The sequence below is a fragment of the Cuculus canorus genome, chromosome 5, assembly GCF_017976375.1.
Source record: "Cuculus canorus isolate bCucCan1 chromosome 5, bCucCan1.pri, whole genome shotgun sequence".
NCBI classification, from domain to species: domain Eukaryota; kingdom Metazoa; phylum Chordata; class Aves; order Cuculiformes; family Cuculidae; genus Cuculus; species Cuculus canorus.
In genome coordinates, this window is record NC_071405.1 from 45231450 (window position 1) to 45361947 (window position 130498).

General features: G+C 38.6%; 2 protein-coding genes across 8 annotated transcripts; both read left to right on the forward strand.

Annotated features, from left to right (window-relative positions):
* Window positions 1–7536: 7536 nt before the first annotated feature.
* PPP6R3 (protein phosphatase 6 regulatory subunit 3) lies at window positions 7537–76088 on the forward strand. Of its 7 annotated transcripts, none has more exons than XM_054068290.1 (25): window positions 7537–7679; window positions 18087–18257; window positions 23134–23366; window positions 24694–24880; window positions 25755–25892; window positions 26389–26454; window positions 26709–26821; window positions 27504–27617; window positions 28285–28414; window positions 29114–29266; window positions 31097–31270; window positions 31786–31850; window positions 33230–33345; window positions 33733–33818; window positions 39119–39205; window positions 42871–42968; window positions 45018–45072; window positions 45759–45889; window positions 46822–46940; window positions 48357–48510; window positions 49863–49969; window positions 50931–51081; window positions 58522–58539; window positions 58850–58972; window positions 62364–76088. In XM_054068290.1, the coding sequence occupies exons 3-25, from the start codon at window positions 23140–23142 to the stop codon at window positions 62413–62415; spliced, it is 2664 nt and encodes an 887-aa protein (XP_053924265.1). In that variant the 5' UTR covers window positions 7537–7679; window positions 18087–18257; window positions 23134–23139; the 3' UTR covers window positions 62416–76088. The 7 variants fall into 7 exon arrangements, with proteins under 7 accessions (XP_053924265.1, XP_053924268.1, XP_053924267.1 ...); XM_054068293.1 differs by having other exon boundaries at window positions 42922–42968; XM_054068292.1 differs by lacking the exon at window positions 58522–58539 and having other exon boundaries at window positions 62364–76087.
* A 32428-nt stretch (window positions 76089–108516) lies between these two features.
* On the forward strand, window positions 108517–120114 carry GAL (galanin and GMAP prepropeptide). Its single transcript, XM_009571883.2, has 6 exons — window positions 108517–108818; window positions 109001–109081; window positions 109756–109810; window positions 111260–111346; window positions 114244–114321; window positions 116617–120114. Exons 2-6 carry the CDS (start codon window positions 109001–109003, stop codon window positions 116667–116669), a joined length of 354 nt encoding a protein of 117 aa, XP_009570178.1. The 5' UTR covers window positions 108517–108818; the 3' UTR covers window positions 116670–120114.
* Window positions 120115–130498: the final 10384 nt, after the last annotated feature.

The window sequence follows — 130498 nt, forward strand, 5'->3', positions numbered from 1 at the left end:
CCACATCACTCCTCTAGCCACCCAGCAGACTCACAGCCCATCAGTCTGCGTGCTCTGCCTGCACAGTGTGCCTCACTGGCAGATCACCAAAGCTAACAAGTTCTGTTTGCTTTTGCTGCCAGGTGACATGCTATGATTGCTAGTGCTGGGCAAGTGGGAGAAAACATGAGGAGAGAGGACAACCAGTATTAAAACAAGCCCTCTCCTGGTGATGGAAAAGGGATGGCTAAAGCACTCAAGGCTTAGGTGAAAAATCAAATGTGTTGTTGCTAAAGGTCCCTCTAGGCCTATGCTTTCCAGCAAGGCCACGGGGATGGTATGGGGTCCCATCGTACTTCCCAGCAGCTTTGCCTTAGAAATGCTAATAGGATCAGTGCTGAAAATAAGATTAGAAAACTGAATTTGAACATTTTGTTTCAACTAAATGGATTAACTCTTGGGTTTGGTACAGCTAGACATCCATGTTTACCCTCAGGAGCAAATTCATGAAGTCATTGTTGAGAAATACTCCGCTTTTCTTAAAGCTACTTAGCTTGAGCAGTTTTAATAAGATGTTGGGCTAAATATTAAGTCATTAAAATTCTTTAGAGGGCTTTATTTTTTCCTAAACTATAAGGGGGAGAAAGGATTTTGCAGGGGCTATGGTTAAAGCAGAGGTGACTGTGTCTTGACTGACCTTCCTCTACAAATACTCATCTAGTGTTAATACAGCTGGGGACTCTTTGGTGCCAGCATCTGATTGTTCCACACTTCCTAAGTTTGTTTCCTAAGTGTCATTTGTCACTGCTCAGAAAGGTTAACTACAATCAGATTATAACATGCTTAGGTTATGGCTTCATTTTATGTCTGAGGTGATCAAATGGCCAGATGTCACCTGTGGGGAGGTTCAGCTCCAGACCTGTACTCCAGTCTTCCGACTGCCTTGCAGGCACTGGTGCTTCCCCGCTACTGCAGGGAAACCCAAGTCTGAAAGCTAGGCAAACTGGAAACAAATAACTCTTCACAGGGTCCTTCAGCTGTCCTCTCCTGCCCTGAAGAGGCAAAGGGAAGATAACACACTGGTAGGGTTGTCCATGGTTATCCTGGCAGAGCTGAAGCAGAAGCACAACCCACATACACATGGTCTGACATTATGGCTATGCAGTAGCAGCAACAGCTACTGGTGAAATGCTGCTAAAATGCTACAGTTCTGCCTCCCCTCCTCTGAAGTCACACCTAGCAATCGCAGAGCTGCAGGATGAGCTGGCTTGGCAGGCTATGCTACTATTTGGGAAGACAAGCTTGTTCTTCAACGTGTGGCAGTCCTGCTGAGTTACAGCAGCCCCTAGCAAGTGGTCCCTCTTGTACCTGTGCAGTGGTGTCCAACCAACTCCCACCAGCTTCAGGAGGGGGTAGCAGCTATGGCTGAGGGGGTAACAGTGCACACTGAGGAAACATGTTCAGCAGTGGTTGATGATGATTGAGTAGGCTGATTATTTCTTTTTATTTGCTTACCACTTTATGCTAAGGAAGTGACTGACTAAAATGATCAGAGGAATCTCTCAGAAGTGTCTGCCTCTAGAAGCGTCCCAGGCAGGAACCATCACAAAGTTAAGATACTGACATTTGCAATACTAGCAACAGCCCATTCAGTTAAACACTAAGCTTCAGGTAACAGACCATGCCTATAAGTCCTCAGAATCTCCCTGCCAGCAATTAAATAACTGCAGCTAGGCAAACCAGGCTAGGGTTTGGGGTTTTTCTGTCTTGTCTGTAGTCATAGGTATAGAGGTGTGGAGGTCTTCAGATTTGCACACAAATCCCAAGGATAGGGGACCAGGATTTCAGTAATTTTCCTCTGGTTCAGCTTACTGTATCACATTGAGCAAGCCAGATAAATTTCCCATAACTGTGCAGTAGCACTTTGAGATCCTCCTTGTAGACCTGAAGGTAGTAGCACTCTAGCATTACCAATTTATATGGTAATGGTAGTATCACCTGGATAGTTGTAGTTTTAAAACATAATTACACAAAATCAAGATTCAGAAACACATTGACAGAAACTCTACAAAAACAGTGCCTGTGATGTCCCAAACCTTTTCAGAACTGAGATGGTAGTAATAAAGTCTCTGCCAGTGTAAACATTATCCTACCACTTCTGAGTTGAGATCTACCTCTTATATCCAGGGCACATTTGCTCAAGTATAGGATGTGCCAACAACAGCACAGTTTAATACTACTTTATTGTGAAAACAAGCTTTATGCTTTCAGACACTATACTAGTTGGTTAACTATTTTACTGTAGAAGCTGTTCTACACTCAAACTATTAATTTCCTGTTGCTTGCTAAAAGTTGTAATCTCATTAGCCTTTTAACAACCTAGTTGCTTGTCCTGAAAATCATATTTAACAATGTACTCTCATTTATCCATTACTTAAACCCACAGACCAGTCTTTCCTATTATGACCCTACTCACAGTACACAGCAACGTCCTTCTACAGACTGTCATTGACGATACAACCAGAACCGCCTCTATACACTTTATATTGTGAAATCTGCATTTGCTGTAGTCAGTGCAGGTACTCACTGGCTTATGAACACATAAGTGGCATAACATAAAACAAAAAACCAGACACAGTGAAAGAAAAGAGAAAGTGAGAGTTGAAACCAATGAAAAAAGGAGACAGTTGAAAGAAATCAACAAATACAGTACAGAGAGCTTTCTGGACCAAGCACCAGGTGGAATAGTGAAAAAAGAAACAGTGTCCCATTTCATGTTGATTGATCTGAGGATAAACATATTTTTGTACATTTTACTAAATAAATCTAATTGTATTTAAAAAAAAAAACCAAAACAACAAAACAGGCTTTACATGCAGAGATCTAACCATGCAACTCTGTGGGTCAGCAAATAGATTTCATACTGCTGCTTTTTGACCATGTGTTTGCAACATTAAGATCACATCCATCCATAAGTGCTGCAGCTCTACTAACTTATTCAGGCAGAATAAGATGATCATGTGTGTCAGCTGGCAGGCAACAACCTCCTGGAAGGAACTCACTGGGTCCACAGCCTGGGGAGAGCAACCACAGAAGTTTTATGAAATCAGGATATGCCATCACATGCTGAAATGTAAGCAAGGATGGCTCTTAGCAGGGTAAAGCATACTGTGAGTCAATCTTTGGGAGAACCAGTAATGCCTACAGAAAGCTCAGGAGCCAAAGCTTGGTCAAGTGGTGGGAAAGATGTAGGTACAAAAAGAAAGCTGACACTATGTCCAGCCTTTTATGCAGTAAACATTATGAAACCAACTACCTGAACAGCTGGCAAGAGTTTGTTGTGTGAGTGCCTGCACAAAGCACAAAGGCCAGGATGTGTAAACCTGCTTGCAGCTGTTATAAATCTGATGGCTACCTTTTCTTTAGGAAGCAGTACTGTAACCTCTTTCTGTATTTAAAGTGATAAAAACCAAAGGAACCCCAAGCAGCCAATATCCTACTTTAAACTTCCTGAACACATTACCAGTGTGAAGTGGAAGACGTGGAGTCGCTCTAAACTGCAGGCAAATTTCAGTCTTTACCCTGAAAAGGAGGTTACACACAGAAAGACAAGCACACAGCTTTACCTATTACATTTTCCTTTTGTCCACAAAACAACTTGAAGTTGTTTTATGCAGAGAGAGGCTTCCATTAAGACTCTACTCTTGTAGAACAAAATTTGAGTCCATTTCTAGCTTGACTTGCTGTTTCTCTGCCAAAAGAATCTTTGCTTTCTGTACCAGCACCCTTAATATTTATGCCTCTTTGTAATATCAAGAATTTGTTTTAATGGAAGCAGGTCTGCTGACTTGGTCATTGATTTGCATTAAGTGGTAAGTACATTTGTACTGATCTTAACTTTGTATGTCAGATGAGCATGTGAAACGTGAAGATACATTATTCATAGTGAAGTTGCTTTATCTTAGACTGTTGATTCATAATGAAATCAAAGAGATGTATTGTTTTCTTTCCGTTGGTATATGAAATAAACACAGTGGTCTGTGCTACCATTCAGTTTTCATGTGCTTTATGTGAGGTGCCCACAAGAACTACCCTATCAGTAAACTTCTTTTCAGCTTTGTTGTGAAGAAACATTGTGAATAAATAAGTCCTTGCCTTAAGCATAACATACCTGTTTCTCTTCTTAAGCATATTATGACCAGTAATTATCAGAACGAAAATATGTAAATACGTAAATAAAAAAATAAAAAAGTCACCTCAGGGCATGGTTAACAGTCATTATATAACAGAGCTCTCAGCCAGAGAAAACACATCCTCATAATGGGCAAGCTAAATGCTAGCATGATGGAAAATAAGCTTTGGTGAGCCTGGACTGTACCAGCTACTTGCTTACACACAATGAAGAAGAGCCACTAAAGCCATACTGTCATGGTGCCTCAGTGCCCCAATGGAACAGAGAACAACAGGCTTTCCTGGCTTTGTTACTATATAAGGAAGAGATGTCAAGAAGATGGGAGATGCAAGAACTGGGACTTGCAGACAGGCTATCTCCCTTTGCTCTAAGTGATTCCCCCTTCTGCATGGTGGCCTCTCTATGCCCCTTCATTTACAAATAGGCAGTCATATACATAAACATCACTGGCAACCCTAAAGTTTAAAACAAACAAACAAACACCCAAAATGTAAATGGCAGACCTGCCATTCTGGGTTAGGCATGGTGGCTTAGGCTCAGTAGACCCCTTCACCTGCACTTCCCCTCCCAGGAAAACCAAGATGGGTCCAGGGAGAGGATACCAAAAATAGTTGCAGGCGGCAAGCAGGCCAGTACTGCTGTTCCAGGGTGCATACAGACACTTTGGGCAACTCCCACCTTGCTGGTGCCACACCCAATCAGACCCTCCCCCACTCAGCTCCTCAAGAGCCACCTGCAGCAGAAAACAGTTGAAACCAGGTAAAAGCCCACCAAAACCAGACAAAACCTGTTGAAACCATCCAAGACACTTACCTCATGGTAGCTCTGCTGCCCACAAGCAAAGTGCTGTTGACCATGGCTGGATGGTGTCCTCTGGGGACAGCATCCTGCCACTGACATTTTGAAACCCAGAGAGCTGCCCTGAGGGCTAAAGGAGCAGCAGATGGAGGTGTCACTGCCATTTTGGGCAAAGGCAATTCAGGAGGCTTTGTGAAAGAAGGCCACGTATGATTCCAGGCTGGCCAGAATATGTTTGTGCCTCCAAGACAAAGGGTGTAAAACTGTTACACTCTCGAGCAAACCAATATAAGCTATGTAGAATACAGTGTTCATACTAATCTAATCTTAGGAGCTAGTGAGCAGTTAAGTTCTCTTCTTCAGTGATATTTGAAGAATAGAACAAGGGAAAAAAAGGCATCGAAGACTGCAGAAAATCGGCATCTGGCCATCAGTTCAGGAGCCAAAAAAGATGGAGGTCAAGATAACCCTGATTTTGAACCTTATATGGGAACTAAAAAGGAGGCCAGATGCTGGTGAAATAGGGTAGGGGGCTGCTTTGCAGACCTCAGACTCAATAAAGGACTGTGGGGAGCACGCACACGGGAGAGGTCACCTATAATAATTAGTATTGGGAAATGTGATTAATATGTATTATATTTCTCATAAAAATCATGCATATGTATAAGTTCAGTGTATAAATAACTGCTACTGATAACCATCAGCATACTCACTGGGCAGATCAAATCCTCCATGTATCTAGCACTGTATTAAAGAATGCCCGCTTCTTAAGACTACAGCACTAAGGAGTTCCTTTCCTGATTTTGGTGACAAAACCATCGCATCTTTGATGTTTTTTTGCCAGCTGTGTGGCACAAGGCCACCTGTTCCACTTGAGCTTTCAAGCTATGGTCCTTACCAGTTGGGTTTAGCCAGGTGGGGTTGTAGCACTGCAGGTGACATGTAGGAGGATTGCCAGGGCCAGGGTGCACCAGCCACCATTGCTTTCACACACCTGGTGCACTTGCCTTAAAATATATTCCCACAAGAAACTGGCTGGATGGTCATATTCAGAGAGTAGTGGTCAACAGCTCAAAGTCCAGATGGAGATCTTTGACAAATCCCTCAGGGGTCCGTACGGGGACCAGTGCTGTTTACTAGCTTCGTTGATGATATAGACAGCGAGTTTGAGTGCACCCTCAGCAAGTTTGCATATCATACCCAGCTGAGTGGTGCAGTTGCCACACCAGAAGGACGGAATGTCATCCAGAGGGACCTGAACAGGCTGGAGAATTGGGCCTGTGAGAATCTCATGAGCTTCAACAAGGCCAAGTGCAAGGTCTGACACTTGGGTCGGGGCAAGCCCTGATTTCCGTACAGGGTGGGGGATGATTTGATTGAGTACAGCCCTGCAGAGAAGGACTTGGGGGTGCTGGTTGATGAGAAGGTCAACATGAGCCGGCAATGTGTGCTCACAGCCCAGAAGGCCAACTGTGTCCTGGGTTGCATCCAAAGAAGCGTGGCCAGCAGGTCGTGGGAGGTGATTCTGCCCCTCTATTCCTCTCTTGTGAGACCTCATCTGAAGTATTGTGTCCAGTTCTGGAACCCTCAATATAAGAAGGATATGGAGCTGTTGGAACGGGTCCAGAGGAGGGCTACAGAGATGATCAGAGGGCTGGAGCACCGCCCTTATGAGGACAGGCTGAGAGAGGTGGGGTTGTTCAGCCCGAAGAAGAGAAGGCTCTGAGGAGATCTTACAGTGACCTTCCAGGACCTGAAAGAGGCCTGGGGAGGAACTGTTGGTTGTAGTTATAGGACTAGGGGCAAAAGGTATAAATTGGAGAAGAGCAGACTTCAACTAGGCATAAGGAGAAATTTCTTCACCATGAGGGTAGTGAGGCACTGGAACAGGTCGCCCAAGGAAGCTGCCCCATCCCTCCTAGAGGTGTTCAAGGCCAGGTTGGATGGGTCCTTGGGCAGCCTGATCTAGTCGGACATGTCCCTGCCCATCACAGAGGGGTTGGAACTAGATGATCATTAAGGTCCCTTCCAACCCAAACCACTCCATGATTCCATGATTGTTACATGGAGGCGCAGAAATACCCTGCTTGTCGACAGTAGAGGCTTCCATCCCCCTATGCCACATGTGCTCAGCGAGCGCTCCACCTCTTGAGCCGACTCCTTGTCTGACGAGGGGCTCTCCCCCCAGACACTCGTACCCCGCGTTCCTTCACGCTGCTCCTTCTTTTCATTCCGCGCGGGGCGTGACGGCGACAGTCCAGCCGTGGGCGGAGCGGACAAGGCTCCTAGAAGCGCCAGGCCCGAGCGCCTCCGCTCCGGACTGGGTGGAAAGGGTTTATTTTGAAAAGGAACTTGCCCTTTCTATCGGACGAACGAAATGCCTGTCAGGATGACGTTTCCTTGTTGCTAAGCCGGGACGGTGGGAAACGCCCACCCCGTGGTTTGACTGGCCAACAGCAGCAGAGAGCCCGCCCCTGTTGAAGGCGCGCAGCCCGGTTCCTGTCACGCACCGGGCCGCCAGTGTGAGGCCGGGCTCCTCGCACCGCCCAATAGCGGGGCGCGAGCGGAGGGGGCGGGCGACGGGCGGGCGAGGCGGGGCGGGAGGAGGGCTCGCGGGAGCTGATATGTCCGCCATCTTGGAGCGGCGGTGATGGTGGCGAGCGGCACCTTTCCCGCCTGAGCAGAGGCAGCCCGGGGCGCGCTTGGCGAGGTACAGCCTGGGCAGCGCTGAGCTCTCCCCATCGCCGCTTCGAGCGCTTCGGTGGCGGCTCTTCGGCGGCCGCGCGGGCCTGGCGCCTGCTCCCATCCGCGCCGGGGGCTCCGGGCGCCCCGCGGGCCGCGGCGGGGCCGAGCCGAGCCTGGGTAACCGGGCCGGGCGCGGCGGGGAGGGGCCGGGCCGCGTGGGAGGGAGTCCTGCCCGCCCGCCGCCTGTTTCTTTCTGTGCCCGTGACGTTGGGATTTTTCGCGGCTGCCCCCAAGCTGTTTTCCTGGCGTCCGCGGCGCTTCGTGCCGGGCAGGGAAGTGTCGGCCGTTCCGCACCCCGGTGGCTGCGAGCGCCGGCGGCCGGAGCGGGTTGTGGCGGGGGTGGAGATGGTGGGCAACGCATTGTTCCTGGTAGGCCAGAGGAGCTCTAAACTGGGTGAAGTGTTTTGTCGGAGTGGGGTGGAAGCACTCTGCAGCGCTCTGTCCCCTGGCAGTCACTGGTGCTGTTGCTGTAACTTACAGAACTTTGTTTTGGCTTCGCTATTGTCTCTTGGATAATAAAACAGATAAGCCTTGATGGTCGCTAATCTAGCTTTACTTCTTTAATATTAGCGTTTCGGTATTCCTGTGAGAAAGCTGCCTTTTTTTTTTTGTTGAGTCGTGAGTGCGGGTTTTGTTTGTTTTGTTTTGACAAGGCAGCTGCCTTCTAGAACTTTTTTAGAGCATAGCAGTGTTTGGGTAAGCTTTGGCTGCTGTTTAAATATTTCTAACAAAATCTGTCTTTGAATCTGCCAGTTCTTTTGGTTTTGTTTTGCTTTTAGTTGCTAAAAAACTCGAAGCGTGAGAAGGAGTTAGTGTTACGGTCCTGTGTCTTGTATGACAACAGACTAAAGATCACCTCTGTCGTGATAGATACTAAGCTACAACAGTAGGATACTTTGAATGTGTGTGTTGCTCTTTTTTAAAAAAAGTGTTCTTAGTGTAAGAGTACAGAAAACTTAGAAGTGAGTGGGTAGCTTTAGGAAGTGTTCCTTCCAAGATATTGACAACTTAAAGGCTATGTTACTGTTAACGATAACTTAGATTTAAAATCTTCAGTGGAAGGAGTCTAAATGTACTGTAACAGTGTGGTGTGTGTTTGGTTGGGGGTTTTGTTTATTTTTGATTGGTTGGTTTGTTTAACTGATGAATAGTAAGCTGGTTTAGAAGTCCCAGGTGTATATACATGTACATAAAGTATCTTGTTAACTGCAGAAATACATGCGTGCTTTTTTTCTTCTGGAGTGCTGAAAGATGGAAGGTCTCTCTGTTTCAGTGTTCCAAACAGATTATTTGAAGTTGTTATAGTTATTTAAACTGCAGTATATATTTTCAGTACAACATATGTCTTGGTGAGAGTCTGTGATTGTTATTTTTTTATACTTTCAGTAGTGAGGCATGGTCTAACTGTAGCTTGCAACAGTCTTTAGTATACAAATATAAAAGAACACTATAGAGTTACCTTTCAATATTTAACTTGTTAATGAGACTTCATGCAAATGTGGTATCCAGTCTGCATGCTTATTTCTTTACAGTTTCCAGTTCTAAATTTAAGTTCACTTAAGTGATTTGTTTCCTCTGTCTATGATGTTACTTGAACATAGGTGATATTTGCTTTCTGTGTGGAAAAAAGAATGTGTATGCAGTATTGAATCCTGCATTTCTCGAGTTACTGAAGGAATTTACCTTCTAATACTAGTAGATGATTTTATTTTGGCCAGAAGAGGAGCTGCTTACAATGAACTTAATGAAAATGGTTAAAGTAAAAGCTGTAGTTCAGGAATTGAGAAAAAACGTCTTGTTTAGCAGGGATATCCTTAGAGTAGTACGTTATAGATGCTTAGCAACCAAGTTAGATTTATGTGTAAACTCCTGTGACTCCTTTGGATTCTTTTAAATGTAAATCAACTAGCCCTTATTATTCTCTTGTGAAATTAAAGGTATTGAATACTTTGCGTCTCTTTTCGATACTGCCTGCAAAGTGTTCAGTCTACTTCTGTTGACTTCCTAAAGTGAGAAAATAGGACTTTCCTTCAGAACCCTTCTCTCTTGCACTTAACAGAGGGATGCTGTAGCATGTAACCAGTAAGAGAATTGGATTATGTTTCAAGAGTGAGTTTAAAGTGAATTAATAGAATGGAATCTGAAGTCAGCAGTATTAAAGCAGAAAATTATGTAGCTTTAGTATTAAGAGATGGTTAGAAAGTGAGCTCCATTGTTACAGCTCAACAGCTTGGCTTCCCTATTCAGCTTAAGTTTGAAATGCATGTACTAAGAAACACTAAAGAATTGGCTCAGAAACAGCCAGCATGGAATTGAAACAGTCAGAAGGGAGAAACTGTTGGAAGAACTGTCTCTTCTACTCTCCTTTTTCTCCATTGATGTCCCCTTTTGTCCAGGTGCTTAAACAGCCTTGAAATATTTACTTAGATCTGCAGTTAAGATCATTCACTAAGACATTTTCTACCTTTGTTGTTCCAGCGTGCTATGCAACATGTTCTTAGGCAGGAGGCTTGCATCTTCAAATCTCGCATAAAACTGGGTTAATTTACGGCCTTTAAAAGTTCTGTTGGAAACCATTTCTTTTCTGCTTAGGCAGAAGAGGCACTAGTATGAGCATAGTGATCTGTTTCTGTGATAGGGTCTTAAGCATGTTGTCTGCCATCTAGATTGGGCACTCATAGTAGCAGTTTCATCTGTGATCCTTAGGATTGCTGTGTTATCTGTTATTTCACATGCCAGGTTTAGGAATACTGTATTATCTTGAAGCAGACACCACATCCAGATTCTAGAAGTCCTGATAAGAATATGAACATAGCGTTGAAGTCTTTGCACAGCATATTTAATTGTTTTTGTGGTCTGTCAGGGTGCCAGCATCTGTTTTAGAAACCATATGCTACTAAGCAACTAAAGTAAAATGTTTTTCTGCCTTGGATATAATATGCAGCTCTATAGCTAGGTTGGGACATATCTCAGGAAATGGGGATAGACTAAATTGATGGGATTGGGAAGACATTTGGTATAAGCTGTTAACAGCTTGCTTGTTTCTGTGATAGTTCTTCACACAATATTGGCAAAAAAATCTGTTACTGTAAAAAAACAAGACTCTTCATGACCTTTGTTTATTTAATAACCCATAAAGTGCCAAGAAGCGTATTTGAAGTGGTATATGTGATTTGGAGAGGGTGAAAAATGTTTCTGGCTAACCCTTTGACTGTTCCTTCTTGCTGTTACTCTGTGTAATTAATTCCTTAATGCTGTTAAACGGATGTATCTTTTCCTCTTCCACCGACTTGAACTTGGAATGCTCATGCTGTGCAACATGTTGCATGCCAGCAGTGGAAAAGAATAACAGAAGGACTTCAGTGTGCAGCTGTATGGAGCTGTGAAGCGGTAACACGCTCTTAAATGTGTGGTGGTATGTGTTCTTAGGCACGTTGGTAAAATGACTGAGAAGAATACCTGTGCAGTTGGTAGTGTGTATTTGGTTAGACACGAATGAAGGCATAACTGAGTTAAAAAATGTGTATGTATGCACAAGCAGAAACTGCTGAATAACGAGATTTGAGGGTTAGTTTCCTTGGAGGAAGTTTTGAGAACATTCCTATCTCATGTTTACATGAGGTGATTTATGCACAGTTTTAAGTTATGCATCTGCACGGAGACTGAGTATGTGGCCTGGTGATCTCCATCCTGCGCCCACTGGATCCTTTGGAAAATGAGCACCGAAAGACCATAGGCCAGCTCTTGTCGATTCTAACATTGATCCGTTTAAACACAAAGATCTCTCTAACTTGATGATGACTAAGGGGTTCTCGGCCAGGCTTGTGAAAGGCCGTGTGATTTCCAAATTGGTAACAAAATGTGGTTGGGATCAAGGATGGAGACGTTCAGTTTTTACTAAAAACTACTGACTTTTTTTTCTGAGTTTATTAAATGTAGTATGTTCTAGTATATAGCAGTTCCAGTACTGAAGCCATTCTCGCTGTTATGTATCAAGGGAATCCTAGACCTCTTTTATCCCTGCTTAGAGTGGCACAATCTGTACCTTCAGTGACCATAGACAGAATTTCTAACTGGACCAAAGTGTATAAAGTGAGATTGTATTGTGCAAATTCTGCTAGAGGTTTTTGGAGTGAATCTCATTATTTCCCAAACTAGTAGTAGAGAGAAGGATGCTTTCTGTGAATATACCTTGCTTGCCCTGAAGAGCAAAATGTAAGAACCTTGTCCGCAGTTAGGTGATGGACATTTCTCACTTTTAGTAGTGCTGTAATTGCTAGATTAATCAAAAGCAAGTTAATAAAATTTAAGTAGTGCTATATCTACTGGCTATAGAAAATGCTAGTACAGATGCGATTACAATTTTTATTCACTGTACTGTAGCTAGTTTGAGTGGTTGAGCTAGAGCAGAAAACAAGGGAGTAATAGACATTTCTAAAGGCTGGGCTTGCTAAACATTGGTATTGCTTCAGTGCTGCTTGAATTGTGGAAGGAGTATCAGCTGCTGCCTGATGGATATTTGTGTCTTTGTACCAGAGTGGTTATACAGTTAATATTTTTCATATAGAAAAAGTAAAAACTATGATGCTATTTGCTTTTATTTTGTTTAAGTGTAGTGGGAAGCAGATCTTGGTTTTGTATTGTTTTTATTTATTGTTTTTTTATTTTACTGGGAGTTACAGTAGAACAAAAATCATAGGTGATGAAAAAATTATTCCTGTGAAATGCATGATAACTGTACTATTAAAGCAGACATGCACTCTTCATGTTCTGTTTTTGCTTACCACGTATACTTTGACCAGTCTTCAGTCTAAAGAGCTTTGCTGGAAATTTTAGAACTGGTTTCAATGACAGTAATTCACATTTTCTTCTATTACTGCCTTGATAGACATGCCAGATGTGCAAGAATCTTTGGAAGCTGGCTTCTCTAGGAAATAATAAGTTTGATTACATTTGTTCTAGAAGACTTGCTGTTGTCAACGAACATTGAAAAAGAATGAAAATTGTAGAGACTGCTAAAACAAAGCTGTAGCGGTGGTAGGAACAGAGCCACTTCTGGGTATGTGGCTTTCCTGCTGATGCTGTAATGGCGTTATCTACAGGAAACCAGCTTCTATTTCATGCTGATATTGGTGAGCATGCATTCCAGATGGAAGTCCCTTTGAAAATTGCAACAGCATATGGGTCATATTCCCATCTTCCATGTTTTTCTTCCTGTGTTCTTTCTGGCTGTTATGAAGGAGGAGTTTGTCGCTACTTATGGCAGTTCTGGGGGCTAGTAGCAATTTGGCAAGTGTTTTTTCCTGCCTGTGAGTGACAACTGTAGAAATTGGGTTGAACTTGCTATGAGGTAGTCAGTTATTCCTTTTGGCTGTGACAAACAAACGTTCATGAAAGGATCCTTCTCTGTGTGTCCTTGATGCTGATGGGCTCTTTGTAACAGCTTCAGGCCACATTTAATGCCAAAAAGATCTTGTATGCTGAACACTTTACGTAGATGACTTTATCTGATAAAGGGGATGGTAAAGGATGTTGTTATGGAAAAGAACTGCTCCTCTTTGATTGACCAGTGTTGGACATAAACATTACAGTTCTTGGTACATTTTGTCTATTTCTTGGCAATACTTCTCTGCCGTGATGGTTTCACCAGGAAGGATGTTGTAGTGGATGATACTACAAAAGAAGGTGCAGCTTTGGTTTGGGGAAGTGTTCTGGATCCAGCCACTGTGCAGCTGTCATAGAATCCATTTTTCATCATGTATCACAATGAAATCAAGAAATCAGTCTTTGTTGTTGTGCAGAAGTGGTGCAGAGTTACGCAAAAGAAACGCAGGGCAGACTTTGTAATGGCAATCTTTTAAAATTTTTGTTCAGTTCATGTGGCACCCATTTGTTAAGCTTTTTTCCAGTTTGGTGCAGATGTCAAACAACTGTTGAATGGTCAATATTTAGTTCTTCTGCAACCTCTTGAACTGTTTTGCATGGATCTCCTTTACTATTGGCCCTCAATTGGTTGTCATGTATTTCAGAAGGATGTTCATGACACTCTTCAACTTCGACGCTCTTGTTTCCATTGCAGGATTTTTTTGAATCAATATTGAGGAGTATGTTCATTAGTGGTCCACTGGCCAAAGGCTTGTTTGATATTGGTGGCAGTTTCCACTTCTTTACATCCTCAAGATGTCTGCAGAGGTGGAGAAACAGTTGTATAGACTATTTTCCTGAATGTACGCAGTGTGCTTTGTGAAGGAGAGGAGAGTGTTGGTTTGTGGTTAAAGGCTCAACTAAAGCCATAACATGAGTGCTGAACTAGGGAAGATTCTAGATGGTACTAAAGCATTTGTTTAAAGGCAGGTGACAGCATTTAAGTAAGGAAATATGGTGAAGTAGCATCACTTTGTATCCAGGTGCTGCTGCTGAATTTTATTTATGTTGCTAAGCATTGGAATAGCCTTTCTACTTTTGTCCTAGGAGTTGTAGTGATAAGCATGAAAACTTAGGGATTGTAGAAATACATATTGATTGTAGAAATAAGCTTTTTGGTAAGTGAAATCAAAATAGTAATCTTTCCCAAAGAGTAAATCAGAGTAAAATATTTATTTTACCTGCATGAAGATCAAAAGAGGAATTCCAGTGTTCACTTTGAAAAGCAAAACATGTAACACTTGTTTTATGGAGGTCTTAACTTGTGTAACTTTTTGCAGGATATAGTAGCACAAAAATCATGAGTAATATCTTAAGTGGCTCGGTTCTTGATATCCTAATTAAAAGGACAATCTTGTCTGATACCTTGAAAATGTGTGGCTGTCAAATCGTATTTGCATAGTTCTGTAAACCTTGGTACTGCAAAGAAAAAGATCTTGCCCACAACCATATCTTCCTACTAATTAGTACAGCTCAGATAGCCTGCAATGAAAATACGGATTATCTGAACAGCAAACCCGAGGAACCTTTAATGAAAGTGTAGAGTAGCAAGAAGTGACCAACAGCTTTGGTTTTAATTTTGAAGTTACTGTCTTAATGTGAGAATCCGCTCTAATTCTGGTAGCAGCTATAGCTGACTGGAGCTTCAGGAAGCAAAGCATTGGCAGTCTTGTAGAGCCTGCTGACTTCCCGTTCTGAACTGTGAATTCTCTTACGTGCTGTTTTTAACAAGACTAAAATTTTGCGTATAAAAAGCTCATAGCAGATTTGAATGCACTGTCTATACAGAAACAACACCCTCATGTCATGGTTAGAAGTTGCTGAAGTAAGCAGCTTTCTTCTGCCACCATTTATTTTGGTGTGCTTTAAAACTAGATTTACATCCACCTTTCAAGGTCTAACCAGTGAGGTAGAAGAGGATGAGCTTATGTGAACAGTTAAAGGTTATTCAGAGGAAATGGGAATGTTTGCGTGATGAACTGTAGTACCTTGCTAGAACTGCCCAAGCAAGTTGGGTTCCAGAGTTGTGTGGCCAATTAACATGCTTCTGTACTCAGGTTAACTAAGGGAAATGAGAGACGGGACTGAGTAGCTTTGGCTCAGCAAAGCGTCTGATGCAGCTGCATCGCCTCCTAGTACTGGTACTACCTTGAAGGAGCTACTTACCATGCTGTTGCCAAATACTGGTAAGCGTGCTGAAACAGGCTCCTCTGTTTTCGCTCGTATTCCGTGCAGTTGGGGCAGAGTGGGGCACACTGAGTGAAATACTGAAAATTAAAGCTGAAGATGAATGGTGCTCTGAATAGTTGTGCTTTGCTTTATTTTTCAGGTATATTAGATAAACATGTGAGCATGGATATGTTGTAGTTGTGAGGAGTTTTCATAGTTTCATATTTGAATATGTGTACATGACAATAAGTCCACCCTACCCTTGCATGTTATCTTCAGATTTAAATTTTTTATAACTTCTATGATAACCCCACTTCTCCCTGACAGAAGTACCATGCTAATATGGCTGAACTATTTATGGATATGAGGCATCCCTGCATGTAGGAAAGATAGAGTTAAATAGCCTTGAATATTATCTAATCAGTTCATTTTTTTTTTTTGTTATTATTTTAAAGCAATAACTCCCGTGGTCCCCCCTTTATCCATGCTGCAGTCCTTTTTAATACCTAGTCCATGCTGCGAAGGGGAACAGTCTGAGCCAATAAATTGTCTGTACCACTGAGTGGAAGGCATTATTTAAACCAAACTCTCTACTCTTGTAGATTCTGCAGTGGACTGAAAATGTCCTAATTGACCATAGCAGATGGAAAACCCTCCACAGGATATGCTATAATACTTCCACTGCTGATATCTTGCTAATTTTGTTTACACTAGTGTTTTTAGTTTCCTACATAATCCTACTGTATTGAATTCAGAAGCTGACTGTTCAAGTTTTAAGCAATGGTATTTAGACACTGAAGTTTTCAAGTGGCAAGAGGAATACAGAAGTATCAGAAAAAAATCTTTGTAAGGGGAACGATAATAGTGGTTTTCATTTGGGTAGTTTTACTGGCAGCTGGAATGTGTGGATGATATCTTAAGAACTTGCAAACTCTTCTGGAAGTGCACTAAGCTAAGCAAGCTTCTTATTTTGGTCCCACAAGGCATAATTGAGTAAGTGGTGTTCTCTCCCTTCTTGGAGCTTTATTTCTGAATGTAGGTGATCATTTGAAATGGAGAAATGATAACCAAAAACAGCTGGTAAAGCAAAGTAAGTCCAGTAAACATATATGCCTTTTCTACTCTGGTTAGTCACTTGACTCATGAGGGATTAGCAAATCTACTTGACATGTAGATCTGAAGGTCTAAGGGTGGAAAACACGTGACCTTTGAAAGTATAAAGGTCAGTGTAATACATTTAGTTCTGTATGTTGGTTACTAGATACCCTTAGAAAAAGTTGTTTAGTGCTTGTGTACAGTAAGGCTAGGAATCTTTGTGCTGTTGTGAATAAAATGCAGATGGAGTAGCTTTTGGTTCCAGAACTGTTGAAGATTGTACTAACAACATGGTATTTCAAGCCACAAAACTTACTAGCTGTAAAAAAAGCTAAGAAAAAACTGTTGCTGGGTGATTACTTAACCAGAATGCAAGAATTTCTTTTAGTTCAAGAGGAATTTGTTTGCAGTATGTATCTTTAGGTTGACAGAGGCTATGTATTAAATAATCTGTAAAGGTCAAGAAACAGCTTTGAAGATACAGCTTCTTATCTTTAGCTTGGAAGTTGTAAAGTAAAATCATTCTTTTACTTTAAATGCTTTTGCGGTGTGTGGTTTGGTTTTTTGGGTTTTTTTTTTGTTGTTTTTTTAGCTCAAGATATTTTCGATAAACTCTGATAGTGGAGCTTTTCAGCCAAATACTAGGTAGTCACTGACGTGGCTTAATGAATGTGCTACTGTATTTGCTACCCTTCTTAGTTGCTAGTACTTCTACTATTTTTTTTCCTTGAACAGTGTTATCCATGTTCCCAAAAGAAACAGTAGTCTTGTCTTGCTTGAAACTTGTGTTCGAAAGCAAAAACTAAAAGCCCTCTGTAAGTATTCGAAAGGGAATGTGTAATTTTGTATTAGAAATTCATCTTACAACTGCCAGAAACAGCTACACTGGAAAGCAGCATCAATTAATAGGATGCTTTTTCTTGCCTGTTTGGTGTTAACCAAAGCACAGGCAGGTAAGCATCTCTCTGAAGCCAGTTATGGATATCTAATTAAGCTCTGTAATACCACTTTGCTTTACATTGAAAGAATTAAGCTATCAAAAGCAGAGATTTTCTTAATGATGACTTTTGGGTGACCCAATACTGTCTTAACAGCTGGTTACTTAAATCTGTATGTGGACTGTATTAGTTTTTTTGTAAGGTAGACTGATTCAAAATTGAAACTGCCTGAGTTGTACATACAGACTTATGCCAAAATAACTGGCATTGGTAATGCTTGTATGTTTTTTTTTCTGTGGAGGTTCCTGGATAAATCAGATGTTAATATAAGTAGTGTAGTTACAAGGCTGCTTCAAAAAAACTTCTAATAATGGCTGTTTCAGATCTTCTAGATATGAAGACACTAATTCATATTAAATTGCTCATGGTTTATAAAACAAAGAAAAAGTCTGGATTTGTGTAAGATTCCACAGTCAAGTGCAGTTTAAAGGGAAGTTTCTTCCTCTGTCTCCCAAAGTTAGAGGGATGTTTTGTTAAAGCTGATTTAAAAACCAGGCTGCTTTTGAATTTATTCTCAGAGAATGCTGTGCTGAACTGGTGCTTTTCTTCCTAGGAAGTTGTTTCCTTCTTCAGTTCATTTGTCTTATTCTCTGCCAAGTAATGCTTAGTGTTCGTGTAGTTGTTTAGCTATTGAATAGAACCTGTTTACAGTATTAAATTACAAAATGTATTTTTTGTCGTTGTAGGGAGAAATCTGCTTCATCTAATTCAATCCTAATTCAGTCCTGCTAATCTGCTAATACTGTAGATTGAAAGATTTTTTGCTGTTGCCAGGATACCCTGTGATGGGCAAGGAGCCTGAGAGAATACAAATCATTCTGTTTCTCTAACTTTTAACAAACTTTTGTGTTTAACAGGTAAGAAACTATTAAACTTCATCTACAGCAGTAGATTTAGCTTCTGAATCTATAAGGCCTTATTAAAATTTTGAACGATATAAGTTTTTTCATATTCCTGATGTCCACTAAAGGCTTATTTACCCAGTTTCTTTAGGTTCACATTTACCAACTTCCAAGCTGTTCTTCCTCCTGCAGTTCAGACTTCGTGTTCGTTCCTCCCCTTTCCTTGCAGCTTTTTTCTGACTGCTTTCTTGCTGGCTGTTTCTAGCTTTGTCATTTAACCCACTCTGCTGCAGCACTCTTTTCTTTCTGTGCCCTACAGTGAGAATCAGAGGCCGTCTAAATACACTGTTGTGGTTATTCTGTTTATTTTACAGGATGCAAGTGTTTTAGTTCTGTACTAGGGGGTGTATCTTCTTCCCAGCCTCCAGTTCTTTGAAAGAGTTTCAAAGCAAATTTGTTCATGAACTGACATATATTAGGGATGAATGATGTTTAGCGCTACAGGTTATTATATTGAAGTGTGGTAATACTGTCTTCTGTAATTGAATTTTTAGTACTAAACTGTGGGCTTCAGTGTAAAAGATTGCATAGGTACCTAGAAGACAGTTTAGCTTGCTTTTTATAAAATATGGATCCACCTGCTTTTCTATGTAAATTGATAATCTTCATTTCCCTTTAGAAGATAATTGGGAGAATTCAAACTCTGAAGAACCTAAGTGAATTCTGTGACCAATGAAGATTTTAAATGCGTAAATGTTTGGGTGTTGAATTAGAGTTACTAGAAAATGATTAATCTTTTCTACTTAGGCAGCGAAGATCAGTGCCTAATTTGTAGTTATTGTAGGTAATTGAGATCTATATTTATTAGCACTTACTAACCCATGGTTTGAGATAGTATGTAGTTATTGACAAGGATACACTTGTTGCTTGTTGTAAAATTGCTCCTAACTTCATTGGAAACTGTGCATTTTAGCTGATCTTTGTGCTTCTGCTGGATGGTTATGACCTTTTGAATTTTGAGGGAGTAGTGTCTTTGAATAAACATTAACTAGTTTGGACTTGTTTATGTACTTTGGCATGTCAGAGTGATTGATTATTGGGGCATTAAGTCATAATGGGGAGTGTGTGCATGTATGTGCATGATGGATGTATATTATCGTGTAAAAGAATATTTGTAGTTCTGATCTAGTTAGAAGTGCAGCTAGTATGATAAAGAAGGATGAAAGTGATTTAACTTCTGTCTCAGTTCTTAACTGTTCTGCAGCCATAGCAGGCTCCCTCTTCCCTTGTTTAATATGGGAGTGAGAGTCCCTACTTATTAGGCAATTTGCCACCTCATTAGGAGGATGAGGTGGCAGGTGTTAAAGAGGATGCTATGAAAATTACTGTATTCATGCAGTTCTGTTTCTCTCCTGGTCAAGAAGGAACTACCACATGTCTTTTGCTTGCAGTCCCCTCCTCTGGGATGTTTAGTTTAATACCCCTCAGACTGCTCCTGGCTGTATCACTGGTGCCCATGTGCAACTATAGCAGCAGATAGGAGTCAGTGGGTTGTAAAAGGCTTTGTAATCTCTTGGTGACATCCCTGGTGTGAGCCCCTGGTAGGCAACACACCTCTCTGGAGAGCAGGTCAGGCTGGCAATTGGGTGCCTCTGTACCTCTCAGAAGAGTCTCCTACTACTATCACCTGTTGCCTTTTCTTTGTTAAGCTGGTTCTTGTCTGGGGAGCAGATCAGGCTGCCTTACTGGGCTCCAGCATCACCTGATTGATGGATGTTTCCTCTTCTGTCTGATGCAGAGAAGTGAAGTGGTTCTGCAAGGGCACCTCTGGCTTCAGGGAAGCCTCTTGCTCTTGCTGCTCCTTGCCCTTGTAAGCTTCCATTCTGATGCATTCTTGTCTTCTCCTCTCTTTTGTGTGTGCTGTGGCGGGAGTTTTTGGCTGTTTGGCTGGGCTGGGTACATGAAGTGTTATTTCGGCATTCATTTGGAGAAGAATTTGTTAATATTAACTAGGTAAACAAAGCAATATTTTTTCGGAATGCAAGGTGTTCTTAAGATCTTGAATTGTACATTGGCAAGTTGATGTAAGCTTTTCGAAGTACTGTTTATGTGAATTGGAAGTTGGTTAGTCTTGCTTGCTGGGAACTTGGAGATTATGGAAAGCACTCTCGGAGATTATGGAAAGCTAACTCATGGTACAAAAGACAGTCAAATATCTGCAGCAGCTGTATCACTTTTTAACAGAATTTTTCTTCCTGTATCTGAGAGTTTTTAGTATTATTGTGGATTATTTGGCTTTTTGTAGTATCTAATCTTCAGCACGTCTTGTATTTGTTAGTCTTTTACATCTTGCATTGAATCTGAATGTTGTGATTTTTCTGCTCATGTTGGCAGTGGAGTTTAACATTGAGAGTAACTTAGCCCAATTGAACTGTGGAGTTTATTGTAAGTTTGCAGGTAGTGAAATTTTGGGAAGAACCCTCCTGATTTGTGGATAGAAGGCCTAATTCTTTCTCTGTTAATGGTAATGAAATTTGAAAAAGCATGAAGGTAGTTCAGAACTTCAGAATTGGTAGGATCTGAGAGGAAGAGTTAGAACAGTAGGCTGTGGGAAGAATAACAATAACTTTTTGGTTTTAAAACTTCTGTTCAGAACTATGGTTGGCTGATTCTAGATTATCACCAGTGATAATACCTAAGAAAATTCTCTTCAGGGTTCCTGGACTTATGCTTTGGCACATTTTATGTTGTTTATTTTTCCTTATTTGAAAGGACCTGGGCTCCTGTTGAAAAGTGATGGAATAATCTCTGGCTTGAACCTGACATGTTGAGGGAGCAGGCCCTAAAAGAGCTTGCCTGGGAGACAGTTTGTGAAATAATAACAGTAACATGTTTGCAGTAGTATGCCTCTTTTGTTGTTATTGCTATTTTCTGTTGTTGAATTTCTCTTGAAATACGTAAGAAATAATTTGAAGCTACTCGAATGAGCTTTAATCACTGCAAAGAGTCTTGTATTTGGAATTAACATTGATAGTGATTATTGCAAAGATGCTACTTTCACTAATTGAGGCAAGGTGAGGGATTTGATCTACTTTTTAGAGGCTTAAAAACCCAAAATATCCTGTGACTTTAATAATGCATTAATTTCCCTTGCATACAGTAAATGTGTGTGACCTCAATACTCACAAGCTAGTGTCTTCAATAATAACTTGACATAATTTGATTTAAGCTAATTTGTGACATCAGGTGGTTTTTAACTCTTGATTGTAAGTTCACCAATACTTTCAGTAGAAAAGAGGTTTTTTTCCTGTTTTTTTTAATCCACTTAGTGATCTGAGATCCCATGCAAGTATTATAAGTACCGATACTACAGTTGAAATGATCTGTACCTTTTCTTGGCTGATTTTGTTTGATTCTTGTATCTTTAAACAGAAAGCTATGTAATTTAGGGGCAGTTATGTATGCTTACTGCTTCTGATAAAAGACTAAGTGAAGTAAGGTAGTATTAAGTGGTCAGCGTGTAATGGTTAAATTTGACACTTGGCTGTTCTAAGTAGCTGTAGTGTGCATGCTGAATCTATTTTAACTCAGAAATATGTTCTTAAAGCTGTCTACCTCTTAGTTTCTGTAGGAATTGGGTATTGCTATTTAATTTTGTGTTTTTTAAGAGTGCATGACAAAGCACAGTTACTTTCTTGAAGCTTACTCCTGCATACAACCTGCAGCTTATGGAAGTGTTCTTGCTAAAAATACGACTGTTCCCTTACATTCTCTGCGATAGTTAAGTGTCCTTGCAGCTGGTGATGTAACTAATGCACAGCAGTAATTACCATATTGAATTAATTCTTCACATTTGGAAGGCAGTTACTAAAGAAGCAAAAGGACTGCTGCTTTCCTAATTTGAGTACTGCTCAAAACCTTGCTGTTTCCAATTGCAATGAAAGAAAAGTTTCTCCTACTGTTCTTCGTTATCTGTAGTATCTCTTTCAGTGCACTTAAATTCTGTGTTCATGTAAGTCTAGCTGATACTGTGTCAGAGGTTAAATGTCATGTAAAAGCCCTGTTTTGGAGAGTGGAGAATGGAGTGAATACTTGTGTTGAGCTTAATGAGAGGTGAAAGCAGGAGTTTATTTGGTCCATCATAGATGGAAATACTCATTCCTAATAGTGTGTTGTCTTGGTAGCAACTGCTTGCAAGGTGTCTTAGAGCAACAGGATTAATGTGGAGTTGCCAAAGCATTTTATAAGGAAAAGTTAAGTTCCTCATTGTTATGTTTCTGTTCTGGCGTTTTCAGTGGCTGGGGCTGCAGCCCTTTTGTGTGTTTGCATAAGATATTTATTGTCCCTTATTCTTTCTCCTGTGTCAAGTTTGTGGAGGGAGGTAAAGTGAGAGAGTAGGTCCTGTGCTGAAATTAGCTCCAGCACTTTGTGTGCTGCCTGCAAGTTAAAATTACTATAATTCCTCCACCTCTAGACCTGTTTTTACACGTAATTGCTGAGCAAGTTGGTCTAAATCTGAGACTTGATACATAGATTGAAAATAAAGGTTGGAAAGAACAAGTTCAGTAAATAGAAAACCAAAGTTATCCTTTTTTCTTTAATTCAGATTAGCATGTTCCTTTCATGTAAGTAAAACCCTGGAGCTGTCCAACTGTCTTGGGTGTTAGAATATTGGCTATTTATAAAGGTACAAAAATTACAATGGAGTATTCAGTCATCTTTAATCAAGCCTGGTTTTGTAGCTTTTGATCATCGCACCTACTGTTGTCTCATTTGAGTTCTAGACAGTTTCTATGCATACAAGTACCTTTGGGGTTAGAAGCTATGAAATACTACAGATACTGCTTAAATAGATTTGTAAACTTAATGCTTTGTCTATGTTCTTATCCAGACCAGCATGTTTTGGAAATTTGATCTCCATTCGTCATCCCACATAGATACACTTCTAGAGAGAGATGATGTAACGCTGAAAGAACTGATGGATGAAGAGGATGTTCTGCAAGAGTGCAAGGCTCAGAATCGCAAACTTATAGAGTTTCTGCTGAAATCAGAGTGTTTGGAAGATCTAGTTTCATTTATTATTGAAGAGCCACCTCAAGACATGGATGAAAAAATTCGATATAAGTAGGAAAACTTTTAGGGGTTGGGGGAACTTGGGAAGGTGGAAAGAAGGAGGGGAACTGACTACAGTTAATTTGATAGTGTGTTTTGAATCCCTCTGTGCTTGTTTTTACAATACTGGTATCCTCAGAGTTTGTTTGTTTTCAAGGGACTTTATAGAGCTTTTAAAATAATTCTAATATTTGTGTATTGTTCCAGTGGAGGCTTCTTATCCACAAACGTTTTCCAAAACAATTGCTGTCTACAGGAAGCTTACAAAAAAATAATAAAAAAAGTAAAATTCAAAACTTCCATGAAGAATCTTGTGGGTGTGATTATTAATTAAATACTTGGAAGAAACCCCATTTTGGTAGTATAGTTAAGTGTTTAGCTTTTTTTATGGCCAATTGGTAAGATGTTTTGAAGGTGCTTGTTAGAAGTCCTGTAGTGCTCCTTGGAAGAAGGTACTTAATTGCTGGTGTTCTCCTTTGCAGAGCTGAAACTGTAAGAATGGGGTTATCAGCTAGTTTGATAAGGCTCAAACTTGAAAGTCAACCTAGCACTTTGTATAAAAGCACTCCTACCATTTTTGGCCTGTTTTTAGAGTTGTTTATGCAGAAAGCTGTTTGGCTTTTTTTCCTTAAAACAGTATGTAAAAAAATAATGTGAAATAAGCTAAACTCTTAGTTGCAATGCTTCACCATTTCTGGTTGAACCAAGCTTCCTGTGTTTCTACTCGAGTTTGAAATTTGAAGCATCTTTCACTTAAAAACCTTAAGCTGCTGATGCTGTCAAAATTACCTTCAGTGCGAGTGGGTAACAGTGTTGTCAAGTGCAGGAAATTACTGGTCTCAATGACCTCTTAGTTTAATTATTCCATGTTCTGAACTGTAATTTTGACTTTGTGGAGCAGTACTAGCTAATTTTGCAGGCTTTGTCGGACTTCGACTAGTTTACTGAGATTCTACATAATTTAGATTTTATATATGCATGTGTTTTTAACAATGTGGATGGAACAAATAGAACAAAGTTTTATTTAACAGTGGAACAGATGGACTTAACAATAGATCTTAAAATAAAATCTTGCCCTTTCCTTTCCTGATTTTCCTAGTGTTGTCGAATTGCTACTGAAGAACAGAGTAGTCTGCTCTTTAAAGGAGGAAACAGAACGGAGCTTATAGGCTGAATGTGTAGTTATGTTACCTTTCACTGGTTTGCTGTTTTAATTAATGCAGACCAGGTGTTCCTGAGAACTTGGTCAGAAGCCTTGACAGGCTCTGAATTCAGAGCTGGAAGTATGACAGCTTTTGAAGTATGAATGGTGGGTAATTTTTTTATACCTTTTCCCCAGATATCCAAACATATCATGTGAGCTGCTTACATCAGATGTCTCACAAATCAATGATAGGCTGGGAGAAGAAGAATCCTTACTTATGAAACTGTATGGCTTCCTCTTAAATGAATCTCCTCTGAACCCTTTACTGGCAAGTTTCTTCAGCAAGGTGCTAAGTATTCTTATAAGCAGAAAACCGGAGCAGGTAATTATATGCAAGCTCTCATATTTAACAAGAGTTCTAATAAAGTTGTACTGGGCAATGCTGCTTTAAGACTACACATTTGAGGGTTATCAGCGCAATCAAAGACAGCATTCAAGTTCCATATTAGCTGAAGACAAACTTCTTTTGTATGCACTAGATTAAAAAATATTTCTGGGTGGGTAAGGTGTATTTGATTTAGATTTGCCTGAGTTATTTGTGCAATCAATATGAGTGTGCTTACGTTTTTCTTAGTGTTTTTATTCGGTAATATTTGCATTAATTGCTGTTAGAGTTGAAGGTTAGTGAATTGAATTGGTGGAAGTGGGTCCAATTTGGTGTGAAGAATTGTCGTAGAACAAGGTGAGATACGTTTGGAATCCTTGTTCAGAAATGTTTTTATACTGTGTTCATTTGTCCCAATACTGCAAACAGCTGCAATGACTGACTCTCATACCTGAGCAAATTAAGTTTGTGACACTGTTCTGTATCTTTAATTTAGCAAGAGCTGTATTTGTTTGTAGTATGTTAAGGTTTTGTCATGTCAAGCTTTGCTCACTAAACAGGAATGAGAGTAATTCGTACCAAAAAGGAAAGCTGTGCATTGGATTATAAGTAGTTTATTGTCAGAAAGTTGGGCTTGAAAGGAGGCCCAAAACACACTGCACCTAGTATGGATCTGTCCTGTGCCACTTATGCTCCTCTGTGTGTACCATTTTAACTTGCTCTGTACTGCAAACTTTAAGTGGCAGAAATGTTTAAATAGTTTCATTTATTTTCTCAGTTTGGTAGAAGAGAGAAACTAAAACTGGTTGGTGTAATTTTCCATGAAAAATACAGATAAGCAAATGTAAGCTTATTTCTTTTCAACTTCTAGATTGTGAATTTTTTAAAGAGGAAGCATGATTTTGTGGACCTCATTATTAAGCACATAGGGACCTCTGCTATCATGGACTTGTTGCTCAGGCTGTTGACTTGCATAGAACCTCCACAGCCCCGGCAAGAAGTGTTAAATGTAAGTTAAATGTTTTAAAGGATTTTTGGCTGACGTGTGTGAACCGTAAGATTACTTAATGTTCTGCTGGTTTTACCAAGCTTATTTCTTAAATGTGCTGAAATCAGATGCGTGGGGCTTTTTGCTTGGAGTTGTTAGTACATTCACAGTGAAGTCATAACACTGGTGAGGACAACTGAGTGGTTGTTCTCTTCCCCTGGTGTCTAGTATCTAAATTATAACTGCCAGATGCAGTTATAAAAATGATTTAGACCTTACTGAACACTTCTTTTTGCATCAGAAAGTTTCTTTAGACATTATACTGAATACTTTTTTATTTAGAGTTGCTCAGAAACACTAATTTTACGTTATTCCTTTCTTCTCGTGTATTCTTAGTCCTCTTGTTAAGAATTATCGACATAATTCATGGCAGTTGTCAAACAACTTCTTTTAATTAATTCATTTTATTCATTCACTTGGATAACATTCTTAATAATGTTCAAAAACACTTTTACAGTGGCTAAATGAGGAGAGAATTATCCAGCGGCTTGTGGAAATTGTACATCCGTCTCAAGACGAAGATGTAAGTATTGGTCTGACACTCTTCTGGATATGTTCAGCAAGTTCCTGTACAGCATAATGTTAAAGTGCTGGTCTTACCGTTTTCTCCGTGCTTTTTTTTCAGTAAGCTGATTCCAGTATTTAAGTGTGGTCATGTGAAGGAGCCCCTTGCCCTGCTCTCTCCGCTGCCCAAGTTGAAAGTTTCATTTCTTTTAACTGAAGAATTAGTTCAGAGCATTATTACTCTTATAGTGAAGTTGTGTTTTTCTGTTCCAGAGGCATTCAAATGCATCACAGTCACTCTGTGAAATTATTCGTCTAAGCAGAGACCAGATGTTACAAGTACAGAACAGTTCAGAACCAGATCCACTGCTTGCAAGCCTAGAGAAGTAAGTTGGCTTGATGAATTTTTGACTTTATTTTCCATTCATAAATACATTTTAACTTTCAACCCTGAAAACCTTTAGCAATGGCAAGCTATGCTTTTCAAGTGAATTTTCTTTGCTACTCATCATCTGTCTGTGTAATTCAAAATAACTCTGCAAGTAAGCAGAACCCACCTGGAGGGCTTTCGGAGGGGGGGTGGGTTGTCTCATTAAAATTTCCTGTGCTGACAAAGTTAGCAGGACCAGAGATGTGGATGTCAGCTTCATACTGTGCAGAGTATATATCTGAGGCTTTGGTTTTGATCTGTTGCTGAAGTTAATCTTAAGTCTGTATTTCTGCCAGAGAAGATTCTCCTGTATCCCCTTCTTCCTTTTGCTGGTTATAGGTTTAGGTTTATGTGGCTATTATGGAAAGATGAATGAGTTTTTGGATCTGATTGGCAACTCCCTTTTTGTACGGTTGGTTGTCGGATCAAAAAACTAGGTCAATGGAGGGACTATGAAAATACCATTGGGGCAGTGTGTATGGGAGTGATTGTCCTAGTGGTACCTGTGAGCTTTAAATAGCTACTAGTTTTCTATGTATTATCGCTTTATTAATTTTATATTTGTCAGGGTAGCTACTTCTGCTAACAGCTGTACCCTGAAGTAGTGTTATATCTGATGCCAGTGCTTCTCTTTTCAGGCAAGAAATCATAGAGCAGCTGCTGTCTAATATATTTCATAAAGAAAAAAATGAATCTGCAATAGTCAGTGCAATCCAAATACTATTGACCTTACTTGAGACCAGACGACAGACGTGAGTGTTATCATTTTGCTTGGTTCACTTAAATTTGCCTGTCTAATTTAACTAAGCTACTGTCCAGCAGTATCAAGTGTCTTCTGTGTACTTATGACTGAATCATTTCTGTGGCCTCTTGTACCTGTAGAAGTAAAAGACTGAACTAAGTGATTGACATCGTGGCACTCCCACCAAGTGGCTGGTCCTTCTGCAGTTTTTTCTACATGATGTTTGAAATGCCATTTCACAGATCAGATTAATTGCATTTCATCTGTTTGTTTCTGGATACAAGGAATAGAATAAGCATGTACAGCGTAGTGAGAGAGTATTGAGCTTTAAAAAGTTATTTTGAATTTTATTACAGCTTCACTTGGAGAAACCACTGAACAAATCTGTGTAGTACATTCAGTTTGCTTATATTGTTCAGGATAGATGAGTGAAGCTCTTATTCTCATCTTTTGAGGCAGATACCAAGCTCTATAAACTTACAAATACTGGGACTTGTGTTTGTAAGAATCTTGTTCAACTACTGTTCACGCCTTACTTATTTGCAACCTTGTATTTTTACTTGCCTCTTCATTCTTTTCACATCCCTTCAGAACCATGACACTCTCAATCGTGCCTCAAAGATATTTCACAACTAGTTCTACTAATAATGATAAAATTTTGCTTGTGTATGTTTTAGATTTGAAGGCCATATAGAGATCTGTCCTCCAGGAATGAGCAATTCAACATATTCGGTCAACAAAAGCGTTTTAGAAGCCATAAAAGCACGACTTTCTGCCTTCCATGAACTCCTGCTTGAGCCTCCAAAAGTAAGTGAATGGATACTTCAGTTGTTTGCAACTTTGGTATGATCCACTTGAGGCCTGTACAATTCCTCTAGACTTGCCCATGGTCCGAGTAGGCCATATTCATGGCATGTTAAATTCTTTGGGTTTTTTAATGGATTTAAGCAATTTAAGGAGCTTTTGCTATGATCTGTTTATATTTTTCCACTCAAATTTAGCTGAAATTTTGCCAGTGAAGAGCACTGAACTGGGTGCCACAGTCCATAAGACAGACCTGGGGGACAAAGTGAGTGAATAAAGCCCAGGTGGTTGAGAGATAAAATTTTTAGACTGTCTGCCCAGCTGTTTTGTATATATTGTAGCAGTGTAGACCAGAGCTGTATGTGGATTAATCAGTAAGAAGTGTTTCCTAGGAAGTATATCTGAATTCCTTTCAAGGTTGGCTAGAATGCATCTACTTTGAGATCCTGTCTGTAGTTAACAATAAATTTTTACAGTGTAGTCTGTTTTGTATTGTAATTTTTAGTGCTTCCTGTCTGTGGAGTTAAAATGAGCTATGGTGTTTAGAACTAAAATGCTGTTTTGCAAAAAAAGTTAAGACTTGCTCAACGAATGATTAGATATATCTTTAAGCAGGACTGTTATTGTGCGTATTAATGATTATCTGGTTTTTTTTAAAGGTATTTCAATGGGGTTTACATGTGTATCTTCTTGCTTTTTCAGAAAAGCGTCATGAAGACAACTTGGGGTGTATTGGATCCACCTGTGGGAAACACACGTTTAAATGTTATTAGATTAATATCTAGCCTTTTACAGACAAATACAAGCAGTGTAAATCAGGAACTTATAGAACTTAACAGCATAGGAGTAATACTGGTAAGGACTTCATGCCGTCCTCTTTATTTTTATGGATTGCACTGCAGATTAATTATAGCATATTTTTCAGCCTAGCTGTTCAAACTGTTTGTGTTGTGGGTTCGATTATACCATTTAAGGACTTTTAATATTGGATTTTACTGTGAATTCATCTGTCTGAAGTCATCATTTTCCTGTGATCACTTGAATGGTTCATATTCCCTCTACTTTCATAAATAAATGAAGTGATTTCCTTAACAAGCCTTTTTTTTATCTGCATCTTCTTGCGTTTTCAGCCGTGTTCAGGGCTTCCCTGCTGTTAGTTCTTTTCCTAATTTGTTTCTGCAAAACCTTTTTTCCTTTCTTACCATTTGGGGTGCCGAATATTATCTCAGCATTGCCCTACTAAGGGACAGTTATTCTTGGAAGCCCGTACACTTTCAAATCTCTGAAAGCAAGATGTTGCACAACAAACTTTGTCGGTGAACTCACTGCTTTTTGCCAATGGGGGGAGCATGTGCTTTGAGTGCTTCCTACCTCTTACATGTACTATAGTGGAACATATTCTTTGTGTTTAGGCTGCCCAAAAAATGCCGATACGGGTATCACTTAAAAAAATAACTAGTGAAACATGCTAGAACTTATGCTACAGTCTCTGAATACAATATGTAAACTTCTGCTTCTAAGTAGGCAGTTGCAAACGTAGTGTAAATATTTCCTCTGCCCTAAATTGGTTTAGTCTAAAATCTTTTGCCTTTGACTAATTAATACAGTTGTGATAGTAATGTCTTCATCTCAATTTATCTGCAGATAGCTGCTAACTTGTATGCAAATAGCTAACTTCACTGTAAGTGAAGTTCTTCCTAGATATGTTGTCTAAGGGAATGTATATGCTATGAACACTTGCATGTTCTTTTAAGTACAATATTTTGTAAACTAAATTAAGTGAGGTTTGAACATGTTCTTCTGTTTGCAGGTCTTGCATAAGGAAAAAGAAAATAATTATAGCCATAGAAACTTCATGGTGCTTCACGCTGTTTGCTGAAACAGCACATGCTTTACTGTGCAGACATGACTGTTGGAAAAAGTAATTTTCTAGATCCAGTAGCATATCTTTATGGGAGGATGTCATTAGTGTAGGGGGACTGAACGAAATCTGGGAGTCTTTAACTGGATTTTTAATGAAACTTTAATTGTTTAATCAGTGCACATATTTTCATAACTAATTTCATTTACCAGTGACTGCAATCATTTCATCATTACAGTTTTGCTATAAGTAGTAGTCTAAAATAACTGGGCATGAAACTTGAAAAAATCTTTCATATGTTTAAATGTGGAGAACTAGGAACATGACTAAATGAATCTCAATATTTGTCCGCCTTGTATAAGGTGTTTAACAGTCTTCCACTGCCTGTAGATTATCTGAAGTAGCTTTATGTAATAGAATAATAAAATTAGTAGATGACAGGTTCGAAACAGGTAGACATGATTTTGTAAGGAATCTCATTGAAGTGAGAAGAACATGATAAATGGTATTGTAGATGCCACAAGGTTAAGAGAACTGAAAAAGGAGAGATTTGTCAAGGGCGACTAAGATTGTAAATAGGGCTTCTGACTCTGGAACCTTCTGTGCTGCAGCTAGCAGAAAGAATGTAAGTGGGGAGTGTCATTCCTCCCTGCTTTTGTTCTCCTAAAGTGTTATTGGTTATCCATGTGATAAATCCAGTTACAGTTGAGCTTTTGTTCTGATCCAGTGTGATAATCTGTCGTTCAAATGGCTTGCTGGGGTGAGACTGTTGGTTATGTTTAATGAAAAGATGGTGTGTAAACGTTGTTGAATTTGTTTTTCAGGACATGTTCTTTAAGTATACGTGGAATAACTTCTTGCATACTCAAGTAGAAATCTGTGTTGCACTGATTCTTGCCAGTCCTCTTGAAAATACAAAAAATGACACAATTACAGATCAGGATTCCACTGACAATCTCTTACTGAAGGGACAAGGAGACAATCTCTTACTGAAACATGTAAGTTGTGGGTTACTGGGAATCTCTTGAGTTTTCCTGTCTCCAGGCTATTGTTACAGTTCCTTCTAAATGAAATATAAACAAATTTTACTTTGTGTAGAATCAACAGGAATATTTTTGTTTTTTCTTAGAATGTCTGTTCAGAGTGTTAAAGCTGAAAGTGCCATAAAGTAAACATTTTGCTGCCCCAAAGTGAGCATGTGTGCAGAGCTGCAAGTATTTATTTTCTTCGGAATCGTGTTCCTCTAATTGTTTAAGAATTAAAATTGCTGTTTCTGTAGCTTTAAGCCAACTACAACTCAGCAGCTATAAAGAGAAGTAGCAGTAATGCAGATTAAGGTTTTAGATTTCTGGTTGGAATCCATCTGCTGCTTCTGGACTTAAAACTCTGTAATGAGAGTATCCTAAACTTGAAATTAGTTGTCGTGTAAAACTTTAATTTGTTAAAATCAACTGTAAAATGCATAATTGTGTTCCACTTCACTGCTACTAAGCATATTTTGCTTTTTTGATAGCTCTTCCTTAAGTGCCAATTAATAGAACGAATACTTGATGCATGGGAGATGAATGAGAAGAAGCAGTAAGTAACTAGTTTTCTTATTCCCTGCATTTGTCTGAGTAAGACTTGTTTTGTGAAAGGAATGTATGACTAGTTCATAAATGATCTGCCCAGCATTAAAAACATTTATATGTTAATATCCAGATTAAAGCTTTCTCTTTTTGGTAGCATGCTAATGCCTTTTTTTTCCTCATGATCATTTGAGAATATAATAGTTTGTCATTCTTGCTGTGTATAGCTATTAGTATAATTTTTGAAGTCTGCCCATTCTTAAGTACAGAAACATACCGTAAGTTTTGAGAGGACAGGAAATACTTTTCTCTAGTAAGCAGTAATAAATAGCTTACAAACAGATCAAAGCATATTAATATTTGGGAAACAGATTCTTAAGTAATAAAAGCAAAGTCCTCAGCAATGGAAAACCTTCTAAAAGTATGTGGCTGTGAAAGGATGGAGGTTTCAAATAGGTAATGTTGTCTGAATCTGTTCATAGCAGAAGAAAAAACCCTCAGTCTTCACTTGAGGTGGTAAAATAGCTATCTTAAGGCTCATAAGTTTGGTTCAGGACGTACTAAACAGTAAATGTTGGTGCTAACATTGGTCAAAATACTGAATTGGCTGACTGGGATAGTGTTACTGGTTTGCTGGTGTATTTGAGACAATTACACAACCCAAAGTTTGATGCGAATCGGATATTAGGTTTATGGCTAATGTAACACTCCTAAAAATAAGGATGTTGAAGTAGATGAAGAGGATGGTTTGAAGAGACGAAGTGACTTTATTTAACTTTATCTAAAACTATTCTTTGATTGCATAAGAATGTTCCAATGCTTACTGTATGGATGAATTAAATATTTTGTCTCATATTTGCAAATGTTAATGTGGAAAATATTGTTGTAAACCTCGGAATTGTGCTCTTATCTGGAACGAATAGATTTTTTTTTAGTGAGAAACAAGCAGACTAAGTAATTCATAAGTAATTTACCCCTTTATCAAATTTTGTACAGGGATGACTCCAAATATAAAATATAAGTCTTTAGGGTAATTTAGAGGTATTTTTAGCTTAGCTGTTTCAGGAAATGGATTTTTTTTCCCCATGCTTTTGTATTCTGTCACTTAATGTTACTTTGAGCTGTTCTAGAAGTTTAAGGGTAACTGCTTTCTGCTGGTGAAAATCTGATGTTTGATACAGTAAAAAGTTGGCTCAGTGTAGTCAAACCAGCTGGTATCTTAAATTCTGGAGTATTTTTGTGAACCTTTGGTTTTAGGACACAGTTCTTCTGCTTAAGAACTCCTATGCTCTTTGTCTTGTGTAACTTCTTCACTCAGTGATTTACAGCAAAATTTAGTAGCACAGTTGGTCTCAGTGTGGGCAGTTGAATTCCCTTTGTCTCTTGCAGAGCTGAAGGAGGAAGACGGAATGGCTATATGGGTCATCTGACAAGGATAGCGAACTGTATTGTACATAGTACAGATAAGGGTCCGAACAGTACACTAGTCCAGCAGCTCATTAAAGGTAAAGTTAATGGTCTTAGGTTTGTTTTTATGGCTTTTGTTATCAATTTTTTAGAAAATTAATCAGTCTTAAAGGCAGCTGTTGGATAAAAGAAGAAAAATATTACTTATTTCTGATGCATTCAATTTAAAACCAGCCATCCTTAAACATGCTTACATCCTTTTTCTCTTTTTTTTTCCAAACAGTATTCAAAGCTCTCTGAAATAGCTGTGAAGATACGCTGACCTGCTTGGTTTGGGCTTGTTTGCTAGATTGAGCAATCCTTATAAATTTAGGAGGATGTTTATGTTCTTTACAGTAAGAGAACAGTTGAAAACCAAGTGATGCTGCATTGTTAATAGTGTCAAATTGTTTCTTTTTTTTTTTTTTTTCTGTTTCCTATGCTAGAACTTCCAGAGGAGGTCAGAGAGCGATGGGAGACGTTCTGCACAAGCTCCTTAGGAGAAACTAACAAGAGGAATACAGTGGACCTGGTAAGTAGTAGTGGGTAATGTATTGAAATTGCAGCTGTTAACTTTGGCCCCAGGTTTTTTGTCAGCAGCACAACAGGCCTTCGCAACTACCATGCAGTTGTGTCAATAAGTACATCTAGTTGCTGAGCTGTGGAACTGGTAATTCTTTTAGCTTCTTTTTCAGCTAAATCCATATCATGAATATTTTGTACAGAAATCTTGCAGTAGCTCAGTTTGTATAGCTCATCCCATAGAGTCGCCAAGAAGGAAAACTTCTTCACAGCTTCAAGTTTGTGTCCTTGGAAGCTGCTGTCCGCTTGAAGAGCACAAATTGAAACTGCAGGAGCCTGGTGTTTTGTCTATAGAATGTAAATGAGCCTATGTAAATTTAATGGGAAAATGCTACCTGCATCCCATTGCATGTGTTACTGACCTTGCTTAATTCAGGTAACTTTGAATACTTCTGTTGAGCACCTGTCATATTTCTTCAGCACACAGCAGGACTAATTACACTTCTAGATAAAAGCTGAACTTAAGTATTAAGAGGTGTTGTGTAATTATATGAAATGTACAGTTGACTTGTAGTTGCGTGGGGCCTTTAATAAACAGAGGCTGTTTCTGATGTCAGCAGACCAACTAATGAATTTTAATATACTTGACTTCTCCAGGAATGCAGTGCTTTTCTTATTTTCATTAAGTTGTGCTGGTGCTATATGAATTGGGCAATAACAGTAAGAGACTGATAAATTTGCTATGTCAACACAATATAGCAACTGGAATATAATGCTGGTGTGATGTGTGGCAATAGGAGCAATAGAAATTCAGCTGAAACTGTATAGCTTGTGGACAGACTCAAATGATGTACAGGTGGTTTTTTTTTTCCATGAACCTGTGAATGGAAAGAAATGCATATTGCTTGTAGGATAATATTTTCCTCTTGTTAGCAAATACTACTTGATCAAGAGTCATCTAGAGGCAGAATTTTAAGCTGATTTATCATTAATGTTTCAATTAGCTGTTCAGTTATGTAATAACTTATTTGGATGCACTTGATGTAGTAACAGTAAAACATCATTTAAAACATTGCTCCAAACTCAACAATAATAAGTTGAGTAGATATACGAAGCGTTAAATCACATTCTTGTATCTCTAAAATGCCACCCGGAAGGTACTTTGTCTTGGAATTTCTAAAGTTGTAGGCTTTGGTTTTGCTTGCATGGTCAATTCTTGTGAGCCTTGGATTAGCATTTAATTAAAAGATAAGCACTGTGGAAGCAGGTGGGGATGGTAGTAGTAATTTGGTCTCCACAGACCTATCTTCTCCATCTGTAAACTTGAGTGATTTGGTATGTCTGAGTGTTTGAGCTGTTCTGCAAGTTCATGAAAGAATTCCGCATTAAAACAGTAGCTTATCAGGACTAATGTTTATGCCTGAAAAACTATATACCTCATTTAATGTGCAGACTTTCAGTGTCCCCAAAGCAAGACCTTAAGCACATCTTTCTTAATTTTCTATTAATTAGCCTTATAGTTTTTAATGAGTAGATGACTAGACTTGTTTCAAAGTTTTCCTGTGTAAAACAAGCTGCTGAGCAGAATCTAGTCATGAGTGATATAGTAGTTAAGCACACAGTTCTGACCTGAACAGGGATCTGAACAGGCTGGACTGCTGGGCCGAGACCAATGGCATGAGGTTTAACAAGGCCAAATGCCAGGTCCTGCACATGGGGCACAACAACGCTATGCAGCACTACAGACTGGGGGAAGAATGGCTGGAGAGCTGCACGGAAGAGAAGGACCTGGGGGTGCTGGTTGACAGCCGACTGAACATGAGCCAGCAGTGTGCTCAGGTGGCCAAGAAGGCCAATGGCATCTTGGCTTGTATCAGAAATGGGGTCACCAGCAGGTCCAAGGAGGTTATTCTCCCTCTGTACTCGGCACTGGTGAGACCGCACCTCAAATACTGTGTTCAGTTCTGGACCCCTCACCACAGGAAGGATGTTGAGGCTCTGGAGCATGTCCAGAGAAGAGCAACGAAGCTGGTGAAGGGGCTGGAGAACAAGTCGTATGAGGAGCGGCTGAGAGAGCTGGAGTTGTTTAGCCTGGAGAAGAGGAGGCTGAGGAGAGGCCTTATTACTCTCTACAACTACCTGAAAGGAGGTTGTGGAGAGGAGGGAGCTGGCCTCTTCTCCCCAGTGACAGAGGACAGGACAAGAGGGAATGGCCTGAAGCTCCGTCAGGGGAGGTTCAGGTTGGATATCAGAAAAAAATTCTTCACAGTAAGAGTCATTGGGTACTGGAACAGGCTGCCCAGGGAGGTGGTCGAGTCGCCTTCCCTGGAGGTGTTTAAGGAACAGGTGGATGAAGTGCTGAGGGGCATGGTTTAAGGGAGTGTTAGGAATGGTTGGACTCGATGATCCAATGGGTCCTTTCCAACCTTGTGATTCTGTGTGTTTCTGTGATTCTGTGACCTGAGTGACAGAACTGTGGTTTACTGTTTATACTTGATCATCTTCAGTCAGCTTACTGGACTTGATAAGCTTAGACCATTATGTGTATGTGTACTCAAATGATGCAAAGTTCATTTAAAAAAGTATGTCAAATGTTAGCTGTGTGATGGCTGTGGAAATAACTGATTTTTGTAAGTACTTCCAATCCTTCAGCCATTTGGTGCTCAACAGGGAGATCTTTTACTATCATCGAACAAGCTATGTGGTTTTGGGCACCCACACAAAGTGAACTGCCTCTACAGCCATGAGACTATTCTTTTTCAGTTGTTTTTTAAACAGGGGTGTTGACTGTAAATCTGTCAATACTATCCCTTTCTTTCTCCTTCTTTAGGCTTTTCTGTCTTTTAAGCAAGTTCTTGTTGTTTTCTAAAACAACAATAACTGCAGACTTCGAAGTGAGCATGTAGCAGAACTATCTCAGTTTCCCCAAAATGCTGTACAGAAAGTTTATTTTTATTTTCCACTGCTAATTATCCTTCTGGTGGAAGGCAGTAGTTCACTAGGCAGTAGTTCACTAAGCCTAATCTTCAGCTAGGTACATGTATGTAGGTAAGGAAATGCGAAGTAATAATTCATTTTCCCTTTACACAAGGTGCGTGAATAATGCTAGTACAGTGATGAATGCTATAAGATTAGTAATAATAGGTTTGTACAAGAATCAGATGTTTCTTTATGGCATCCTTCCAAATATTAGTAAAGATATTGAATGGTCATGAGCGATACTTATAGGGGAGGAAAATATGCCTTCCTTAAGCCTATAAATAACACTCTGCAGGATAATTTTTTCATCATTGCCTTGAAAATCACTATACAGTTCCTTTTTGTTTAGGGAAAATACTTCTCAATGTTACTATGAAATTAGGCAAAAAATGCAACACGTTAGAATGGATTACTTGCAAAAGTGCCTGGGCTGTGTATTAGTGTTAGAAAGTGAGCGGTCTAAACAATGAGGAGCCTATTTGTTGGAATTCGCAGTGGTCATTCCCACTTCCTTCTCTGGCCTAATTCTGCCACTTATTTATTAAGATGGAGTAATGTTAGTTTCTTCTTTCAGGTTTATACTTCAACTACAGCAACTGTCAGAAAACAAGAGAAGGAACTTGTGTATTTTGGGCCTTATGTCCTGTTGGTTACCAAAGGGGGAGTTTGGGGAAGAAGACACTGTCTAGATAGAAATCCTGAGCTTCTTTCTGTTAGAGCAGTAAGGGCAGAATTTCTACTGGGGACTAACTTGTTTGTTAGTAATAACTAAAACTGAATAAACAGCATCTTTTGGTTTTGACTGTCTTTCCCTCCCTGCCCTCCTCCCTCCCCCTCCCCCAGCAAACTGCAGTTGTTGAAGTGGTATGTATATTAACTTTTGTCCTCTCAAAATGTGGCTGCATGAGCAGGGGTGGTATCAAGGGAAGCTTGGGTTGTGGTATAGAATGCCATACAATTACCTTGAAGTGTGTAGACTTGCAAGCAATATTTTCATAAATATACACCTTCAATGGACTTGGTCTGTCATTTGATATAACTGTTCTTCTCCAGATACAAGCCCAGAGATCATTTGGTGCATTACAGTTCTTCTCTCTTATTGATAGTTGTAATATATATAGGGCAGGTTTTCTCAGAAACTGAGGAACTTGGAGTCAGGGTACTTAAAATATGCATCTTGCAGTGTGGGGCTGAATGGTAGATGTGCAAGAACAAAGCACTCAATTATTGTTTTAACTGTTACACTAACAGAGGAAAAAGCATAAAAGTACAATATACTTCAGGTAACAGCTTCCTTCATTTACCTTTTGCATGTATCTCCTGACTGTAGCATTGTCCTGTAACGTTTGTGGTGCCTGTCTTTTTTGAAGCCTTGTATGCTTTTCAGTACTCCTTTTGTATAGACTTCTATTTATAAAAAAATAAATAAAAAGAATCCGCGAACCACCGGACTTCACTTGAGAATCTTTAACATGGGTGTTGGGTAGAATACGTGAGGTGTGTAAAATAATGGAGTATTAGTGCAGTATAAATTTTGTCATCTGTGTATTTACTTTATACTAGTGATCCTTCATTGAGCATGTATCAAGGGTCATCTGTCGCTACTGTTACTTCAGCTGATTGCTGTCCCAACTAAAATTACTCCCAAAGTGCTGTTCTGATTGAAGAGGACTGCTACCAAAAACAATAGCAGTGTCACTGAACAAGCTATTCCCACTACTTCTGTGTCAGATCATAAAAAGAAGCCTTCTTTTAAGGGTATTGCCTCTTTTCAAGGGTAATGCAAAGTTAAATCGCCCTCTTTAAACTGTAAAGCAAACAGCAGTTGCTGTGGCACCAATTCCTTGTTAGTTTCTGCAAGGGCACATTGGTTGGGAATTTCTGAACTTTAATTCTTTTGTCTTTTTGCAAATGCTGAGACTGTTTCCCTTCAATTTTTAAATATTTTATATATAGGAAAGGAGGAGGATCTCTGTGTATAATCTAGTATTTTGCTTACTACCAATTCACTTGCTATTCAATATATTTTTTGCAGTACAAGTAAAAGATGCGAGTTTTGTCTCATTTTGTTTTAGATAGCTGTAGGACTGGCTTTTTTACGTTAAATATGTATTCTGGAGTAGTAAAAAGCTTGGGGTTTTTTTGAGTATCTAATATATGTGTCAAAGCTATTGAAATATTTCAAGGATTGTTTTATGCCGTATAGCAGTTGGGAAAACTAACTAATTGACTCTTTTTGTTTTGATATGAAACTGAAAGTTCAGCCAGATAGTATGAGTATACTTGAGTGGCTGTCATATACTACACAAATGGCTAAATTCCTTTGTATAGGTTACTACCTGCCACATTCATTCTTCCAGTGATGATGAAATTGACTTTAAAGAAACTGGCTTCTCACAGGATTCTTCTTTGCAGCAGGTGAGTTAAATTTTTAACAGCATAAATTGCTCTTTCTGTAAAAATATTTTTTTAAAAATAGTGGAACTTGCTTGTGGTAGAAATTAAAATAGAAAGTACAAAAAAAAACTTAGACATATGTGTGTGCACACAACTGTTTTATCAGACCCAGAGATAGGATTTTTAACACAAGTTACGACATCTTGATGTGCCTTCCAATTTTTAGTCTTTGATCATGCCATATATTAAGATCTCTACTTATGCTTAAGAGCACACTTCATACATCAACTGTCTGGTTAAGTTGAATACGACTTCTGTGTTACCTTTAGTTCTTACTAGATGTAGAAATTTGAAATGTTGGCTTCTAGTTATGTTTTCTGGCAAGCATGAGTTGCTATAAAGAACACATTTATTTGTTTTTAATGTTGACCCTCATTTTGATGAGGAAGCAAGGAGGACTGGCTGTTTGTTGTTACACGCTTTTAGTTTTTGGTAAAATGTCAAACTCTGTAGCTTTCATCAAAATTATAAATGAAGAGCTTGGCTCAAGTATGCTCCTCTGACAGATTCTGTCTACTAGCTTGAATGTTTTTCACTTCATAGACTCATCTTACCTTGCAAGTGTAAGATAGCTTTGACTTCAGCTTTAAGTCTAGTTGATCTGAAAACTCCCTAGACATCCTTTTTTAATCCAACCAAATAATAAATAATTGTCTTTGAAACACTCACAAATAAGTTGTCAAAAGCATATATTATATTTAAAAATAAGTGATCAAGTTCATTGGAAATTTATTTCGGGAATATTTGGCTATGTCCACCTTGAAGTTTTAATGCTTTCATAGAATCATAGAATGGTTTGGGTTGGAAGGGATGTTAAAGACCACGTAGTTCCAGACCCCCTTCCATGGGCAGGTACACACCTCCCACTAGACCAGGCTGCTCAAGGCCCCATCGAACCTGGTCTTGAACCTTCCAGGAGGGGAGATAATGATACAGTTTTTAATATGGTTACAGTGTTAGAGTATTTTTGGAATTATTATAGAGAACACTGATGCCATTTTGCTGAAGAATGACAGCATTTCCATAATGGTATTGTCTTACCTGTTGAAGGAGTGGGAGCCACGTGGCACAAGACTGCCAATCGGTCTCTTATACAGAATGCATTGTTTCATCTGAGTTATTAACCAAAATCTTTGAGCTTGCACAAGCAGCTATATAGTAACTACTTAGTCTAAGACTGGCTTTGGTGTTTTATGCATCTTCTGTAGTTTTTCTAATAAGTAATTGCTTATCTAAGTTGGAATTGTGGGTGATGACTGAAGTTTTAAGCATCTGACGCATTTTTATCCGATTCGTTCATTTTGTGCATGTAAGGTGCACCCGAATACAAACTCGGTAAGTTAGATGCTACCTGTAGCAGCTCTAGTGAGAAAGTAAGGTCTTCAAATACCTCTTCACTTTTAATGCATCCTTTAGTGATCTGCTGTGCCTAGGCAGTTCGGCAGTTAATCTGGAGAAATGCAGGTGGTCCAGTGCTGTTTCTTTCAAGTTTGTCACCATTTTCTCAATTTTTTTTTTCTAAGCAGAGCTAGTGAAATATACTCTCTAAAGTGGTTTTGTGAGGAGAACATGAGACTGAACAAGATAAATTACTGATGGGAAATTGAAATCATAGAATTAAAATAATTCTTCAGCTGTATAAAATCATCCATAAAAATGTCTCTGGCTTCAGCTGGTAGACCTTATTCTAGACCAGTAGTTAAAGGAGGTGAATTTCTGAAATTCAAGTGGACTCAATTAGAAATTAATTAAGAGAGCAAAATACTAAAGAACCTTTTCATCTTTGATTTATTTTTGTCAAATTTGACTTCTGCCTGTGCAGAATTTCATTTGCTAAGACTTCTTTATTTTGGCATCCAGATCTAGATTTAGTTTGATACTGTTTTCTTCTAATGAAGATGTTTGGTTCCTTTTCCCTCTTTGGTTTTCTCAAACACTTTTTATGTAAGTTTCTGAATGACACTTCAAAACTGACATTTGTGAAAAAGTGTTCCATCATCTAGTTTGGGGTTGTACCCTTTCTTGTGCTAGCAGTATTTAATGTTCGGTCTTGCTGTAGTTCTGGAAACTTCCTCCAGGAGAGCATTGTTAGTCTGTTCTCCACCAGCTTGGTACAACTTTTGGTTTCTTTTAAGCATGCCTAAGATATATTAAAGAACAGGATAGAATTGCCTAGAGTCTACGATATGCTAGCAGTTTATAACTGCATTTTATATACTGGTAGACAGTTTTGATGTAGTTCTAAGAAAGATTTCACGCTAGTTTCATTAACTAGCTGATGTCATAAACTTCATGTCTTTATTTTGTTTAACCTGGTGAATGATATTCTTAATGGTAGCATCTTTTGTAAAACAAAACAACTCTGGTTTAACTTTGAGGTTTTTTTTTCTTCCCATGGAAGGTAATTCACTAATGTCTTTTAGTTACGTGCACTTATATATCCAGAACAGTGAAAATACTTTAGAGGAAAGGAGAACTGCATAACCAGTGCAAGGCAAAGTAATTATTTTATAGGGAGGACAGTCAATTGGTTGTTTACCTGTGTAATCTTCATATACTAATTATGTTTATATAAAATCTTGATTTTTTTTTTTCAGAACTATATCAGATTTTTACATTTTGATCCTAAATTTTAGGGTTCTTGCTTTAGCCTGGCTTAGCATAGTGACTTTACCAGTCATAAAGGTTATACAGACCTACTCCCAAGCCTTTCCTTTCCCTTTCCTCCAGTTTTCATAAGGCCTTAATGCAAACTTGCTTTTTTTAGCTGTTTTCTTCGTTTTCTTTCCATATTCACTTTGTTCAGCTTTACCAGCTTCTTCAAAGGTTTTATCTGTATGTTCTATTCCTTTAGCTACCTGGTCAAGAAACCAAGAGAGTTGACAACAGCTGTGTTTCCTAGAATATCTTCACATTGGCTGACTTTACACATGGAAATAACACTGTTAAAAGTCCATAGGGAATGTGTGATAGTTTTATTACAGTCCTGAGAAATATGGGACAAAACCTATTATTATGGATAGGAGAAAATGTCTGCATGTACCTCTGCATGTACATACCAATCTGCTAGCAGTTGATGCTGGCACAGTTGAGTTGGTGACACTGCACCAAGATGTAAAATGCTCAGTAGTTACCTTCTACATGTTGAATTAGACGCTGCTCATGTGTGTGCCTGAGACTGGTATTCCTAGTGAAACTGCATGATAAATACACAGCTGTGCTTTAGTATCTATGTATAATGTACTTTTCGTGGTTCTTGCCATTTATAACTTCATGTTATTTTGAACAAAGATTTTTTTTTTCTTTTATCTAGTATACTGTATTGTTTCACTGTTCCTTTGGGGTGCATTTGGAAAGGTGCTGATTAATGTGGTTAAACTAGAGATTTAACTTTCTTATTGAGACCTGCTACTAGTCTGGGTTTCAAGTCAATAAATGTAAGTAGGTGTGTAGTCAGTGTTACTGTTTAATAACTATGTAAAATTCAAAGATTAAGACAAGTCCTTTTCCTGTTCTTTTATGTTTAGATTAGGGAGACATTTATTTGTTTGGAGCAAAACAGGCAAGTAGGATTTAGAGTATTATTAGAATCATTATATCACTGTCATTGGTCCTGGGGTTGCCAGGCCTTTTCTGATTATCAGATGCAACAAATGACGTCCAATTTTATTGACCAGTTTGGCTTCAACGATGAGAAGTTTGCTGATCAAGATGACATTGGCAAGTGAGTATAATGCTTTGACTATAGTCTCGGAGTTTCCTTTGTTATTGTGTATTTGACTGGTTTTGCTGATGGTAGATACAAGCCTTTAGTGATGTGAGGAAGTTGCCAATCAGTCCTGTCTTTTTGTACCATCTGTATGCATTGGTACAAGCCTTTGTGAACAGTTTACAGAGGAAAGCAACAGCTTGTCTTTCATTTCTTATGTCCTAGTGTGCCAGCATGAGAAAACTGTGCTCATGAATAAATATCTAAATTATAAATCTGCTTTTGAAAGCTATGTCTGTCCATTGACATGGCGTTGGTGGGGTTACTTTCACTTTCTACAGCCTCACAGTGATTTTGTTTCCCTGCTGAATCTATGTACCAGACCAGATGAATAGCTTCACTTTTAAGTTTTCCTGGAAGAGATGATGGGAACAACACATCTGTGGGTGTACCTTTCTGTAGGGGACAGTAAGGAAGGATGTAATAAATCTACCTTTGTTTTCAAAGCCAAGGCAATTAAGACTTATTGCTACAAATAGAGTTAGTGATGAGGGAATGAGAACAAACTTGGTCAGATGTTATGGGGTGGTAGTGGTGAAAACACAAAACACCAACAAATACACAACAAAACCAGTCCACACTAACTGATCTCTTTCTTCAGTTGTAAGAAAAATGATGCTATAATGGAAAAGAAAAAGAATGGATGTTCTTGCTGGAAATAGATTTGATCTTGGGTTTTGTAAGAATTCATGGCTTGGGATGCAAGAAAACACAGATAAGCGTAAAAAGCATTACTTGATTTCTAGAAGGGTATATATGATAAATTGTCTTGGTGCTCTTCTGTAAGAGAACTTCCACATGCCATCTAAGAAACATTGCTGCCTTTTTACACCACAATCTGCTGAGGCTATAGACTAAAAGAGAATGGGAGAGGAAGCAATTCAGGATACTAACTTTGTTATAAGCAAGTGGATTTTGGCAAAGGTAGGAGTTGGAATTGCTTTAAGATCATGCTTTTGATAGTGTGTGGTATTGGTGGAAAGAAGGTGACTACTTGTGTAAGCAGACTGAGATTTTCTGATAGGAATACTCATGTGTTGAATTACTCTGTAGATAAAGTTGCTTTTAAAATTTTGCCTTTTGGGCAAGAATCATTTGCAGCTTAAATTGCCTCCTTACTGTTGTACAGTAACTCGCATGGCAACTTGCACAGTATTTCAGCCGTGCTTAAGACTTCTATGTTCCTTTAGACCACTTACCTTGTTCCCAACTTTGTAATGCAATGACTCTTAGAGGAAGAATAGTACATGCTCTGCTGAATGCACTGCTGTATGTGGCTAGAGAAAGAATACACTAACTCCTCTGGAAGTCTGGTAGTATTTCTCATCTTCTCCTCCTCTGTTTTTTTGCTTGCCTTAGGGATTTAGTTTGCCTAATGCCACTTTCAGTCGAAGACATGTTTGTAAAGTGAAATTGCTTGACAGCTTAATTTGTGAAGATGTGCAAAGCCTGATGTTTAGTTTAGGAGGGAAAAATATCAGTGATAGCTTTAAAAAAAAATCAATTTTCTTTTTTTTAGAAAAAATAAACATCAACTTCAGAAGTTGATATTATATTTTCTACTTTCTACCTTCCTGTGGTGAAATCAGTTAGAATGTACAAGAACTGCTAACACAGATCTTTGCAGGGATTTTGAGCTGTATCGTGGTAAACGACAGTCAGATTAGACATCCTTTAGGCCTATTTTTTTCCACTGCTTTAACAGTACAATATTTGAGACTTGCGTGTATCACTTCAGTTATGCTTGCTTAGGCTTGTTACATCTTCACAGCTAGCTATACAGTAGAAATATAATTGTTTTGCATTTTATTTAAAATTACACTGTTAAAAAAAATAGCATGAATGCCAAGCCTCCTCAATGTGGAATTTTGACTGATTTTTGTTGGAAACTGTCTGTAATCTTTGGTTTTAGATTACTGAAAATGAGAAACCTAAGAGAAATGTAATGTCTTCACATCATTATGCAACATCTTGTTTTATTGCATACTTTTGCTTTTTTCATAGTGTTTCTTTTGATCGGGTCTCAGATATCAACTTTACACTCAATACAAATGAAAGTGTAAGTATGAATACTGTACTGTCTTTTGAAATTCAGTGTGACCTCAAAGTTTTGGTGGTGGCTGTTTATATTTACCCTTGAATGTGTGATCTTTGGAAAATAACTACCCTACCTCATTACTGTATGGTGAGATCTTCTAATTGGAAGGCACAATTGTTCTTTGAGCGGTATTAAATAGAACTGCTTTTAATTTGTATGGCCGGTTCGAGAACAGTCTTGAATCAGATTTGTGCATATGGCACACTTGGGTTTTATGGCTAGAAGGTATTTCAGTCTTCCAGTGAGATTGTGGTGACAGGAAAGTAAGGGCAGGGACTTTTACCTCAGATATTAGTTGTCAGTTGAGCTGAAACAAACTCTGCTACAGAAAATAAAGCTCAAGTACTTGGTGGTCTGGTTATCTGAAAAGCTCCTCAGTGCTGTTTCTTAAGCATGATGAAAACTCCTAGCTGTTCTTTGACAGTCTGCACAGCTTGTTAGTAGCTGAATAAAAAATACCTGAATATTTTCTTGACAAGCTTTAAGTTGTTAAGGCATTCTGGTTTACTACTGCTTTTAGGGAAATAGTTTCCCCACACACACTGATTTAAGATTCTCTTCAGAATAGTCATATATTTCCAAAATGTTTGCTAGTGTAAATACAGTGATTAGTCATAAATGTAGATTTTATACTTTTGCTTATTTAGGGCAATATAGCCTTGTTTGAGGCTTGCTGTAAGGAGCGGATACAGCAGTTTGATGATGGTGGCTCTGATGAAGAAGATATTTGGGAAGAAAAACATATTGCATTTACACCAGAGTCCCAGAGGCGTTCCAGGTAAGGAATGTGTTTTTCATTCAAAGCAGTATAGTTGAGCCTTCACTACAGAGCGTGTCTTCGTTCAGGATGACCTTTAGGCTATATTAGAATATTTTTCATTCTGTGGGAGAAATGAGTAGAGAGGTGGCTCTAGTGACTGGTATCCCAGCCATAATTTGCAGAAGATGGCAACAGCTGTCCTGCATACTCAGCTCTTCCTGCACTTCAGCTTTTGTAACTTGTTTTTTTTTCATGCTGCCTATTCTTTCCCTATGCTTTTAAACCTGATCTGCCATTCTTACCTTGGACAAGGCAGTCCAGCAACCGTCCAAGTTGTACTACTAATATTTTCTGTACTAAATCAGTTATTTTAAATAACCACAACACCATCAGTCAATGTGATGCGTTTCAGGGACATCCTTACCTCCTCATCTTACCTTGCTTTTTGTGCTAGTTGTACTCACCAGGAAGGGAGAGATGGCCGCAGGCTTTGTAATATGTATATAGTTTAAAAGGATAGGCTGGCATACAGTTGGGGAGATTATTTTAAAATAGATTTGTTAGAGTTGTTGTTAGATTTTAAAATAAATCAAGCAATCTCTTGTTAGATTGGCGTTGAAGAGTTTTGTGTATTCAGTGCTTCTATTTAGCGTAAAGAGACAAAATAGACCGTAACATCTGTAGGCAGATCCGATTCCTTACTTTCCTTTTCTGCTCCCTTTTATGTAGCAGGAGTAAAATCAGTCTGTCTTTTACTTGCAAATAGGAGCGGGGAAGATAGCCTCTTTTGAGAGAGAAATGTGGGGAATACTAACAGCTAACAAATTTTACCTCAATTAATCAGAAATGATTAACTGTTACATTTCTGTTTACCCTCAATCTCCAGAATTTCATTGTGCCCCATGGTCTGATACTAAACACAATGTAAATTATATCTTTTGCATTTTAAGTTCGGGCAGTACGGACAGTGAAGAAAGTACAGATTCTGAAGAAGAGGATGGAACAAAACAAGACTTGTTTGAATCGCACACCAATGCAGAGGACAAAATGGAAGTAGACTTAAATGAATGTACGTAGCATTTCTCCCAGCTGCTTGGAGTTATATGAAAGTGTTAAGTATAGCTGTCTTATTTTATAGTTTTCCCTGTTTACTGTTTTTATTCCAACTGTTTTTAAAGTAGTTTTTCTCACTGTAAAGACTGTTTGCAACAAAGCATACAAATATTGTAAAGTTTGAATTCCTTACATCTCTTGAATCAAGTTACTTAGTCTCTATGAAATTCATGTTTCTGTTCTTCAAGAGGAAATAGAGGAGAGCTCAAAGGGAAGGATGAAATGTAATAATTAAACCTCTTGAATGCCTGCAAAACAGGTTGTTAATCTCCAAACCTGTAATATGGTTATTTTTACTGGAAGCCTTTTAGACCAACTTTTCTTCTAACAATGCTCCTTTTTAAAAGACTTCCTACAGAAGCCAAGTGAGTTTACTTGCTTCAGGTCTCATGTGTGAATGAAAAAATGTGCCTCAGTAGACTCTTAGGTGAAAACATATGTAATTATTTTAGAAGTTTACATGTGCAAGTCACAGTGCACTAAACTGGATTTAGATAAACTCCCAATATATGTAGGTAAAAGCCCTGTGTTTATCGAGACTGTAAGGAATTAAATTAAAATAGAAGTAAAAGTTAAGGGTTTTCTTTTCTCTTGTCAGATTGGTGTCGTTGGCATCTGTGTGTCAAACAAGTTTTGATCCATGTGGGTCTCCTCTCATTTCTGCCTGGGTTGGAGTTTCTAATTGCTAGTCAGAGCTTCCTTTTCAGCCTGTTTTTTTTGTATGTAAGTGTTAATGAAATAACATGTTTCCCTTGGTAGGTGAAGTATTTTGAATTGACCTGTTCTAAATTAGATGCTGTTAAGTCACAGTTGCTCCAAAATTTAAAATCCCAATAAACATTTAAAGTTGTAAAAAGCCTTAAACTTTTCTGAAACTTAGCAATGGTGTTAGTGCATGAGAATTTTAGAGACTGCCCATACCTAAGCTGACATGATTCATTTTCTGTGTTCAGGAAAATATGCAGAGGAAAGTGAGAAAGGGAACAAAACTCTTCAAGTTTTTTTTTTATTATAGAAATTAGTTTTGAAAAATGGATAACAAGTGTTGATGTTAGTTTAAAGAATAAAGTGATATTAATCTAATATGGCTTATTGTTTTTATTCTTTAGATAAGCTGTATTGATTTTTAGCAGAATACTCTTGAGTTACTGTTGCTAAAATTCTGTTTGCTAGCAGAATCTTCCTTTTAGGGAATGCATTCTTTTTTTTTTTAACAGCGTATGGAGGATTCTTCTGCATGTGCTTCAAAGTCTGTTATGAATTTTGCTATTATATTTGGAATGTACATATGGAGAATCAGTGTGTTGGACATATATGCACTCGCATACTTTTTTTTAAGCTTGTTTATAATGAACTTGTTGATGGTTTTTAGCCCCAAACTGGTCAGCTAACTTTGATGTACCCATGGAAACTGCACATGGTGCCAATCTGGATTCTGTCGGCTCTGATGTGTGGAGTACAGAAGAACCTATGCCAGCAAAAGAAACTGGCTGGGCTTCCTTTTCAGAGTTTGCATCCTCCTTGAGGTGAGAGCTTTAGTGATTCGGGGCAAGGTCTTCACTACTAAATGTAATGGCAGCTACTATTTGGTTTTCTTGGGGTGTCCATCTCTACGCAAGCCTAACTTGATCTGGTGGAATACCTATTGTGTATTATCCAAAGGGCCCCATGTTTTGTAACAATGTGTCCATATTATCTCATAGCAGGCTTTTGTGGGATGATGGATCCTAATGTGTTTTGGTTCTTTTTAAAGAATAGAGAATGAAAGTCCTTTAATATTGGTCTCTGACCGGAATGTGGGCTATGATTTTTTAAATTATTTTTATTTTTCAGTGTAGACCAAACCCAGTGAAGGGTTGAATGTGAATTGTTGAACGTAAAGGTCATGAAATGTCTCTGATGGTTCTGTTTTATGGATGTTATAAACCAAATAGGTTTGTGGGGTTCCGGGGGTTTGGATTTGTTTTATTTGAAAACTCTCATAGTTATGCATCTGTGATACCTGCGTTAGGCAGTTCTGCACTGTTAGGAGAATGCCTGAGATACATAGAGGACTTCATTTACTTTTTGTGTACAGGTCAAGGCAAGAAAGGAAAATGTAAGTACTTAATCATATAGATATAAATTTTGAGTTGCCAAATCCTAGCAGTCAAGAACTGATTCCTTCTCCAGGCAGAAGGCTCTTCCTTTCTTCCATTTGGCTGTCATTAGTCTGCTTGGACATTAAACAGCTTAGATATAGAAGTATTTTTCCAACATAAAACTGTGTGGTGTTTCATGCTTGAGACAGGTAAGTTGATAACAGAATTATGGGTTTAGAAAAGAAAGACCTGGAGTTGCCACATTAGTGGATAGAAGAGACGTTATACATGCCAAAGTGTTTAAAGTTGTCAAATCTCATCTTCTTGAGTACAAAACCCCTTGTAGCTATAGTGTATACGCGATTAAGTCATAAAACCACTTCTGTATTGGATGATGAGGACTGTGTTGGCAGTCTCAGCAGAGAACCATCTTTCAAGCTGCAAAGAGTGCATTTGAAAGGTCAGTTAAAAATACTGGAAATACTACATGGAGGCGGTGATGCTTGTATGCCTTACTTACAAGGGACATATCTGGTACTATTTGTAATCAAACCAATTAAAACAAATAACAACAAAAACCACTAAGCATATACTGAGTTCAGTTCTGGTGGAGTTTGCATTGCTCTAGCTCCATTTAGCATTTCTTCCCAGGACTCCTACAGACCAACTTGCTGTCATTCAGTTTCAGTAGAGCTCTAGGCATTATAGCTTTGATATAGAACTAAAAATACTGTTTTAAGAAACTTTCATTCTGCTATTCAGAAATTATTCTAAGCTTTTTTACTATGTATTTGAAGCTCAAAAGATTCCTTAAGAAGTAATTCTCCGGTGGAAATGGAAACAAACACAGACCCAGTCGATCCCTTGAGTGCAAATGTAACGGCTCTTGCAACGCAGCTAGAGAGTAAGTACACTGCCTTCAGAAATTCAAGCAGTTTGATTTGTAGAGTTGTACCTGAGAAAGCTCTCCCTGGACTTCAAAATTGAGTTTTTTCCAGAGACCTCTTATTCTTAGCTCTGCTGTTGCTCTGCCAGGTAATGAAAATGACTTGCCAAAAAATTTTTGAACTATTTAAAATTGTTTCCTATTTAAAATGGGAGCTGTTTTAAACAGGAGCTGTTCCAGGAGTTACTATTACCTCTAAAAAGCCTGTACATCATGAAAAGAAAAGCATTGCAAAGAATCTGAAGTGTTCTTGTAGAGAATCCTCGCCTGTTGTCTTTACTTAATGACCAAGAAGAGTGATAGCCTCTAGTCTCTTCCTATATGACAGTGGGCCAGTAGTCTTGATGTGTTTTTGTTTCCCCATCCTGTCATCCCGTTCCAAGTTACCTTCACTATGCATGCACTAATTCTTTCTTCTACATGTAGGAACAGGTTAGAAGCCAGATGTGCTAATCAGCTTTTGTTCTGTCTATTAATAATACATAGAAGTGCAGACAAGAAGTCCAAGGAGACTGGACTTCTCAAAGGCTTATCTGTGCTTAAAAACTTATTATCAAATTTGTACTGTCAGACTTGTGTAATGACTGTACAGAGAAATAATATATCACTATAGTCTTATTAAAGTCTTGTTCGTGCAAACGATTGCAGTAACTATTGCCAACCTAAATCACTAAGTGGGTTGCAGAATGAAAAAAAAAACGTTACGGAATTTGACTTTTCCTTAAGCCATCTGTAAGAAGTACTTCTGCTTTATATATGCACATAGTGGGGGGTAACAGAAAGTTACTTTCTCTTTAAGGAAAAATTCAAGAAGTGTACAAAACTGTAAAAGTATTGTTCTGGTTATATCAACTTATATGATTGTTCATGAGGTTAGAAACATAACCAGCCATGTACCATGTTACTTCTATTTATCTAGCTCCAGGAAGTGTTGCTATGGAAGCCAGCTCAGATGGAGAGGATGATGTAGAAAATGCAGACAAAGTAACTGAAACAGTAATGAACGGCAGCATGAAGGAGACACTGAGCCTTACTGTAGATGCTAAAACTGAAACAGCTGTCTTCAAAAGGTGAGGCTAACATGTTATTGTCTTTCCATCCTTGTAACTTAAGCACTTCTGATAGAACACTGTGTCGTTAAATTGTTTGCAAGTGATAATTCTTGGAGCTTTAACTGGGAACTCTCTTCCAAAGTAATTGCTTTGAAATTTTATGTCCAGTTAGTTACTCTTTTCAAGTATCTGTCCCTGTCTGCCTTTAAATATCAAAACCAAATTGTCTGTGTGTCTTGGAAGCTGCTTAATAAAATCCCAGCCCATTTCAGTAGAAAAAATTTCCCAACATTACTCCTTACATTGCCCTTCTTTTAAATTCATTTTGCTTTGTCCCATTAGTGGTAGTAGGTAAGTGCTATTCATTTTGGATCATTTAGCAATTGAAATGTAAGAGCTTTCAGTCACTTTTGCTTCCATTCCTTTGATTATCAATAATGAATATATAAATAATATATAAATAATAAATAGCAACTCTAATATCTTTTTGGCCTCTGACTTAACTTCTATTGTTTTTCAGTATGGAGGAGGGAGCATAGTGATTATAAATGAAGAGGCATTGTTAGAGCAATTGAACCCAAGCAGTTTAGAGGAGGATTGTGACTTAGTATGAACGCTGCTCTGCAGTTTATTCTGTATCTTGGGAAATGCTTTGATGTGGTCTGCACTTCTATTTTGTTAAATATTTACAGGTGGATTTAGTTATCCATGGTATACTTAACACACACTTCAAAGTTCTGTGACTTCTGGTGGTGGTGCAAAAACTAACATGGGAAGGCAGAATGTGATGGCAGTTCTTACCTGCCTTCATGGAATTAACTGCTCAAGTTGTGGAGTAAGCACTTCAGTTCTTTTAGTTAAAAGGACAATGGTGCAAAGGTAGGCTATATCCTAGAATCACCCATGTCAGAAGGAACCTCAGCAGATCATCTGGCCCAACCTTTTGTGGGAACGGGAGCCTAGAGGGGGTTATTTAGCATTCTGTCCAATCACATTTGAAAATAGCTAGCAATGGGGACTCTGGGATCTTAATTCAGAAAAGGGGAGATGAAGGAAATGTAAAAGGCAAGCTGAAAGATGAGGTCTTAAATATGGAGACTGCTCTACTGTGTTAGAGGGTATTTGGCCTCATACTGAGTCAATGCTCATGTGGCTTTCTTTAAATCAACTTTAAATATGCCAAAACAACAAATAGAAAAAGTAGTATTTTCTTTGGAATAAATATCTAAAACAATGCTGAGAAAAAGGAAGTCTAGATTAAGGGACATTTAAGAGTGTAGTGAGAGGAGGTCCTGCTCTGGCCTGTGCACCTTGCAAAGTGGATGCTTCCAGACGTATGTTTCATATATAGATTACTGCCAATAGAATATTGATGATGCTGAAATCTGTGTTGAGAGGAGGAGGAGAATCATAACCACAGTAGTTACCTTGTGGGGGAGTGGAAAAAAGTTACTACTTGGGGTGGCAGGTGTATCTGCTCTCAGCCTGCCTCATCTTTCCAGGTGCCTGTGCACAACAGGCATGAGGCCCTGGAACGGGATGGGCAAAAGAGCCGATTATGTGTGCATAGGTCTTTCAGGGATGGAGGGTTGTCCAGGCAGCCTATCCCGTCCCCTCATCACCACCACTCACGTAAAGACGAAAAGAAGGGTGGTTGTCATAGTGACTCCTTTGAGGCAAATGGAGGGTCCGATATGCTGACTGGGCCCAACCCACAGGGAAGTCTGCCTCCCTGGGGTCAAGGTAAGAGACTGATAAAGTCCTCAGACTATTATCCACTAGTTTTTTTTTCACATTGGCAGTGAAGAGATAGCAAAGGGAAATCTGAATTTGAAGGGAGAAAGGGGCAATAGGAAGCTAGTCAGGGTCAGGCAGTGGGAAGGCACACCAAAGTTTGAGGAGCTACAACCTTGTGAGATTCTTCAGACTGCTCCACGAGGTTATGGGCACAATGAACCATACACGAGGGGTTTCTATATGAATGCACACAGCATGAGGAACAAGCAGGAGGAGAGGGAAGTCTTGGCCAAGTCCCAGAGATAAGAAATTATTGGCATAAGTGAAACCTGGTGGAATGAGTCCTGTGACTGGTGTGCCATGATGGATGGTTACAGGCTCTTCAGGTAGGATAGACAGGGTAGGTGAGGTTGCAGGGGGGCATTTTATGTAGTAGAAGGGTTGGAATGCATGGAATTTGCAGTTGGCAATTGCATAGTTGAGAGCCTTTGGTGAAGGATTAATGGATGGGCAATTAAAATAGATATCACTGTGAGAGTCTGCTATAGGACACCCAGCCAGGATGGTGACACTGAGTCATTCTTTAAGGATCTAAGGGATGCCTCCAAGTCATCTGCCTTTGCCCTCATGAGTAACTTCAATATGCTATATATCATAGAATCCTAGAATAGTTTGGGTTGGAAGGGGCTTTAAAGATCATCTAGTTCCAGCTTCCCCTGACATGGGCAGGGACACGTCGCACTAGATCAGGCTGCCCAAGGCCCCATCCAGCCTGGCCTTGAACACCTCCAAGGATGGGGCATCTACAGCTTCCCTGGGCAACCTGTTCCAGTGCCTCACCACTCTCATGGTAAAGAAATTCTTCCTTATATCTAGCCTAAGTCTGTGCTTCTCCAGTTTATTATACCCATTGCCCATAGTCCTGTCACCACAAGCCTTTGTGAACAGTCCCTCCTCAGCTTTCTTTTAGGCCTCTTTCAGGTACTGGAAGGTTGCCTATAAGGTCTCCTCGGAGCCTTTTCTTCTCCAGGCCAAACAACCGCCAACTCTCTCAGCCTGTCCTCGTAAGGGAGGTGCTCCAGTCCTCTGATCATCTTTGTAGCCCTTCTCTGGACCTGTTCCAACAGTTCCATATCCTTATGTTGAGGATTCCAGAACTGGACACAATACTCCAGATGAGGTCTCACAAGAAAGAAAGAGGGGCAGAATCACCTCCCTTGACCTGCTAGCCACACATCTTTTGATGCAACCCAGGCTGTGGTTGGCCTTCTGGGCTGTGAGCGCACGTTGCCGGCTTATGTTGAGCTTCTCATCAGCCAGCACTCCCAAGTCCTTCTCTGCAGGGCTGCACTCAATCACATTATACCCTATTCTGTATATTGAAATCGGAGATTGCCCTGACCCAGGTGTAAGACCTCACGTGGTTCTCGCAGGCCCACTTCTCCAGCTTGTTCAGGTCCCTCTGGATGACATCCTGTCCTTCAGGTGTGGCAGCTGCATCACTCAGCTTGGTGTCATCTGCAGACTTGCTGAGGTTGTACTCCAACTCGCTGTCGCTATCATTGATGAAGATATTAAACAGCACTGGTTCCAGTACGGACCCCTGAGAGACACCGCTTGTCAGGGATCTCCATCCGGACTTTGAGCCATTGACCACTACTCTCTGAATACGACCATCCAATCAATTTGTTATCCACTAAACGGTCCACCCATCAAATCCATATCTCTTCGATTTAGAGAGAAGGATGTTGTCAGGGACCGTGTCAAAGGCTTTACGGAAGTCCAGATAGATCACATCCATTGGTTTTCCTGTGTCCACTGCTGTGGTTACCCCATCGTAGAAAGCTACTAGGTTGGTCATACAGGACTTGCCCCTGGTGAAGCCGTGCTGGCTGTCACTAATTGCCTCGGCGTTCTCCCTGTGCTTTAGCATAGCTTCTAGGAGGAACTGTTGCATGATCTTACCAGGCACAGAGGTGATGCTGACAGGTTGGTAGTTCCCAGGGTCATCTTTTCTAGCCTTTTTAGAAATGGGCACAATGTTACCCTTCTTCCAGTCACCAGGGACTTCTCCTGATTGCCATGACTTTTTGAATATCATGGAAAGTGGCTTGTCAACCACATCAGCCAATTCCCTCCAGACTCTGGGATGCATCTGATCAGGTCCCATACGCTTAAATATGTTCTGCTGCTTCAAGTGGTCACAAACCTGATCCTCCCCTACAGTGAGACAGGGCTTACCTGCTGGTCACCATCTTGCTGTCCCATGACCCAGGAGGGGTGAGGAGAGCAGTTGTCAGTGAAGACGGGGAAAAAAAAGTTGTTCATTGTCTCAGTCTTCTCCTTGTTTTTTGATATGAGGTCATCATTTTCAACCATCAGTGGGTGCACACTGTCTTTGACCTTTTCTGATTGATGTACCTGTAGAAGCCTTTCTTGTTAGTCTTCATTTCCCGTGGCAAGTTCAGCTTCAGCTGCCCGTTGGCCTTCCTGACCTCATCCCTACACAGCCTTGGGCAGTGTGTTACCACACAGCCAGTACAAATAGGACCAGAAGATTCCTAAACTTTCTGGATGATAATTTCATGGCACAGGTGCTGAGGGAACTGACCATGAAAGGTGCCTTCCTCCATTTGTTGCTTGTTAACAGACAGGATCTTGTGGGTGAAGTGGTACTTGATGGCTGCCTTGTCTACAGCGACCACAAAGCAGTCAGATTTAATATCTGTGGTAGTAGTAGGAGAACTGGCAGCAAGGCCTCAACTCTGGATATGAGGAAAGCAGACTTCGGGTTGCTCGGGGAACTGCTCAGTAAAGCCCCCTGGGAAAAAGCTTTTGAAGGTGCTGGGTTTCATCAATGCTGATCACTTTTCAAGTGCCACCTCCTAACAGCACATGACCAGGTAATTCAGGAATGCTGGAAGTCAAGTAGGTGAGGCAGATGGCCAGCCTGGGTGAGCAGGGATCTTGTACTAGAACTAAGGCATAAAAGGAAGGTTCATGTGGCCATTGGAAATGAGGATGGTTGACATTGGAAGACTACAGAGATGCTGTTCACCATGTAGGACAGAAATGTGTGGCCAAAGCTCAGTTAGAGTTGAAGCTGTCCAGCACTGTGACAAACAATAAAAATGTTGTGTTTTAAAATGTGTTGGTACCAAAAAGCAAGCCAGAAATAACACTGGCCTGTTACTTGTTGAGTATGGTCACCTCATAAGCAGGGATATAGGCGAAGCAGAGACAATGCCTTCTTTGCCTTGGTGTTCAACACTGATGATGGGCTTGGGCTACCCAGAACCCTAGGCTAGAGAACCATGGCTCTGCAAATAATGAACTGCCAACTTGTCTGGGGTTTGCTGCTGCAGTTGGTTCCTTATAAGTTCTTGCGGCTCAATGGGATTCATCCAAGGGCACTCAAAGAGCTGGCTGATGTTGTAGCAAAGGCTCTCTCAAGGATTTCTTTCAAGGCTTTTGGGAACCCGGAGAAGTACCAGATAGCTGGAAGCTGGCAAATATTGTCCCAGTCTTCAAGAAGGGCATCAGAGATGACCCCAGTAATTACAGGCTTGTTAGTCTCACTTTAGTGCCTGGTAAGACTGTGGAGAAGATTATTGTGGGAGCTATTGAAAAACACCTGAAAGACAACATAGTCATTGGTGCCATCCAGCACGGGTTTATAAGGGAAGGGTCCTGTCTAATAAAATTTCCTTCTGTGAGAAGGTCACCCACCTGTTTGACCAAGGGAACCAGTTGATGTAATCTTTCTCTGTCTTAGTAAAACCTCACAGTATCGTCCTAAACATACAGCTGGATAGGCACATAATGCAATGGATAAACAATTAGCTGACACTCTGGGCTCAGAGGTTCATAATAAATGGGGCTACATTGGGCTGACAATCAGTCGCTAATGGGATTCTGCAGGGATCCATCTTTTAATGTCTTCATAAGTGACCTGAGTGCAGGACTTGAAGTTTTAATAACTAAGTTTGTGGATGACATGAAACTGGGGGGAGCTGTTGACACTTTTGAGGGCAGAGAGGCCCTGCAGAGGGATCTGGACAAATTGGAGAGCTGGGCAATTGCCAACCACATGAAGTTTTAACAAGGGCGCGTGTTGGGTTTTACACCTGGGACATGATGACCCAGTATATACATACAGACTGGGGAGGGAGAGGCTGGAGAGCAGCTCTGTGGAAAGGGGTTCTGATCAACAGCAAGTTGAACACAAGACAGTAGTGTGCCCTGTCAGCCAAGAGGGCCAGCTGTGTCCTGGAATGCATCAAGCATGGCATTGTTAGCTGACTGATGGAGGTGATTGTCCTGTTCTACTCCATACTGGTGCGGTCTCACCTTTAGTACGGTGTGCAGTTTGGGCGCCACAGTATAAAAAGGATATAAGGCTACTGGAGGGTGTCCAAAGGAGAGCCACAAATTTGGTGAAGAGTTCAGAGGGGAAGTCATATGAGGAGCCACTACAGTCACTTAGTCTGTTCAGTCTGGAGAAGAGGAGACCTTGTCACGGTCTTGAGCTTCCTCACAAGGGGAGGAGGAGGAGCAGACGCTGACTTCTTCTGTCTGGTGTCAAGTGATAGGACTTGAGGGAATGGCAGGGAGATGTGCCAGGGAGGATTGTGTTGGATATTAAGAAAAAGCTCTTGATCCAGAGAGTGATTGGAGCACTGGAACAACTCCCCAGGAAATTAGTCATGGTACCAAGACTGACAGTATTCAAGAATCATTTGGACAACACCCTCGGACATATGGTGTGAACTTTAGGGGTTGTCCTGTGCAGGGACGGGAGTTGGACTCTATGATCCTTCTGGATTCTTTCCAACTCAGAACATTTGATGATTCTGCAGTTCTGTAAAAGCTGAAAGGGACAAAAATATGTTTTTTGAGCGTGGTTCAAAGTGGAGAATGAGAAGAGAAGAATGACAACAGAGACTATTCCTTCTTAAAAGTAAAATTATGAGAACAGTTTTAATGGTGATGTGACAAGTATTTTATTTTAAACAATATAGAGTATCAAGGCAAATGAGATGGGAAGATCAGATAAGGAAAAATTGATGTTGATGAGAAATTGCAATGCAAAAGAATATTTTTACAGCCTCTGCAGGTATAAGGACACATGGGAGGAAAGAGAAGGATTGATTTGAATTTAAAGGACCCATTGAAAGGAGAACTGTAAGAATACAAAGAAAAGAATTAGCAGAGGAAAGTGGCTTTAAAATGTTCCTGACTTCTGGCATAAAGAGATCTGTTGCCAGAGAGATATAAGGTTGATGTTTGTGTCTAATTCAGAACTGCCTATTATAACTATCTCTTGCAGGTATATGGTCAAATTTGTTTTTTTAGTGCAGTCATAATGGTGTGGCTGAGATGGGAGAAGGTGGAGTAGAGAGGCAGAAAAGCTTTGAGACTGCCTAGCTACCTTATATAGCATGAGTGTACTGCCTTTTCATCAAGTTGTTTGGTGTTGTCTCTGAGAGGAAGCTCATGAAATGGATGGAGCTGCAGTCTTAGTACCGTATAACCCATACGTTGTATTTCACTGAAAATACTTCATTGTATTTCAGACATTAGGGAATTTAGTAAAGATGATGATCAGTTAATGATTCTGCTGATGTTTCATGGATGGTCTTCATTAATGACAGTTTTTGAGGGAATCTTGAATTTCTTTTATACTTTCTTCTTTTCATTTTTGCGTACTTCTGGATTCAGAGTATTGAAATCTTATCGGTATGTATAGTAAAGGAACATGACTGTGACTGTTACCTCTTCAGGCATCACACACATTCCTTATTTTCCTTCCGATTTTATTTGAATCACTATATTTCTTGACCCTTTATCCAGTCAAATTTTGATCAATGTAAATACCAGTGCATTGTTAGGTGTTTGTAAAGTCTAGAGCCATTTGCTTGATCTTCATGTTGCAATCATAACTTAAAATCCATTTGCATGTGAAATATGGACCTGTCCCACAGTCTTCTGTTCACTGAAAATTCCCTGTAAGTGAACTCAAATAACATCTTTCTCTTGTTTTTTTAAGTGAGGAAGGAAAATTGTCTACCTCGCAGGATGCTTCTTGGAAATACGTAGTAGAAGAGAATGCAGATGTTGCAGAAGAGGCTCCTTCAGCTCTGCAGCCTAATAACAGCAGTCCAGAACGGAGGTAACTGCATTCAGGGATGCTTTCAGTCCTCTAAATAGCAGTTTGCATGTTTTTCTGATGGCATTGATCTAAAGAGATTAGTTCAATGTAAATATATGCCTGCATCTTTTATAAATTCTCGCAAGTAATATTTTCCATTGATTCTAAGACTTGAGTTGTCAAAAGTGTTTTTGCCTTGTATTTATTGTCTTACAGAGTGGTGTAACTGTCTCCATTCTGTTTTGTGGTCAAGTTAGAATAGTGAATCGATACACTTCTGAAAATGATGATTAAAACCAGAACATTAGGTGGAAAATCTATGAAAGTGAAGTCTACTATTTTTTTCATTCTGTATTCTGTACTGCAGAACAGCTTGGGAGAAGTCCACTAGTGCAGCTGTATGGAAAGGAAATGGTTCCTTAAGTTATGCTTGATTGATTGTGAATCAGTTACTAATTGCAGTCTTGTCATCATGCAGTATTAATCTGAATACTTGTAGATTTGGACAAGAATTTTCAAAGTACATAAACTGTTATAAATAAAATTTGAATGAAATCTGGAGCAGCCTGAATTGGTCACCATAGTTATTGGAGGAAAGAAAAAACTTTTCTTAGCCAGCTTGGCTACTAGCACTGTGGTAAAGGTAGACTAGTGAAGAGTTAAAGATACAGTTCTGAAGGGACCACCACCAAATAGAGAAAGGCGTACTTGTGTAAATTTGTTTCTCTTAAATTGTCAGATAATACTGCTTTCTCCAAAAAAAAAAAAAGTATTTCTCTTGTGTAATTTCCTGTTGAAGTACTTGTTTGGGGGAGTTCTTGCCTCTCAAGCTAGTTTGTAGACTTCAGTCAGGGCAGCATTAATTTTTATCTTCAACCTCACTGTTGCTTCAGGCTTTTAGTAGATGAGATTTCCACCCTTCAAGGCATAATTCAGGGAAGACCTTGCTCTGGAACTTACGGATTCCAAGTACTTTAAAATTAATATCTAGGCAAGAGTTTACTGTTTTCTTAGCAGAACCAATGGCTTGTTGAACATCAGGAATAATAGGAATAATCCTACAGGCTTGATTGGTGCTAAGGCAAAGAGTGGTATGCAGCCATTTCCTGTTTTAGATGTAATTCAGGGTACCCAGAGAAACTGTGCTGTATGAAGGAAAGCACCCTGGCAGGGAAAGGAAAGCACTACCTAAATGTGAATTTGCTAAACCTCAAGTAACCCATGGGGTCTGCTCCTCTTTCTGCAGGGCTTAGGGGATCAAAGCTGTGCATGCTGCCTTCCTCTTGGTGAGCTGAATATGTTCTCAGTGGGAGTGCGTTCTGAAGGAGGAGATGATTTTGCTTTATTATTTGCTTTTTGCCTTGCAGTATAAACAGGGGTATGATTCAGAAAATCAGAATTCAGAATATATATATATACACACACATGCATATTTTCTGATACTGCATTTAACTAGTTGTTTTAGTAGTTTAAAAGCTGTTGTGTTTCTTTAATAGATTTTAAACTTTTTAGAGAAATATTTCTTTCACAAATATTGTGAAAGTAGTAATCTTTTTAAGTCTCTGTGGATGCTATGTTAGATATCTAGTTTTCTAGTGAAGTCAAAATTTAAATGCTTTTGTAAGCAAAGGTTTGCTGTATAGCTATTCAAACAACATAAAACTCTCCTCACATGTTCTGGCTGTACTGTATGCAGACTAAGGAAAATGCAAGCATGTTTGACAAATTTAGGCTGTTTTTTAGTCTTGTTTGAGCTAGTATTTCTTACCTCTAGTAAGTACTAGGTGTCTAGTAAGTACTCTAGTGGTACTAGGTGTTACACTAAAACACTTCTATCTTTCCCTGTAAGCTAGAGCTTACTACTCTGCATAAATTTTATAAAGAAGTGGATTCTAATAAGAAAAAAGATCCCTGTATACTTAGTTCGAGTGGGAAACCCAGAAACTGTCTTTCATAGCCTCTTCTTTATCAGGAGGTACTACTTTTATCAAGACAATATTTCTAATGCTGATAGGCATTACATTGTAGGGAAGAAATCTTTGGGAACTAGGTGATTGCCATTTGAGTAAAGATGTTTGTCTAAACCAATAGACGGCTCTTAGAGCGAGCAGTTTGTTGGATTGCTTTTGAGTGGCAGGAAATCTCAAGTAATTCCTTTCATTGAATCCAGCTGGCCTCAGCAAAGCTCAGTACCTTCTCTAAAGGTGGCTGTCACAGCAGATCCTCATACAAGTGCGGTGTAAATATCAAGATAAACATTATTGTGCTTTTGGGGCTCCATGCATGTATGACTAGTGGGAGGAGTCCCCTAGGTAGGTCTTTGGCCAGCAGTAATCATCTCTGCTAGGAGTCTTGTCCTGTTGTGGACTCTTTATGATCGGTAAGTTACTGCTGTGTGGACCACCAAACTTCCTGTCCATGCAGCACTTGTTTCTTACCTTCTGGGTTTCTTTAAAAAGCATTTACTTCTGTTTAGTGCTGTCTGTCTTTTGTCTAATGTGTACACGTTTTTTTAAAAAAGTGTTTTTAGAGCTTAGCAGCCAAAGACTTAGCTAGGGGACTCCTGCTGGTCATGTGCATGTAGAGCACGGACACAAGAGTGGCTTCTCTGTGATGTACACCATCAGAGAACAGGAGTTACAGGTAACTTTTCTCATGTGTAGTTCCAAATGGTATTTATATTCTTAAGGGAATCTTCAAATGATACGTCAGTAGACTTTCATTAAATGGAAGTTGATATTTTTTGCCTTTGAATTCTTCATGTTACCATGTGTTTGATCTTTTTGTGTTTGTCCGGAGCAATTGAGTCCACCTTTACACTAAATTTCTTAGTTAGAAATGTATATACTCTTACTGATTTCACTACTTTAGTTTCACTCCTTATTTTCCTCCATGCTTCCTGAACTTTATACATTAGATCAGTAAATAAGGCAGATTTTTTTAAGACACTGTTTTTCCTGTTGTCTTTGCTGCTTGCTTTCAAATGCAACCTTAAATGCTCCTGGCATCACATTTCACTTCACAGAATAAGGTTTGGAGAAGTATCAGAAATGTGGTTTTATTAGTGATTGTCTTAGGGTGACATTACATCTCTAGAGATCACTTAGTAGCTCTGTTCATAAAGATCAAACGCTTTTGAGTGGTGTGTTCAGTTAATTAAAAGTGCTATGCCTAATTAGGCAATAAGAACTCTAGAAATGCTGGATGCCTGAAAATAAGTGCGATGAACATGCTATTAGCTTGTGTTTCCTCTTCAGCTCAGGTCAAGCTACACATAATCTGGGGTTGTTTGTTCTTTAGGGGTGGGTTTTTTGGTGTTGTTTTTGTTTGTTTGTTTGTTTTTGCATGTACCTGAATTTATTTTGGACCCTTGTTGTTTCTTGTATACTTATGTCATTTCTTGGCCTCTTAGGACTGATCAACACACCCATTTAGGAGAGCCATCTGTTAATGGTCCTGTATGATATGTGGTGTCTGCTACCTTGGTTGAAGAAAACGAACTGATATCCAGGTGTTTGAGTGTTTCTTGAGGATTTCATCTGGACCCTGTTGAAGCCAGTTACTGCTGCACTAATTTCGCAAGGGATCTGGACCAGCAACATTTATATTCTAGATTTTAAGACATTGTACAGAAATTCGTAAGTGTAAAAATATTGCACATTGAGAAATACCAATAATTTTTGCCTATGTTTATATTGTATTGTTCTGAATAATAGGTAGCCTGTGAAATAAGATCCTGCTACCTATGTAATGATGACAGTAGTGTTACTATAGTTCAAATGGCTGTAAGAATAGTTTTATAAAAAAGTGAAAACACAAATCTAATGTATTTGAGACATAACTATTTGACAATTAGTGTGACCAAAGTATTTAGCAGTTTTCATACATTTTTCACCTTGTAAAAAAGAAAAGAAAATGAATTAATGTTTCTTCTGAAACTGAAATGCCCTATAAATGTTATTTTCATTGTTTTAGCTTACAAAAGTGATTTAAATAAGAATTTTTTGGTGTTCAACATTTTACAAGTTTTTTAATTGGTATTTGTTTTCTGTATTGTTTAAAACAGACAAAAATGTAAGTCTATTGCTAGGGATTTTAAGTATTTATTGCTACAATTTAGTTGATAAATAGATGTTACTGTAAAGCCATATGTTCTGTTAAGTCTTGTTTGCTTGAAACAATACCTTACTGGTGAAACACTAGAATATTTGAAGTGCACATGGCTTGTTGTGTTTAAGTGATTCACCTGCCTCTTGACCCATTCTCCAAGATTTATTTTAATACCAAGCATTTTGGAACAATCTGCGTGCTTAAAACGCTATAATCCTTTTAGACAAGTCAAGTAAATGAAATGCCCGTGCTGCTAATGTAATTACAGTACATGCATTTTAAAAGTATATAGTGTTTTTAATACTAATTTTGGCAGCAGAGCATGTTAATTGTTACTTTTACTGTACTGATCTGTGTGAGGCTTTCATTTGTATGTTCTAAACCAGTTTTTTCACAGCTGGTTTGTGTATATATATATAGTGATTATGGAAACTAATTCTGTGTAATTTATAATTTTCTATGTCAGTGTATAATTCCAACAGCCTTCTCAAACAAACAGTAGCAATATACTGTATATTGCCACATTGTCCGATGAAAGGGTTAAAGTACTTAACCTCCTGCACTTTTAGATGCAAATCCATTTTTGTTTCTGGAATAGTTATTCATTTATTTTGTACATCGTTTGTTTTTCTGACCAGTATTTAAAGCCAAAAGGATACTCTAAACAATGGCCAATGACTTATTTTTTAGAAGGCATCCCAAGCAACGTGCCTAAACGTTACATTGCATAGAGAAATAAAAAACCAAAACATATATGTATAATGGAATTTCCCTTATTGCTTCCTCTCTTTTATTTTCTGCGGTACATTTTGGTGGCACTCGTTATTGCAAATTGTTACAAGCTGATCAGTTGTGCTTTTCCCCTCTGTTTTCACACGATATTGTAATGTAATTCGTAACTATGGTTGTCCTTTTATTGGTACTATATAAATTATGGAATCCAATCAGCTGTTTCTTCTTCAGTTCAGAATTCTTTCCAGATCAGCTTGACCAAAAATGTTTTGTATATTAGCTTTAGGGTTGGCAACTTTCGTTTTATTACTTTCTGATCTGTTATTGAACAAGCAGTTTTTGAAACAAACCCACTTATTTCAACACATGCATTGGAATCCAAGTAGAAATCTGAAATGCAGGAGAGCAGGGTGTTGTGGTATATGTTTGACAGTTAGAACTTTTGTCCTTTCCAGTGGAGTTATTTGTCCCTTGTTAACAAGTTTGACTAGCTACCTAGCCATGAAAAATGAAGGAGATACTGGCAGCAAATTAATTGAAAGTATTTCAGCCGTGTTGCCTACAGTTTGGCAAAGTCTTCAGTATGTTGTCCTTCCTTTTGTTTAATGAACTTTCATATCAGTCCACTATACAGTTCATACAGAGCTCAAAATTGGAAAAGGGGAGTATTTTGTCCGCTTTTCTCACTGTTCATGATAATATCAGTCAAGTAGAGGTGCGAGAAGTGATGGTGAGTGGAATTCAGCCTTTTGATATAGTTTGCCTTCTGATTAAAGAGTGCAATAGAGGTAAACCAGGTTGGCTTACCTAATGGTGGTTCCGGTGGTCTTGAGGGTTCTTCCTTACTGTTGCATTTATTGTTAGTTTTTACAGCTTCTGTGGAAGGTGAGTTAAGCCTAGAATTTAACCTAGTCAGCCTGTTCAGAGGAGATTTAGTGTGTGTGTTTTATCCACTAACTGTATTACTTATACAAGGAATCCTGAATTTGAAGGGAAAGCTTTGGAGGTGTGGTTTTGGGATAGTGTGTGGGTGTGTGTACACACATACACACTCCTTTTGCTGTCTTTTACCAACACTTAATGCTGTTTACGTAGGCTTGCAAAGGTTTGAACATACTTGGAGAGTTCTTCCGAGTAGCTGTGTTATCCGACCTGTTTAATCAAATTTGATTTGCATGCAATGGAATTTGAGTTTTCTTCATTAAAAGATATTTTAATGCATTTGTGAGATGGAGTAACGTCTAATACCTTGTACAAGTTTGACTTCCTACAATGTAGGATTTGGGGTGAAGTAAGCTTGCTTTGAATGACTCATAGCAAATATGTACATTGCCACATTTCACAATATGTTTTGAAATGGTTAGAGGCTCAGTCACTTGAAACTGAGGAATAGTGATGTCTGTTAATATCAAAGGGCAGTGGATTTGACCCTCAGGACTTTGGTAAAGGATTTTTACTTAAGTAAGAACATGTTGCAAAAGTGGCTATACCAGTAATATATGCAATAGCTCATTGCCTCTTCAGACCTGTGTCTTTGTTACCTGGCAGAGTGCGTGAGCCATGCCTACTTGACCAGTTAAACCATTATTTTTAAGTGTAAGCCTTTTATAGCAAGATTATTCCCTTTACTTAGAAGGGTAAGTTGTCATCTTGACTAGTGTTACGGTTACTAATTAAGCAAGCATTCCCCCTGTTCATCAAATTGACAATAGGATAGTTGAAACAATCTCATTATTATATAATTGTAAATGCAACCCGGTGTGACCATGCTCTTGAGTGAAACCTGCTGACTTGTTGCTGTTAAGCCTTGTATCTACCTCTTGAACAGTGAGTTCTGGCTTGTCATCTGCATATTCCTGTGGAAACTTACTGTGATATCTGTTCTTTGAAATTCACCTAGGAGTTATGAAAGACTTATGAGGAAGATGAATCAGGTTGTGTATCATTCGTTATAAACTTATCTTCCTGTTTAAATTAGCTTTAATTTCCTTGGATATTGTTTTGTTTTCTGTTTTATACCATTTTCTGTCTTATACAGTTGTATCAGGAAGTATTGTGTATAACTGATGGCTCTATTAATATACTTAAACAATCGCTTCTATTTCAAAATAAATAGTGCTTTCTCCAGTATAGAAGTAGTGCTTCAAGTTTCATTATAAAAGTGTCTGTATTGTTTTCCAAGTCAGGGTGGAAATGGAAGTTAATGCAGCAACAAACCTTTTTTGTTAAGTTTTTAAATTCTTTTAGTTTCTGCTTCGCAGTTCCTAACAGGTAAGGATTTGGCATTCTTCTGTTCCATTGTTGTTTGAATATGTAAGAGTACAGCATGGAGAAAGACCAAGGCAATAAAATTAAACTGAAAAAAAAACCCCAAAACCTCAGCCTAAAAACAGAAGCATCTTCCTGACGCCTTTAGCTAGGACAGTTCATGAAGTCTTTTAGACTTGCACAGACTTGGCTTGGCTTTCTGGTTCAAATTGTTCCAAGTCCTGTGCTTAGTCTTGGTTAATGACTTGCATGTAATTACACTTCTTTTACTGATGTTACAAGGAACTCGGTGTGTACTTCTTAATCTTCTGCCACAAGCTGAAGCAGTGACAAGAACTGAATGTTATATTGTGGTTTGCTAGCAGTATCTTTCAGAATTTCTCTCTCCTAGATAATCCTGGGCTTAGTCTTTGATGCATTTTTCTGTTGGAGAGAGGAACTTTCTTCTACATTTTTATCTTCTTTAAATTGGTAAGTACCCTGCAAAATGAGGTAGGATTCCCTTTAGTTCATCTTTCTGGCCATAGCTTAAGTAGTGTAATTTTGATTCTAGGACCTTCTTCAAGATTGTTCTCCCTTCTCATTTTGGATCTCTTCTGAGTGGTGTGAGTGCTTTCCTATGATCAATATTCTCCACGTCTCAAAGCATGGATTCTAAAGACTGTAACTTAGGTCATGATTAGCTGTTGGCATACAGTCATCTAGACTAAGAGAACCAAATCTTGCCTAGCTATGGTTGAGTAGATTTTTGTCACTCATGTCTCATGAGAGTCAACTTAAACTTTACTGAAGCAAATGGGTATCTTCTTGTCTCACTGTTTTAGTCTATGATAGTTAGGTAGATCAGTGGTTGATTCTTAAGGGCAGTACTTAGTTATTTTCAGATGGAACCTGAGCCTATTACTTAGAGATCTGTTGGGACTGCTTTTGAACTCCAGTATGTGCTACTTTTCCTTTCTCTCTTAACTGGGGGTTGGGGGTAGGGATGGGTTGTCGTCCACTCTTACCTGTGGTAATTATCTGTCAAAGCTTGTCAGAATGTTATCTTGGGTAATAGATTAACCTGGTTCTTTTGTGAGGGCACTGAAGCCTGACTGCATATGTGGCAAATAATACATACTTTTCCTTACACCAAACAGAGTTAAGAGTTTGCCACTTTTTCAAACCAAAGATACCAAATGTTGACTGTCTCGTGTTGGTTCTTATATCAGACAATGGCACAAGATTAAGCCTACTGACTGTCTGCTAAAACTCAAGTGACCTTGTTTCTATTGTTGTTAGAGTTCTCCAGAGCACCTTTCCTGCTATATCCTTATAGAAACACTTCTTGTTAATGCTGTGTTCATTAAGTGTTGTTCTTCTGTAGTCACTGCTAAAATCATTCTTTGAAGTGTGCTTTCAAATGAGTAGTGTTCTGCTTTGGAGTGAGTCATAGTGGGCTGTGCATATTGATCAGCCAGCATTCAAATGAGAAAGGGTAGTAACTAGGAATTGAGATGTTCGTGGGACTGCTGGGTACAATTCCTTTTGCTGAAGAAGTGTGCAGCACTTTTTTTTTTAAAATGCTGGTACTGTGCATGTCTAGTTTTGAAGTACTCTAAAGAAAAGTCTTTGAAATTGGGAAATGATGGGTTACTTTCTGGCAACTGAATTGTTTCAGGTGGGTTATTTAAATGATTTTATACATAATTCATATCTGTTGCTGTTTCCAAGCACTCAAGACAGTTTTTTAACTAAGCTGGATAAATAGAGTAATACACACTTGTGTGTGCACACATCAAAGGGTAGGATATATTCTCTTCTTAACACAGCTAGCTGCAGTGTATATGGTGCATTTCCTAAATGGACTGAACTGTAGAATACTACAAAGAAGGAGGTACTTGTGCGCATGGTAAAGGCCATTCTTAAGTACTTGAGTAAATACAAATTTTTTTAAGTTTCTGTCTCTGCAGATGTAGACACTTACCAGTAGTCTATGACCAGCCTGAGTGTAATTCCATTGGAGGAAGAACTTATGCTTCCGGTTTCTGAGGCTATATTCAACTTTTTATTAAAAATGATTTCTCTGCTTTTCTCATAGTCCAGCTACTTGATATATTTGAGCCTTTTTGCTGACATGCTTATAGCTTTACAGAAACCAAGGCAAGAATTTGCATCTGTGATTACTGAATCAGCACTGTGTGCTTCAGCCAAAAGTGGTTCATCTGCATTGTCTTGGTGCTATTAATCTGTTAAGTGCCATACTTCGCGTGCTGGATTAATTTTTTTCTTGATAAACTGGTGAGATCTAGCTGCTTCAGCAACTGTCACCGGTACTACCCTCAAGAGCATGCTGACAGGTTGACTTGCAGCTTTGAATTTGCACAGATATAAACCATAACTGCCGGTGTGAGAATGGTAGGGTCTCTCTGATGTGGTGCAGCAAGCCTCTGACTGCTCTAAGGAGTGCTCTCATGCATCCTGAAAACAGTCCACAGGAAGTAAACTCACCTGGATGGTTACCTGCTGCTCCCTAGGAGCTTCTTGGTCTCTGCTGGAGGAATAAATTGCTCTTGACTTTTCATTTAGTCCAGAGAAATGTAGCTACAGATAATGCCTTGAGCCACCCAAGTGTCTGGGCTGAGCAGGCTGTGTAGAAAGGTCTTTGCAGATGACTCGGCTCTGAAGGAAGCTTTCACATTTTCCCACATGCCTAGTGGGAGTGTCCAATTATGTTGTAGAACGGAGTATCTCAAGAAAAAGGTTTCAATGTAAAACTAGGTGCAGATTAATGGTTATATTAGCCTTGCATTTGCATATGAAGGTGCTTGGTGCTCTTTCAGCTGCTTCTCCAACATTCTTTTGTGTGTCATATGTGAAAGTAATTTAGAATATAGTCCGTACTAACTAACCAGTTACTTCAGTAAGAAGGGTAGCAGCTACTTCGACTTGCATTTTTGTGCCAAGTGTCTGGAAAGGAGTAAGGAAAGTGGTGTTGGGGTAGCATGACTGGTTCCTAGAGAAACTAGATCACTCAGTTACTCTGAAACATGTTTATTAGGAGCAAGAAGTTCTTCATGATTACAAATGAGCAAAGTCTTATGGTTATAGGTAGGCAGCAGAGTCAAATGTGAGTATCATCTCTATTGCACGTATCAAGATACTGGCTTGAAAGAAATATAGCAGATAAATGATGCTTTGAGGGCAGAGGAAGGGGACTTGGAGTTCTTAAGCTAGCTCTTGTTTCTCTTTCTGGTCATTCAACACTTAACCTTCTTTTTCTAGCTCGGTATGAATGAGCCTGTGAATGGCCTTGTGCTCCTGGAAGAATTTTTTTTTCTAATATTTCATAGCCATGATGCTTGCTTCAAGTTAATTACAAAGGGAAATTATGAAGTTGTGAGTTGCGCTGGAAGAAGAAGGTAGGATACACAGTAACTGAATTCTCTGAATAAATTGTTAATATGAAATCAGAATTTATACTGATATTGTGGGCTGAGTATTAGGTAATGAAATATAACGTGAAGATTCAGAAACTCAAATGATTGCTGCTGCTAGACAAAAATTATAAGGTTATTAGTTTTCTTTAACTCTCTTAAAACAATTGACATAATTTTCTGTCTAGACTTGCTATAAGGACTTTGGATTTAGTCTTAACTCATGTCCTGGTTTCAGCTGGGATGAAGTTAACTTTCTTCAGCTGGCCTGGCAATGAGAGAGCAGGGTGAGCACTGCATGGGAAGCTGGGAAGGAATGCAGCTGGGACAGCTGACATAGGCTGGCCAACAGGGTATTTGATACTGTGTGATACCATACTGAGTATTGGGCGGACTTGCCTAGGAGCAGGGGGACGTCACTGCTGGGGAACAGGCTGGGAATCAGTTTTGGTGTGGTGAGCAGTTGTACTGTGCATTACTCGCTTTGTATATTACTTATCACTATTGTTACTTCTCTTCATTTACTCTCCTATTAAATTATCTTTATCCCAACCCACAAGTCTTACTTTTTTTTCTTTCAGATTCTCCTTCCCATCCCACCAAGGGGAAGGATTGAGAAAGCTGCCACATGATACTTAGTTGCCCACTGGGGCTAAGTCATGATAGTCCCTTTTGGAGCCCAACATGTGTCTCAGAGTGTTGAGATAATGACCGATCTTGTTAAAACAAATATGCATTTATTGTATTAGTTAAGTAGTCACTGGTCACAAAGTAGTTTCATTTGTTCATATGATTGTGTTATGTAAATTATGTGCACTATATATTCCCTGCAGCTCTGGGAGAGGCATCATGATTATAATTTGCAGTGCTGTGTAATATCAACTTAATGTCACAGGTCATGAGATTAAGCTGGTATTTGTATGCGTCATTGCTGTTGTGTCTGTACCCCAGGTTCAGATTCTGTACCTCAGAATTTACTAATCATAGAATAGTTTGGGTTGGAAGGGACCTTTAAAGATCATCTAGTTCCAACTCCCCTGCCATAGGCGGGGACATCCCACTAAAGCAGGCTGCCCAAGGCCCCATCCAACCTGGCCTTGAACACCTCTAGGGATGGGGCACCCACAACCTCCCTGGGCAACCTGTTCCACTGTCTCACCACTCTCATAGTAAAGAAATTCTTCCTAATGTCTAAATCTGACCCTCTCCAGTTTATACCTGTTCCCCCGGTCCTATCCCCACAAGCCTTTATGAATAGCCCCTCTCTAGCTTTCCTGTAGGCCCCCTTCAGGTACTGGAAAACCGCTATAAGATCTCTGAGCCTTCTCTTCTCCAGGTTGAACAAGCCCAGCTCTTTCAGCCTGTCCTCATAGGGAAGGTGCTCCAGCCCTCCAGTTGTCTTTGTAGTTCTCCTCTGGACCTGTTCCAAAAGTTCCATATCCTTCTTACGTTGAGGATTCCAGAACTGGACACAATATTCCAGATGAGGTCTCACAAGAGAGGAACAGAGGGGCAGAATCACCTTCCTCGACCTGCTTGCCGTGCTTCTTTTGATGCAGCCCAGGATACGGTTGGCCTTCTGGGCTGCAGGCGCACATTGCTGGCTCACGTCAAGCTTCTCATCGACCAGCACCCTCAAGTCCTTCTCTGCAGGGATGCTCTCAAGCACATCATCCCCCAGTGTGTACTGAAAATGGGGATTGCCCCGACCCAAGTGTAGGACCTTACACTTGGCCTCGTTGAACCTCATGAGGTTCTCAAAGGCCCACTTCTCCAGCCTGACCAGGTGGCTTTCTAATAATTTGCAGGAATATGGGGAGGGGATACTTTTTCCTGCTTTTTCACCTTCCAGTTCTCGTTCAGGTGACTTCTATTGACAAACAACTGCAGTGACCAAAGATCATCTGACCTTGAAGATTTCAGATTAAGGAGTACCAAGAATGAACTGCCTTCCATCCAGGGTAACAGTGTAACTACTCATTTTAAGTGGTTGCCCCTCACTTTAGACTGGCAGGTTGAGTTGGGCATATGGGCAGACTGATCTGTGACATTAGGATCAACAGATCTAAAGTTATTGGAGCAGACTCTTTGACTTCTACTCCCTTTCTGGCAGAACTACTGGGCGTTTTTTCTTGCTGTTTCACTAACTTTGGCATTTACAGGGAGATATCCATGTCAAAAAATATAAATAAATCTTTTAGAGCTTAGTACTGACTAAAGCCACAAGGTGGCACCTTCATCTGCTGTGAAGCATTGCTCACCAAACTTCATTTACCAAAGTAAACATAGCTCCAGAACTGCCCTTTTGAACAGGGAGTTATCCTGACTCTATTAGCCCTGGGTTTGTCTGGGATAGAGTTAATTTTCTCAAGAAGCTGGGAGGGGAGACAGAGTGGCTAAAGGGATATTTGATACCATGAAATCATGCTCAGTATGTAAGTGGGGGTAGTTGGCCAGGGAATGGAGGAGGAGGATTGGCAGAGTAGTTTGGGTGTGGTTGTGGTTGGCAGCACATGTCACAGTGTAGTTTGCTGCGTGGCTCAGGAGTCCAGATCAGAAGCATGACGGGCCTAGTTTTTTACAGTGGTGTGTTGTTTGCACTATGTATCAGTTGCTTTGTATATTCTTTTATTGTCATTGTAATTATTGGTTTTTTCCTTATTTGCTCTTAAACCGTTTCTGTCCCAACCCACCAGTTTTACCTTTGCTGGTTTGATTCTCCTCCCTGTCCCACCAGGAGGGGGAAAGGAGTGAACCCATGTGGTTCTTTGTTGCCAACGGGGCCTAAACCTCAACAGTCCTTTTTGTCACCCAAAATGAGGTCTGAAGGGTTGGGATAATGACAATTCTGACTAGATCATGTTAAAACAAATTTGTTATAAGCATTCATTGTATTAGTTTAATACTCACTGGTCACAATGCTGTATTAGTTGTTGGCATGTCTGTGTTACGTAAATCCTTATGTGCAGTATATTTCCTTGTGGTGCTGTTTATTCCCTCTAAGAAACAGATCAAGATTATTGTGTTGCTGTCTTGTGTAATATTAACTTACGATATAGTAACGTTTGTGGTCATAAAATTTACATGGTATGTGCCCGCGGCACTGCTGTCATTTCTATACCTTGGGCCTCATCTCTCAGAATTTATTAATAATCACACCCAGTCTGTGGGGAAGACAGGGGAGGATACTTTCCCCTGCTCTTTCACCTCCTCTTTCCTCCCCAGGTTAGTTAGAACAGCTTTTAAGAATTCTGAATATCCTTGGGATATTTGAGCCAGCATGTTCCTATTGCTTTCCCTTGAATGTGTTTCAGATCTTGTTTAGGGTTAAACAACTATTTAAAAAAACAAACAAACAAATCTACTCAAAGTCCTTTCCCAAGGCTGGAGAGTTATGAGTGGTAGTGTGTGTGGAATAGCATCAGTAAATGCCTGGGACAGTGGGCACCTCCAGTGCTTCAGAACTTCACCCCTGAGCAGAATCAGCAGAACAAGTGCAGAATCCTGAAAAACTACTAGAATATTCAGAAGAAGTATGCTGTTGCCCTGGCAATTCTAGGGAGACACAAATCATTGTGATATGCTGGAGCCTCACCTACGCCTTCTGAGCCCTGTTCAGCATTATGCAGCACCCTCAAGAGAAAGAGGGAAAACAGACTGACAGGCTCAGTGGCTATCCCAACCCTTGTAACAAGCACTGCAGCTACTCCAACCCCAGCAACAGGCACCGTGGCTACTCCAGTCCATGGCATCAGGCACTGCAGCAGAACCAGAGAACCAACCCGTGCTGTTATCGGCCACCCCCACACAGAACAAGAAATAGACAAAACCCCAATTCACTTAGTGAGGGGTGAAAGTGTATTCTATTTCTATTATTAGGGTTAGCCTTCCAGGGGACAGTCCTATTTATATCACTCTATATTGAGAGCCACAACTTCCCTTTAGTTTTTCATGTTTGCCAAAAAGGTCACATTTATCTACTTATTTTCTAATTTTATTACTTATTTCAGTCTATACTTGCTTGTTATTAACTTGGTCTCCTTAAAAACACCTAAAACAGGCCCTATGTTTACGCTTTTCCACTTCTCTAGTACATAGTGTTTATAATCTTCTACCAAGAACAGTTATTCTCTATTTTGCCCTCGATAAGGTAGCACTGATGTCAGAGAGTTCTTTGTTGCATGAACTTCTTGGAAGCTAGGAGAACAATGTAAGCATCACTATACTGACTGCTGCAGAGTCTCTACCCAAAATCCCTGAGTAAACATGAGAAATTTAGACTTTTTCCTTTCATTGCTCTCCTTCCTGTGGTTACAAGCTAAATGATTTCCTCTTAAATTCAGTCCATGAGGTCTCAATACCATTTTTTTCATGGTTCATCATATTTCATCGTGCTCATTCTCTTCATCTCTTTTCAGAAATGTTTTCTGTGAGTCTTATGCAGGAAATGATCCACCTGTTGGCTGCAGTGACCATGTAGCGATAGTATTCCTCTGTAACTGAGATGAAAGCATCTAATATTGGGTCCTGAAGCCTTTGGTTGTACAATGTTCCTGCAAACCTTCTATGCCCAATTGCTCACAAGACTAGGAGTCATAACTGCACTCCCTGGGAGGGTTGGTAAGTATCTGAATTCACCGTGTAGAATAGAAAGGATAAACTGTTTTTTTTAGTGGCTGTGATGAGCTCAGAAACCAAATACGTAGAACCCTTGGGTATGCACAGGTAAAAGCTTGGGCTTTTTAAAAGACATTTCACACAGGTGGACTACTGTTTTTATGTGTGCAAACAAACAGCATGACTGTTTCCTATAAACATAAGTCCTGTTGCCATGACAAAGGACTTGGCTACTTGCAAAGTTATACAAGCTGTCAAATATTAAAAATCTTCAGAGTCTATTTGGACCACTTGGTCTTCTCTGAAATGGGAAGTTAATATTTTCTGAAATCTAGAAGCATATTTAAAAGTGAGCCAATATGAAAATTGTTCTCTGAGCTCACAAACAAGTTGCTTAGATCTTTTGAACAAGATACCAACTGATAAAACGCAACCTAATACCTGCAGTTCTAGATGTGATTTCAAATTTGTGTCTTTGATTTCTACTGGATCTCTCAAAAAAACCCAACAAACCAAAAATATTTGTGATCTATGTAGGCAGAAACAATCCAAGGAATTGAGTTGGATGCTTTGATGTGGGTGAGAATCAGGCTTTTTATGTCTTTGCAATTATTTTATGCAACTTAAGACTCTTCTATGAAAGAGTGAGGCTACTGACATTAATGTCACATTAAACACAGAAGTGGGTCATAGTGACACATGTAATATCACAAATTCCAAAATTATGAGATTTTTATGAGTAGGCGTTGAACTTACTCTTAGAAAAAGAAGAACAATGAACAGGAATCATGATCTGATCATCCTCTGAAATAGGATTAAAAAAAGAATCAAGCAACTAGGTAACTTTTTGAATAATGGACATGTACCAGAAATCTGAAGTAGAAAAAGCCAGCTAAATTGCTGTAAAACAAAAGGCATCACCAGAGCTCTTCAAAGAGCAGATATTCCCTTTACTTTTATTTGTGTATCTCTCTGTAACTTGAGATCTTTTGGTTTGCCTTTACTCATCCTGAGATGGTATGATAGGTCTGCGTTTTACGTAGTTAATGAAGCTGTGAGGCATAAGGCTAAACATCAGCTGAACAAGTATTTCCAAGCAGCTGGATAAAAGCAGACTAAGAAGTGTAGCAAACAGAGTAATGCATGATATAGTCACTCTATCCAGCGTAGGCAGAGAGCCTCAGCTGGAGAACTTGAGAATCCCTTAGTGTTTTCAGAAAAATATACTGATTTGTGCAAAGAACATAGAAAACTACTGAATTAGAGGGGTCTAGTAAATGTAAATTATGAAAAACACTTGTAGCAATTATTGGTTAGCTGTTAGAAAACTGAAGGGAGAAGGAAATCTTCAGAGTGATGAGCAAAAGCAGACAGGCGAGTTGGGAATGTTTACTAGAACTTGGCGCTGCTCATCTTGAAGACCTTGGAAGGTGGTAATGAAGGAGCCAGCTAGCAGAAGTTTGCTGATAAGTGGGCATTGGAATGCAGAAAGCTGGAAAACAACCAGAAGAGACTGTGCTTGCGCACAGTTCAAGGGGGAAAAACTTTTTTTCATCCTGAGGAAGACTTCATCCCTACGACTCTGGCCCACGACCACCAGGAGGCACTACACAGATGCAAGACTGGAGCGAACTTTCCAGAACTAATTATAATATAAAGAGGGGAAAGGTTATGGATATGTAGTAGGCGCTTATAACTATGCACGACTTTACACTATAAGTGGCTGTTAAGTTATATGGTGTGCAAGCTAGGAGGAGAACCCTCTTGCACCCCAGTGCTGGAAATAAATGCAACTGCTTTATAACTCATTTTGGGTTATAGGGTTTGATTCCACAAAACAAGAGGAAAAAAGACTGCTGCAAAAAAAAGTAAGTTGTAAATTTTGGTCTCTAAAGGTGCATTTTTCAGCCACTCAGTTCCTGATAACACAACATCTGCAGTTTTGGAATTGACACAGCAAATAATTGTTCTATCTACAGCTAAGTGTTTGTCTATAATAAATGGTGCAAAAGTCTGTTTTCTTGATAACGATTTCTTGCAAATTTCCAAAACAAATACAAAATGGATGTTTTGACTCATCCATTTTACTCTGAAATACAGCTTATGGTCTAAACTGATTAGATTAATGTTCTGTTGCAAATCGACATCCTGTAGAAAGGGATATCAGACTATATGCAAAAGAGGAAAATGCACATTTATTAGTTCAGTTGAAATCAAACACTTATTTCAGAATAAGTCAGAAATGGTTTATATCTTGTTCTCTACTGTGCAGTTCTTTGTTTGAAAAATAAAATCAACATTTCATCATCTATTGTAGTAAAATAAGCTTTGATACAATAATACAGGAAAGAACACCAGTGCAGACAGCTGACGTGATTTAAAACAGATCTGAAATTCCTTCTGTGTATAAAATTACAGGCATTGGTGATGACATTAGTTGCATATGAGTAATCACAGTTAATGCTTGCTGTTGCCAATTAGCTTTATTAGCACAAGCAATTTGAGCACAGGATGACATTACGTTAATTACTGTAAGCAGTTTGTTCATTTATTGAGTAGCGTGTACTTAGAAAAGGGTTATTCCATCTGCAAATTAATCATAACCTTCTTTATCATTATAAATCCAGGTGCGCCGAGTAAAAAAGAAAAAAGTGCAAACAGAAGAAAGTGGCTGATGAAAGTCCGGCAGTAATTTTAGTATTTTACATCTATTTTATTTTTTGATAAAAAGACAAAAGCTATTGCATGATATCTGTCTGAAAGCTGTACATGACTGAGACGAAATTACTACCTCTAGAGCTAAGGCAAGACATGACCATTAGGTGGTAGCAATGCAAAAAGAATCTTGTGAAGGTTTCTTGCAAAGTAAGACTCAAGGTATCTAGAAAAAAACAACCTATACTCCACGATGCACATGAAGCGCAGAATTTATTTTCTCATTTTTTTATTACATGAAGATATGTTTGTTGATCTGCACAGGCACGTTTTTCATACAAATTTGCATATAAGAATACAATCTTCAAAGGATAGAACATGCATAATTTCATTAGCAAATGAAAAAAGAGTCATTGTGTAAGTATGTTTACTCAGAAATGCTGTAGCAAATCAAACAGAGCTACAAATATGAGCTGATTTCAGTTGCAGCACCACACTGGCTCATGAAACTGTTCCTACAGAAATGTCAAAATAATGTTGATGTTATGGAAACAAAAATTCAAAATAAGGTTGGTTTGGGTTTTTTTTGCAGGTTTCTCCTAAATATTTATTATATACCAGAATTTGTTAGTTCTTAATTCAAAAGATAATAAGTTTTTTCCTTTGAATCTTTCCTATATTTTAAGTCTGTTGATAATTTGACCTTGAATTAGGAATCACTTTCTCCATGTTCTGCAATAACTATTTGCAGTTTTTCTTTTAAGCCATCTATTGCAAATCTTGTTTTGGACAAGTTATCTGCTGTTCAAAACTGAATTTTAAGGGGTCTTAAACAATGACATAGTCCTTAGCAGTTGTTGACTGCTGCACTGCTGTTACTCTGTTTTGTTCATCCACAATTCCTGTAGAAGTAGTACTACCGGAGAAATTAGCCAGTCTGTGGCTTGTGTTACGTGGGCTCCTGTGGCAAGTACACATCCCATAAGCAACTGTGGATACTGCAGGCTGCTAGGGCATGTGAATCCCTGCCGTGGAATAAAGAAGTGAGGTAGTAAAGGCCAGCAAGGTTGGTAATGTTGGCTTGCCCTTCCTGGCAGTGCAAACAGCTACAACTGGTAAGACACTGGAAGAGGTTGCATAGAGATATGGAAGTGTTGGATGGAACTTCGAGCAACCTGATCTAGTGGGAGGTGTCCATACCCATAGCAGGGGCATTGGAACTAGGTGTTCATTAAAAGCCCCTCCCAATCCAAACTATTCTGTGATTCTATGAGTCAAAGGTTCACCCTGCAGTGGTGTAGAGGAACTCCTCAGGATCCACCGTCTCCTTTTACATGTGACCTTCTAGAAGCCTCCTTCTCAAGGTAATAACATTTGCCTTGCCTTTAAAAAACTTCAATGCTAAATTATTTTTGTAAGCAGAATGTTAGGTAAGGAAGGTTGAGTGACTTACACTTTGCTTTCCCTGTTGCCTCTGTCCACAAACCTCCTGTGAACTGTCCTTATAATGAAAGCATACACTCAGTCATGGTTTTCCACAGCATCAGCTGTGTGTGGTGTCCCACATACATTTTTGAGTCCCAGGACATCTACAACTAAAAGAAGAATATCCACAGAAGAATTCTGCGGGTAGAGCATACTGAGGTTTTATACTGCTACCCACTGTTATAAGCCATTACACTAAGTAGGCTGATTTGATCGTCAGCCTAAAGGACCTATCAAGCCTACTTTTGGCAACAGTCATCAATGATAGAACTTGAATTGCACTTCAAACAGTCTTTTCAAACTTACTTAGCTGAAAAATAACTGATCTTATTTCTCCAAAACCTTAAGATCACTTTCCATGTGTGATTTGAATCAAGTAGAGGCCTCCAGCATGTAAGAACTCCTATAAAGTATCTCCCTTGAAAGGAACAGACTCTTAATTCTCTTCTGGCTTTACATCCATTATCACCTTACCTGAATGCATTTAGCATTCAAAAAGCAGAGTTATAGTTATCTAGACAACATACTCTGCATTTCCAGAATGCTAAGGCTATCAACAGTTGAAACTGCTAAAAACACAGAGCCGGTAGATTTGAAGTGTACAGCCTTCATAGCAAGCAACTTAAAGTAGCCCCAGAAACTGAATCAACAGAAGATACACTGCAAGCCTAATTCTGATATGCTATCCAAAAATAAACACAAAGTAATTTAAATTATTAAATATTTATATGAATGTTTAGCTTTGTGATGCATTTGATCTCACACTATATTTTGTTAGTCATCTGCCCATACTCCAGTTTCTTCGTGGCACATAATGAACTATTTCCCTCCTTTCTGGAGCAACAATTGCTTGTGGAACTGATTTCCAGGATAAGTAGATTTCTATTCAGAAACAGAAGAAGGCGCCCTTATTCTATGCTGAATGTTATGCTGTGGAGCTCTCTAGCAATACTTAAAAGGTGCTAAAGGGCAGAGGTATATGCACAGCAATGATCCAAGGGAAATCTTAAAATCTCAAAAACTGATAGCATTTAGCAATTTGTGTTTGCCTTGTCAGGTGCATCCTGATTTTTTTTTGTTTGTTTTAAGGGGGAGCATTTTTTGTTTGTTTGTTGTCTGTTAGGGTCACAATATTAAGGTTTCTTTCCTCTGGGTGCACATAGTGTGCGATATTGCCTGAAAGGTTATAGGGCTTGTCAAATATTGGGATCACAGCATCGTTATAGAATCATAGAATCACTAAGGTCAGAAAAGACCTCTAAGATCATCCAATCCAACAGTCAGCCCAACACCACTATATCTACTAAACCATGCCATAAAGTGCCACGTCTACATGTATTTTTGAATGCTTGCAAGGTAGGAGACTCTACCACTTCCCCAGGCAACTTGTTCCAATGGTTGACCAGTCTTTCAGTAAAGAAATGTTTTCTAATACAGAATCTAAATCTACCCTGGTTCAACACGAGGCCATATGCTCTCATTCTAACACTTGTTACTTGGGAGAAGACACCAGCACCCACATTGCTACAATCTCAGGTAGTTGTAGGTAGTGATAAGGTCTTGGCCTCCTTTTCTCCAGACTAAACAACTCCAGTTTCCTCAGCTGCCTCTCATAAGGCTTGTTCTCGAGCCCTTTCCTCAGCTTCATTGCTCTTCTCTAGACACTCACCAGTGCCTCAATGTCCTTCTTGCAGTGGGGGCCCAAAACCTCACAGTATTTGAGGTGCAGCCTCACCAGTGCTGACAACAGGGAGATGATCACTTCCCTGCACCTGCTGGCCACATCATTTCAATACAAGCGAGGATGCCTTCTTGGCCACCTGAGTACATTGCTGTCTCATGTTCAGCTGGCTGTTGACCAGCACCCGCAGGTCCTTTTCCACCAGGCATCTTTGCAGCCACTCTTCCCCATGTCTTTAGCATTGCATGGGGTTGTTGTGACCTAAGTGCAGGATCTGGCACTTGGCCTTGTTTAACCCCATACAATTGTCCCTGTCGATCCAGCCTGTCCAGACGCTTCTGCAGAGCTCATGCTGATCTACACTCCCTTCCAATCTGGTGTCATCAGCAAACTTAATCCAGATAACTAATAAGGGTATTAAACAATACTGGCCCTAGGGAATGCCAGTTGTGACTGGCCACTAACTGGATCTAAATCCATTCACCATAACTCTCTCAGCTTGGCCATCCATATGTTTTTTTCACCCAGTGAAGGGTACACTTGTCTGAGCCATGGGTCACCAGCTTCTCTAGGAGAATGCTGTGGGAGACAGCACCAAAGGCTTTACTGAAAGTGAGGTAGATAACATTCACAGTCTTTCCCTCATCTATTAGGAGGATACACATGGTCATAGAAGGAGATCAGGTTGGTCAAATGATGAGGTTGAAGAGAAAATATTGTTTTCCTGGCTGCAGAGAGTCAATTTTATTATTCATTATTTCTTTGTATTAACTGGTACATCAGAAAAATGAAAACAATACTATGTTTGCATCCTGATGGATACAAAAAGTGCAAAGTATATTTAGCAATGACACACCTACATCAGCAAACATTGATGAGCAGTAAATTTTCCATTGTTGTTGTTTTGGGGTTTTTGAGAAGCATTGCATTGACACTGAGCAATTTTGATCTTGCTCTGGACTTCACACATTTCTGTTGGGCCACAGGAATTATTGGGAAAGAGAGGAGTCTTTGAGAGCAAAGCCTGGAGGAGAATGAAGTAGCACTTGAGGCTCAGTAGTGTATAAGCCATTTTGATAGTAAAGGGCAGACACTTTCTGCAGAGAAGAGAAATATGGAACAGTACATTAATTTCAACAGTTGTTCTTCACTGACTGTGAGCATCCCAGACTGGTGCAACACAGCTTGGCACAGCAGTTCTGAAAGGATAAAACAGTTCTGTTCTATAAATAAATACTACTCCTTCCCCCTTCCATTCTTGTGATGTGCCACTATTCAAAGTAATCTCATTTACACAGAAATTTACAACATAGTAACGACCCATGAAGATGCAACGCTGTGTGTGAGGAATCCAGTGAACCCATGGTGCTGAATTTGCATCACGGCAGCATTTCCCACCCTTCTCCCATAGACTAAGCAATACAATTTTGATCACGTGGTAGAGAGGCAATAAAAAAAGGAGAAATTATGCCACCATAGTTAAAGTTGTTACTAAACTTACAGGTTTAGGAAAAAGATCTACCAATGGTTTTGATATTTTGTGATGAGGTACAATTAAAAGCATGTTTATTATGCAACTGGTATTTTGTTCTGATATGACCAAAACTACCTATTGGAACTATTTCAGGCAAACTTTATTCTCTGTCCCTTCTGATGGCTTTTCAAATCCAGCTACTGTATTCAGGTTGGTGGTTGGGCCTACCGCCTGCATTTGGCCAGTTTGGGATTTAGATATTCTTTTTTCTTAAGTATGGAGAACAGGTTCAAACCATGCTAGTCCTTGCCTTATCCTGAAACTATTTGATAAACTCATAAACTTGTAATTCTTATGAGATTGCATTTGCACAGGCTATAGTGCTCTTTCAATGACAGCAATCAAACTTTGATCTCTAGGTTTAGGCTAACAGAAAGAGGTAATGTAGAAAAATAAAATTGTTTTCTGTGTTTGTTTCATGGCCTGAGGTTCTTTTTGGCTGACTAAAGTAGTCAGCAGCATCCTAGTCAATATGGACCATATACATATTTTATTTCTATAATGGATACTGAACTACCCACCATACTTCACATTAGAAAGTCACAAATGCTTTTTACTCTCACACATAGCCATATAGCTCATGGAACTAATAAGGAGCATTAAGCATCATTTTAGTAGGGCCTGTTGCAACAGGACAAGAGGTAATGGTTTTAAACCAATAAAATGTAGATTCATACTAGATAAAAAGAAGAAATTCTTTATGATGAAGACTGGTGAAACACTGGACCTGTTGCCCACGGAGGTGGTAGAAACATTCAAGGTCAGGTTGGACGGGGCTCTGAACAATCTGACCTCCTTGAATATGTCTCTGTTCATTTCAGAGGGTTACTAGATGACCTTTAAAGGTCTTTTCCAACCTGAACTATTCTGTGTTCTGCAGTTCTGTATTTCCTTAATACTACCAATTCTTATATATACATTATATATATATTTCCTTTTATATATATATAAAATATTATATATATATTATAATATATATAATATTATATATATGTAATATTGGCGACCTTTCCAGAATTTACCATTCTCTTTTTTATTATAAATTATTTTCTTTGGCTACATTCTTATAGTAAAAATCTTGTAAGGTTTTTGTAAACAGTCTTGTAAAAAATCTTGTACAGGCTGAAATACTGTATCTTAACCTAACTTTCATGCAGAGCAACAGGAACACTTGCAAAAGGCAAGCATGGAGTTAACAACAATGTGTAACTCAGTCTTAAAAAAAACGTTGTGAAAAAGAGAGCTTAAATTCAAAGCATGTAGGTACTGTTCAGAACAACTGAGTTATTGAACAACTATTGAATTATATTTCTGTGACAAGCTATTTGCAAATATGCTGGCTCACAACAGAGTCCAAGCCCTTTTTACGTACTTGTTCAACTTTGGTTTGTTAGTACATAGAGAAACTTCTGCTTTTCCAAAGGGACAGCAGGTAGTGGCTAAGTTTGTAGTGTACACAAACAGCCTGATCACCGGCTAGTACAAGATTTTTCTAACTAACTGTAATGTTTTCACACCTTACCATTACGTCAGATTGTGTTGGTCTAAATAATAATTCTCTCTGTCATTCCCTCTGTTTTTTTTTTTACCATCCTCAGTTAATTATGTAAGCTGACTATAGCCCCCTGTTAGGGCAGATGAAAAGTTTATCATTGTTAGAATATTTGGATACATGTCTGTAACCTTAACTATGTTTCTGAACATCTCACGTACTGACACCCTGCTGAAGAGGGTCCCACCTAGGCTATGTCTCTACTAGCTTTTAATTAATTCCATGGTTACCAATTAGTGGAAACCCATACAGAGCAATGACGGACCTGTGTTTTAGCATATTCATAAGTGATGTGGGAAAGGGCATGTATGGAAAGTCTGTTCTCTAAACAGGAGGAGCAAAAATGCAACCTGAAGAGTTGCAAAAATATCTGGCAATACTGAATAAAAAGAAGCAATAAAATGGCAGATAAAAATCTGTGTTGATTTCAAAGTGATATGCTTGGGTTAAAACAACTGACAACCTATAGAGAATCTTATAATTGGCTCTAATCTAGCTGCTGCATTGGGGAGAAAGTCTTGGAATTACTCTTACTTTTTTTTTTTTTTTTTAAAATGTCAACTTTATGCTGAGGGGGTAGTTTAAAAAGCCAGAAGAATTTTAGGAATTGCTAGAAACAAAATAAGGAACTTCACTCTTTATAAATCAAATTTGCACTTGCATCTAGAATACTGCTTCCCACACAAACATATAAACAATACAGGATATCAGTAGAAGGTACTGACAGCGATAACAGAGAAGTCAGAAACTGCATATGTGGAATTGGAGTCTGCTGCACTGAAATAAGTGATGGACAACATGATGAGCACATACAAAGTAATTAATAGAAAATGGTCAGTTTTCTATACCACAAGAAGGTCATTGAGCTACTTTACTAAACCACAGATTTAAGAAAAGGAACTACATAAATAAATGCAGAACTCACTGACAGAAATTACTGTCGGCAAAAGGCTTGGACAGGTTCAAAAGTGACTAGGCAAATTAATGACGGAGAGTAAAAAATCAGAACTATCCAGTACATAGATATAGATATTCCTTTACTCAGGAAGTCCACATGCCACAGAAAAATAGGCAAATGGGGGCATATTAGGAGCGATACCACTGCACCTGTCTTTATACTTTTTAATTCCCCAGTCATCTATTACTGTCTCTCAGAGTCAGAGCAGCAGCTGATGCCTTCTTGAAAGAGTAGGCTCCAAGCCAAACCTATTTTAAAAGGAGAAATTAAAATGTAAAATATTTCTTGCTCACGTAAACAGACTTTTGTGTTAACCATGGAAATACTGTCATAAGCAGATATATTAAAGTACAAATGGAAATTTTCTATCAGCAATCAGCAACTTGCAGGTTTATTAGAAGAGATATTAATAGTGCTCAAGCAGCACCTCCAGTTAAGTGGAATGAGTCTCCAAAGCAACCTACCTATTCATTGTTGTGTTTTCATATAGTACATGTACAGGGATGAAAGTGTCTTGAAAGTGGAGGCTGACTTTAGGCCCATTGAGATACAATCCCTTTTATCAGTAGGCTGATTTTGTCTAGTAGAGCTGAGGAATTTTTTTAGCTTGAAAATTAGAGTTTGCTAACACCTCATACACTTTGCTTACACTTCAGTTTAATAGTTACTTAGATTAGTGATAGTAAGTTAACTGTGCCCAAGTATGGATAAATTAATGTAAAAGTTATTTTTAAAACAACTTTTCTTACCCTTAAGAAAGTTTCCCAATGTTTTTTGTCCTCTCTGAGACTCTAAATATCAGTTAGAATTTTGAATAAATCTTACAGTATACTTCATTATAATGCAATCCAGCTTCATAGCAAACCACAGGGCAATAGAGGCCCAAGGCCTGATCCAACTTGGCCTTGAACACCTCCAGAGAGGAGGCATCCACAACTTCCCTGGGCAACCTGGGCCAGGGCCTCCCCACATTCAATTTGGGTATCAAAGAACTAGGCCTAATGTCTAATCCTTAAAACCTGAAAATAACTCCTACTCCTCAGAAACATAGCTTTTAGGAATAGGGATAGAACACTTAAATAAAACTTTGGCATATTCTTTCCCTTACTCTGTGGGTTCATCTTCATAAAATATGTTTCTAGGAAATGGCATCATTCATTAAAATGTTTTAGTTCTTTAAGATGTAACAACAGAATAAAAGGAAAACTTAACAGCTATGGCTAAGAAGGAAATACTCTCTCAAGAGCAGAATAGTAACAGATGATAGATAAACAAAAAGGCAGAATAGGTCAGGATCTGTCCTCCAGTCGGGAAAGTGCTAGAATCAGCTGAGGAAAAGGAAGGCAAGCAGACAGGAAGGGAAGAAAGAAGGAAGGAAGGGAAGAAAGAAAGAAGGAAGAAAAAAGGGAAGAGAGGAATGGAGGAAGACACTTTTATCATCTTGAAGTCAGGAATGAATTCTACCCTGCCAGATTCTAGCAACTGCTTTAAAAGAAAAAAAAGGACTACCACTAGCACCCACTTTGTTGTTTGTTTGGGGTTTTTTTTTAAGAATTATCTGAGCCCAAGATACTGTATTTTCATCCTTAAGCCAGGTGATGAAAGCGCACTTATTTTATGAACTATTTCAAGAACTACATATTCAGTATTTACTGAAAAGCAATGGAAACAACCTATTTACCAGTTCTATAGAACTTGAATAGAGGTAGCCAAGCCCATTGGTCTCTAAGCAGTCATCACACACAAAGACAGGGAGGGAATCATTGCCTGGTTCTGTGGACCCAGTTGTGCTAAAAGAGGTCGATAGTCAATGCTAGTGAAAAGCTGTAGCTGCAATTAGGTTGCTAAGCATTTAAGAACTGTGCTGAGGGGTGAGGGTGGTACTGAAAGTTAGATATGCATCACACATGATTTCCAACAGAGGAAAGATTCTCACCAGATGGCTAAAAACAATTAATGTTGATGGGGCAATAAACACCAACCAGCCATCAACAGAAAGGAAATGATCACAGCTGATCCTTCACTGGGTAACTACTCTTATGTGATACAAGAAGTAACTCAGGATCAGAGGCACAAATATTTTATTTAATTACACAAGCCATCCAACCAACATGCTGTGAAATGGAGGATACTAAGGATGGAATAACTGCATTTCCAGATTTCTGTGTGAATCAACCTGAGAATAGGTGAGACAATGTTGTAGATTGGACATAAAGCTAAGCCTTAAAGCTGTCATCTGTTACTTTGTATGTACCTGCATGGCAGGCATATGTCATGGAACAGTATCAAGACTGTAGACGTTTCTCTCTGATGAGACTTATTAATGGAAAACAGAGATCAAGATCTTGTCATAAGCCATCACCTTCATTAGTAGTATCTGTTACAGGCTAATGCGGATGGACAATATTGCCTCTCACACCTCATAAGGGTGGGTAAAGTCAGCCTGTTTTGAGTTACAAGCTACAGGTAGTCAGATAAAAATGAAGCAGGGTTCAGCAGTACTGGTGCCAAGGACTGATGTCGTGTGCATATTTCCCAGTATACCAAAGACATTTTAATGTCCTGGGATTTACAGTACCTAAAGGCAATCTGGATCCAAATCCTCACTAATACAATTACAAAGAATAAAAATGAACTTCTATGATAGGAACATGGTTATAAGGGAACGGAGGAAGTTTGAAGGCGTATACAGGAAACGGAAAAGCCACCAAGCAAAAGAGAAAATGAAAAATGGAAGTAAAGTAGAACTTCAAAAGGAAATATATTTAGCAAAAAATAATAGAGTAGGAGAAAACTGGCATGGAAGACCAGAGCTGGAGGCATGCTGTCAGTTTCGTAAGAGAAAAGATGGTAAAAGTAAAAGGCATTGGATAAAGGCAGTTTTAAGGGAAAGTCTGCAATACATCTCAGTGACTGGAGGGAACACAGGACCATATACCTTGGACAATGCATGATACATGGAGAGGCACAGCTTCACACTAATACTCACCGCTAAGGTTGAAAAGCTGCAGCTTGACTGCGTGCTAGAGGGTGGATAAACATACAGCGAACACTTAAAGAGGAGTGGCTCACGTGGCTGTGCTCCTGAATGAGCCAATCTCTGTGCCTGCAGTCATCAGTATCTCATAATACTCATCACATGAATACATCATGGATTTCTTTGTCATGTTTAAAGACCAGACTGAATGATTACAGCGTACCTCAATTTTTCTGTGCGGTTTCTAATCTGATATGGTTGTTGATAGCCTAACAAAGTCATTTTATGAAATAATGTGTTTTATGCATGTGCACCATCAAAGTGAATATCATGGTTGAAAAAGCAATGCCAGTGAAAACGATTTATAACCATACAATAATATATGTATATAAATAATATAATTATAACTACATGGGGAATCGGATCCCCACCTGATTTACCTTCTTAAAAATCTCTGCAGGAAGGGAAAATGAGGGGGAATGGGAGATTCTTATGATAGCTTTCTTTCCAAAGCCGTATTTAGAGAAGGAATAGTAAACATATGTTTTTACTGAGCTCTCACTGTAACAGTCTTAAATTACTGAAGTTCTAAATGCTTGATCAGTGTTACAAAGTAAAACTGCTTGGAGAGGTTTTCTAAGTAAGGCTAGATAGATGTTGAAGGTTTAGATTTTTCTTTAATCTGTGATGCTTGTTTTTTGTAGTTCCATATTTCCTTGGGAACAAATTTATGCAGACTTAATATTGTAGGCACATGGATACAGAAGAGGCTAATTAGAATATAGCGGTAATCAAATAGTATGTTAAGGTATCCAAATACAGTTAGAACCCTAAATGTAGTGGTGAGTTTGTTATTTTTTTTTCATTTACAGAAATATTTAAACCCTGCTTAGTAAGGAAACTTGGTGGTTAGCCCCGCATACTGCATTTGGTGTAAAGGTAATGTTTATATAAAAAGAACTGTTGTATGACTGGGACAATATTTTCATATTCCTCAACCAGTTTCACACTGTGCCCCTAATACAGTTTTAAGCTAAGTCCTGCTCAGTTCCCTCAAGCTTTATGAATAGTTTCACTGACAGGGTGGTGTTGAGAAGTGGAGAGGGAAAAGTTTAGAACCAGAAAAAAAAAAAAAACAGAAAGAAAAAGGCAAAGGGTAAGAAATATTTCAATAAGGAAGCAGGCTGAGCAATAAAGCAGTATCCAGAAAACAGAATAATAAGGATACATGAAAATGCACACAAATTATTGTAGTTCACATTGCTTACAGTGGAATTATTTTGCAGATGAGGCACTATTTTGCTATTTAATATTTTTTCTGAAAAGACTATACATTAGTATTTTGTTTTAAAAATGCTGTCTTGAATAAAGATGAGTCTGCTTCTTAATAGCCCAGAATGACTCACAAGGCTTCATCGTTGACCCCATTGCATTTTAAAGATCTTCATTTACAGAAGTCTAATAAAAAATATTTTGGACACCTATAAATATTGAAATTGCTTTCAAAGCATTAACATTTCCCTAAATATCACATACAGTTTTGAAATAGGACTTAATATAGGAATAAAATACAAATAAAATAAGCAAGCTGACCATAAATATACACAAAATGAGTAAATTTCATTTATATAAATTATGAATGTAATTTTCCGACAGTAGGCCATACAGTGATAACTGACAGAGAAATGTGATGCTCTTTAAAGATATGGCAACAATTTCTAGAACCAAGTGATCTCTGTGGTCAGAGAAATCATGGAAACAAAAATGATCTAGCTATTTCTAATATCTGAGTTTCAGACCAGGAAAAAAGCAGAACTGCCAATTCAAAGGGTAAGTTTTTTTCTCAGTCTTCAAAACTTGCAGTAATTAATAATATTATGCACACAGTATCTATAGGACCTTTGCAACAAAAGAAACTAGATATTATAGAACATGAGGCAAATTGTGCTGGTTTATGCAGTCAATAAATCTTCTGGGATATATTTTTTTATTAGCTGACTTTTTCCTATCTGGGTTACAAATGAAAAAGGAAAATATTTTAAAAAGCACAGTTTGAAATGTCAAACTAATTCAAGAATCAAACCAGTTCAATGAAACCTAAGGACAACACAAAAATGAGACTTTTCAACTTCATGGTTAGTTCTTTGCTAACAAGCCAGTTTTCTTCAGGTTGAATTCTGTAACAGAATTAGGATTTAATCAATAGTAACATTCTTCAGAATTACTTTGCAAAGATATTACTTGTTGCAGTTCCAGTTAACTTGCATGGTAAATTAATAAAATAAGAAAAAATTGTCACTTATAGTGTCAAATTGAAGACTTACACACCATTTAACAGATGCAAGAGTGATCATTCTTCCATTATTTTCCTCTTCTCAAAGTGTTTATTTTGACCAGTGAAAATCTGGAGTGACGTAATTCGAAATGGCGACATCTCAGTTTATCTGAATGGGAACAAATGAAAAGTGCATGTCTCACTTTTACCTTGCAGCGAGGTCAAAGAATGTTCTCCAATATATTCAGATGGCTGCTGCTAATTAAGGTAGTAAAAGCATATGCATTGTTTCCCCACACTATACAATGGAATCTTCCAGACACGCTCCAAGCGACCCCTCACCACAAGAAGGATGTTGAGGCTCTGGAGCGTGTCCAGAGAAGAGCAACAAAGCTGGTGAGGGGGCTGGAGAACAAGTCTTACAAGCAGCGGCTGAGAGAGCTGTGGTTGTTTAGCCTGGAGAAGAGGAGGCTGAGGGGAGACCTTATTACTCTCTACAACTACCTGAAAGGAGGTTGTGGAGAGGAGGGAGCTGGCCTCTTCTCCCAAGTGACAGAGGACAGGACAAGAGTGAATGGCCTGAAGCTCCGTCAGGGGAGGTTCAGGTTGGATATCAGAAAAAAATTCTTCACAGTAAGAGTCATTGGGTACTGGAACAGGCTGCCCAGGGAGGTGGTCGAGTCACCTTCCCTGGAGGTGTTTAAGGAACGGGTGGATGAAGTGCTTAGAGACATGGTTTAGGGAGTGTTAGGAATGGTTGGACTCGATGATCCAATGGGTCCTTTCCAACCTGGTGATTCTGTGTGATTCTGTGTGAAGTTTAGCTCTTAAAATACCAAGTATTTCAGCAAGTCTTTATCAGTTGTTTTCCAGATATTGTTTTAATGTTAATACACAAAACTTGAAATAGTGAAAGCTAAAATGTGAAAATATAATTTTCAGATTTCTTATTTCATTCTCTTTCTTTCATCCACCATCTTTTTCTAAATGCAGCTGAAGTCCAGTTTCACATCAGTCTTGAATTCATCAGTGAGAATAAATTCTTATTTACAAAACATAGCCAGTATACTTCCTATAGCAGTTGACTATTGTACTAATTCTACTTACATGGGTAGGTATATTACCACTAGGGTAATATACAGGACAAGAATATCAATTGCCAGCAGAAATTTTTGAAAGGAAGCTACATTTACATGAACTAAACAAGCTTTCTGACAAAATAGTTCAGGAAGCCAGTATTGACAGTCTGCCACACCAGTCAGATATTAAGAATAAATGAAATACATTGAACATCTATTGAAGGCTGGGAGAGCTGTCCTGGTTGTGTCACTTCCACACTTCTTGTATACCCTCATGGGGCAACATGAAAAACAGAGAAAGCCTTGATGCTGTGCAAGCACTGTTCAGCAACAGCTGAAACATTCATGTGTTTCAACCGTATGAACTGCAGTGAAGAAAATTAAGTCTATCCTGGCCAAAACCAGTACACGTATAAAGATGAAAACAAGTTAGAATAGACAGCTGATGAAGCACAAAAGTTCAAGCTGCTATTATAGTTGGAAGACAGCTGGTCAATAGAGTCCAGAAGGTGACCCATCTCATCTTAAAGTAAACAGTTATATGTATTTGCACTAGAAGTTTAAATGGCCCTATTGAAGAGGTCTCTTAACTCTAATACAGCTAAGCTAACTGACTAGCTCATATACAACTGCATAAAAGTAAGGAGGCAGAATAACTCCTACATCTATTTTTTCCACATATTTTGACAAAAGAATTTTTAAAATTTGTTTTTCTTTAAGCTAGAGAGGTACCTACAAGTAAAAAGGCAATTTTTTCCTTTTTGATTCCTGAATCCACCTTTGCTCATCTACCTGTTTTTCCTAATTCAAAATACCAGATACAGTCTTTAAAATCATCAGTAATTTAAAATCTCCTATTTGGAAAATACTCTCCTTCCCACAGAATATTATTGCTTGTTTTCTTCTTGTAGTTCTAATGCACACCATTTACCTTTTCAAGACTGTAGATATCTAATGAAAAATAGGCATAACTACTTTAACAGTCTATAATGGTTCATGATTTTTCAGTATATGCAAAGCTTTTAGGATAAATATTATTCAATTATACAAGAAAGCTAGTAAGCTAGTTGTCTGCCAGGCATATTTCTGGGTTTTTTTTGGTTTATTTAATTTGCTTTATTTGATTATTTAGGGCAAAGAGAGCCTGTAAGTTTTCAAAGATAACTGAACTACTGTGCTGAAAGAATGAACAAATGAACACACAAAGAAGTATCTAACCATTGAACTGATTTGAAGAAAAAATATTAATTTGTTTTACTTCAGCATTTGTAATTTAAAGAATTAAAATTTCAGATGAAGAATGAACTATTTAAGCTTTATGTAAAATGAAAGAAATATAATCTTACAGTGAATACTGACTTATAAAAACAGGCACTTGTGGCTGAAGTTCTTAAGAACAAACCTATAATTCTGTAAAACATTTAAATATTTTAGAAGACTTCTAGGTAATGTAGGCAAGTGTAATTTTTTTTTTTAATAAAGAGACATTCACACCATCTACATTTAGCATCTTACTAAGACTCTTAACACAAGAACTTAGCTGCTCGTATTTTCAGCAGAGGAAGAGAAATTGCTAACAAATATGTAGAATTATTTTCTTGAGATCTCAACGATTCCTAATTTAGGTACTTATACACTTGAAGTTAGATGGTATTAAACTAATTTCCTGAAAATTTTACAGTTTTTAATACAGCCATCCAGATATGTGCAATTATGTCTTCTTGAACCTGTGAAAAGCTGAAACAACAGTTCCAAAAGATCATTCTTGTTTTAGTATTATCGCCAAATTAACACAGTACCATAGACTACGATAGTAATAATTTTATTCTGACTTGTAACATACCAAAAAAAAGATGCAGTAGGGGTGACTTGGAAAGTACTAAATTCAATATTTCTTTCCTCTTACATGAGTAAGCAAGATAAATTCAAAATGAAACTGCTGGTTCAAACTCTGCAAAACCAAATCTTCTGATAGCATTCTTACACTGATAATAAAAAAGGTGAAAATTGCTTAAAACATACCCATAGAACAGTAATTTACAGAACTTTATAATCCAACTGAACTATTCAACTATGTAACCGTTTTGCTTCCTTGACAAACAGAAGAAGGGTTTCTTTCTCCCATGTAAAAATAAAAAAGAAATAAATCCTCAAGTAACTCCTAGGAAATACAGAACAAAGATAGTAAACAGAAATAAGGCAATATATTCTCCTGGTGCACCTGGAGTTGAAAATGTTGTACATTTACCTCTGTTTGCTCAAAGAATAGACAAAATTAAATAGATATTGATAAATATCGATGATCCAAGAGGTCTTTTCTAACTTGGTGATTCTATGATTCTAAGTCTGAGGTCTGTATGAGCTCTGGCAGACTTTCATAGCATCTCAAGTTGCAGCTGCTGCTAAGTAGCACAACCTTCTGAAGAGGCAGTCAGGTTGGTCAAGCAGTACCTGCCTTTCCTAAACCCATGCTGACTAGGCCTGCTCACTTTGTTGTCCTGTAGAAGCAACACAATGGCATTCAAGATGATCTGCTCATAACCTTTCCCTGCGCCAAGGTCATACTGACAGGCCTGTAGTTCTGCTGATCCTCCTCCCAGCCCTTCTTGTAGATGGGCATCACACTTGCTAGTCTTCAGTCTACAGGGACCTCCCTGGTTAGCCAGGACTGCTTGTAAATGATGGGAAGTGGCTTGGTGAGCACTTCCGCCAGTTCTCTTAGTACCATTGGGAGAACCTTACCCAGCCCCACAGACTTGTGTGTATCTGAGTGGTCTAGCCAGTCACTAACCATTTCCTGTTGGATTATGGGGGACCCCTCCCACTCCATGTCCCTATCTTCCAGCTCAGAGGCTGGGTACCCTGAGAACAACTGGTCTTACTATTAAAGGCTGAGGTGAAGAAGTCATTAAGTTCCTCAGCCTTTTCCTCATCCTTTGTCAATATGTTTCCCCCCACCTCTAATAAAGGCTGGAGATTCTCTTTAGCCCTCCTTTTGCTACTAATGTATTTACAGAAACATTTTTTATTGTCCTTTACCTCAGTAGCCAGATTAAGTTTTAGCTGGGCTTTTGCCCTTCTAAGGTTCTCCCTGCATAATCTCCCAACATCTTTGTAGTTCTCCTGAGTTGCCTGTTCCTTCTTCTGAAGTTCATAAACTCTCCTTTTTTTACTGAGTCCAAGCCAGAGCCCTCCATTCAGCCAGACAGGTCTTCTTCCCACCAGCTTGTCTTTTGGCACATGGGGACAGCCTGCTCCTACACCTCTAAGACTTCCTTCTTGAAGAATGTCCAGCCTTCCCAGACTCTTTTACGCTTCAGGACTGCCTACCAGGGGACTCTGTCAATCAATCTTCTGAACAGGTGAAAGTCTGCTCTTCTGAACTCCAAGGTGGCTGTTCTGCTGACCCCCCTCCGCACTTCTCTGTGAATCAAAAACTATCATTTTGTGATTGCTATGCCCAAGATGATCTACAACCATCATATCACCCAGAATCCTTCTCTGTTGAAGAACAATCAGTCCAGCAGGGTGCCTTCCCTCGTTGGCTCACTCAACGGCTACATCAGGAAGCTGTCTTCTACACACTCCAGGAACCTCCTGTTTCTTCTCCACTGTATTGTATATCCAGTAGACATCTGATAGATTGAAATCCTCCATGAGGACAAGGGCTAGCAATTGTGAGGCTTCTCCCAGATGCTTATAGGATATTTTACCTGTCTCATCATCCTGGTTGGGTGGCCTGTAAAAGACTCCCACCATGATATGTGCCTTGTTGGCCTCCCCCTTGATTCTTACCCACCAACACTGAATCCACTAGACACTCCAAACACCTCTAATATACAGAGCTACTCTACTGCCGCTCCTTCCTTCCCGATCACTTCTGAAGAGCTTATAGCCACCCATTGCAGCACTCCAGATGTGCGAGTCATCCCACCATGTTTCCATTAATGCAATTATGTTATAGATTTCCTGCTGCACAATGAATTCCAACTCCTCCTTTTGTTGCCCATGCTGCATGCATTGGTGTAGAGGTACTTGACGTATCCCTCTCTCCCTTGAAGCTGCTGAAAAGGGTTGTTGCTTTGCTGAGCCATGGGATGGACAGGAGCGAGATGAAGGTTTGGTGGCCACTCCACATCAGTGGCCACATCAAAGTCCGTGTGTGCAGCAAGGATGAGTTGGGGAGAATGAGCTAATCATTATGTCTCTGCCACTTGTTTGCCTATAAGGATGACCAAACTGGCCCCTGGTCATTGTCTCCCACATATCAATAAAGATATGCAGAGTTCCACCTTAGCCACAGAACAAAGAATCAGAGGTGATCATGAAAACAGAAGTTTTAATAAGATTTATTAATAGAAACCAATATATTTTGTGCTTGGATGACTTATGGATGTGGAAACCTTGACTTTTGTGTGTTGGAAAAGGCTTGATGTATGATCTTGGAGTTCTTTTGATCCCTACACACTGGTTCAGGTGGCACTGGCGGGGGGGAAAGCAACCCGCTGTGATCCTTACCAGTGGTGCCACTGACCAAAAGTAAAGAAGATAAGGAGCTGGGCTGACTGATACCCCAGATGTTATCACTCCAAAAGGGACTAGAAGACGATGAGAGGAGCGGGTCATAATTGGAGCTCCCTCTCAGCTGGTCTGAGAACCCCCACCAACATCAACATAACATCATGGATCCAATCCCTCTGGGCACAGGAGAATCTGCAAAACTTCACCTGCAGCAACCTCATGGAAACACCTAAAAAGACTTTATCACTGAACTCCAGACAGGTCGTATAGTCCCTCACAAACCCTTACAGGATGCTAATATTGGTCTGGACTTAAGCTTATATTCTTGACTTAGAATTGTAACATTATAGGTAATAAACTAAATGTTTAAATGCAGTTCTTGGTCCTACTCTGTCTCCCTCAGTGTGTGACAGTACTCCAGCTGGGTTTTCTACCTTGTAACCTTCTTAGAGGAACATCCTGCACTATGTTTACAGTCCAAATGATATCAGTCCAAATTTTAGCAGCTGTAGGTGTGTGCCATCTGAGAATAGGAGCAAGACAAAGGAATATCACTTCTAGCATGATCATTCTTTCCAGATCTGCAAATGTCATGAGGTGTGGTTTTTTTAAATTATTTTTGCTATGTGTTGAAGTGTTCCTTGAAATGATTATTCATTAAGTTTCTGGAAGCATTTCTGAGGTGAACCAGAAGGAAATTATATTCCCTACCAGAAGATGATTACAATCTCTTCAGAGAGAAGAACTGTTGAGATGGAGAACTACCTTTTGCAGTGTATGTGCAGAGAGATTAAGCTGACTGGGGAACCAGTAGCAGCTTAGTTGTAATATGATTGGCTAATAATAAATAATTTGCTCTGCCAAGAAATTGCTTGTGTTCTGAAAGTTTACAAGTTCTGACAAAGCATTTCAACCCTACTTTATGAAGAGAAAACATGATATACACTGATCTCATTTTTTTTTGCTTATTGAACTGTAAAGTAACTTTTAAAAATTACTTTTGCCTGACAAAATAATTTTTTAAATATACAATGAAAATTCATTTTAAAAGTTAAAAAAAAGATTGAAAGATGTGTGAAGATATGAATAAAGAAGATGGGGTCTCTTGTAGTGAATTAAATTGTGGCAGTTCTATTAAAGTCAGACAAGGAGCGCATTGTACACCTAAAGCACTTTTTACAGAAATCCCTTTATATAGGAGAATTGAAATAATCATAAAATCAGAAGATATTCCTTATAGATACACACAATAATGTATTAAACAACTTGGACTAGTAAGTTTTCCTCTGATGTCTGAACTTGGATGTTAGTGCGATAAATTCCAGAAATTCACTTTCCTCTACAAAGCAGTATTTCTTCTGTTCTTATTATTTCAACAAGTATCCTCTGAAAACTATGTCATAGAGCATTATGTATCTGGGGAGAAATCAACCTTCAATGAATGATAGTGTACCTGTTACACCTAGTGAACTGAACTGCACCTATTATAGACATCTACTGAGGCCTAAAGGTCAAAGAAGTCATGCCTTCTAATAAATAATATACAATATTTGCTAAAATAATGGTCCTTCATAACTCTTTGACAGAATTCTCTTTTTTTCAAGGGCCTTTTTTGATTGCCTAGTAAGAGGAGAGCCAGGAAATATAAATCTATATTTATATCTATATAGATATAAATCTAGCAGCTTTATATGGAGAAAGTCCATGGAACTTAATCCATTTAGTTACCTTTATAAAGTTTTATGGCATTGCAGTTAACAAAAAGTTTGATTTTATTGATTTCCTGTATATCAAAAAAAAAAAAAAAGAAATCAGCTCTTTAATCATAGTCAACGCTTTTCTAAAAGGTAAGGTATAATTTTCTGAGCAATGTATCAAGAAACTCTTAATGATTTTTTTCTTCTTCATGAAACTCAGGTATTTACAGAAGTCACCTCTATAACCTATCTGGCCAAAACAACCAAAGAAAAGTTAGCAAAGTGGAGTGAAAAACAAGAGTCTAGGGGCTCTATGCCAAGAGATGCACAATGTGTCAACATACAAACTGTTATGATCTTGAACAGAATAAGCTGTTAAAGTCAGAAGATAGAAAGAGACTGAAAGTTTTTTTAATACATGTAAAATCAGTAGTTTTCTATGACCTGAAAAGGAAGCTTTTCTTTATTTTCATGCAACTTCAAGAGGATAAAGTAGGAAAAGTACTGACATAAATCCATTACTGACATGGTCTTTATAAAAGCTCTTGGGATTTCCCCAAAAGATGAAGTTTAACCAACCATTGTAGTTGGCCCTGATCCAAAACAGAGTATAAGTACTTTCTGTATAATATATACATGTAGTTTGAGTCTTTTATTGCCATAAGAGGCCCCAGGTACAATAAACGCCAAGGTTCTGTAATTATCAAACTGGTTTCTTCTTGCTTTCATTTCTTTTTGATGAAAGAAGAGTGATGGCAAATCTAAATCTCTCTTCACTTTCACACTATAAAGCAGGTAGACTTGAAACCTTTCTTACTAAAGAATTGACATCTAATACTAAAATTTGATTCCTAGAAGAAGCTAGAAAAGAAGCTTTTGCTTCTGTTTCTTGGGATGGTACTGAACAAATCTGTGGAACTTGCAAGCCAAAGAATGAAGAATATGGCTTTTCCTGGACTGCATAGCAGGAAGTAGACTACGGTGATTTGCCTGCTGGCACTGCTAATGGAAAAACAGACCTTCAATACTGTGCAACCCTCAAAACAATGTGGTACTAGTTTGAAAGCACAAGCGGAAGTCAAAAGAATGTAAAAGAACATATTTAACACTCATCAAAATATATGAAATTAATTAAGGACTTATCTATAGAATTAATGCAAGCATCATAGAACTTTAATACTGAAAACTTTGCAAATGGATTAGGAAAAAAAGATAACATTAGCTGCATAATATACTGCATTGTATATGATACCTGAAGTTTTCAACCTCACAGGAGAAAATATGCATACTTAGATGTATCATACTAGATCTTTAACATTTAGATTCAGGAAATGCATTCACATGCAACGTGTAGCTATGAAAAGCTTTCAAGAATGGACAGAGTAAGGATTTCTTTCTGTTTCTTGTGTGCCTCTGAAATACTGTTAGTTGGTTTGAGAATTCGTCTAGGAATGCTAAAGGCTGAGTGAGTATCACTATATCTGACTGGATCAGTAGGACTTAACTGCTCTTTGTGACAGCAATGTCTACCCTCCCCAGAGAAGCTGCTTTCATTCAAAAAACCCTTAAAACAACATAAGTATGTTTCTTTGTTTTTTTTTCTTTTGTGGAATCTTCTTGTACTGAAGCAAGGAATGATTGGTAAAAAACAATGTTACTCAGAGCAAAATAGTACATAGGACCTATTTTTGTCTTAAATGATTAGGCAGATTAGTGTTGCAAGTATAAGAAATTGTAAATAGAAGGACAAATGGACTCCAGAGAGGGAAAGTTTAGGAAAGAGATTAAGAGCTATATACATAATTCCTTCCCATTAAATATATCATTAGCAGAAGTTTAAACTATACCTTCTGCAATTTTATTAGCAATGATCAGCAAACTAAAAAAATTATATGATCTAAGATGCCAATACACATAACTGCACTGCACGTGAAGCAGTGAGACTTCTGGTTAGCCATGACCAGCTCTTAATAGTGCCTTACTTTTGGCGATCTATTTAATTTCTATGTTATATTATGCCGGAAAAAAACCTCTTCAGAAATGTTTTTGATTTTTAAATATGTAGATCTTATTCTGAAGCTAATAGGGTCTATTTTTCCATTTATAATGATAAAATGTAAGGCAAAATGATAGACATGATGATAGACCATTTTGTGAAATTTTGAAAAACAATTTGGAATAAATTTTGATTCAAGGGTCGCCATGCCAAAATGAAAACTACAGTTGCTTTTTTAACTAAAAGGCTGCTAATTTAGAGTCATACATAGCACAGTCATGTTTGTCAGGAAGGCAGGGGATAAGGACTATTGCTAATATTCAAATGGCATAAACTGAAGTGCTAAAAAGTTAAAAGTTCCAACAGCATGCTGAACTAGATAACCTCTAGAGGTTTTTTCCAAATTAATTACTGTATGAGTTCATGAAAATAAAAAGAAATTAAGTTATTTATTTAACTTAATTAACTTAATTAAGTTAATTAAATAATTAATTATTATTTAACTTAATTAAGAAATTAAGTTAAATCCTTAAAGTTAATGAAAATTGGTTTGCTCCAGTTTATGCCTCATGATTGATGGCATGCTTTATTTTAAAATCATATGTGGGAAAAGGACAAGACAACACAGCAGAATAATATTATAAGCAGAATAATATTATAAGCTATTTCTTCAGGAAAATAGACTAAAAAGGGTGAAATAAAATGAGACATACATAGAGAGAATACGAAAAGGAGTGATGATCGTAGAGCAAAACAGAAGAATGACAGATGAAGTAATAAGTTAGATAACAAAACGTAAGATGACAACACATAAAGGACGCTAGGTAGTAAAGATGATGAATGTGTTGGGAGAGTACACAACATACATGATCAATCATAATAGTAAAAGTCCAGATAAATAGATCTGAAATAATGTTAAGAAATGCACTGTCCCTGAGTTTTGTTGACATAGATGGAGACATATTCACGTAGCTGAAGCGCTGCCCTTCGGGACTTCTAAGTGTACCTGCATTATTCCTGACACATTCACTGAACCTGTCTTTAGAGAAGCCTCCACATAAATTCTCTACAATTATATTCCTTAAGACATTCCTTTTTCTAACCATAAGCTATAAAGTTTTTCCTAATAACTGACCTCAACACTTTTTCTTACAGATTAATCCATCTCTACCTTCTTCTACCCCTCATTAGGCATGAATAACAACTGATCACTGTTTTTTCACTCGTTTTTTTTCATTGTTTGAGAGATTATCATCATGGCTGGAATTATTTGCCATTAATTTAGGTCCCTACAGATGAGCAATATATCAAAGCTTCCACAATGGTCAGTGAGTAGTTAGATAAAAGAGTCACTGGAATCTAGAGTGCTAGTCAGCTAAACAACATGTAGGTACTTTAATTAGCTTGAGTAGAGTCTCTCTTGGCCATATTGATTCCCTTTCCACTGTCTGTCATGCGGGCTTGATATCTTACTCACATATAAATTGCTAGAGCTAAGAAGCTGAATCGTATCATCTGACACGTTCCTCTTCTTCATTCTCAAGCCTTTTCTTGGGAGAGGCCAGTCACCCCAACTGCTCATTTATTTTCTGTAATATTTTCTCCACTTGGGGGTGGAGGGTCACTGTTAAGGAGCTGAAGTGAGTTTGGTGGGAAGGGAATCCCCTACACAGATGTGCACATCAGCCACAGAAAACTTTGTTTTCCACCTGCCCTGATTTACTTCCATTTTGTCAGGACTGTTTAGTGATTGTAGGGGATTTTTTTTCATTTTCTTGTTTTTAAAAGTAGTATTTCATCAGACTGTGAGCCCTCTCTACACCTTAATAACATTTTATTTGTGGTTTTGTCTTGCCAAAAACCCTTCAAGATTCTCTTATGGCCCTATATATACAACTAAACCTGGCAACTGGGATTATCTAAATCCTACTCTTAATTAAAAGCATCAGCCATTGAAAAGAATAGGCACTTTACAGGGCAAAATTCCACACAGAAACAGAATGTAAACTGTTTGGGTTTTTTTTATATTGAATTCATAAACATTCCTTTTTCAGCAACACAACACCATTGGATGGGCAACCTTATTTAATCTTATTTATCTTGTGCATAACATTATTGGTGTTTTTATTCTGCAAAGCCATGGAAAAGGTCGTATGCAGCACAGAAATACTGATATCTCCTCCTTATTCCACTGAAGATACTAAAATGTATTAACCAAAGATTTTCAAGCACAAAAAAGGGCCAGTGCATCTATGTTTATATGTAAAACATTTAGTGGCCCTCCTTTGGACTCTCTCCAGTCTGTCTGTGTCTTTTTTGAATTGTACAGATCAGGACTGGACACAGCATTCCAGGTGTGGTCTGGGAAGCATTGACTAGACAGGGATGATCACAACTCTGGCTTTGCTAGTAATACACCTGTGGGTGCAGCCCAGCAGCCACTTTGCCTTCCCTGCTGCAGCAGTACACTGCTGACACGGGCCTGTGGCCCATCAAGTCCTACAGGTCCCTTTCAGCAAGACTGCTTCCCCAGCCATGTACATCCTAGTACTAGATTCCTAGTGGGATCTTTGGTTATGTCATCCCAGGTGCAGGACTTTGCACTTGTCTTTGTTAAACTTGATACAGTTCTTGCTAGCCCACTCTTCCAGTCTGTCCATCTCTCTCTGTGAGATGGCTTACCCTTCTAACGTGTTCACCCCACCATCCAATTTGGTGCCAGAATCAAGCTTGATGAAGGTACTTTCAATCCCATCATTTAGATCATCGATAAAGATGTTAAACGTCATGGGACCCAATATCAATCCTTGGGAGACTCCACTTGTGGCAGTCTGCAAGCCTGAGTAAAAAGACATTGATCACTAAACTCTGAATGAGGGTTGTCAGTCAATTTCCTAACCATCTCACAGACTACCCATCCAACCTGTATCATGCCAATTTGTCAAGGAGGAGACTGTGGTGCTGTTGAAGACTTCACTGAAGTCCAGGTCTCCCCATGTTGACTGATGTTATTTTGTTGTAGATGTTAATCACGTAAGTCAGGCACGATTTGCCTTTGGTAAATCAATGTTGTCTTTTCCCAATCTCTTGGCTTGTAATAGCTTCCAAGAGCGCACATTCCATTATTTTCCCAGGGACTGAGGTAAAACTAATGGGCTTGTAGTTTCCTCGTTCCTCTTTCAGGTCTTTCTTGTAGATGAGTGTCACATTTGCTCTCTTCCAGTCATCTGGGACATCCTCTGATCTCCATGAGTTTTCAAAGTTTATAGACAGTGCCCTCGCAACAATGTCAGCTACCTTTCTTAATATCCTGGGGTGGATTCTGTCTGAGCCCATAGATTTTATGTAGGCTGAGCCCCTGCAAGAGCCCTTCCTCCATCACTGGTGAGTCAACACATATGTTGTTGTAGCTATTTAATCCTATGATCTGAGGTCCAGCTACATCAGTAAAGACAGAGGCAAAGAAAATATTGAGAATCTCTGCCTTGTCAGCCTTATTAGTGACTGGTTTTCCTGTCAAGTTTAGTAATGGGTCTATGTCTTCCCTGTGCTTCTGCTTACTGCTTGAATATCTAAAGAATCCTTTCTTGTTCTTGACATCTTTGGCCAATTTCAGTTCCAACCGAGCCTTAGCTTCCTGACTCTGCCTTAAGGTTCTTGTCCTCAATGGGTATCCCCTTAGTGGCAAACCCTCTAATCTTGATCCAAAGGCATTCTATAGAACTTCCATGGTCTCCAAAGCTCACTGCCATTTACTGAAATTTCCCTTTCAAATAAAGTGCAGCTCTACCTCCTCTTCTTCTTTCTAATCTTCTGAAAGAGCTTGCAGACATCCATTGTGGTTTTTGTCATGTGAGTTTTCCCACCAAGTTCCTGTGATTCCTATGACATAATAAGTCTCTGACTGAGGATGGAGCTCCAGTTCTTCCTCTTTGTTACCTAGACTGTGTGTGGTGGCATACATGCACTTGAGATGGCTGGTCTTAGGGCTTTTGCATTTGGAGAAGGCTGGGGAACATTCCTTGTTACCCTGGTAGATGCACATATCCAATCTGTTGCTTATGAACAGGCAAATATTGCAGCTTTGGACACAGTCACAAAAGTTCATATTAAAGCACAGTTCACTTAATCAGCCAATCTGCTAGCAAAGATTTGTCTGCCTTTTTGCTGCTTGATCAAAGAATAACTTGTTATCATAGAAAGTAAAGCAATGGTATTGAAGCCAGGTATTGACCTGCATGATGTGTAGACCTCTGCCCGCACTCCTGCCTCTGACTGGCAGGACAGAGGAGAAAATCACTTGGGCACATGTCCCTTCCCCTTGTGTCCTTAGGCTCTGAAGTTCTGGTCTTGCTGAGGTTTCCTTTACCACATCATTGGTGCCCACGTGGAAAATAAGTAGGTGACAAAAGTCTGTGTTTCTAATCAGCCACAACAGTCTCCCTGTCACGTTCTGTATCTTGGCTCCTGGCAAGCAGCAAAGTTTCCTTCAGTGTATAGCTGGATGGCAGATGCTTCACAGCAGGTTTGCCGACTACTCAATGCTTTATTCTGCAGCTTTTGGTGTATCCTACTGGTGCTGTTTCTCCTTGCGGATCTTTCTCATTGGCTTTGTACATTCCCAGGCTTTGTATCTGTTGCCAGTTGGTACATACAAGAACGGAGAGTGAAGTGACAGTTCCTATGTGTCCATGGTCACATGGACACATGCTGCCTCATTCTCCAAGGTACTGCCTATTTGCTGTTTATAGTCTTTGTTTGCTAGTCCTTAGAAGTCAGTGGCATGGACCACATGAAAAGCCTTGAATAATACTCAATTTCTTCTTCACCCTCCCAATACTGCATAGCCTTAACTTGCTCCAGCAGCTCCTCCACGCACTTGTGTTAGTCTACCAGAACACATTTGCGCATTTGCCCTCCTCAGCCCAGGAAGAAGATGCAGTCATTACAGCCCTTCACTTGGGCAGCAATTTCCCTCGCAGGAAACTGCTTGAATGGCTACCTCCACTCATCCCATGCTAGCCTGGCTTCCCGTCTGCTGCAGCGTGCAGTCCACCTCAGTGAGTTTCGACCACTATGCTTCCAAAAACTTTAAAAGTACTGCCTAGTAAGCCCTTTTAATTCCCTGGAGACATCAGGCTCCTGGGTAGGCTTGCACATACACCAGCTAGCTGGGGTGACCATCAGGACTGCAGCCTAAGCCTGTGAGTGAGCAAAGCAGGCAGCTGCCCAATGACTGGCAGAGAGCCCTTCCTCCATGAGTTGCCACAGGAACAGCTGCACTCCAGTCTAATGACTAGATTAATCCACTTTAATCTCCATTCTAAAATACAGTTTAAGAAAACATGCAGTAATTATTTATATGTTGCAGACTTCATTCAGCCAGTGATGCTGAAATGAAGTTCCATGAAAAAAACACAGTATTTGCAGAATGTTGGTTTCATTCTGTTTTAAATGCAAAGCTGTAATTTAATAATAAGAACCTTTCACATCATGCCTCATAAGCACATTTTAAGAGCTTTCAAGGCCACTACAGAAATTCTAGAATTGTGATGATGACGTTGTTTTCAAATAAGCAACTGATATTATTTTTAACATAGGCAAGTTTTTTAAAAGCAGTGAATCTTCAAATTTCCTAACATTAAAATGTACAAAATAGATGTAGAAAAAGAAATCATATGACGTGATGCATCTGTGTAAAGTTATTCATATATGCACCCTCAGTAATTAAACTGAGACACAATATAATAGATGTATGACTTCATACTGAGCAGGAGGCTGAGACAAAATATATCATATCTCTGCTGCCTCTAAATAAGAAAAACTCCTTGATTTTTTCTGTCCTTAGAAGCTGCTCACCGGGAGACAGGTAGGTGTCATCACCTGCTCCTCAAATTTCTCATCAGTGGGTACCTTGTTTTTAGTAGGTGTGAGCTTCCACTGAATTTACCATTCAGAGGAGGAGGTTGTCCTTTGTGACTTAGGAATTAAATGGAAACTTAAGCCAAGAACCAATTTCTTTCACGCAAGCACTGGAATTCAGAGCCTGGGAAAGGAGCTGCTGCATCTAGAAGTCACGAACCAGCCCTCTGAGTCAGAGATTCACAGCTGTTGCAGAACTCAGCCAGAGTTGCTGCCTCCCAAAAAGTGAGCTCTAACCTTAGCAGGCAACATCTGTTGCCTCATACAGAGCTGCGATAGTGTATTTGCTTCTGAGAGAGGCAGTGGCTCTGAAGCAATACTCCTCCTTGGCCCACAAAGAAAATTGCTGGAGCAATGGGTCTTCTGTGATTTAATGAGACTTCTGCCTGTAGCCATTTTGCCCAAGTCTGGGATGCTTAATGGCAGCAGGGTGTGTGATCTGTATTGATCCACTACTATCGAAACTGGAAACGCTTGACAATGGTATTTCTTAAAATAGTTCGAACTCTCAGTGCTTTTCTCAGATAAACCCTCATCAAGAGAGCCTCTGGTTTAGCATGACTTCTTTTAGATATAAATTTTATGTGATTGTGCTGTCTGTCCTTGATAAAGTTGAACCAATTAGCTAATCTTAATCAAATAGGACAGATACATTATTCTCCTGTAAGATTTATGAAGCAGTAATCAAGACTGATTGGGTTTTTTTATTATTATTTCTCACAGTATTATTGGTGTGGATAGTGATTAGCTTTCAGAATTTTTTTCCTGAAGTTTTTATTCAGTTCTTTCTTCTTTAATACACAATTAGTCTAAAACCAATTTGGCTTTTTGAACCAAAAATATTTTTTTAAAAGATACAAGATGACCTAACACGTGTTATTCAGAGTTTTGTTGCCATGATATATGTTGTGTGAATAATAGCTCTGTTAGCATGCTGACTGATGTAATAACAGGAAGTTATTAGTTGGTATCAGTGTAATTCAGAACAGAAAATAATCCTTCATTCAGAAGGTATCTATAATATTTAATTCAATTTGACACTGAGCTGCAAGTGGTAAAATGGGCAAAAGATTCACTCAGTGAAAATTGCCTGTATTTTACAGAAATAACAAAATAGGAAAATGGTAAGAAAACAATAGCAAAGGCTTTGGAAGAACAAAGAAAGTTACCTTTCTTTTAAAAACTAAAAGCCCATGTTCTCTGTTCCACATCTTTTAAGAAGAAACAAGTTCTATACATGTGAAAGAAAAAATCAGGAGGTTTCTTGAAAACTTAAAAAGCAAACTACTTTCAAAATGGTAGTTACATATTTATGTTCTATGTCATAGTCAGCTAACTGCTAACAGCATCATCTTCAACTTACCTCTGCTTAGTTTAACAATGAGCAGCTGAGATGCAGCCATTGAAAGGTAGGCATATGCTGTTGAACAGAAAGGAAAACCTTTGTATATAAGGGAAATTTTAACTATTAAACACATAGTTAAATCCTTAGGATTTACCACTTGTTCTCAAAATTAAATCTCCAGTGAAAAAAAAAGCAACTAATTTTTTTTTCCCAAGCCCAATGTTTCAATACTCTCATTTGTTCAATTTATATTATTGTTTCCTTAAAAATTCAAAGCTTTTTATTCTCGCTGAAAATAGTATTCTCCCCTGTGGTTTCATTTAATTATTATTATGAAATGCAGTTACAGTTATAGAGAAGGTTGTTGTGTGAGACAGTCGATGGTATCCTGTCTCTCATGTATAAATTTAGAAACATTTTTTAGTCAGTGCCTATTGTTCTATTGACTTCATTAAATTTTAGACTAGCTACTTTGTGAGTTTGTCTGCTGGTCCTGGCGAGGACTAGGCATAACCTAACAGCCATTGCAAATTGCATTAAGCCTTTACAATTAACCAAAGAACAAATAAATGAGTGGAGGAATTATTACACTGAAAAGTCACCTCGATAAGAAAATAAACCATGCAGTCACAGAGATGGCCAGTTTTCAAGCTAGAAAAGGCAGGCTTCATATTAATTCTAATTCTTCTGTGTCAACAGTGAGATTTAAAATTCCTACGGAATATTAAAAAAAAGAATAATAGCATTCTTGACAATGAAAATTGAAGGAATGAGAACATCAATTGTATGAATAACTGATAAAATTACTTAATTGACACTAACCTAAAGACATATTTACACAAAAAGCATGATGATCAAGTGATTGATTAAATATTTGACTATACAAAAAGACACCTGTCTCTGGTGGACATAAAGAGCTCATTTTAATCTGTAATTTGACAAAAAGATGCAAGTATCGTGATGAAAAATTGGAATAGTTACAGGTTAAAATACATTGTTTTGAATACTTTTTACAGGAATCTGAAGAACAAACTGTAGTCAAAGATAACAGAATTAACACATTTTTGGAATACAGCTTGAATGCAGATTTAACATCTTTTGTTATAACCTCCGTGTTTTTATTCAAATAGCACAAAGAAAACATTTTGTGTCACAGAGAAGCTTCAAGCTTCAAAGAAAGTCTTTTGGGGAGTTAACAGCTGAAAGCTAGGAAATTTCAGCCAGAAATCCAGAAATGTATTTTTGATAAGGTAAAGGAAAACACCTGGCAAAAATGTTGCTATTTTCCAGACCTATGTAGTCTGAATTGTGAGGATTGTGTAAAGGTTGTCAGAACATCATCAGCAAATGAAAGGAAGCAGCAAATGAAATCTGCAAATCCGAGATTCATGTTTATGTATATTAACATTTAAGAATTATATAAAATTAGTTTACTCAAGCAGTTTTAGATTAGAGATCCAATGACGTGGCTCGAGTACTATAATCCTACTGCTCCTAGCAAAAGAGGGTAGAAAACAGAACCACAAGACGCAGCTTCACCTTCTAGCCTGGGTTATGAACATAAGGTTACACTGAAGTAACAGAATTGTTTTTAAACTGGTGAACAATAGGTGTATTGCATTGTTCAATAACTGTCTTGGCTCCACATTCAAGTTCACCTACACACCATGTAAAAGTTTGCAGAGAATCTTGAACACCTTCTGAAAAAGGTGATCATCCCTGCTGTGGGTAGGAAGTGATGCTTTTCTTGCTGAAAGATGAGTTTGAGGAACTTGTAGTGAATAAACTCATTTGTTGCAGAGAAAATACAAATTTTCAGTGAAAAAAGGGAACTAACATTGGAATGCCTACTTTGTAATTCCAATTTTCACATCCAGATGCTGGCTGTAAACATAACTAAAGATAAGAAAACTGGTGGAACTTCACTGGTTGTAAATTAACAGGCCAGGGCTACTCTAACCACTGGGGAGAGCTACATCCCTAGCCTTTCACATACAACCTTAAAAAAAAACCCCAAAAGTGATATCTAAGATACAAAGCAGCAAGGAAGTATATAAAATTATACACCATATAATACAGTATGTAATATAGTATATAATATAATACAACACAGAAAACAGTATTCTAAATACAATAGTACAACAACAGATTTTGACTCAGCTAGAGCAAAGGGCTTGAATCAAAGGGATTTTAAGGGATCATGAGTGAGTGTGAGGTCCCCAGTATTCTCAAATGCAAAGCCTAAACACCGTCAATATTGTTAGCATCAGACGCAGACGCTTGTATTTAGTTCTGCTCCTGTACCCGAGTGTTAATGGCTATATATTGGAGAGGGGAAGATTCAGATTAGACATAAGGAGGAAATTCTTCACGCTGAGGGTGGTGAGACACTGGCACAGGTTGCCCAGGGAAGCTGTGGATGCCTCATCCCTGGAGGTGTTCAAGGCCGGGTTGGATGGAGCCTTGGGCAGCCTGATCTGATGGGAGACTTCCCTGGCCATGGCACGGGGGGTGGGGGGTGGAATTAGATGATCTTTAAGGTCCCTTCCAACGCAAAGCATTCGGTGATTCTACGTTTGAAAAGTGACCTGTATTCACTTATGCCTTCTTATTCCTCATCACCAACGTAGCCACTGTGAAGCTGCAGCGGGTGAGAGGCGCAGGCCAGGCTGCCCAGACCAGAGCTCGTCTGGCTTCTCCCCAGCCTGCCCGAGGCCCCGCCACCAGAGGCAATGCCCGAGCAGCCTGCGTCCTGCTTTCAAGTACCTCTGATTGAATTGCTGTAATTTTGGCCGTTCCTAACGTTGGCGAGGGGGCGATGCCCCGGCGGAGGAGGGGGTGTGCGGGCAGCCCTGGGCTCCCTCCCCTCCCGCACCCCGCGCTGCAGCCCATAAAGAGCGGAGGAGCCGCGCGTGGGCGCGCAGTTTCACTCCCTGCGGCCATGCACTGACTGACCGCTGCCAGCGCTGCACCCGCGGGACGAGCCGCTGCGCCGCCAGCACCAGGGGAAACGCTGCGAGGAAGAGGCCGCCTCGCCCCAGCTCAAGGTACTCCCGTCCCACCTCTCGGCTTCTCCTCCGGTGTGGAATTTGGGTGCCCCCCTGGGCAGCCGCAGCCTCCCCACTCCTCCCCGCTTCCCCCATCCCTCCCGCAGCGTCCTGCTTGCGGCGGGTCCGTGACTGGAAGGCGAGTAACTCAAAGCATTTACCTTAGTACCGTTTCTTTCCAGATGCAGAGGTGCACTAGTTTCCTCTTTCTGTCTCTAATTCTTTGTGCCACCCTATCAGAAACGTTTGGACTGGTTTTCTCAGTAAGTACTAATTTCCCTGTTGGAGATCCTATCCATCTATCTCAGCTGGCCACTAACAGTAAACCTTCCAGTGATATTTAGATACAAGGCTTGGACAAGAGGCAGCACTCAAAACCATTTTGGGCAGTAAACAGGTTTTTAGTTAAGATTGGGACTTTAGAGCACTAGCTCTCTTTTAACAACTAATATGACTAAGGGGAAAAAAAGAGTGTCTAGTTCATAGACCAAAATTGGATGGATGTATTATCTATAAGACTCGGAAAAGGTGGTGTGCATATGGACTTTTTTTGTAAAGAGGCTATCATGTAAATCCAAACAGTTAATAAAACCCATAGTTGTTTCTTCAGATGATTATCGGCTGGTGATTAAACTTGGAGTATAAAGTCAAAATTTCTGCATCTGAAGTGTGATGTGCAGTTTCACTTACATGGTGTAAAATCTGCAGCCACGTAGGTGTCAATAGTGAAACTTTTGTCTTACAGGGAGAAGGAGCAAGAGTTCACCATCAATGTTTGCTTCAATATTATCAGCTTTTATTTTTTACAACAGTTCTTGATTTCAAACCTTCAAAAGAAACTTTCCACTAAGGGAATATCCATTTAGTGCTGTTCGCATTGTCTTCAGAAACCACTGTGTAGTTTATGCAATAACATACTTACATTTTTTTCTTTAAGGGAAAAGAAAAAAGGGGCTGGACTTTGAATAGTGCTGGTTACCTACTTGGGCCACGTAAGTCAAGCACATATTTTTTTTATTTTTTTAGTGTTATTTCAAAATGCAGAGTTTTCTTTCCTGTAATTTAGTTGGCTGTAGTGTGCTACTCACTTTTCTGATTAATACAGTAATTTTGTCTAAAACTGCAAGACTGAAGAAAATCATTTGAGAGAATACTCGTTTAGATATTTCATACATACCTGTTACAGAATTGTCTTAGACAGTAATAGTTCTTTTCTAAAGCAGAGCAGTGCTATGGGGCTTTATATCTAGAAGCACATCTGTGCTTCAAAACTGTAATTTTCTTATGGTAACTATTTCTCCCTCTCCCCCTCACCCTGAAAGTGTTACAAAATACCATCTTAGATGTCAAGGGAAGAATGAAAATAAGTGACATTTTGGTACTTCTCAATTTATTTCAGATTTCACCTTTAAATCTATTAGAACATGCTCCCTGTCTTTATTAATATACTAGGGTTTTTTTCTATCAAGGCAATACAAACTGAAACAATAACAGACAAACTCATGACTGTAAATATTAACAGTTCGTTGTGAAAAGTATTTAATGTAAAAGGGCTTTAAAATACAAAATTGGTTTGGAAAGATGGGGAATCACAAATGTAGATTATAAGAAAAGTAAAATGCAGTGCTAAGCTGTCTCAAATATCTGTCCTTATTACCATTATTTCTTGTTAAAATCACTCATTACCAGTGTTTCAGTATTTTCAGTCTCGGTAATACATGACAAACATTACAGATACCCACTATGACCCTATTAATTGTTTTTAACTAACCTTAAAGACACCAAAACAAACAAACAAACAAACAAGACTAATGCATTTTAAATATATTAACTAGTTCTGTAAATGTCTGGAAGTGTATATGCCCTGAAGCAGATTTAACTAAATCAACAAAGGTGCTGTGGGAGAATATACTTGTCGAAGTGCCATTTATCTAAGACTGAATAAGAGGAATCATCCTTTGTTGCAGATCTTATTGATCAGCTTTTACTGGTAGAGGTAATGCCTGTCACAAAGGAAAGAAAAGAGGCACCAGGGGCAGATAAGATAGGTTTTGAAGGTTATTCATGTAAACTATTTGCAGGGTGTTTTCTTAAATAAACTCATTTGCAACATTCTATAAAAACTAGAGGAAAGAGTAGCAAAAACAATTTCCAAAATTACACCTGAATGTGTAGACTTACATTTTCTTTACAACTTCCTCTGAATTCAGTAATAGCTTCAGCAAGTAAGTGGTACAGGACTGGTTCTGTAAATGATATAAATCCTACGCAGAAATTCAGAAGAAAAGTAATTTTATTTAGTGACACATTGATTGCTTCTTTGTCATTTTGTACATCAAAAGTGCCCATCATGATCTTTTCTTTCAAATCCACAAAAATTGAGCAATATAGCGAAGGTTGTGGTTAGGTCAATTAACTCCTCTGATTTTTAATTTATTTAGATGCAGTAGATAACCACAGATCTTTTAATGACAAACATGGTTTCACTGGTAAACGTGAAATACAGCCTGATGAGGATATGAAAGCAGGTAATGAAATTCTGAAAGCCAGTATTGTTGATTTGGTTATATGTTTAGTAATTTATTTTCTGTTTTTGAGTTAACTAACTATAAGGATATTCCTGCACTTTAACAAAAATCCTAATGAACATATGAAAGGAAGAAAAATTTGGCCATTCAATGTGCTCTTTGTACATGGTCATAGTTTAAAACGTGTTGGTGCTTAGGGAAAAGTACCATAATTATGTTGCTTTTAAAGTGTAATACATCAGATTACTTCGAATAAACCTTGTTTTTTTCCTTTCATATGTTCAAATAAATATTTCAAACGTCACCCTAGACTTTTAAGAGTTAATTTCCTTCAGCAAAGAAGTGAACTCATAAAGGAGTCTTTCAGTAGGTAAAGCTATAGAAATTCTCAGATATTTTTTTCTTTAATGCTGATACTCCAGAGCTGAAACCAGGCCTCAGAACTGTGTGGCATTGATTATGTTGTAACAGTCTTCACTATTTAAAAAAAAAATTAAAAAAAAAATAATTGTCTTTGTTAAGTCTCACTGTATTTCCTTTATTTAAGCAACATAGATTATCTTCAGTAAAAGAGTGAGAACCTGGTCAAAAGCGAAGTCAGGTCAACATGTTGTTATGAGGTTGCATGCATCAGAACTTAGTGAATAGCAATGAAAATGATGCAGCCTTCATCTGGATTCATCATCCAAAGCTCAGCCTCTACAATGTATGTCTATTCTGCCTTTATGATGAGAAGCATGACACTCTTTTAGAACACCTACTTCAGGACAAGATTTAGAAACTTCTAGGAAAAAAAAAAGAATGTTTCTTTGCCTAGGGAAAAAAAAAGGATGTTTCTTTCTCCTGAGGACAAACTAAATCTGCTGCAGACCACTAAAGCGAGCTGGGATGAATCTCATCTATAGACTGTCAAAGAATCTGTTCCTCACTGCAAATAAAGCAGTACTTACTTGAATACTATTGCATTCATCACAATGAGGGGACAAAAAGTCTCAGTCTCAGTGCTCTCATGGGCTATTTTAAATCCATCCAGCACAATGTAAGTGCAGCAAACACAAAATAAATTCATTAAAAAGGAAATGTGCTTAATTATAATTTTATTGACATAATTACTTTTTAAATAGAACAGAAACATTAATGCATTTCTTAGTTTTTACACCTTCAGAATGACTGCCAGTTTAGTTCTGGTATGCATTTACATAGTGGCGTTTTGTGTGTATGTGTGGTGGTGTGGGGTTTAATTGGCTTGGTGTTTTGTTTTTAAGAAAAAAGGGAAATAAAAAAAAACAAAGGAAGAATGTACTTCCTCAAACACTGGCGTAAAAATAATGTTTTGACAGTAAGAAACAGTGTGAAAGGAAGGCATTTATAGTATGACAATGCAGCTGACGTTGCAAGATATTGCCATGTGTGGATATACTACCAGCTCCTTTTACAGGTACTGCTGAACCTGCACAATTACAAGAAACCCGTAAACTAAAGTTCTCTGGATGGGACCTGAAAATTCTGTAACTGCCTCTGTTATGAAATCAATTTTAGATTCTCTCGTCAAAAGTTTTCTTTGAAGGTGAAGCTTATTATAGAGTCCCCATCCAAAGAGGATTTGACTATAAAAACTGGATAAGGCAGCCTGGATTCTTATTTAAACTGAAAATGAAAGATTTTTTTTTAGTTAAATTCTACTGATTATTTGCGAAAATATCTTAAAATGGCAATATAAGTACACCTTATTACTGTAAAAGTTCATACAAAGGAGTGCTCTGTCTTCTTGGAAGAACACTACAAAATTCACAAGCGCTCCACATAACCTAGAAGAACCTGTAAGATGTATTAGTTACATAACACTAGGTACAAGGGGAAAAAAAACCCTATAAGCATAATCAGGAAAATCTTTAAATTCCAAGAATATAAGTGTTTCTTTACTAGAGTCCACAAAAAATCGGCTATACAGAATTAAGGTGAATAGCAGAGTATATAGAAATACACATGTGCAATATGCTCAAGTCACTGAAGAAAAATAATTATCCAATACATATCACATTGATAATAAAATCTCGGTCAATAAACTACTAGTATAAAAATGATCAATCTCCACAAAAGTCCATGAAAGGTTTCTGAGATTAAGCATGTCCTCTATGATATCATCAAGGAACAGTCTTTTTAGTGTTGTAATAATGGACTGTCAGTCTGATAATGGTACCGATCTGTTCTGTATGCAGAGAACTGAAAATCTTAGGGAGATTACCTACCCTTTGTTCTGTAACATAAACCAATTCTCCGTCTTGTTGATGAAAAGCAAGATATCTCCTTTCTTTCTCTCTTTAATAGACAAAACATACTTCTCACCCCCTCAGGGATCTTGATGAATCAGCTCATTTATAAAGCATCAAAAGGCCTCCTTCTGTAAGAGCAAAGAGGAGTATATTGTACTAGATACATAAACAGAAATGTAGTTTTCTGAGCTTTTAGTGAAATCCCAGGTCTAGCTTTTGGGATACAAATCACTTCTATATCACTTGAGGGGCTTATTGGGAACAAAATCAGGCTACATAAAGAACTTTGATTTTGCATAGCTGATGATTGTCTTTGCTAAATTTATGTTTAATCTCAGGCTAGTGGACACAAAGCAGAGAGGTGAGAAGAGGATCTCTGTCTTCTGCAACAGAGCTCATAAGGCCTTAAAGACCATGACCATTAAGGTGTCAAAGCAGTTTCTATGCTGGGCAGTGTTGATTCAGTTACCTAGTTTAACATGGCCTTACTCTTTAATGAAATTAGGTTTTCAATTCAGGATTTTAAGGAAAAAGACACTTTAGAGTAGTGATAAACCTAGCTGCAATGTCACGTACAATAAATCTTTATACCTTGTTAACATTAATAGCTGATTTGTTTTATAGGGAAACTTGGAAGACCACTGGCTGATGAAAACATTGTGCGCACAGTAAATGAATTTTTGACTTACTTGCATCTTAAAGGTCGGTGACTACCTTTTTAATCTATTGCACTTTGTGGTGTGAAATATACTGAGAAGATAAGGTTATCCTTGATTGTACATGCCTGCTATAAATTTAGCATGCAAAATTATGTATAGTATCTCTAATTGAGGAGAAGCAAGTATCGATTCCATTTTAGTGCGCTTGAGAATTGGCTTGATTTAGAGAGTGCAGATAGTCTAGCCAAACTGCAGGTCAATAAGTATGCTGTGTACCAGGGTTCTAATACCATTTGATTACTCTGGGCACTGTGAAAATAATAACACCTCCTACTAAAATTGTATGGACCAAGATTTTAGAGCAGTTGAAAACAAACTAAATTCCATCTGATTACATGTGATTTAGTGTAAAACAATTCAATAAGAAATTAAATAAGAACTCAGTTTAATGTCAAGAACAGTTGGTTGAAATTCTGAAGCATTTCTTAGTGACAGAAGAAACTACAATAAAATCACATCATAAAATTTCAATAACTAAGCTAAATGTTGGTCAACAGCTCAAAATTCTGCTAGTGAGAAGTCTGTGTGGTCTTAAAATTGCAACAAGAATTGTAAAATTGACCTTACTGTTGATTCTTTAAGAATGCTAACTTTATTATAGCATTAAGTGAAAAAGAAATCTGGCTGCTCCTGAGTTTTTGTCAGTTTTGCTTTTTAAAAAATCCCTATAATACTTAGCTTTTAGAAAACCTCTTCAGCCCTTCTAAACCAAAATGTTCTAAAACATAACAGGAAGGGAAAAAAGTTATTTTTACTGCAAATGTTTAAAGAATGGTCAGAAAGTAGACAATTCTATAAATCTGTAATTTCTATATTCTTACCTCATATAAAAAATTATAAGCAATTTTGTGGGAAGTGTATGCTGTGGAATAGTTACAAAGAACTGTGTGTTACATTTGTATTTTAATTTCATTATTAAAAGAGCCTTTAAAGAAATCTGTTCATTTTCTGCATATCTAGGAAACAAAATTCAAGATCTCTTTTTTCTAAATGTTTTTTCTAAATAATTTGCATCTGCCCAGGAGAAATAATTCTCACCCAGTGTCTATTGAATCAATTTTTCATTTGAAACAAAGCCTCTTTATGGTTAGTATTAAGGGCCTGAGATATTTCAAATATGTATTTAGCTTATTAGCATGTATATTTATCGTGGACAAAATAATAGTTTGTTTATTTTGCCACTCGCTGTGAAGGTGAGCCCTAAACACTGTTTTACCCTGCTATGTGAGCCTCCGAAGTAAAACCAATAACCAGACACAACAGAAACAGTGTGAAACACATTGAGCTCAAGCATGCACTGTCTGAGAAGTAGGTTAAGAGCTGTTAAGTAGGGCAAGAAAATAAACTGCATCTCATAGAAATAAAAATTAGCTCATTTGTCGTGGGGAAGAAGTATAAAGGCTGTACTGTAACTAAGTTACAATTCCTTGTTCTGGATAATGATGACAAAGAAGTGTTTTTATTCAGAAGACATGGTATATTCCGTTCTCATAAAAAAGGTATCTCCAGATCATATAAAATGGCTTCTTCCTGTATTCTCAGGTTTAAAAAGAAACACAGAATGTTATCATATTATTTCTTAATAAAACTTGTTGGCAAGATGTAGTATAAACTCTTACACAAAATCAGAACTGCAGATTAAGGAGACGAAAAAACATACTTTATTGTGGTAGAGACACTTGAGTGTTTTTGCTCAAATGAAATTTTATTACATTAGATATATTGGTTTATATATGTTCCTTTGAGGGAAAGGGGATAACTCCCACTCCTGAGATTCAGATTCAGGGAATTGTTATTCAGATTAGACGTACAATTCAATCCGCAAGATAAAGTGGATATTTCAACTAAGTATCTTGATGATAACTAAAAAATGGCCTATAGCTCTTTCTCTTGAAAATTGTTCCCTCCAGATTTTAAGGCTTCCCATGTAGAGCAGGCTGTAGGAGGGCAGCTGTAATTGGATAATATTAAAACTTCTGAGATGATGGGATCCAGTAATATCAATCGATGTAATAAAATTGAAATAATTTTGCTATCATTCTGTTACTGCTGTTTCTAAAAAGGTGAGGAAAAAGCAGGAAAGCAGGAAGATATTATTTAATATTCAAAAGAAATAAACAATCATTTATAAATGAAAATATGGGAAGTTAAGGATGTGCCTTTTATAGAGAGAAAAAATTATAAGAGTATAGTCCTGAAATTGGATTTAATTGTTTAATTGCTAAGATCAATATGCATACTTACATATGTGTTAAATCTTTTTTTTTATTCCTTGCAGATGTGGGAGCACTTGATAAACTACCTGCACCAGAGGAAAACAACCAGTCTTGAAGAAGAATGCATTTTTATTTTGTTGTACTGTAGATTAGGTTGAATTCTAAACAGAATATCCAAATGAGCTGAAGATGAGAAGCAGTGTTTGCATTAATCTGATATAAAAACAGCATCTTGCCCTCTGTTTTTTGTTTGTTTGGGATTTTTTTTTTCTCTCCTGTGATGTTATAGTGTAAAATTTTGCCATGGTAAAATTTTTCTGTAGGTAAATGATAAAATAAAAATAAAGAGCAAATACATAGTTTCATTTTAAAAATAAATATGTAGAGCACAAAATGAGTCGTATACAAAGCCCAGGTTAAATTGTAAAGTACATCTCTACACTGCAAAATTACAGTAAAAATAAAACATAAATACAGCAGATTGAGTACTTTAGCTAAGTGAGAAAAATAAGAACAGTCACTTCAAACCGCTGCCATGCAGAGTATTTTAGGATACATATCTGTCTCTGCTTTAGGGCTTCATGGAAGATTTACTTCCTTTCAAAGACTCATAAATAAACTCGTGTTCTTTTTAAATTTCATATTATTTGCCTGTAATAGAGCAAGCCATTGACCGAAGTGTAACTTCATACAATAGAAATTTAACTGTCCTGTACAGGTGATAGGTTTACACAAATCCCGTGTGTACCATTCCTATTCCTATGTTGCCAAGAACACTGGCTCTGTATTCTTTAATGAAAAAATTCTTCCCTCCACTCCAAGATTAAAAAAAATAAATTTTATAAGATGCTTTAATCTGAGTCCTGAAAAGCATTTGAATACATGCTTAGTCCCCACAAAAGAACTTTGATGTACTGCAAGAGGATACTAGGCCTATACACAATGTGTCATATCAAGAATGAGGAAAGGTTTGTCAAGATACAGGTCTTAGAATGTTTTTTTCACATTCAGATAGCTTTCACTCTGTGCTTAGTGCAATGAAAAAGCATCCTTTCAAAATGCTGCTGTGCACAAGAGTGCACAGACTGACAAAAATCTTGCAGAACATTATTACTTAATGTGTTTTCCACTTTTAGCATAGCAGAATACATTCTAGGTGTCAAGTCAGTAGTGTCTAATTTGAACCCATAAGGTTATCTCACCTTGTCAATCAGCTTGTGCTCTTCCTTTAGTAGTTGCTCTGATCTAGTGTTTAATGTTTACCTTCCAAAGTGTACAAAGTAGATTTGTTACATTCAATGGGCTTTTGAGCATATTTCCCATCATAAACTTGAAGAAGAGCTCACTAAATTCAAGAGCCGATCTTTTCATTGACTTCCATGTACTTTGATTCATTGAGTGCTAAGAACCAGTGTCCATTTGCAGAACTCAGTAACAAGCCATCCTTCTGTGGCAAAGCAACTGAATTTATGATTAAATAAAAAACAGCATCAAATTTATTTTCTTTTGAAATAGGGTAAGAAATTGAGTTTAGAGAATAGTTATCACTTAAATAAAACTAGCATACTGTCAGCTCTTTAAAGTTAGAATGTTTGTGTTAGAAGGTTTATTTGAAATTCTGAAATTTGAGATTATTTGAAATACGGAAAACTCATTGGATCAAGTTCCTTGGAAGAGTTACATCACTATCTAAACAAGGAGGTCCACAAGCACTCGTTGTACTGGGTGGATATACTATAAAAAAACCAGGAAGGATCACTTTAATCTAGTTACCAGAAGCAGTCACATTCATTTAATAATTACTGCGTTCAAATACATACTGGTAATATGCCAAAACACAGAGAGAAGTAAAATTTTCAGACTGTTTCTTCAACCTCTATAGCTCTTATATTTGCAAAAACAAAAAGGTAAAAACCAACAAAAGGGCGTTCTAGGTAAATTTTAGTAATATCATTTTATTAACATTTTATTAAAAGCATGCATTACATAGCTACATCTCAGACCTATATTCTGCAAATACTTGGAATGACATAATCATCTTCTAAGACAAGCACCTGATAGAAGATGGCCTTTAAAACCACAATTTGAAAGCATTCAGTTGCAACAGGGCAAAGAGACAACAAGATGTGACAAGTTTCAGTAGAAAATAAAATATCTGAAACTAGTTCCTCATAATTTCATTTATTTTCTCATTTGCATACATTGTATCCCACTTTTGTGTAGCATTAGATCAAACACATATCTGCACTAAAGACAAATGAAAAAATCTGAAAAAGTAAAATTTTGTTGTAACGTTTGCCAGTGATATAAAATATATCAGCATGCAAATTTAACTCTGACAATGAACAGAAGGCTTGCATGATGCTTAATGACTGGACAATAAAATGGCAGATGAAATTATATGGTGATGCAAGCAAAGTAATATACAGAGAGAAAAACAACTCTAATTTTGCATATACATAACGATGGTCTAAATTATCTCTGGAAAAATAGCTTACACTCATTGTACGTGAGCCTCTGAAAAAAAAGCCATTTAAACCTCAGCAACAGTTAGAAAAGCAAATGGAATGTCAGGAATCATAATGAAAGTAGCCAAAATCAACCCAGAATACATCATTATGCCACCATTGCCGACTGTGACACCAGTTGCACTGCAAAAACAAAAGCACTGTAGAACCAGAAAAACTAAGAGAAAAGTGACAAATATCTTCAGCAACAAGAAAAGGATGCCATAGAACAGTCTATTCAGATTTGGAAGCTATTAAGCAGCTGACAGGATACTCCTGTTTTCCCACCTTTCTATTGATGTAAAGGTCAGACTGCAAAATTAGCATAGAAAAAGTAAATAGGACTCAGAATACTGATGGCGTTCAAGGGGGCTTCGTACTATGGTTGACATAATTCCACTTTCAAGTTTAATGTTACCATAGTTAAACCCAAACTACAGCCCTTTTTGCCTGGCTTTCTAAGATAACAGAGAGGCTTTGTACAAGTTAGTTTACAAAAGATTCTGACAATTTCTTAGCTGTTCTTCTGGCTTTCAACCAAGATGAGGAGTTATGACATGAGATGGTATATGAAGCAACACATTAATAACTGACTGAAAAAGCAATGAATGTATTTTTACACTATTTCAGAATACAGGATACAAAAAGCTAACAAGTTAGAAATGCACATCAGGAAGTACTTTGTAATTTGTCCAGGATACAAATCACCTCCCGAGATTTCTAAGACAGATATGAGGATTAAAAAAAGGTTCAGAGCTGAGTATCAGCAGAATGAATTATTTTTCACCAGTTGACAAAGTACAATATTAGAGTGCTATATTCCTATCATTATCTTGTGTTCTATAATTTATTTTTAAATAAATGCAAATAATAGTTCTGATACTTTATTTTTTGTATGTTGACTGAGCATGACATGGACCAGCCAGAGAAAACTGCAACTCACAGATTTCTCAAGTACTCAGATTCAGTAGTTTTGTATATGAATGTCTGTTGTTAACATTTTTAACACCTCAGATTGTGGGCTATTTGTCAATTCATGTGCAACACTCAGCACCTCACAGAAATGATGCTTAAAAAGCCAGAATTGAGCTTTCTGGTGGGTTTCACATCTATTGTTCTCTGTAGCTATTAAAACCCTACTCAAAATAGTCCCCAAAGATTTATATGAGAATTTTATGTGCCTCTTCTGCAAATTAGTGTTTGGGGACACAACTATTTGGTATCTTCTCATAGGACTTTTCACAGGAATTTTGGGCACATGAACTAAAGAGTGCAGTTTTGCTAAGCAAAGATCTGAATTGCCTTCTGCTCACTACTAGCTAGAGAGTGACCCTAGGCTCTGAATCTAGAGTAAACTTTTAAATTAGACATTTTGGTTGGCTGCTTCAAATCAAGCAGAATGAACTCAGGCCCTAAAACAGAAAACCAGCAGAAGCACACAGGAAAAATAACCACATTTTTACAGCTAAGTGTTACATTTTTGCGCCACTTTTCAAAGCACACGTTTGCAAATTATGCCTGCTTGGCTATCATTCTGATCACCTACTTAGTCACTGTTTAAAAATACAGCTCTTTAAAGATAGCATATGAGGTCAAATCCTGACCTATAAAACTCAGTATAGTGCTACTGATGACCTTGAAGGTAGGTTGATATCAGTTAAGATCTACCCTTATTCAGTTATAAAACCCCAATAATTTTAATAAATCCCAGATCTTTTGCTGAATATAATTTCAGAAATAAAAGCTATATTCACCATCATTGCATAAAAAATACTCTTCCTTCCCACCTGAAAAGTACATTGTTCATGAAATACTTCTATCACTTTAGGCCTTCAGAACTAGCTACTAATTCTAGACATTAAAAAATTACACCCTATCTATGTATTTTTTAGAAACAGCTCCATATCTGTGAAATTGTACTTCATTCTTTGTAGTTCAAACTATATAATTTTTTTAAAAAAATATTTACATTTTTCTCTGCCTTTTGGTCCATTTTGCTTGGCTTCCTTTTTCAGTACACAGTATGCACACCTGGATTGAGGCAATCCCAAGCATCATTACAGACTGGGTGAAGAATGGGTTTGCTGGTGCATGAGAAGCTCAACGTCAGCTGGTGAAGTACACTTGCAGCTCAGAAAGCCAACCGTATCCTGGGCTGCATCAAAAAAAGCGTGACCAGCAGGTCAAGGGAGGTGATTCTCCCCCTCTGCTCTCATGAGACCTCACTTGGAGTACTGTGTTCAATTCTGGCATCCTCAGCACAGGAAGGACAGGGATCTGTTAGAGCGAGTCCAGAGGAGCAACACAAAGATGATCGGAGGGCTGGAGCACCTCCCATATGAGGACAGGCTGAGAAAGTTGGGGTTTTTCAGCCTAGAGAAGAGGAGGCTCCTGGGAGACCTTATAGCAGCCTCCAGCAGTTAAAGAGTGCCCACAAGAAAGTTGGGGAGAAGTTCTTTATCAGGGAGTGCAGTTACAGGATGAGGTGTAATGGTTTTAAGCTGAAAGAGGGCAGATTTAGGCTAGACATGAGGAAGAAATTTTTTACTGTGGGGGTGGTGGGGCACTGGAACAGGTTTCTCAGAGAAATCATGGCTGCCCTGGCCTTGGAGGTGTTGAAGGCCAGGCTGGATGAGGCTTTAAGCAACCTGAGCAAGTGGAAGGTGCTCCTTAGCAGGGGGGTTGGAACTAGATGATCTTCAATGTCTATTCCAACACAAAGCATTCTATGATTATATTTTATCTCTCACCATACCCGTCAAACATCTGTTTCCAAACCTGAGGTTGATTAAATATTAATGTTAATAATTATTTTGGTATTTTCCTACCCACAATTAGGTTTATAATTGAGTCATGAGTTGCTCATACATATCAATGGCACTGCGGTGTACACAGCTTTGAAAGTTTTGATGATGGATGGTTTTTGTTGACTTTTAAAATCTGGAAATATTAATTGTAAAAGAGCTTGGTAAAATACAACTATAGAATCATGGAACACCTTGAGCTGAAGGGATCCATAAGTATCATTGAATACAATGCCCTGTGCCTTGCAGGACTGTATAAAACTAAACCATATGACTAAAAGCATGATGTTCCTTGAACTCAGACATACTCAGTGCCCTGGCCCACTTGCCTGGGAAGCCTGTTTCACCCTCTCAGTGAAGAACAGTTTCCTAATGTCCAACCTGAACTTCTCATTACACAGCTTCATTCCATTTCCTCATGGACTATTACTGGCCACCAGAGAGAGGAGATCAGTGCCTGCCCCTCTTGAGGAAGTTGTAGACTGTGACAAGGTCACCCCTCAGCCTTCTCTAAGCTGAACTAACCAAGTGATCTCAGTTGCTCCTCATAAGTCTTGCTCTCTGTAGGGCTGCTCTCCAGCCTCTAATCCCTTAGTTTGCGTGTATAAGTGGGATTACCCCATCCCAGGTGCAGAGTATTGAATTTGGTCTTGTTAAGCTTCATATGGCTGGCAATTGTCCAGCTCTCTAGTCTATCCAGATCTCTCTGTAAGGCTTCTCTACCACCAAGGGAGTGCACAGCTCCTCCTAATTTAGTACTATCAGCAAACTCATTCAATGTACTTCTGTATTCTGTATTCTGATTCTGTATCCAGATCCCTTATAAAACCATTAAAGAGCACTGGCCATAAAATTGAACGTTAAGGAGCCCCACTAGTGACTGGTTACCAGCCTGATGTACCCCCATTTACTTTAGCTCTTTGTCTGACCTGTCGGCCAGTTATGGACTTGTTTACCTGTACATTGGACACTTTGCCTAGAAGGATACTAAGAGAGATAGTTATGAAAATCTTTACTAAAATCTAAACAGATCCCACATGTATTGGTTACCCTTGATCAACTAGGTGGGTTATCTTATCTTAAAAACTAATTAAGTTGGTTTAAACAGGACTTCTCACTTGTGAACCCATGTGGACTGTGACCAATGACTGTATTGTCTCTCATTTGTTTTTAAATAACTCCTAGAATGACTATCTCCATGATTTTATCAGGCACTGAATTGAAACTGGAATTGGGACTGTAATTGAGACTGTAATTGAGGCCTATAAATACCAGGGTCTTCCCTCTTTGTTTGCTAGATTCCAGTTGATGGGGACCTCTCCAGGTTCCCATGATCATTGCAAAATAATGGAGAGAGGTCCCACGGTGGCATCGGCCAGGTCTGTGAGCACATTAGGATGAATCCTACCAGACCCCACAGATTTATGTGTCTCCAGCTGGAGCAGTGAGTCTTGAATAAGATCAGAGTTGTCTGGGAATTCATCATCTCCCCAGTTACGGTCTTCCAACACAGGGCTCTAAGGGTCACAGGGCCATTCATCATTGTTAAAGACAAGTGAAGAAGGCATTAAACATCTCTGCTTTGTTTACGTCCCTGTTTGTGAAGAGCTCATTTTGTTGTCCTTTGCAGTACTGGCCAGCTTGAACTCTAATTGAGCTCTGGCTGCACAAATTTTCTCCCTACAGTGGCGAACAATGAATTTGTAGCCTTCTTGTGTTCCTGTTGTTACTTGCAAAGTCCATATACTTGCCTTTTCTACCTAAGTTCTAGAAGATCCCTGCTCAGCCAAGCCAGCCTTCTGCCCCTCTTGCTTGGTAGCTCACTGCTGTGGAGCTAGAATGCCAAAGGCTAGGATGATAAAAACTGAAATAATTTGTTGATTTCCGAGAAACGACAAGGATTTATAGCAGTTGAAAACCCAGTCTTAAGGTGTAATGTAAGAATAGATGTTTTTGCAAGGATGACTTCATGCTGCTACTTGATTTATTTGTCTATTTAGGGTTTATTCTCAACAGAGGCAAGCCACTACAGCTGAACTAGGAAGCAAGAATATGGCCTCTGGTAATCCTCACAGCTCTGGTAGTTGTTGCTTTCTTAATTTATACAAGAGGAAAGATAGAAGAAATGTAGGGAGAAATTCTAAGTAAAAATCTTTTTTATTCAGAAGCCTGTTCTCAAATGACAAGAAATTATTTCGTCATTGTATCCTTTCCCAACATGAACAAACAAACAAACAAACCGACCTACCAAGGAAATGCCAGAAATTCCTCACAGAAAGACTTCTTTTCCCACTTGCAAATCCCATAATTCTTCAGCTTGTAATGTTATTGCGCAGGAAAGAAGTGCAAAAGACTTCATCATTATTATGCTTTAGTTCACAGGAAGGTTAGCTGCTCATAAATCATATCTGAAGAGTGCTTGTTTTCAGATCTCCACTGTTAAAAGTCTCCACAATCCCTCCAACAAATTTGCCAGTGAGAGGTTAACTGTCTTTTATTAGTAGAAAATGTTTTCTGATGTACAGCTGAACTTCTCTTTCTGCCTTTTCTACCAAGAGCTTATTTTATTGACAATGGACATGGGAATAATTTTTCCCTTTGCTGCTACTGAGCCAGTATGTTTCTGGTCTCTCTCAGTTGCTATGGTCTCTCACACAACCCTTTCAGATTCTTTTCCTAAAGGGAAACAGCTACAACTTACTAAACTTTGAGGGAAACATTCTAAGGGTTTCCAGAAGATAAGGTTCAAGCATTTGCAGGACAAGTTTGTTACTTTTCTTCTTTTAAATAAACAGTTTTGATTTTAAAGTAATGTGCAGAACATGTTATGATTGATTATTCTTGATGCTTTATTTCTCTAATTTTTGTGCATCCAGCTGAAAGCAAAGGGCAACTATGAAGCAGAGAAGATTGCCTATTCGCAAGTATACGTCCTGTTCTTCTGAGTGCAATAATAGGTGGCCTAAATGGCCACAAGGTGGTAGTAGTGCACTAATGAAAAAACTCAAGCATGTTTAACCGCACAGGTTTAAATAAATACAAATGTCTCTTGAAAAAGCAATAGGACAGCTTCTGAAGTATATCTTTCTGTTAGTGCAAATCTCACATCGCAAATAAGCTTTCTTGTAAATCTGTCATCAAGAAAGACTATTTCCTTTATTTTAGTTATTTGAGGGAGCTGTAATATCTTGCTAGTCAGAGAATCAGCATAAGAACAGAAAAATAAATTAAATAGAGAAGATAAAAAATATCCTTTTTCTGGATTTGAAAAGTGTCACCCTAAGTGACTGTGATCATTGTTGATGTTGAAATGGTTGTGAGAGTCTGGAGCTATAAATGCCAATATCACTCTGGAGACAATTGCCTGTTCAGAGGTGAGTTCCTTTGAAATGTCAGTGTAAAACCTTGTATGTGGAGCTTTGAGGATCACTGTCACAGGTACTGTCAGGGAAGAAATAATTGCGGAGGGATATACAATTCCCAAGACTGTGCTGAAGCAAGATTTCAACAAATTCCAACACTGAAAATGTATTTGTATTTCATTAAAAAAAAAAAAAAAAAGAAGTGCATAGTACTGAGAGCAGTCAGAAACCTCCAAACTGAACATTGAACACTGCATTGGAAGGAAAGTGAAAATATGCAAGTTTTTTTCTGCTTCTGTGTTTCTCATTAGCTGGTCAGCTACATGCAACCAAAACTTATTTAGAGCCAGAGGTTCCTCTCATTCTGAAAACACTGTAAGCACAGCCAACAACCCCAGGCTGCACCTGAACAGGACAGCCTTATCAGCAGCAGAATGTGGGGCTGGTGATTTGGATGAGCCAGAGATCCACTGGATGCAGGCATAATTTTTACAATAATCATACCTTTGGCACTTGCTCTCTGAATTACTGTTCTCCACACAAAGGATTCCCAGATTTACTTTTGTGGACTAACACCACACACACCAACAAAAGTTCAAAGCTGAGCATTTGCAATAAAAGGCTTAAGTTTCAAAGACCCTGTTTGCACTTGCCACTCTCTGGTAACCACTGTTCTGCAAGAAGATTTGGGGATGGCGAAAGATTTCAAAAGGGAGTAGTTATAGCAGTATTCAAAGCATACTAAGTGAAATAAAATAAAATAAAGTAAAATAAAATAAAATAAAATAAAATAAAATGCATTTTTTGAAGGTACCAAAACAAGGGTTGTCTGCAAGAGAGGATATCCCAGTGTGGGCAGACTAGTATTGCTCTGGAGTGTTGGGAATTCAGGAGCAGGACCGACACATAATGAAATAAGGAGACAGTACAGAGGTGATATCCCTGCAGACCGCCACACTGAAGTTCTATCCCAACTGAACCTAGTACTAATTTCCTATCTACAGAAAGTGGTTTCGACTCATTATCTGGGAAAAAGGATGGATGGAAGAACTTGGTATCTCAAAGTGTCTTTATATCTTTTGTCAAAAAATGAGTTACAAATAACATTAATATGGCACTTGTAAATGTAAACAGGATGGTCACAATGTGAACACCACCTTAGGTATATTAGGTAATTGTACTTAAAAAAAAATTATGAACTTTGAAAATGAAGACAAATAATATGGGCCACTGTATTATTAACTTCAGTAGCTAGCCAAAATGAGCAGCTGTCACCTAAAATTTCATTCGAGCTATGGATCTTTGATCACTTAAGTGCAAATCCAGACCTAAATTTGCCCTCTAGGCAGAAGCAGAAACTACTGTTTGGCTTAGAGATCTTCCTTAACAATCCTTTCTCTATTACCCCACTGATCATAGCAGGCTGTTTGACGTCTGTATAACAAGTTAGGACTACTCATCAAATGTAAAGAATCACAACTACTACTGTCACAAATAGGTCTCAGAAAAGGCAGTCACAGCAGTGTCCAAAGAAGTCAGGATCACAAGATCCTGTCTGACTCTAACTAATGGTCCTGCAGGTCCCATTTGTGAATCTGAAAGCTACACGATGGCAGTCAGTGCTAGAAAATTACAGGGTAAAGATGCCAGGATTCAGCTTTCATTATTAGGTCCCACCTTTTCTGGTTTGTCTCAAGAGGTTTAGTGATTCAGACAAGATGTGATTGTAGGATTCGTTCAGCACGCAGGTCTTAAGTAAACAGAGGGAAGCAATAAAGACCATCCTGTCTGCTTACTCACTAGTCTAATGCCTTAAAGACATTCTGATGACTCTGAATTGCCTAGCCTTGAACAAGTACCCTCTTGCTTTGAGAGGTGTCGAACCTGAAATGCAGGATGTCAGACACTAGTCATCCAAAAACCTGAAGAAGATAAAGAAAGGAAAGACTTCTGAAGAGTTGTTTTTCTGTGCTTCAGATCACACGAGGATACTGACTCTCCATGCTGTGGCAGAAGAGTGGAGTGAATAGCACTCATACATTCATCAGGAGCAAATTAACAAATCACCATCAGTTATTGGTAGAAGATACAGCCAGCCATAGGTACTATTCAGATGTTTTACATGTAAGAAAAGAACCATCTAGAGCAAAGTCTATTCCTGACTGTAAAATTTCATTCTAGTTGCTGGTGGAACCTCCAAAGGAAAGAGAAATTAATTAATTGTCAGTGAGTGAGATCACTAAAACAGAGATACTTTCTCTCATCTGAGGGAGAAACATCCCATCAGTTCTATATCTGTTGTATTTACCTGTCCTAGCAAGGTAATATTAAGCAGCAGGCTTTGATTCAAGGTTCCTGCTTATGTCACCCATCAAGTGAAAGGACAAAGGCAAACAAAGCCTGAACCGTCATTTCACTCTGAAAAAACAGTCACTCTTTGGAACTGTATTGCCATATCTTGAGGGTACACCAGTTTTACCAGATCTTTGAAATGCTATGATTAGTTTTGTTGTCTCTAGAGTTCTGGTCCTGATGTCATTTGAGTGTGAGAATTTCATCCTGTAATAACACAAAATCCTAAACTTGCGTAACCTTAGTGGTCACGGAAAAATAAACCATGCTTCCAGTGCTCAAAAGCACTAGAAAAAAAACCCAATATATATAACTTTTTATTTAAAGGCAAATGAATTAATTCAGAGAGTCTTAAATTTGGATACATGGATTTGGAAACAGTGTCTCAGTCTCAGGAACAAGCCAATTGATCATTCAGATAAATCAGCACAAACCTGTTTCTAAAATATTGTGTATATCTGTTGTCTCCAAAAGCTGCATGGAAAAAAAAAAAAGAACTGACAGAAAATGGAGGTTTGCTATATTCATGCAGAATACAGGCTATGATACATGTAAAGTAACACTTCATTTCTAGTCATGCAGCTTAGCAATTACTGTGTAAGGAATCATTTATATTACTAGGTTTTACTGACTATAAGCTGATACTTGAAAAACAGTATTATAATTTAAAATTTATTTCAGATCAATAGAAGTAACCATGTGGGAATTTGGATTTCTAGTTCTCCTCCCACTCCACTCAAACACTGCTGGCCAGGGCAGACTTTACAGTGCGTTCTACATAGACTGTTCTGTGTGAAACATGAGGAAAACTATGAATTTAAATTTTACCACAATGAATCATTCATCACTTCTGAGTCCAGACTTGGAAATCATCCCCTGTAAATTCAATGCAGTATTTTCACAATGACAGCTTTTACCTCCCCTAAAAATATTAGAATCAGATCTTTTATCCTTGAGCAACTAAATTAGAATGATTGCATCAGTTGTCAGTGATAATTAAATAATTGAATTATGTGAGTAATAGTTCACTAATCTTCTAGCTATCTAATTCATGGTTAATGAGTGCTCTTCACACACTCTTCATCATAAGGCCTTGACTCATAAATCAGCCCCTATTCATGTGGGAGTTCGCTCCAGTCTGAAGAAAGACTATGTAATGATGTGATTTTTATGCTTGTCGTCCCTTCAGAAGGTAGCAGGTCAGTGGGAAAAAAAAGAGAAATCACACTACCTTGTCCTACAGCAATTTCCTTTTGTCTTAGTACAAAGACATTCTCACTTAGGCATATAATAGGAGAGCAACTAGTCTACTTTTTCACAAGTCTTTCTTTTTTTATGTTTCCCTTAAAAAGACCTCATATGTACTCTTTCTCTACAATCATACTTTTTCTCTTTTAAGATTTAATTATCATTCTGTAACTTCATTGTTTCCCTTCTCCTGACCTCATTGACTTGTTTCAAAATCTTGGTTTTAACTACTTTAAGGTTAACAAAACCTCTTCTAGTAGAAGAGGTAACAATGCAGTAGCCTTTAAGTAAGTGAACAGGGAGAAACTAGGTTATATATGGGTTGCCCAATGGCGAGGTTTAATTCTCAGAATAATGTCCTCTAGTTCTCATCAGAGCCAGCTACAGCAAGAATAAACAACAGATAGGCCAAGGCAGAGCCAGACATTAATAGTGGGTAATGGGCAATGAGCATGCAGCAAGCTTAACGGATTTACTTTCAGGGATTGTAGAAAACACAAACCTCTTGGCCTAGCAAGTTTGGTCATTTGTTATTGTTGGCAACAAGTTTATAGAAATGCTTTCCAACAGAGAAAAATATAATATTGGATGCTTAATAAGGGTTTCTTTCCTAGTATATGGAGGCACAGTCAGCGTAGATAAAATCTTCAGTCTTGTCATTTTGCAAAGTTATTCACTTTCCAACAGTTCTGTGACAGGGAGCACCAAGGGCAGGGTAAGACTCAGGGGAAAACACCTGGAAGCTGAGTGTGACAAGAAGGCAGGCAGAGGCAGGGTCCACACTGGAAAGGGCACTGTCCCACAGTACCTGAGCAAAAACGGCAGAGCAGGTACAGTGATATCAACCAGGTTTAGCCAACAGTCCACATAGTCAGAAAAACAATGTTAGTAACAACAGTCCTATTCTCACAGGAGGAGGTGAGTTGAAGCATCGTTTAAAACATGCACAGGAGAATAAAAGGAGCAGTGGTATGATAGGATACCTCAGAGAACGCGGCTTTCTGCATTACTACTTTGTGGTGGGTTGACCTTGGCTGGCTGCCAGGTGCCTGTGAAGCTGCTCTATCCTTCCCCCTGCTCATAGGACAGGGAGAAAAAACAAGATGAAAAGTTTATGGGTCAAGATAAGGACAGGAAAATCACTTACCAATTACCACCATAGTAAAACAAACTCAACTTAGGGAAATTAATTTAATTTATTGCAAATTAATCAGAGTAGGATCATGAGAAATAAGAACAAACCCAAAACCACCTTCCCCCCACCTTCTTCCCTTCTTCTCAGCCTCTGCTTCACTAGATATGTCTTCTACATCCTCCTCCCAGAAGCAGTGCAAGGGGGTAGGGAGTGGGGTTTGCAGGCAGTTCATAATGCTTTGTATCTGCTTCTCCCTCCTCCTCATGCTCGTGGTTTTTAACACAGGGTGCAGTCCTTCAGGAATGGACTGCTTCAGCAAGGGTCCACCAACAGGGTCACAGTCGTTGCTAGGAACTCGCTCCAGCTTGGCATCTGCACAGGCTGCAACGTTCTTCAGAGCTCGGCTACCTGCTCTGGCATGCAGTTCTCCATGAGCTGCAAGGGGACAACTTGCATCACCATAGTCTTCACCATGGTCTGCAGGAGAATCTCTGTTCCAGAGAACATGGTCTCTGTTCCAGCCCTGGAGCACCTTC

Bases quoted from the DNA above. Each gene is read 5' to 3' on its own strand.
- PPP6R3 (XM_054068290.1), top strand. From the start codon at position 23,140: ATGTTTTGGAAATTTGATCTCCATTCGTCATCCCACATAGATACACTT. The intron at 33,346-33,732 runs GTAAAGTTAATG...TTCCTATGCTAG, and splicing joins AGTCCAGCAGCTCATTAAAG to AACTTCCAGAGGAGGTCAGA. The intron at 49,970-50,930 runs GTAAGTACACTG...CTATTTATCTAG, and splicing joins TCTTGCAACGCAGCTAGAGA to CTCCAGGAAGTGTTGCTATG.
- GAL (XM_009571883.2), top strand. From the start codon at position 109,001: ATGCAGAGGTGCACTAGTTTCCTCTTTCTGTCTCTAATTCTTTGTGCC. The intron at 109,811-111,259 runs GTAAGTCAAGCA...TAATTTATTTAG, and splicing joins TGGTTACCTACTTGGGCCAC to ATGCAGTAGATAACCACAGA. The intron at 114,322-116,616 runs GTCGGTGACTAC...TATTCCTTGCAG, and splicing joins GACTTACTTGCATCTTAAAG to ATGTGGGAGCACTTGATAAA.